The sequence below is a fragment of the Primulina eburnea genome, chromosome 5 (assembly GCF_022965805.1).
Source record: "Primulina eburnea isolate SZY01 chromosome 5, ASM2296580v1, whole genome shotgun sequence".
NCBI lineage: Eukaryota > Viridiplantae > Streptophyta > Magnoliopsida > Lamiales > Gesneriaceae > Primulina > Primulina eburnea.
The window spans coordinates 345,038-459,675 of NC_133105.1; the positions used below are offsets into that span (position 1 = coordinate 345,038).

Consider the following 114,638-nt stretch of genomic DNA (forward strand, 5'->3'; position numbering starts at 1 on the left):
CTTTGCGGCGTCGAAGCGGCAGCTGAATCTCAATTACAGGTATCTCTCGGTCTCACCTCAATCAATTCTTCATGTTGGTTTTCACCTCAATCGATTCTTCAATTACAGGTAATAATCATAAGTTTGTTGCCAAAAACTGAGGTTTGTTTTTGCTTCTCATGTTTTGAGATCTGTTATTGAAATCTTGTGTTTAGGTTGTTTCAACATCTGTTTTTCGGATACTTGTTTTGCGATGTGTGTATAGTATATATATTCAAGATGAATTATCTCGTGATATCAATGGTATCGAGGTTAAAACATACAAGAGACCTGATGGTTTCTTGCAGCATTTCCGATTGATTAGTTTTCAGTCCTCGTACTCACCTCATTCACTGGGTTTTGGCTCTCTTACTATTTTTGGGGATTATTATTTTTCAAAATAGAAAATTATTATTAATTGTTTGTGGTTATGATAAATACCCAATTATGCGAGTGACACTTGTGGTTGTTGCATTGCAACAAAATGCAGAGAAGGTCTAAGGGGTCGCTACCTCGTAGCAAACTAGGTAGTGGAAACCATTGACAATAGTGTGGGTTCAGATATAGTGCTGTCTTCAAGATGAGTTATCTTTGTTCGGTAGACTTGATTTGTGCGACGTCACTTCCTGTATTGCATATTACAAATCTCGTTTTAAATTATATGCTTTTTCTACTCTGGCGTACCTGATCCTATAAATTTGTTTCCATGTTGAATTTTAGCGGCATATATTGGAGAGAATGCACCATTTGTCCCTCTCTGTAAGTTTAGATCCCAAAGAAGTGCTGATAATGTACTACTAATTATATACTTTTACCGTTCTTTGGCCTATGGAACAAGCTGTTAAAAATATTATGTCTTATGGGTTGGATCGTGTAGAGAGTTTTGTTTAGGTCTTCCAGAACTTTGGATTTTTGGTCCCTCCCTCCCCTCTTAATTACCTAGATTGAGATAACAAAAAAACAATAATATGAAAAAACAAAAACTTGCCTCTATTAATGATGTATGATTTTTAGTTGAGATTTAACATCTGGGGTTCTCAATCCAACTCAACCTGAACTTTCCGAATCAATATGTATTATCAGAGAAAATTATTAAGGTATAATTAGATACGTACCTCTCCATAGAAATTTTTTCTCCCGGTTTGTTCCATACGACACTCTAATAGCTATCAATTTAACCAGCTGCTCTGTAAGATTAAAAAAATATAACTCCAACGTACTAAATTTCAAGTTTTTTGGTACATGTGAACCACTGGTATATATTTGATTCTTTTGTATTCGTGTTACCCTATTCAAGCAGGCATCACCTCCTCTAATATGCTTTTACAATTTTTTTATTTGAATAAGGATATAAACTATGACCAATTTTTTTTAAAAAAATTTCATACAGTCAACGACATTGTCATGGACACCTCAGAAAATGAAGTTTCCCTTTGTTATGCGCTGGATGAATTCATTACAGACTGCATGATATTTTTAACTATGCTTATGCTTGTGTATAATGATATTGTAAAACGAGGTAATCGAAGAATTCGTAGAAGGACAATCATGTATAACATGGGTGAGCAAATACAAGCACAAATTTCTCATTCACGCAGAATTGTTGAATTTGGAGACGTACAATGCATAGTTAACTTAAGAATGTCAAGAGATACGTTTGCTCGACTTTGTTACTTGTTAGAAAATGTAGGGTTGCTTGGGTGCACTTGATGGTACGTACATTGGTGTCCAAGTACCAAATTTGGATAAGCCAAAATATAGAAATAGAAAAGGAAAAACATCAGTGAATGTTTAAGGAGCATGTGACATCGACATGAAATTTATTTATTCCAAACACTATGTTATATATCCCACCAAACTATTAATCTATATCTCTCATTTTTTAATCACTTTAATTATTAATCATTTACTTATCCCATCACACATACCAAAGGGACCTATATGTATTATTAGTTTATCACAAAAAATTTGTCTCTCATGCCAACTGATAAGGTCTCTTGGTATTCATTAATGAACTTACAGATAACCGTTTTACCAAATGGATTTACATTAACCTAATAATCCAACCACGAGAAAGGTTACTCCATACGGTGACGTTCAACAGTGGCAGCCATGTGACATTAATAGGCAATGGAGTGCTAGAGAACATGTGAGTCTGGCTAACATAGTGGAATATCCAGTTGTTTAACATATAAATAATATAAATAGTAACTGAATGGATGAGATTTGCAATTTTTTTATACCATATTTTAGGAAATGTTTCGAGAAGTTATTACTCCAAATACTGTTTTCCCCCAATTTTACGTTTTCCAACTTAATCATTGCGTTTCATTTAAGTTCACTCCCCCAAAGCACTAAAATTATTTTCTTCTTTTAAAAAAACTTGGCAAATTATTAAATATGCTAAAATGACGTTATATCCATGAGAAAAATATCTCATCCAAAATAAATCCAACACCAATCACATATTCACATTGTGTAAAAAAAAATTTAAAAACTATTTTCTAGAAATTAAGCATCAATGCAAATCCAATAATGGCCTTATGGAACTATAAATTTCTATTTTACTTACTTTTATGTTTAAAACACGTCTAGTTGAGATACATAGAAAGTTTCTTGAACGTATATTTATTGCATGCCCGTCTCATTTAACCCTAGAGAGATGCGAGAGAAAAAAAGTAACATCAGATTATATATACCATATGATAATCGAATAGAAATAATTTTTTCAAAAAAACCTCCATATGTGAATCTTTTGGTGCTTGCATGAACTGACTTTGTGTCTGAACCGCAAAGCTTACATCTGGCCTTGTAACAGTAAGATACAATAGTCGACCTATTAATCTCCTGTATGGTCCTGGATCAACCAACATTTTAACAGTGTCATCAAATTCTGTTGTGGTTAACTTCAGATGCTGTTCCATTGGTGTATTAAAAGGCTTCGATCCCGATAAACCTGCTACCGAAATGAGTTACAGTACATATTTTCGTTGATTCAAGTAAATCTCGTCCTCATATCTAGCAATCTGAATGACAAAAAAAAACTTTAATGGTCCCAAATCCTTGATCTTTACAGCAGAATGCAAGTGATTCTAAAGATCTGCAATCGAAGCACCATCATTCCCCGTAATCACAATATCATCCACATAAACTAGTAGGATCGTAATACTCTTCTCTGTTTTCTTCACAACAATGAATGGTCATGTTTGGATTGTGTAAAACCCGCCTGCATCACAATACTTGCAAACTTTTGGTTCCGTTTTCTCGAAGCTTGCTTGAGACCATGTAAGGATTTGAGCAATCTACATACCTTCCCCCCATGAGTGCCAATGCTCGAGGAAGAACAATGTAAATTTCCTCATCCAACTCCCCCTGAATAAAAGCATTGGTTACTTCCATTTGATGTAAATTGTAAAGACCAACGAGAGGCTGCGGCGATGCTCAATAGACATCTAACTGTAACGATCTTAGCCATCAGAGAAAAATTATCATGATAATCGATACCAGCAAGTTGCGTATAACCCTTAGCAACCAACCGAGCCTTGAAAGGATCCACGCTACCATTAGCTCTATATTTAACTTTGTACACCCACTTGTTTCTAATTGGTTTCTTTCTCAGGGGTAAATCAACGGCATCCCAAGTGTGGTTACTGTCCATGGCAGCAAGCTCGTGATCCATGACTGCCTGCCACCGAGGATCTGTAATTGCCTCATCAAAGGTAGCACGAATGGAAGAAATAGAGGAAACAAAAGCTTGATATTGAGGAGAAAATTTAGAATAAGAAATGTACTGGTGAAAAGGATAAGATGTGGATGCTGGGGCAGATAAAGAAGAACAAATGTAATACTTGGTCCAAATAGGAGGCCTAGAACTCCTAGTAGAATTACGAAGGGGAATGCACACTTGAGAACAAGGGGAATTAACACTGGAACAACCAGGGGCAAGGTCATAAGATCAACTTCAGGTGAAGAAGGTGTGGTCAATGGGATATCACTATCATTAACCAAGGAAGGCGAAGGAGTGTGAATAAAAGCATGACTGCTAGGTGTAGGCTTGGAAAAAAGGAAAGATAGTTTCATGAAAGACAACATTACGGGGAAAAAATCTTAAGGGAAGTAAGATCCTGCACTTTATATCCCTTTTGATAAGTCAAATAACCAAGGAAAAGGCAGGAACTTGCTCGAGGGGAAAACGTATCTGGGTGAGGGAAAACAGAGGCATAACAAAGACAATCAAACACACAAAGATGTGAATACAAAAGTGGTTTATGGAAAAGCATTTCATAATGTGTCTTGTGTGCTAGATGTGGAGTAGGAATTCTGTTTTTGAGGTACCCACTATCCCCAATATTTTTGAGCAAATGTGCCTGAGGTTTTAAAGATAGAGCAATATTTCCATGTTCGCTGTATGAGTATCATCATTGCCAAGAAAACTCTCCTTAGCTAGTGCAACTTCAAAATAGCCTCAAACTACGATGGTGTAAACAGCACTCCTTTAGCTCCATCAGCCTTGATTTCTGTTTTATCAGTCCTGGATTCAGCATTATTCATCATATTAACATTCGCTGATGGTCTCAAGGTCTTATTCCAGTCATTTCGATGCTTAGAATTTGATCCTTTGTTCTGATTTTTGTGCATCCTATGGCCAGGAGGATATCCAATTAGCTTAAAACAATTCGCTTTTGTATGGCCAGGCCAATGGCAATAGTCACATTTCATTGACTATTTACGCTTATCCTCGGAGCAAACTTGAGCAAAATAAAATACCGACGACAAACCATACATGACTTGAGGTGAAGTTGTCATGATTGACCTGTGCGATTCTTTTTGTGAGATGATAGAGAAAGCTTAACAAACAGTAGGTAAAGGACTCGTCATCAGAATTTGACTCCTAATGTGAAGATAACTGTCCTCAAGGCCTCATAAGAAATTGCAGTAACTTTTGCTGTTGATCAAGCTCCAAATACTTCTTAGCGGAATCACACGCACACGCATGTAATGTGACAAGTGAGTCATACTCATCCAAAGCTGCCTCAGTTTTGAATAATAGCTCGAAATACTTCTATTACCTTGTGATAACCGCCCAATTTCTCCATGCAAAGCAAAATCTTACGTCCGTTGATCTTATCAAACCTTTCTTCAAATCATTCCAAACATAAACAATAGTTGTAGCATATACAATTCCTACAAAAATTTATTTTGATACGCAATTCATAATCTACAATTAACACCACTGCATTACATCTCTCCCAACTTTGAAGATTAGCGTCCCCAAAATCAGGCTTCTTACTGCTGCCATCGATGAGCCCCAGTTTGTTCTTAGCTCGCAGTGCAACAAGCATTTCACGACTCCAAATAGCGTAATTATCATTGCCTTAATCCACTGTTCCGTGATCAAATTGATGCCAGGCGTATCAGATGGATGGAGAAAAGAGGATAAGTCACATCGATTGTTAAGCAATGAGTCCTCATCCAGGAACGAAAAAAAAATGAGAAAATACATCCTCCGTATTTATTTTTGTACATGCGTTCTGCTATTTATACATTTCCAATGAAGAATAAAACGCCACTGCTCAACACGACTTTAAACTAAGTATTCCTATTTTTATTTCTTTCTATTTTTATATATGTTGGGTTTAATCAATGTATATTGTATCTTGAATAGTCCATTATAAACAAAATTCTTGAGTCCCCTGTGATGCCAATTTATAGGCAGTGAGAGAAGAGTTCCATGCAATTTCTCATTCGGTATTTCATAATAAATAATAGCAAAAACAACAAATATTTTGTTCCCGTAATTCAAATTCCCATTTACTTTTAGATGATCGTGGTAAGTAAGTCATGCGAACAATGACTTTAAATGTGTTTGCAGTTATTCAAGCAATTATTTGTGGGACTTTTGTCTTGAGTTGAGTTGTATGTAAATTGCTTAGATAACACTCTTCAACTAATTAACACATATATACTAGAGGACAGCATTGAACAAACTTGAATTGAAAACAAGAAAAATATAGTACTTTACAATGGAATTCAGATGGATGGTTGTGATATATTTCTTGCAAATTTCTTTATCGATAGTTAGTAGTGATATGGTAGTCAATGTCTCTCTATCAAAACAAGAATCATTTAGGAAAACAAATCTTCAGAAACTTCATGCAGTTACAAGCATTCAGGTATGCCTAATCCCTTCTCCCTCTCTGTTTTTTTTTTAAAACCTAAATAATTCATTCATTTTTATCTTCTTGTTTGGTCTATCGTCATGAAAAAAAAATCATAGTAGGTGTCGCGTTCCAAATCCCATGGGCTCGTTGGACTTGCTCGATTGTTTTAAAATCTGGTGTATGATACAATTCAACTATTTTGACATCTTGAAAATATAGAAATAGCTTTTTTCCCCGTCCCCCCCCCCCCCCTTTTTTTTAACATTCTTCGAAGGGCTACTTCAGATTTTAGTAAAAGTATTAGCCCTATGGTTTTCTTTCCTTCACTGCAGAAAATGTAAAGTTTTTAAAATATGAAGCAAAAAAATGTAAATTGTATTTGAAACCTTATCATCTCTGTCTTGTTAGAGTGAGGATGGAGATATCATTGATTGCATAAACATCTACAAACAGCCAGCTTTTGATCATCCTACTTTGATGGATCACAAAATCCAGGTACCCTCTCTCAAATCATCAATATTTTATATCACACTATCACATTATATCAGTTGTCCCCAGTTAAAACTTATATTCTCAAAAATATAATAGCTCCTGTAATACGGTAATAACATGATAATAAAAAACTCATAATCATTGCTTCTCAGTTGTACCCCAGCAACGCCATAAAGACGGATGCAGCATCCTCGACGAAAGGCAAGAAAATGTCTGTGGGAAGAAATGTAGACACTTCCAGGACTGTCACGACTCAACTCTGGCAGAGAAGTGGTAGTTGTCCAAAAGGAACGATTCCCATTCGAAGAACACAAGGAAACCACGTTCCAAACAAAGACAAAATCGATGGCTATGGTAGGAAAAAGCCTACTGTTCTGCATTATGATGAGAAGTCTAATGAAAGTAAAATGTTATATCTTCAACAGATAAATCACTCGGTATGTAAGACCATCCTTGAATCCATTCTCATAGGTCAAAGGGTAGAACAGGAAAGTTCACCACCCTTCATATATATTAACTTATATTCTTACATACAACTAGGAAGAGCAGTAACGTATTTCAGCCCCTTAAATAGTTGTCATTAGTTTTCACAATCTCTCCACTTTTTGCAGCTGGCAATCTTGCACACAGAAGGGTATGCTTATTTAGGAGCCAAAGGAGACATCAAGGTTTGGAACCCTTCGGTAGAATCAGATGATGAATACAGCACTTCTCAGGTGGCTTTAAAAAGCGGCCCCTACTATGATTATGAATCGATGGAATCAGGATGGGCTGTGAATCCCAGTGTCTACGGAGATAGGCAGACTCGACTATTTGTGTATTGGACCGTAAGTCGATGAAAAAAGAATGCATTAAGCGTTTTTGCTGATGTATGTTTGTATCTACATAATGCTATATGCTTTGTTGATATATATCAGGCTGATGCTTCAAAGGAAACAGGGTGCTTCGATCTTACTTGTCCTGGATTTGTTCAAATCAGCAATGAGATAGCGCTTGGTGCCGCAATCTATCCTATTTCAAATCCTACTGGCCTCCCATATCAAATAACCATTTACATCCACAAGGTTAAAAGAATTCTTTTGCTTCTCATATTATAATATAGGTTTTACCGTTTTAGTCCAAATGTGCTGCTTTTCACACTCCATAGCACATCTTTTATCCAACCTGGTTCATATTTTATTTTACAGATAAATAGACTCTAAGTATATTTTGGAAGTTTATATGAAAACAAACTGATTCGGACCAAACATCACGGCTTGAGCCGCATATTAAAGCTAGAAAAAAGAACTCCTATGTCTTCAAGTTTCTTTTGAACTAGAGTTCATTCATATTTGATCGAAGATATTTTGTATCACACATTAATAATAAGGCTTCAAAATCTACACAAAGCATGTATAATTTCCGAAACTATTGTAAAAATAATAAACTAAACTATGGTTGTGTTTTTTGGTTTGCATGTAATCTGACTAGTCACTCCATTTCCTTTTATTATTTGTTTCACGCTTGAGGATTCCGCCACAAATAACTGGTGGGTGCAATATGGAGAACGAATCAACATCGGATACTGGCCGCCCAAACTCTTCAGTGCTCTCAGCCACCACGCCGAGACCGTACAATGGGGCGGCGAAGTCTACAGCTCGAGAGTGGGAACACATCCCCACACCGGCACGGGCATGGGCAGCGGCCACTTCGCGGACTACGTATCCGGTGATTCCGGGTACGTAAAGAGAATGCGAGTACTCGAAAACAACCTGATTTTGAGGTTTCCGCAATGGGTATTCAGTTACACAGATGAATATGATTGCTACGATACGTATTATATCAGTGATTATGTGCAAGATCCTGAGTTCTACTATGGAGGACCTGGTAGAAATCCCAGATGTCCTTGAGACTTTACAATTTACTTTTATTTTATCTAAGATTTAGTTTCATAAATTAATAATAATTTGGACCACATATTTTTTTTAAGTTTACTGTATGCGTGTGACTGGATAATTTCATTAGGCTTTTTTAATTTTTTTTTAAATAATATCTAATTTTGTGTTCAGTTAAATCAATTGATTTTTAAATATATTTATTCAAATTCAAACAAATTTTAGCCCATAATAAGCATTTCAATCCGTCAAACCACCAATTTTTCTCCAAAAATTTAAACATCTATATATATTTTGATAAATCTTAAATCAAGCAAATAAGGTCTTATTATTCCGAGAAACTTTTATCTCGTGTCTTCATCAGTAATTCTTATAATATGAAACTTTTGTATATACAGGCATACTTTTTTTTTTTCAACTCTTCCCAATTACATTCATATATTCTTTATATTTAATTTAAAACAGTCATGTTTATGTTGTAGCTAATTATATATTTAGTCATCTCGTTAAAAATCAATATCATTTTTTTTAATTAAATAAAACCTGTACATGCATCAATAATTTTATAAGTCGAGACCGTTGAAAAATGAGATAGTGAATCGGGTAAAATCGATAAAAAAAAAAAAAATTGAAAACTAATAGTGTTTGGTTGAGTGGATTAAATAAGGATAGATTAATAGTCCAATATATATCGTTAAAATTTTAAGATGTTTTAATAATCATTTTGGCCCGGTTTAAGATCCAATTTTATTAATCAAATAGTTATCCATAAAATTGTATCTTAAACCGGGTCAAAATAATTATTAAAACAACTTAAAATTTTAACGATAAATATTGGACTATTAATCTATCTTTATTTAATCCACTCAACCAAACATATATAGGTCTGCACAAGACTATAAAATTGATAAATTATCCCAATAATTTTTTTTTAAAATTCCTTTCTTTCCCGAACACGTTTTCTGTTACCAACCAACTACCTTTGTTATTATATTAAATCTGCAAAATCTCCTCCAAAATTCGAGGCTGAATCTAATCATCGGTCTACACAACAAGTCAGTACTAATATTTACTTACGATTTGAATGATATGTTCAGATATAAATTAATTTATTTTTTGTCAGTAGAAGCTGTCAATTTTTACGAACTTTTAGTTCCCTCTTGTTGGTCAGATCTAAGGATCAAATTTGACGCAGTTTCGGAATTTGTTGCAGGTTTAATTAGGATTTCAATTCTGTTTTTTTTTTTTTTATTTTTATTTTCCGTTGCTAATCATAGGTTTGAAAAAGATAAGCAACGATGTTTTCGGGACTCTTCGCAAAGCCTAAGCAAGAGACGAACGCTCTTGCTACTTTAGACAAGTTAAACGAGGTGCAATTCTGATCCGATTTTGTTTAAATCTTTTGTGTAAATGAATATATGCTGCAATCTAAGTATTTATTGTTTATTTCTGCATCACAATCTTCTAGTATCATGTGAGGAAACATCATCACGTTTATAATTTATTAATATGGAAAATACTTTTGTCATGAAATTATATGGGAGAAGATAAGTTATTCTGTAAATGGTGAAAAAAATCAAGATCGTTTTCAAATCTAAAGATTCAGAATGCAATCCATTGGGTTCTATACCAGCAGCATAATTTACCTATTCTTCCTTTGGAGGTGTGCAGACTCTTGAAATGTTAGAGAAAAAAGAGAAAGTTCTCTTGAAGAAGGCTGCCGCAGAAGTCGAAAAGGCTAAGGACTTTACTAGAGCTAAAAATAAAAGGGGTATGATATACTTGTGAAGTTGGTGTTCTTAAGTTCAATAGTAGTTAATTAACTGTGCTCTAACATTTTATGAGGTTCATTCACCTCTCGGGGTCACACCTAGATTTCAATAATCCACTAAATAATGAGCAAGTGCAAAGGTATTATTGCAATTAAAAGATTCCCTCATTTATATTGGAACTCAACATATTGATTGTGAATAGTGTAGATTTATTCTTTAAAGACCAAACATCAGGAGTAAAAGTGAAATGTTTACATGAAACTCTTGTGTAATGGAAGTATGAACTTCTAATTTGTTTCCCTGCAAAAGCTTCGACATAAATCCTTAACTGAATCATTTTAACGAGCATACTGCAGGTATTTGAGTCAATCTTGAAAAAGATTCAGTGGTGTCTTACGATGATACAGACTTTCCCAATAGTTAGGAAAGTTGCTTCCAAATACATTCCACAACCTGCATGGAAATTTAATTAATATATTTTTACATTAAACATTCTGTGCAAGTAATCTGTTTTTTACTTGTAGAATTCGATCCTTCCTAGGACACAAATTTGCCTCAAACATATATCTCGATACGTCGTGTCCATATTAAGTAATGTCCATATTAGGTAAAATCCAAATTGCTTAGGATAATTTGTCAGCACAACAACTGTGTTAACTCACCATCGCAGCAATTAATTTACAACAGAGCCACCGAGGTCTACATTAGACATGGCATGGTGTCATTCGGCAACTTTTCTATTCAGTAATTATCATTGATGTGATCTCGCTGAAATGGGTGAGTCGAGTAAGGAGCTCCAACAGATCAAATCAACAATTTATAGTGTTTGAGAATCTTGAGTGAAAATAATAGATGTGATAGCACCTGCAAACAATGAAAAGAACTCGTGAATGAGCGTCGAAAGGGTGTCCGACGTGACCACTCCGATGCTAAAGTCAACATGTTTTCAGGTGAATACAAGCAATATTTGAGAGAAAATATGTGTAATGCTTGAGAGTTCAAAGATTTCAGAATCATTATATGAGAAGTATACCCGCTATTTATAGTAGAAAATGGGGTAGGTACCTCGATTCCAGTGTCATCTACTAAGTATGGCAAGTCGGTTGCCCATACTATAGCTTCTGATGGCTTCTAGGACACTCCAATGCCTAGTTGTTCTGACAGATTAGACTACCTGTATTAATCACACTCGAGTGTGGTGTAATTCTCGAGGTAGCTCGGGTAGTAAGGTACTCGGGTATTTGCTTGAGAACACGGGCTATGATGACGAGCCCGTGAAGAAACATGCCCGTATCTAAGGAGAGTACCCAACATATTGGCTTTGATCATGTTCATCTAAGTAATAAGTCGGGTTAATGACGACCCGGAACCTTACAGGGGTATCAATCATAGATAGAGAGAAAATTATTTGGCATTCGGTTTTAGTTTTATACTATTGAATGTGCCGCACAAATTTCAAGTCATCTCTGCGTTTTCGATTTCTTAAGATTTCAATTGCGGTATATTCAGTGAAATGAAATTCTTGTTGTATTTTAATTATTAGCGGCCATACAATGTTTAAAGAGGAAAAAGCTTTATGAACAGCAAATTGAACAGCTAGGAAATTTCCAATTGCGCATTCATGACCAGGTCAGTTTATATTGATGTAGTTTTCATGGTAACGTAGCTTTTCTCAAATGTCCCTGTTATATTGTATGTGCACCTCGGTTCCAGATGATAATGCTAGAGGGGGCAAAAGCCACAACAGAAACGGTTGACGCTTTGAGAACTGGAGCAGCTGCAATGAAAGCTATGCAGAAGGCCACGTAAGCTGCATTGCTCCCCACTGAGCCATTTGGTTGATTAATATATTGTAACAATGAAATCTAAAGCAGGGAGAAATTCTAGAGCAGATAAAAACCACCACTGACACACGTGAAAATGAAATTAAAGAAAATAAATAAGTACCTTACAATATGAATTAATAACCTGGAACCGTTTCACATTATTCTTATATGTATCGCGATCTATAGCAAACTAATGAACCAGAATACACATTTTTAGCAATTCTAGGCTAGTGGCCTAGAGTCTAGAGATATACCATGGGCAACCCTTTAACAAGTCGTGTTTGCATCGGCGTAAAACATGCAACTTTAACACTCAAGGTGAGTTTTAAGCACACCGCAAATGAAAAGATTTGTTGTCATTTTAATTTAATGTAATAATCATTCTTATTTACTTTACTCAGTCTAACAAATATTTTGCCCATCATGGTTGAAGGGCTTGAAATTACGTATTAGAAGCCCACATGAAACAATTTCTTTCTACGTTTAAATTTTAATTTTTTTTTCCCACAATAACCTCTCTTCTATCAGATGTCAGATGTGCCACTTGACTCGCGTCTTGAGCCTGGCCTCTAGTAGTGTGCTTTGCGCTTTCATTAACCATGATTTCATGATTAATATAAGGTTAAACAAATTAGCTTGGTGCGCCACCAACTTTATCTGATACACGTTGTATTTGTGTTTTCATGGCGTTGCAGTAATATAGATGACGTGGACAAAACAATGGATGAGATCAATGAGCAGACTGAAAATATGAAACAAATTCAGGAAGCATTATCAGCACCACTTGGTGCAGCAGCTGATTTTGATGAAGTGAGCTGTGGTTTCTGACAGCTTCATCTTCACTTTACTTGTTTGGAAGGATTCTCTTACGCTTTATTCCTCCACAGGATGAGTTGGAGGCAGAGCTTGAAGAACTTGAAGAAGCTGAGCTGGAGGAACAGCTCCTGTATCCTGCGACGACTGCTCCTATTCGAGTTCCTGCTGGGAGGCAACCAGCAAAGAAGGTCGAAGATGAGGATGATGAACTTGCTGAATTGCAGAGGGAAATGGCCCTTTAAGCAGGTATTTTCTGACCTGGATTGTAATCAGCCTCTTTTTAATTGAAATTAAAGGACTTCTTTGGATCATGCAAATTCACTATTGGTTTGATGAATATCCATATATAAAACATGTGGCAAAGATGCATTTTACTTCGTCATATTCGAAAGTAGTTAAAAAAACACTGTAAAAAAGGGCGTAAAATCCTGTGATTTTTAAATATATATAATCATGTACCTATATGCGCACTTTTGTGGTTATTTAATCGAAACTCTACACTTTATTCTAGTAATACTAAAGTTCTTTATTATTCTTCGTTAATTAGCGTATATGAGGAAAATGATTTAGAAGTTGGTCATTAAAGATTGATATTTGATATTCAGAAGTTTTATATGTAAATTCTACAAAGACTAAATCTTCAATTTTAATTGGCGAAATGTGTGTATTTGAGCGATCACAGCTTCAGCTATTGGCCCCATTTTCGGATTGATTTCCCATTTTCGGATTGATTTCATGGAGGTTACTGTATATGCATATGAGACTAGATATTTGTGATCATCTGCACGCATTTTTCTTTGCGGCGTTTGGGAGTCCATTTCAAGTATATTAGCTAGCTAATATAAGTGATTCAGTTCACTCATTGAATCGTTATTTGTGCTAATATTATGAAAAGGACGTCTAAGACTTCAAGTTCTATATGTCAAGTGTGCATTTTCGCCCACAATTCATTAAAAAGTTGAAAAGATAATAATAATAATGGGTTAACTTGAAAATCTGCTGCAAATGAAGCTCATCTGATAACTCATGTTTCTGTAATCATCAAAATGGTAATAAGGGCATGATAATGAAATTATAGTGGAGTGTAAAGTTACACGAAAAAAAAACTTTAAACAGAATATATGAACACACGTGCCTCCATCAGGGCTTCAATCGAGCCTAGTTACTCGATCGAGCTCCATTAAAACCTTTCTGCTCTTGAGCTCGAATTCGATCGAACTCAAATTTCGATGTTTGACTTGTACTCGAGTAAATCTCTGCTTACTCAGTTTAAACATACTCGTTTCTTTTGAGTAACATTAACTATCTTAAGACTCAATTGAGCTAAAGTAAATTTGATATGGGTACGAGCCAATCTTCGAGCTGGTACTATCTAATTCCGCTGGTCTAATATTTGATTCTCAGTCTCATTTTTAAGACTCGATAAACGACTGTGCTACCCTTGTGTCTCATTTATATGTTGGTAGGAGTCAATAATAAATGTAAAATATTGAGAAAGTTCAATAAATATTACATTTAACAAGGAAAGGGTCAAGCACATTAAATACATATTAAATATTATATTTAACAAGAAAAGGGTCAAGCAGCATTCACGTGTCAAAGACTCAAAGTGCTTGCTTTTAGGCAGAAATATCATTTTCAAATTCTGAATACAACAATTGAGAAGGTTTTTTTTTAAAAAAATATTGTAAATTAATTAATTCGTTATAATAATGTGGCAAAGTGGGGAGATTTACAAAAATATTGTAATCCGGGACTCACTGTCTCGGATTCTGACATTTTTTTTTAAAAAAATTTTTAAAAACTAAAAAAAAAAAGAAAAACAGTGGTCACAGATTCTAAGAATCCGTGACAGTCTGCCACGGATTCTGCGTGGCAAACTGTCACGGATTATTAGAAAATAATCCGTGGCTCGCAACCCTTTAAATTGAGCACCTTCGACGAGAATTTTTTCATTCAGCGGCTTCGCATCTCATATTTTTTTTCCTTCGATCTCGCTTTCGTTCAGCGAATTCCGATTTTGCGAGAATTTCGTTCGGTGACTTCAGTGCATTTAGCGTACGTAAGTGTTTGAATTTTTTTTGCTTATTATATTTATTATTGTCAGTTAATTATAGTAATTTTAAGTAATCACAATAGTTATATTATTAAATGTATTATTGTACTTATTGGATACCGAGAACTTTATGACCGCATCGTAATAGTTTTAAGTAATAATAATAATTATACTTAATTTTATTACAATAATTATAAATTATATTATTGGAATTACATGTTATAAATAAGTATTATTCCACATAGATCATAAATAATTAGAGCTAAGTTAATTAGATTATGTTATATATTTATACACAAAAATTTAAGCAGAGAAGGGATACATTGCTAAATTTCACAACATAGAAATTAGAAGCACAATATTTGGGGGAAAATCGGAATAACTAGCTGAATGAAAGCGAGACCGAAGGAAAAAAAAATTGATGCGAAGTCGCTGAATGAAAAAAATCTCGTGGAAGGTGCTCAATTTGAAGGGTTGAGAGCCACGGATTATTAGAATCCGTGACCACTGTTTTTCCTTTTTTTTTTAGTTTTTTAATTTTTTTTTTAAAAATGTCAGAATCCGGGACAATGAGTCCCGGATTACAATATTTTTTTGTAAATCTCTCAACTTTGCCATATTATTATAACGAATTAATTAATTTACAATATTTTTTAAAAAAAAGCCCAATTGAGAACCCCAAAAGAAGGGCAATTTAATACTTTTCTTTTTATGTTTTTGTTTTGTGCAGTTCATCTACCGTACTCTGCCAATAAATGAATAGAGTCAAACGTCCTTTTTCGTTTCCTTCCCTCACACCCTCGTTTTTTTGAAAAACGAACCAGATGAATAAACCAGCTGCTATTGGAGACGCTCTTATCGATTTAGTTGGATTGAGATGTAAGTGGGTTTAACGTCGACATCAACTTTCTAATATTGGTTATATATTTTTTACAGTCAGTACTACCCATCGACTTGGGATGGATATGGTGGGGTTGGGCAAATAACTTGATAATAAATATCGAAATATTTCACAGTTGTAAAATATATATATATATATATAGGGATGGGTTAATTTACACCCTTTTGAGATGAGATTTTTGTCTTGCGGAGTTGAATTTTCAACCAAATGCTTCGATTCGATTTGAAGTACTGCAAGATGCTGTGTCTTCACAGCACTACTCGTAGTGCAATCTCATATATGTCATAAATTTGCCACCTAAAATATGAAAGGGAATAAAGCGTAAATGTTGGACCAATAATGAGCTCGATTTTCCCACTGCTTTATATAGACATAGAGAACATGTTTTATTTATTTATTTATTTGTGGAGATATTATTGAAATTGAATTCGAAACTAGTCTCAAAACTTAGTACCGCGTTTGCTTTTGAACAATTTTCTTTGAATAAAATGTATGTTAGTTATTGATGGAATAAAAATTAACTCAAAGTCAACCTTAAAATCATGAATGACAAATAATATGAATTTGTTAGACGCAATCCTATCTCGATGAACATAATTGATTAAGATATCCGTCTCACAAAATACGACCTCTGAGACTGTCTCACACAAGTTTTTGTCAGAAATGTATGCCAAAAAGTAGAGTGCCACCTCCATAATACTCTACACTAGTTAAAAAATCTATATGTAAAATCCATTTTTAATTATTATTATGCAAAGTTCCTAAAATATAAAAGTAACAATTAAATACTCGGGAAATGATACAAAAATAAATAATTGGTGATAAATAGAAATAGAGTGAGTCTTATGTGAGACCGTCTCACAGATCTTAATCTATGAGACGGGGCAACCCTACTCATATTCATCATAAAAAGTAATATTTTTTCATGGATATCCCAAATAAGAGATACGTCTCACGAATACGACCCGCGATACCGTCTCATACAAATTTTTTCCATAGAAATATACCGGACAAAGATTGTTCTTTTTCCCATTTATAAAAAAGATAATAAATTTCCTTTTTTCAAGGTGACGATTGTCAACTCGATTGAAATTACGCGTGATACTTTGTATGAAACTTTGGGTCCATAAAACAATGGGCTAGCCTTGGATTCCCTTCATCGGCCTATTATCGTTCGATACATAATATAATGGGCTAGCTTTGGAGTTTGGATACCCTTCATGGGCCACTTATCATTTAAACAAGACTACACTGTTTTTTTATAATTATTATTACTGGGTATGATGTACACTAGTACATCAACACACGCGTTGTATGTTTATACAATATTTTTTATAATTAATTTAGTTTATATTTAAATAAGAATCAAAATATAATTTAAGAAATAATGAGAGACTATGTTATCATTTTTATATATGAATTAAAAAAAAGATAAAAAAAGAAATGAATAAAAAAAGACCCAATAAAGAATTGAACATACAATTTAATGTTTAAGAAACAAATATTCTGTCCACTGAACTGAACTACATGTGACTTACATTAAAGTTTCAACACTTTATTAATATATATGATTATTCAAACAAAATATGACATCAAAAATTAGTTAATATAATGTCTTCTATTTAAATATAATAAGAGTGGAATAAAACCAGGAATATCCAATATTTATTTAATTAATAGACAAAAGGGAGGGAGCCTTATATTAGTTTTCCCCAATGTTGACTGACTCCTAAATCGCTGTGAGATTTTCAACAACTGAAATCGCAAAACAGTCGTTCTGAAGGATTTGGATCCGCTGTGCTGCTTGCCAATCAGTTCCTAGGTAAAAGTTTCCTTTTTCTGTTGGACGGATTTTATCTTTTATGCTGAATCTATTTCTATGTCACGAGGATTATAATTTTTTTTCCGGTAATGAATATCTAAGAAATCTCAACACTCTCGCATACCAGCTTATTGTACATCTTTCTGAATCATCGGGCACTTGTAAGAGTCCAGCATCCCTTCAATCCAAGTTGGCTCTGGATCGGACATGTTAATATCTTATTCATGAGTTCAAGTTGAAAATGAGGCGACGTGTTTATATAAACGACGACAATCTAGCTGAGGATCTCTACGGTGATAATCGGATATCTAACAGAAAGTATACCATATGGAACTTTCTCCCAAAAAATTTATGGGAACAATTCAGGTAAACTAGTTGTTTCTGCAGACCCATCAGTAAACTCTAATGTGTACTAGCGAAATTGGTGTTAATCAGTTTATGCATACTGGTGTTGAATGAATAATTATATTTATATGTGACTGTGATGCTAGTTAGTTATTAACTTGCCTCCCTTTCACTAAGAGGATGAGCTACGTTTCCCTTTGATGCACTCGTAATGGAATTTATTTTCCAACTTTTTTTGGCCTCATCGTGGTTTCCTTTGGACAACTGTGCCCTTGCCTCATCTATTTGCCTACTATTTTTGTATTATGAACCTCATAGCATATCTGTTTTAGCACTTTTTCTTTTTTCTCTCATTTTATGCTTTATTTACCGTTTCAAATGTCTGCCAACTGGCTGCATGCAATTTTACACGAGCGAAATTTTTTATGTCCACATATTGTTTTTCATAATCTGCATAGAATGCTTTACTTATTTTTATAGTCTCTAACAATTCTCTTTCTTTCTAGCCGACTTATGAATCAGTACTTTTTGTTGATTGCGTGCCTTCAACTATGGCCTCTGATAACTCCAGTGAATCCTGCTAGTACATGGGGTCCTCTTATATTCATATTTGCAGTCTCTGCAACAAAAGAAGCATGGGATGATTACAATAGATATATCTCCGATAAGAAAGCAAATGAGAAAGAAGTGTGGATTGTGCGGCAAGGAATCAAAAAGCTGGTATTTGGTGCTTCATTTTTTATTTGTTTATGTATTATTATTGTTATTAGATTATTTTCTAATTTTCTCTCTCCGTTTTTTGTGGGGTCAAATGGGATCCATTTTTGCTTTGCAATTTTATGTTTGTACTTCTAGCAATTAATTCTAATTCCCAATTTGTCAAAAAGAGAGAGAGAGGAGCTCTTTTAGTTCTCTTTTTACTGTTGGTTTTCATGTTGAAATAATTTCTGCTATTTTAATATTTGTCCTCTATTTCCCATTGTTAATTGTCATGAGTTCAAGTGGTGCCACTTCAAGGTGGTTGGTCTTGGATGTACTTGAAATAGAATATCTTGGGTCTGTGGTTTGAATAGCTTGCTATGCTTCTCTGAATGAGTGCAGACAAAATGTAATCAGGCAAAGTAAGATTAATGTTGTCCGAAGTCTTAACTGGGAAATGTTACTTTGATTCCGATATAGATAATTTTCTTGTAAACAAACCTGATGATTGTTATGTTCTGAGATTTATAATTACCCTTTTGACAAGCATGGGTTATCAATATACTGCCATCGGTCAATGTAGCATATAGAATAGATGAAACTAGTGTTTTGGGATAAACATGATGCTTGCCGTGGAATGCTGGTTCTATCGTATCGAATCATTTATCTTTTGTCCTCATAATACTCTTCTAGATTCAAGCTCAAGACATTAAGGTCGGTAACATTGTTTGGCTGCGTGAAAATGATGAAGTACCTTGTGATCTTGTCCTACTTGGCACTGCTGATCCACTGGGTATATGCTATGTGGAGGTAAATATATTTTCCCACCTTTGCTTTATTATTTCTTGTTGGTTTCTTACACCGTGTTTAGCTTAATTTTCCCCTTTTAAATTTAAAATTTTATGTTTTTTTCGATGCTTAACCGAGATCACACAGTAAATGGACACTTGCAGATTTTTTTTAAATGCTCTTGTTCTTTGGATTTTTCCAACTCGATGTTTCTTGATACTAATACTTGATTTTTTTTCAAATTTTCAAGTGTGTTGGAGGTTTTAGCATTAGCTATTGGACAATAAAAGTTAAAGTGAAAGTGTCCAAATCAATCAAGTAGACTACGCCTCAGTACAAGATTTTATGCAATTAAAGGGGAATTCAAAGAGTTTTACCAGTGTCAGTTGAGATTAAAGGAAGCTTGTCTAGTAAGTCACAAAACGGGATTGGAACATGGTAATAGAGAGAGAATTTTTTGAAAATGCTCTCTCCTATCGTTTGGAGGCAGCTTCCTTTGTGACTCATCTTCATCAACCAATGTCATCATATTTCCGATCATCGCCGACCACATCTCTTGCTGGACGCCGCCAGCTGTCGGGGCCTTTTCTCTTCGGCTTTTTTCACTACCATCTTGTTGTTCTTCCGTTATTCATCTTAGCTGAAACCCTTTTCATATTCAAACCAGTTGAAGAGCGAACCTTAGCCCTAGGACCATATTCTCATCTTCGCTAAAATACACTTCACTTTCATACCAAATGACTCGCGAACCTTAGCCCAACGACCCAGCTTCAGTAGAGAGAACCTTAGTCTTGTGAACCCAAATTTCTGAGACTAAGTTCATGAACCATGAAGTGTCTAGCCTAGCAAATCCAACCTGTCGAACCAAACCATGTGAATCAAGCCCTGCTGCAAACCCAGACATGAACAGACGGGAATATTGGGACCGTTCCATCTTTCGGATAGTAGAATGACTTAAAGTCAAGCAAAAATTGTTTCTAATCAAGGTGGGTAGGAGGGTGGATTCAATATGTCTGACAGAAAGAACTAGAAATGCAAGCTACATGCTGGAAGCAGACTTTGAGTGCGCCTATGGTCGAAAATGTGGGACTACATTAACAATCCAAAATCATGTCCGAATTTCAACCGGTTCAGGGGTAAAGAAGCAATAATATCTATGCAAAAATATGTCTATGGCCAGTTTTCTTGAAGTGTCTAAATATGGACGGACGAGCCATAGGTAGTGTGTCACAGTACCAAGTGGACGTTATGAAGGGGGTGGAAATGCTTGGCAAACCACATATCCAAATTTGTGCGGATGAGGAATGTGAATGGAATATATCCACGAGCAGACAGATTCGAGTAGGGGTGAGCAAGATATCGGTTAAACCGAATTAACCGACCGAACCGAGCAAATTCGGAAATTCGGTCGGTTATTTCGGAAATTCGGTTTTCAAATTAAAAAAATTCGGTTATATCGGTTAATTCGGTTCGGTTACGGTTTTCAAAATTTTAAAATCGGTTAACCGAATTAACCGATATAATAAATATTATTATTTAATAAATTTTTTTATTTATCAATTTTTATAAATATTTTAATTTTTAATTTTAAAATCGATATAATATGTATTAATTGTGTCCAGATAAAACTTATATATTTGTGATGTGTGTGATTTTATGTTTTTATACATTTGTGTAAATTATAGTGTTAAAATAATTTACAAATATAATTAAAATTAAATCACAAATTTTTTTTAAACTAATCGGTTAATTCGGTCACCGACCGAATTAACCGATTTTAATTCGGTTCGGTTTTCATCGGTTATGAAAAATAATTCGGTCGGTTCGGTTATTTACCGACCGAATTAACCGATTTTAATTCGGTTCGGTTTTCATCGGTTATGAAAAATAATTCGGTCGGTTCGGTTATTGCTAAATATTTCGGTTCAGTTCGGTTATGGCTAATTCGGTTCGGTCGGTAACCGAATTAACCGAATACTCACCCCTAGATTCGAGCAACCATAGCAAACTGGAAAAGTCATATCGAGTACAAGAGATTCATGAAACATGGATTCATATGAACACTTTCGTCCGTGTTTGGTTAAGGATTGGAAGAAAACACTTATTATCACAAAAGAGTGTATTAATATTTCTTGGGAAATGGTGCATATCGTTCTTGGTAAGGCGGTTAAGAGTCGGATAGATATGTTTCCATTCCAAGCCATTGAAACAGTTTGGTAGCCGAACAACGAAGATGGCACTTCTTTTTATTTGAAATTGAAGATATGTTTCCATGAGAAGAAAGTTACTATGTCTTTTGAGTGTTGGAGACGAGATTATTAGGAAGATGAAGTGTTTGAGTGCTCTAACAGTTGAGTGAGAATTTTTGGGATACCTAGGGACTTGTGGACGACGGATCCGTTCAAGAGTATAAAAGAGCAATGTGGAGGATTGGTGGACAGTAGCCAAGACACTATTTTTATCAAAGACTTGTCGGCAACCAAAATTAAAGTGGTAGGACTTGAAGGTGGTTTCATTAATAGCTTCATGCAGATTCTACCACAACGTGGCCCAATGGGTGTCTCTATTGTTGTTGATTCAGTCAATATATCAGGGTACGACATTTATGAAAACCAATCTTATATAACTTTCACGCTTTTCTATTTTACAATGTTTTGGAAAGCTCTAATCCCAACAAAGATTCAAGTATTCTCGTGGACAGCGGTTCTGGGTAAGTTGTCGACCTCGGAGATGATGCAAAAATGATGACCTACGTGTATTCTGTGCCCAAATTGGTGTGTGTTGTGTCGGAATGACGGGAATACACATGATCATATATTGATTCATTGTACATTCACGAGTGAGTTGTGGGCGAGAGCTTTAGAAGAACTGAGATTGGTTTGGATGATGCCGAAATCCACGCAAGATTGACATTTTCTTGGTCAGAGAGGCATGAGTTTTTGGAAAGTGGTGGTTCATGACATATGTTGGTCTGTGTGGATGGAGAGAAATAGAAGAATGTTTGATAATGTTGAGGATATAAGGAAATAGTGCTGAGAAAAGATCAAGATCAAAATATCTATTTTGATTGGATCTCATGTAGACTTTCAGAATATCTCAATCTCATATTTATTGAGAGATTGGACTCGGGTATTATTGATAGTGCTAGGTTCTTGTCTAGTATTTTGTTGTGAGTGGATTACTTGTCCGCTTGTTTTAATTAAAAACTATTAAGTATTTAATAAAGTATCGTTTCTTATATAAAAAAAAAGAAGTTGTTCTGCAATATTCTGTGTTTGAAATTACAGGAAAATGATTTGTGATATTCTATACTCAGTTGAGATTAAAGGAAGATGATTTTCTCATATCATATCTTCCAGTTTAGAGTTCGACTTAAATTTTGCAGAAACACTTCATTTTAATGGTAATTTGTAGCCATGTTATAACTGTTGAGAAGATATGTCAAAGACTGATAATTTGTGATGTGTTTTAGCTTTGCTGAATTTTCCCCTTTGAATTCTTTGATTATTCACATTTTCAGAATTTTGAAGCTTAATTATTGGAAAATGATCTCGTGTTCTATAACATGGTATTGTACTTGTGAACATGAATAGTTTTGTATGTTTTGTGCTATGACAAAGTTCCTTGCTGATATACCTAATTTTACAATATGGGAATTAATAATGTGTATTTTTTTGTAGACAGCAGCACTAGATGGTGAGACTGACCTGAAAACACGAATGATACCTTCTGCTTGCATGGGAATGGATTTTGAGTTGCTGCACAAAATCAAGGCAAGGCGTTTTGTTTGCATATAAATAACCCGATGATGTGCAGGAAACACTATTAAATAATATCCTCTTTACCAGGGAGTAATTGAGTGTCCAAGTCCTGATAAAGATATTAGAAGATGTGATGCAAACATGCGGCTGTTTCCTCCATTTATTGATAATGATATATGCCCGCTGACCATAAAAAATACAGTTCTTCAATCATGCTACTTAAGGAATACAGAGTGGGCATGTGGAGTTGCTGTTTACACAGGCAAGTGTGTAACTATTGTGAGCTGAGATCAAGCTGTATATTAAACATTAAACTTATTTTGGTGTTTCAATTAGGGAAACCGATAAAAAAAACATTACTATATTTTTCTTTTGGTGTTGTAAACAATAAGTTACAAGAAGGAGCTGCAATTGATAAGCAAGATATCATGAGAAGTGGAAGAGGACTTTTACCTCCTATTTGGATGAATGGTTCTGAGCTGGAATACGTTGTTTATATGTTTTGCAGTTCTGCCGGGAGCTAATCTATTTTGACCTGTAAAAGGATGCGTCATTACTGATAATTTTTAAAATTTACTGTAAAGTTACCATTAATAGTTACGAACACCCCCTCCTCGTCCCTGTTCTCTGTACTTCTTTGGTTGCACATACTTGGTTTTCATTTGGGTGCCAGTACTTCTTACATCTCTTTTTGTAATTATTTGTTGATCCTGGACTGCACTAAATATTCCAAATTGCTATGCTTTGCCTCCTACTCCACCTATTTGTTAACGGAATTGGTGATCTTAATCACTGTTTTATGTGTAGGCAATGAAACCAAGCTAGGCATGAGTAGAGGAGTACCCGAACCAAAGCTTACAGCTGTAGATGCAATGATTGACAAATTGACTGGAGCAATATTTGTCTTCCAGATAGTTGTCGTTATCGTTCTAGGCATAGCTGGGAATGTTTGGAAGGATACAGAAGCGAGGAAGGTTTGTTTCATTAAGAAACTATACTTGTTGCTTTTGTCTTCAGTAATTAACTATTCCACATTTTGTTGATTTGCCTGGTAGCAATGGTATGTCCAATATCCAAATGAAGGGCCTTGGTATGAACTGCTCATCATACCTCTGCGATTTGAGCTTCTTTGCTCCATTATGATCCCCATATCTATAAAGGTAAACATTTGAGTCTTGTAGTTATAGAATCAATTTTCATGGGTAAGTTGGAGCCCAAAGACATTTAAATATTTTAAAGAAATTGTGATCTGGCCACATTTTTGTTAGATACCCTTTCTGTATCAATTTATGAGATTTGCTATTTGCTATTGGCAATCACAACATAAATTAACATGTGACGGTGATTGTGAATCATCATCTTGGTATACATTCATTCTTCTCTGATGAAGGTATCCTTAGATCTTGTGAAAAGCCTGTATGCAAAATTTATTGATTGGGATGACCAGATGGTTGATCTAGAGACTGGAACTCGGTCTCATGCGACCAAGTAAGAACCTTTAGATGCTCGTGGCATTTTCTGTGGCTATACATGCTTGATTTGATATATTTGAACTTGTTTCTTGTATTTGCCAGCACAGCTATTAGTGAGGATTTGGGGCAAGTTGAATATATATTGACAGATAAAACCGGAACACTTACTGAAAATAAAATGGTATTCAGAAGATGTTGCATAAACGGATCTTATTATGGGAATGAGACTGGGGATGCTTTATCAGGTAAAATTATGTGATGTATCTGGAGTTAGCAAATATCTTTCAGTCTTAGCCCATGAAAGTTTGATTATTGCTAAAAGTCATTTCATGTGCACCATCTATAATTATGCTGTGATGGACTGTTGTAGTTTCTTTTCTTTGAACATAATTTTTGTTAGTACTAATTCTATCTGCTCAGTTTTTTGTAATAATTAAACCAATATAATCTTATCTGTCTTGATACTATATCAAACAAAACACTGTATGTTGCATAGATTTGTATGTTCTATTATGGTGATATTTTTTGGACTTAGAGAAAGGAACGCCTCTCAGACTTCCCTATATGAAGCAGAAAACTCGTGCATACTATTTACATTTGATGTCCGATTTTGGTGATGCCTTAACGAAGCAACAAATGGTTGTAATACGAGATTATAATTTTGAATTTGGATATAAAGTTGGCTAGTGTCATAGTCATTTGATGTTTGCTAAAGTGAAAATCTCATCCTTGTGGTACTAGTTGCTAGTGTCATTGGTTTTTGTGCAACATTTGTTGATTTTGTTAGTGTACATGGTTTTAGTCATATTATTTAACAGAATCCTTTTTGCATTTCCTGGGTTCTGCGCATGCAAGGATCCTTTTAGGCAGACATATGAAGTGTAAGAGATTGACCGTCCTGTATTTTTCCATGTCCAGATGCAGAAATGCTTAATGCTGTCTCGAGTGGAACTCCTGATGTGATTCGATTTCTAAAAGTTATGGCCATTTGCAATACTGTTATTCCCGTGAAAAGGTATTTTGTTATCAAATGATTGCCACGATAAGAATTATACAGAAGAAGCCAGAATTCTTTTTGATGTTTAGTGTATTTAACGATGTCTGTGGTATCGTTCAATCTATTGGCCATGTCTGTTGCTGCATTATCTTTGTTTCCCTTTGCAGCAATAGCGGCACAATTTCATACAAGGCACAATCCCAAGATGAAGAAGCTCTTGTACGTGCTGCTGCACAGTTGCTTATGGTTTTTGCAAAGAAGAGTGGCAATATTGTTGGTAAGCATAATGGTTCTGGTGTATTCTAGGCATTGTCAATAAGCATGATGCTTTTCAGTGTATTTTGGTAGTTTATACGTGAGATATCATAAATTTCTTCGTTATGCAGACATCAACTTTAATTCCTCACTAACACAGTATGAAGTGCTAGACATTCTAGAATTCACTTCTGATCGGAAAAGGATGTCTATAGTGCTTAAAGACTGTCAAAGTGGGAAGATTTTACTTCTGTCTAAAGGAGCAGACGAATCTATTCTTCCTCACGCACGTGCAGGTAGTTTTTCATGATTTGTTGTCGACTTTTTACTCATTGCTGGAGAAAGTTGAAAAATTTGTTAACGGGTTGTATGATTTTAAACTCAGTGCTTGAGAAATCACACCCGAAAATTATACTACTACTTTACGACCTTCCATTAACTTGCTTACTTCATACCCAAGGTTGCACATGTTGTCTTTTTTGCTACACAATAAAAGTATAAAACTATAGTGCATGTGTGTTGAATTGATTTCTGATAGCCATATTAATCCTGGAGATGGACCTTATTCAAGGTATAAACTAGTTATAAATGTACTGTTTAAACCAAAACGAGGTACCTATTGGAAATATGATCGCAGTCCAAGAATATACTTTTGTAGCAGGAAAAATTTTGATTTTATACGATTTCCTTTAAGAACATCATTGTCAGGCTCTGTTCCATGTTCTTTAACTTTTGGAAGATTTGATCATTATTTATATACTACTGGTGATGTTAAAAGAAAAAATGACTACCAGATGCGTTTGTTGCCTTTTATTTTTGTGAAAGTAACAACTACATGTTGGACCATTGAGTCTACTCTATGCCTTTATTGTTCTTGGCCACAATCACTTTAAATCTTCAGCGAGTTTACGTTGACACACCCATAGACCTGGTTGGGTGGATCTTATCTGTCAGCTTGAAATGTCATGTGAAATTAATTCACATCATATTGAGCTAGCAATACATCAATTTAAAATTGAATACACTTTTTGTCAACATGATTCCTCTTAATTGAAATTCTTAGGTAACCATAAGTAGCTATCATGTCCCTATTTTGTTCCCAGGTATATATTTCGTAGCCCAAGAACTTAATTTACATTTAATCATTATCATTTTTCCCACAAATGTTGCCCTTTATTTGCATTTATACTTGTTGCTTTGCCATCCTGCTAGTTTCTTTGAAATATTTATCAGTCGGTTTGCTTGTTCTTTTTCAGCATTTGCCCAAGGGTTTTAACTTTTGGTTCCCACAAGATCGATTTTCGTTTTGCAGAATAGGATGGAATTTTTTCCTTGTATATTAAATGTGAAGTATTTGTCAGGGCAACAGATAAGGACCTTTGCTGAAGCTGTGGAACAATATGCTCAACTAGGCCTCAGGACCTTGTGCCTCGCTTGGCGTGAATTAGATGATGAAGAGTATCAAGAATGGGCGTCATTGTTCAATGAGGCTAATAGTACATTAGTTGATAGAGAGGTTGTGCTAGAAATTTTCCACATTTTGTTTCTCATTATTTTCCACCTGGCTAAGCATCTGTCTATGCATGTAGTTATATGTTTATTGCATGACAAGATAGTTACCTTTTATAGAACTTTTCAGTGGAGAGTGGCTGAAGTCTGCCAGAGATTAGAGCATGGTTTTGATATTCTTGGTGTTGCTGCCATAGAAGATCGCTTGCAGGTAATCCTGTTTAATTAGGGAAGTCCTTTTCTAGCAGATTCACTGCGCGTAACCTCTATGTTTCCATCTGCAGCTTCCTTAATATTTTACTGGTGCAGGTTTTCCCATTATGCTTATTCTCTTCTTATAATGACCTAGGATGGTGTTCCAGAAACAATCCAGACACTCAGGAAAGCAGGCATTAACTTTTGGATGCTGACTGGAGACAAGCAAAACACTGCTATTCAGATTGCTCTTTCCTGCAATTTCGTGTCCCCAGGTGATTTCGAGTTTGGCTTTGCTTTTGTATGGTACTAGCTTGTAACAATTTAAACTTCAGAAAATAAATGAGTACCAAATTCACAAAAAACAATACTAGGAATTCCGTTTCATATATGTATAATCTTACATGTCAAATCAGCTTCATTCATTGTTGACAGAGCCGAAAGGTCAGCTTCTGATACTTAATGGGAAAACTGAGGATGAAGTGTGTAGGAATCTAGAAAGAGTGTTGCTTACAATGAGAATCACGGATGCAGAACCTAAGGTATATTTTTCATGTTTCACCAATCATTTAAGCTGAACTACAATTTGTAGGTACTTAGAAAGTTGTGTGTTCTTTACGTTCTTCATGTGTTAATTGTTGAAGCAAAATGTTGTTCAATCTACTGTTTGTTCAAGAGGATTCTTAATGATTAATCATCTTGTACAAAGAAACAGATAATTTGACATAGTTATCAATTCATTTGTGCCCTGAATATATGTAGCCTGAGAAAAATTTAGTGGGTTTTAGAATGTACAGAAATTGGGCCTTTGTAGTTGTAGCAGTACGGAATATGCAAGTAAAATCCCCTCGCTCAAAAAGTGTATGGGAATGAAAGTGAAACTACCCGCACACAATCAATTAAGGTTCCATATTTATTATACTATGTTTCTGTGTATCCTTTTGGGGGTTCTTGCAATATTTGAGTTCTATCAATGAAACTTCACTGTATTTTATTCCTACGCAATTCATTGATTGGTTTAAAGATTCGGAAATTTCTTAAAACTGAGATTCTGTGTCGCAGGATATAGCTTTTGTTGTTGATGGGTGGGCTCTTGAGATTGCCCTTAAGCACTATAGTAAATCATTCACAGAACTTGCAATTTTGTCGAGGACAGCAATATGTTGCCGCGTTACTCCATCTCAAAAAGCACAGGTACCTTTCTCAATATCATTTTAGTATCCATCTGCTTTACTCACTTGAATAGTTGGTGTATGCGTATTCTGGTCTCAACAGCATCATGATTGTTCTGAATAATGGAAAAAGGAGAACCTAGAAAGACTTGAGCATATTATATGCTCCTTTGAAATGAGATTATAGGTTTATACTCACCTTCTTATCTGGGTAACACCAATGAAGTTTTTTTCCCCCATCACAGCTTGTAGAACTTTTGAAATCATGCGACTACAGGACACTGGCCATTGGGGACGGTGGAAATGATGTCAGGATGATTCAACAGGCTGATATAGGGGTTGGCATCAGTGGCAGAGAAGGACTGCAGGCAGCAAGGGCTGCTGATTATAGCATTGGAAGTAAGAACTTCATTTTTCTATTAAAAAATTAATAGGATCTTTATGTTGTTCGACTACCCAGAGTTTCTGGGACCTTTTATTTAATTTTCCATGAAGTTATAGCGAAACACTTGTAAACTATTGAAATTTTTATTACTTGCTATGATTTGAAAGCAGACAACTATCGTAAGCAGGTATAGGAAAGATATTAAATTGCTTCGTGGCCTGTGTGCATGCGTTACTGCAGAAGATAGTTCACTAGCTTAATAAACTAGTGTATTTGTAAGATATTTAGAACTCTACATGCATTTTTTTTTTTGTTGTGAGGAGTTTGTATGATTTTCCCTTTTCTTTCGGTTCTACCTTCCCATGTTCACCAAAAGTGCTGTGGATTGATTTTAAATGACCATCTCACATTTTTTTAGACTCGGTGTTTTTTCCCGTAAAATGCAATTTATTCCATCCGAAATAATGTTCGTATCCACCTATGAAATATTCTTCGACTCACACATTGATTCACTGTAAATAGGTTTTTTCAATCTTTCCGGGGAGAATAGTGTAAAATTGTTTTGGCAAAGCATTCATATGTGGGAATTGGGCTTGAGCTATATCTTACATTATACCAAGCAACCACTAATACACTAAACAATTCCTGCCTTGCAGAATTCAGATTTTTGAAAAGGTTGATACTTGTGCATGGACGCTACTCTTATAATCGCACGGCATTTCTTTCCCAATATTCCTTTTATAAATCCTTGCTGATCTGCTTTATCCAGATTTTGTAAGTTTCTTTATTTGATTTCCACTTATTTTCATTTTGTTCCTGATATCTAGCTGTAATGTGATATTTATCTGCAAAACTAGTTATTAACAATAGAATGCTTCCAGTTTCTCTTTCATTTCAGGCATCTCAGGGACCAGTCTTTTCAACTCTGTCAGCTTGATGGCTTATAATGTTTTTTACACTAGTGTTCCTGTGTTGGTCAATGTCCTTGACAAAGATCTCAGTGAAAAAACTGTAATGCGACATCCTCAAATTCTATTTTACTGCCAAGCTGGAAGGTTAGAATCTGTGTTCTTGCTACATATTGTTCATTATTGTTTCTGTATGTTAAACTCAAGCGTAAACAGCGGGTCCCAATTTTTTTTTCTTTTAAATACTACTATTTGGTATATTGACTAATCAAGTCAAACTTGAAACAGACTTCTTAATCCTAGTACATTTGCGGGATGGTTTGGGCGATCTCTCTTTCATGTGAGTATCTTTAGCTTTTGATTTCTGCCTTGTTTTCTTACACAAATGCAGTGAAATGGTTCTGAGTGAGGAAGAAATGTATTAAAGTCAGAAATGCAAAACAATCTACCAGTTTCTATTATTTTCCTTGGACACCCTTATGGCAATCTTGAAGCAATCAACCTTTTGGTCACGAATACAGTGTAAATTAATTATATGCATAGCAAGAAGAATTGGATTATAAAGATCTCCACAAAACATTTTACATCATTGGACGAAGGTTGGCTGCACCGAGAATTAATCGAGTAAATGAATGAAGCACTATAAACCTTTTTCCATGAATGGGTGGTGGCTCCTATTCTATAGGAAGTTGGAGCCCAAAAGCAGGTGGATCATAGTTGTCTGGAGCTCAGAACTTAAATTAACTGAGCCCATTATCAATCCACCATCAACTCATCCTGTGAAGTTTATTTTGTTTATTGTTCCTATTTACTTTGGTGAAATTGTTATCTTTCCATGGCAAAGTACTTAGTGGTGTTAATTCTCTATGCTCTTCAGGCAATTGTTGTTTTTGGCATGACCATACACTCTTACGCTCTTGAGAAAAGTGAGATGGAGGAGATATCTATGGTGGCACTATCTGGATGTATTTGGTTGCAGGCATTTGTTGTTGCAATAGAAACCAAGTGAATTACTTCTCTCTCTTACATTTTATCTTACAACACGGTCATCTGATAATCATCATGTGATGAGTAGGCATTTTTATATTTTGTTTGAAGCCTTTTAATGCAAAAAATTAAGTTTTGTTACTCTTACAAATGATGATAATTGGTCTGTTCTTTTACGACAATGAAGTCAAAATTCTAATACAACTTGCGGCTTTAAACCGAGTATGAAAATAATTCTTTTTCCTTGAAATTATATGCAAAATGGGAAATAGTTTCTGGTTGGTTTCAGGTAGTTTATTTTTCTTTTCTTATTCAAAGTAGTTACCTTTTGTGATTTTTTGGATTGTTTTTGCAGTTCTTTTACAGCGTTGCAACATTTGGCAATATGGGGGAACCTGGTGGCCTTCTATGCCATCAACTGGATTGTTAGCGCTCTCCCGTCATCCGGGATGTACACAATAATGTTTCGTCTATGTAGGCAGCAATCATACTGGTGCACAATGATTGTAAGTTAACTTTTTCGACTCTCTTTTCCCCGTAACACCCCCCCCCCCCCCCCCCCACCAACCCCACACACACACACACACACACACACACACACACATCGACCCTCTCGTTAATTTTTAGGACTGTGCGTTTTTGGTATTTCAGGTAATTGTGGCGGCAGGAATGGGTCCTGTCCTTGCTTTGAAGTACTTTCGATACACATACAGGTCAAGCAAAATCAACATACTCCAACAAGCCGAACGTTTGGGAGGGCCAATCCTGTCACTGGGGAACATTGAGCCCCAGTTGAGATCTTTGGAGAAAGATCTTTCCCCTTTATCTATATCACAATCCAGGAACCGCAATTCTGTATCCGAACCTCTGCTGTCTGATTCTCCCAATGCCACAAGACGTTCTATCGGAACAGGAGCACCATTTGATTTCTTCCAGTCACAGTCTAGATTATCTTCAATTTATTCAAGAAATAGCAAGGATAACTGAAGATTTCAAAGGTGAATAATTTTTAGGATAGCATATTACCTGGTTTTTTATTCAGTTAATTACAATATATAGGGCAAGCTTACTCTTGAACTTACTTCACAAATTTTGATAGGAAATAACGAATACTTGTACTTTCTTTTGGAAAGAGCGAGTAAAGGTGAACACTACTTTGAAAAGTCCCAAACCCTCCTGTTGAAATTGCTTCACCCAGTGTGTGTGCATTGCGTTCATCTTCCACTTTTGGGAAGAATACTCAACACAGTATAACATAACCGCAGTGAGAATTGCAATAAAAGATATCGATCAACTGGTCAAAAATTAAGAAAATAATGGTGGGTTTTGATCTGAAAGTTTCTGCTTTGATTTTACTATTTGAATCTTCAAAAAATTTATCAACAGAAGAACAATCAAATCTTAATTAGGAAACAAGAACCGATCAAGTATCAAATTTCAATACAAAAACCAAGAAAATTCGAGTTCATGCAAATATTGAAAATGATATATAAACCTCAAGGAAAGGAAGTGAATTGAATGAAATATTTTGGAAAGTAATCTAACCTTCAAAGCCACAAATTTAATCGCTGAAATATTGTAGTAACAGGGACATCGGATAATCGTTGTTTGTGATGATTAACAAACGTATGCATTTCGGCGGCCAGAATACTACACTTGTTTTATATTGCGACTTTATGTTAAACCTTATTTAATTTTTTGGATTTGGTTCCACTCAATGAATAATTTATCTTACTAATCCACAAGGAACATATTGAGTTGTGTGCATATACAGGTATACAATTCCTCCCAAGAACACTGTAAAATACGCCGAAATCGGATATAAACTCTTGAAAGGATCAGGCGAATTAAACTTCCTTCAATTTCGCAACCTCATTTTGAAAATCCAAACTGCTTATTTCAACTCAGAGTCGTTGCACTGAAGTGAATGTGTTGCTGATGGTATCGGTTCTTTCTCATCGGATGGCCCACAATTCTCACCATTCGGTGATTCCCCACAAAGTGATGAAGATGCAGGGGGTGGTTCGTTGCAAGAACTGCCAGCTTCTGGCTGAGAATCAGCTGTAACGCATTTGCCTTCATTTTCAGTAAAAAAATCTTTGTCCAAGTTATTAATCTTTGCATTCTTGGGCAAAGTCGACGTACCCTTTTGTGTAAATTCGGACTCTAACAAAGTGGAGCATTCCAGTTTATTGATGTTCTGAGTTTCAGGTAATAGAGCAATAGGACTAAAAGGGGGTAGGGGACGGACTTCTGGTTCACTGCTTTTACCAACCCCGTCTTTCATGCCACCTGCATTGCAGATTTTCGGATCAAATTTAAGGAAAGGAATGTGCATGATTATGGCAATGCTATCTATTTGCAAAACCACAAGAAAGTTTTGGGAAGGACCTGATTGAGTGGCGTTACACACGTGGGCACTCGGAGGAGTGGATGAACCCCCAGTTCCTTTCTTGATCCTCGACTTAAATGCACAAACAGAATATAAAATCCATTACCCAGTGCAAACCAAAATTACGGAGTTAATATTTGTGCTATTGCAACAAGAAACTGATTTCTAAGAGGCAAAATTAAGTTGGAAATGACTTGGTGGCAACCTTCACCAAACATAAAATCCGAAACACTCGCATTTTCCATTTGATGGATTACATCAAATGGCATGAATCTGACTCAAACCTATGTTCTAAGTCTAAAATTTAGCAGAAAGCTTCTCACTGTATGCTTATATTTTTCGTTTCGTGGCCGAGTATTTATTTCCTTTTGCACCAATTACATGATTGGTTTATCCGTGTATATTAACAAGTCGTACCTTTGTGGTCTCTTCACAGTACTTGATAACATGTGAGATGTTTGGGCAATGGCCATGCAAAAGCGAGTAAGCCCATAACAGAAGTTTCCTTGAAGTATTCATGTCAAGTATGTCAACCCCATCAATGCCTGGTTGGATATATGTTTCTGTCGCCAGCTGAGCAGGTACCATATAAAGGTTTATACCAGATGGAAGCAATGCGCAAGAGGTATCCTTATAAAAGTTGTAAGAAGATCTGAGAAGTGCGGTTGCCGTTTCAAAATCTTCATCTGAAACTCTCTTGATTATAACATTTTTGATCTTCGACAATGAAGGGTTCCATTTGGTTTCAAGATTCTTGAGATGATTTGAATCCTCAAAAGCTGTACTCCACAATTCTTCTGATTGCAGATCAACACAAAGCAGTGGGTCGCTCTCCAGTCCACCACCCAATAAATTCATATCACAAATCTCAGTTGAGAGCCTTGAAAGCAAGGGTGTAATAACAGCCATGCTAATGACAAGGGATCTACACCAGGCAGCAGAAACATGCCTATATACTTTAGCACAAATACTGTTGGACAACTTAGGATTCTTCAGTCGCTTTCGGATCTTCTCATTTATGCCTTCAAGTGTTTCTACCTTTACGTTTCTCTCCAATAGCTGTATGAAGTCATAGAGATATCTGCAAGAAAGAAAATGTAATGGTAAGACAAATGCCATGCAAGATCAAGCAACCCAACTTAACTATACATTTCAACTTGAAAATAGACATTTTTTTGTTCATTAAAATTTTCAACTGGAAACATAGAAACCCTTAATGAGTGATTGCAAACAATAACAAGAAGATTAAAAAAACAAAGGCTGATGCATTTATCACTTTTATTGGAATACTAATTCTCTCTGGTACACTTACCCGTACAGGCTGCTTTCTGTCAACTCCGAGCCCTTTAGCTCAGGCAAGCATAAAATATCATGCCATAAATTGACCCGCTCCAAGAACAAATTGAATAATCTCTCCAACAAATGCTCGATGGATTCGATAGTAGCATCAAAGCAAGGACCAACTTGAGATATACACATGGTCAAGGACTTGATGTACCTCAAAAGAGCCACAGGAACCAGATCTTCTAGGCACAAGGAGAACTGCATTAACCACTGAGTAAGACATAACAGTTTCCAGTATAAATATTTATCGTAAAATCATTCTCACCTATTTATGGTCAGATTTATAAACTCTTAATTTAAAAAACATTTTTGTACTGCAAAGTGGACATCAATCTGGATTTCCCTATAGATACCCTAATTAGTGGAAACATCTCAAAGTGTTTCCATGCCAAAGTACTTTCATGGCATTCTACAGAAAAGAGGAAACAAAGTAGAATAGTCATGAACACGTAGCACATTCACCGGAGGAGAACCTATAGAGAGAGGCAATGCAACGAAAATGAATTTCCAAGTTTTATCTCATTTCTTTTCATCCAAAATTCACCCGTTCTTCTGCCTCTACGAAAATATTCCACACTGGAACTCATTCTGTAACATTATCGCTCACGGCAACATTTGTCGAAACACATAAGTTACTTTTCCATGCTGCCACCAGATGTTTTGAACTTGCTTGCCCAAAGACATCACATGGCCACAGATGATGTGCACTCATGTATCTAAAACTGAGGAATGAAATTGGAAAATAGAAGGCTCCACAGATCATTTGAAACAGATTTTTTTAACGAGTATATAAAAAGTTATTTTGGCAATTATGCACATAAATTCTTCTAAAACAGTCATTAGTTACTCTGTTTCAGTATGGTGGACCACTTTGCTTTAGTTAGAATCATTGCAAGAATATTATCATAAGCCAGAGGCATTAAGACACAATACCCTTTTATCAGCCCGAAGAAAGATATAAGCTCGATCAAGGGTAGAGATATCTCCAGTTTCCTCCAGCAACTTCAAATAAAACAGTGTGTACTTCCTTATGCAAGTTATGAATTTTCGAGAACTCTCTGCTAAGTGAACTTCAAGAATTCTCCTGTTCCCACAAGGACCTTGAGTCTTGCGCCTGTATTACAAAGAGATGATATTAAAAGTACAAAAGACATTGTTATGGTCCCAGGTTTGGATCATGTTATGGGATGATCAATATATTTTGGATAGAGTTTCGAGGCTCGTTTTGAGAGAACCACGCGATCTCCTAACAGAGTAGGATGATTCAAATAAAGAATCTAACTATGTAATGATCTTATTTATTTAAAACTTAAATAAAGGATAAGATAACAACAAATCCTACAAAATATTAGCAGAATAATCCTTTGGGCTTGAACTTTCCGTATTGATGCAATGAAGGCTCATCACATCACATATGCCAAGTAGTACAATTGGAGCGAATTTGCAAAGATTAAAAATAACGAATTAACAACCTCCTAATTGACGAAAAACATATGATAAGATTGAAAAAGATGACGCAAAATGCCAACTAAATTTCAATTTTATCAGTATGTCCCAACCCTTGAAACTTTCTAAGCCCTTCTGTTAAATTCTCAGTTTTCTAATACTCCTTTGGGACCTTGGAAGCTTAAGACCTATTCAGAGATGCAACAGAATAAGCTTCGATATTGATATTATAGCTGATGTGCATATGATTTATGTACCTTCCTTTCTTTACCATACTGTCAATCTCCCACATGTTTATTGTAAATGAAGAGCGAGATGACTTGAAGCAGAAAGAAAGCTCCTCCTTTGCTTTCTCTAGATCCCCAGGTCCACCTCTCTGGTACAACCCTTGAGAAATCATATATCTGGCTTTGTGGAAATGTTTGAGGTCTCCTTCCACGCAAGTTTCTAGGGCAGAAAGGCAATCGCTATAAAGCAGATTCCATATCTTCTCAAATTGATGGAGTCCAACAAGCTTGGAATTGGTGCAAGAAATTCCATCCTCCACATACATTGATGACTTGGAATTTTCACAACCAAGTCCACTGAAAATACTCATCACAGATTCCTTGGTTGACTGAACAAAGGAATGCGCCGCAACTACCTGCAACACATAGAATACTGATCAAAACCACAATGTTTTAGCAGTAATCAAGTAGATGTCATGTAGACATTGATCAATCAAAGATCACAAAAATTCAACAAAGAGCTCACAAGAAAATCATTTCTATGGATTCTTTATGCAAATGTAACCTCACTTTCACCCATACAAAAGAATTTGTGCACTGATTTCCATAGCAATAAAAAAACAAATAAATAGGAGAAGTAAAGGCATATACAGTCCTCAGAAAAAGAATCACATCAAGTGTACTAGATTAGAACCTTTAAGGCCTCTTCATCTTGCTTCCCACATTTGCAGAGCAACTTCAGCCGTGATGCGTGCATCCTATAGAATGGATCTACAGCTGATGGATTTAAGGCAATAGCCTTGGTGTAATAAGAGAACACGATATCATGAGAGTACCCAAGTTTCTCACAGAGTTTCCCCACATAAAATGGATGAGACCAATCTTCCCTGAAATTTTTTTAATAGATAAGTAGCATAACCAGATTATGGAAAGAAAGCATTTGAGATATCAGGATTCAAGAGGAGAAAGTTACTTGTGTTTCAAGGCTTTCTTGAATTGACCCAGAGCATTCTCGCAAAATATCTTCCATTCCGCACCTTTTAGCGGTATAATCGATCTTTGATCATAGAATGGTACAACATTCTGAAGTCCATCATAGTATACTAGTGCCAATAACTCGTGTATCTCCCCCTGATACCAACAAAACAGTAGCAAACAATGAATAAGAGTTGCACAACATTGAAATTATAGGCATCAGCTCAAAAATCAACACAATCCATAATCCAACACCACAACATCGATGCAGAGAATATTCTAGCAGAAAAATAGCCAGCCAGCACGAGGTGCATGGAGTTCTTATCATCACAATATAAAAATAACCAGTGTTAAAAAGGGAATGAAACCTGTTGACTTGTTGTCTTTGCCAAAGCCAAAGTCATCAATAAACACCTTCTGCTCCTTCTTCGACTTGCCTCAACTCTCTGAGGTAAATTAGAATTTCTCCTCCAACCCAGAACATTTATTTGCTTACTGCCATCATTAAGCAGCAAGTCCACCTCCTGCATGATAAAGTACCATAAACATTAGGCAGTATCAAGATTGGATCACTTAAACTCCCTCCTTTTGCATTTTATGTTGTCTGAGGAAAAAAGAATGTCATAAACTTTACCTCATCATATAAATTGGCAAGCTTCTGCCAACTTTCAAAACGCATGGGATTATACAGTAAATCATATTTGAATAGATTTGCATTCTGCTCTACAAATTCTTCTCCTTCATTAGTTAGAACAAAACCAGCCCATTTATCAGTCGCGCTCATTTCCTCGGACTGTGCGAGAAGATAATACAAGTTGCAATAAACTTCCACGTAAGGGTCAGAACTGAAAAGAAAACGTTTATCATATAGTGAAGTTAGCTCCAAGTGATAGTCATGTATAAAAAATTTAACCGAATCAACAACCTCAGTATATATTAATACCTTTCTACTGATGATGTGTTCTGTAGTTTACCAAATGAATTCTCTGAAAACATAACTTTCATAGAGGAATCTAGAAAGCCGTTTGATTCAGCCTCCTCTAACAGCTTATCTTCACATAATTCAGGATCGTCTAAGAACTTATCAATTGCATTTGCAGCTAAAACATCATCGGGTGGTTGGGAAAAATGTTTGCGTATGGCTCTAAGAACCCTTCGAAGTTTAACCAGCCCAGTCCTCTGAAAGTCAAACACATCTTAGTACACCAAAGTAAATTCAGTGGCTCAGTTCTAGAAGCATTATCCCATATATTTTAATCATAGCACAACAAAAAGGATACTAAGCCATATTGATGGAGGGAGGTCTTGAAAGCAGAAAAACAGAAAGCAAGAAACAGACGAGTCGAAAAACTCACAGATGAAGCTTTTGCATATGGAAGTATATATTGGAAAACATCAGCACATTGTTCCTTGGTCTGATAATCTCCCTGGCTTGTGTTTTTATGGGTTACCAAATCCTCTTCACAAGATGAATCTGATCTCAGATTCAAACCATACAAACAGTAAAAGCATTGATCCAAAGCATTATCAATGCCAAGCTCAAGTTCCTCTCTTTCATCCTCAGCTAGTTCATCACTGCACTCAATAATATGGTTGTTCTCTATTTCTCGCTCACTGTGTGTGCCATCAGACCCATAACCAACATTAGTGTTGCTTTTACCTGGATTCTCTTTATCTAAGGAAGATGGAATGCTTTCTGAACTTAACCTCTCAACAGATACGTTTTCTAAAGTGTTAGCTGCATCCCTGTCCTTTTTGTCCAGTTCATTATCAAGAACATGGGATTGTTGTGATACATTTGGAGATCCTGGGATAGGACTATCATGGGATAGCTTCTCTGACTCTGTAAACTGATCTTTGCTGGAAGTGTGCAGATCGAACTTTGTTTCTTGCCCTTTATTAGGAGAGTGAATATTAGATTTAAGCTTCATATCTAAGGTTAATAGATGCTTAATTGCAAGTTTCAAGAACGTTCCTTCTTCAGCTTCATCAGTCCCTCGAGCACAGCAGATACCAAACTCCGCAAGTATATCATGAATCGCCACGACCAACTCAGTCTGATACCAAAAAATGAAAGAAGATTAGAATGTAAACTGGAGAGGGAAAACAGATGAGCAATGATGGACCAATTAAACAAAGCAATCACAGGTAGAAGCTAGGCACATGCTCACTTGAGACTTGATTGAAGCATTAAAGTTCAAGTGCTGAAGTTTACAAAAGGCAATAGCAGCATCCACAAAGTAGCATCGTTCAGTGAGCTCAATTGAATCTGGGACACCTATCCCAGAGGACTTCTTAGAGAAGTATAAATTAGCAATATTGCACATGAGAGTTAGCAATAAACACTGGATATCACCAATAATTTCCATGGGAACTTTATTCTGCAAGACATTGACAAACAAGTCAGGAAATATAGATATAGCATGTCAATCCAGTAAAATTTCTCTAAGTTGGGTATAAAAAGTGATCTATGATTGCCTCTTTCTATCCAGAACTGAACAATCTCAAGCATTTTCTCAAGCATTTTCAAATTATTGCTCTAAACAATGGGACATGTTATGTAATATAAATACTTATCGAAAATTCATAGACAAAGAACATGACGAAATTAGCTCATGTGATCAGTAAATAAATAAGAATGATCTAAGCCCAAACAAAAACTTCTAAAGTGATATAAACATAAAACATGTGAATAAGGCAATAATATAGATGTCATGCATATAAAACCTACAAATGTTCAAGCAAATGCCTCTAAAAAGAGGGGCTAAGAAAAAAAAATGATCTGTTATTGATAAGCATGTCATTCCCCCATATTTCTAAACAACCCACAGTAAACTGGAAGAATCCAAGGGATTACAAGATGATAAGGGCTGCTTGGAACAAAATAACTAAAGCACCCTGAAAGATCATAAGGAACCTCTAATGTTCAACCATAGACAAGATAATAAAAAATCAGAAATACAAACAAGATTGAACCAAAAAGGGAGATCAAACAAGTTGATTGTCATATTAGCTAAGAATCAATAAGTTCGTGCTTTCAGATAGAAAAGTACCATCCTAACTCACGAATCATGATTATCTTGTTGCTGTTTGTTGTTAAATCCATTGCCAAACCCTATTCAAGGGTTTCCGTAGTACTCAACAAAAACCTAAATACAATAACAAATTTGAGGAACAATGACTTACAATAAAGTCAATGGGATTGACGGTGTTCTTGATTTTTGATGCAGATTGAGATATAGCCTTCACCTCTTCAGCAACTGAATGGTTCCACTGCTGCCATAAGCTTTCATTTGATTGACTTTCAGAAAAAGAAAATGCATGGTTATCAGTAGAACTGCCTTCCAGACCAGCTCTAGCTAAAAGTATTTGGAGTTTCCTTCTATGACAACCCAAAAAAACATCAACGTACATCTGTTCTACTAATTCACACGATTTGATTAAAACATCTAATGCAGATAGCTCGATTGAAATAAACCCACTACCTTCATGACCCGAGGCGCATAACACATCAAAATGAACATCATTAACTGATAATAGAAGAGGGGCAAGAAGATCAACACATTCTGCATGCATGTTTTTCTCAAGCATATCACTTACAGACTTCTTTAGCAAGTAATTAACCTCAATCAAATTGATTTCATGAAGAACCCTATCAATAGACAGCTTTTTATTGGCTTTGCAGTGCGGCAAGCAAATAGAAACAGGAGGGCAGTTCATTTTATCCTTGTCCATGAAAAGGGACGATACAACAGATAATTCCCTTTGAGCTTTTACCTCGTCACCTTCCAACTGAGACAAGTGTGCACTTAACCAGAAAAAACGTATCCAGAAGCAATGGTTATAATTTGACAAAGAATTGTTGTCCATCACAGTATTATGGTTTTTTTCAGAAACATCTGTCATGTTGCAATTTTCTTTCTCATACATTCCAGTAATATGGAAAGGAAATTCCATGGCTACAGATTCTATAATTTTGCAAAGATGGTAGGATGCCTCGGACATCAAACTGCTCCTTTTTGATGTTTCAGAAGACAGTAGCCCAATGTCATAATAAAGCTCAGAAAGGAAAAGACTACACTCGGGAGTTCTTTCCTGTCCCCAGAGTCTTGTCAACTTCTCCAAGTCCAATATTTTTACAATAGTATCCTGATACAAAATGCCTCTATTTGCAATTTTCTCTAAAAGCAAGTGACTCACGTGGTAAGCACCACAGTTATTGTACGTACTCTGAACAAATGCAATGACATCAGCAGATTCTGAATCTAACAAATTGGAAGCTTCTTCAGAACAATCCAAAGAAACCTTAGAATTCTGCTCGCAGTTTATAGTACTAACTCTGCTGACTAAATAAGGTACTAGATATTGCTTCACAACTTTAGCAAGATCCTTATGTGTGGAAAATTCTAATTCTTCTTTCCCTGGTTTACGAGTTCTAAGTCTTTCAAGGCGACTGCTTCTTCTCTCTTGAGGTTGTTCTTCGAGTACAGTTCCTTCCTTATCATTAATAGAGCTATGATCAACAACAGGCATGCCTGTACCACCTGGCTTGCACGCGAATCCTTTCATCTCAATAAAACTTGCCACTTTTGCCGATGAGGAAGACAACTGTATGCTCACTCTAACATCCCCAGATTTCTGCCTCTCAATTGTTGGTTCAGAGCTGGGTATCGACAACGGTAGTAGGATCTCCAGTAGCTCACAAGCAAGTGCTATCCAGGAGGCTTCTGAGAGTTGAACTTCAATTTTTTGCTTCAGCTTTTTAGACGCCGTGGTATTGTCCAATTCCCCATCTGATGCTTTTCTCTTCTCTGGAAATTTCAGTCGTGCATGTTTCGGTTGTAATTTATCGACACCTCTCGGGGTAAATGGTATTGGTTCAGACTCCTCGATGGTTTTTTTAACATGCAAAGCACGAGAATGAGATGGCCAATGTTCTAATATTAGTTTTGAAACAGAAAGACAGGCCACTTCATCACCAATGGAAATAAGAACTTCCAAGAGTTTCTCCATGCAATTCCCTGCAGTTAGTCAATAAACCGTACATTAACTGGTAGAGACATGGCTTATGTCAACAATATATCCTGGGGAGAAATGTGGCTGTTAGATAAATTAAAAATTACGAAAATATCTAGTACAAGATAAAAGGGAATATGGTTGGCATAAAGTAGCGTTTAAATGAAAATGTGAAAAGTGAAAGGTGGAGTAAGACAAAAATAAGCTTACAGTTATTAGGGCTGCAAACAAGTCCTTGTTCAAAAGCCCACCGAGAGATGCTTAAAGACCCCATCGAGCATGACAGAGTACCTAACTGGTTCCAAAGAACAGAATCCTTGCCATCAATATCGACAGCTTGCAGATAGCACCGCAAAGCACTCTCATAATAGGTAGGGCCCTGTTGAACAAAGACCATGCCAAGGTTTTTAAGTGCCAAAAATCTGCAGACAACCAAGAAGTTGAGTCATAAAAATGTTTACAAATCGCTTCAAACGGATCATAACTATTCTATTGCAAATTTTCGGAAGCCAAGTTCTGGTAACTTGCAATCAAACAAAAATAAATCGTCATTGATATACTAAAAAAACCCTCAACCGATACCAAATTGTGATATGCTCAATTATAGCTTAATTGATCACTAGATGTTTAAATAACAGAGAGATCATAAAGTATAGTAAGAAAGCAGTAACATTCAACTACCAAGACCATTTCAACATGGTTATAGTTAATTTGCATGTAGATAAAAGCATTATAAAATAAATTGAAGGATTCTTTGTTGAATATGCTATGACTGCGTAAAGCCAAGGTAGCCAAAGGGATAGAGCCATCACCATTTCAACTATGGACAAACTTGGTATAAAAATGATAGTGGGATCAAGCAATTTGTCCATCTTACAGGATAGACGAAAACAAAACATAGGCATTCCTGCCTAGCAAACAAACCAAGAAATGAACGCCTCCATATAGATGTACCGAACATAACCATACATATATATATATACATATATATATATATTTATTTGTGAATGTTTATTACCTGAGCTGTGACAGATGACCACCACTAGCACTATTTTCCACCTGAAATAAACAAAAAATATATATACAGAATAACGTAAAGCGAAAAAAATCAAAAGAAGAAATAGACATGAAAGAAGAAAAGATATCAAAAGAAAAAAAAAGCTGAAGATTAGAGCTTGCACAACCTGAGCATTTGATGTCAATGGATCTTGTAGGACCGACTCCAAAAGTTCCCGGGCCTTTTCATAATCTTTAGCTTGTAATCTCAACAGTCCATCGTGATATAATTGTGATAAACGAAACTCCTGGAAAACAAAGTTCAATTATAGAAAAGAGGGAAGTTTACCACCAAAACCTACTGGATAAGACAAAATAGCTAGAATACTTCGGAGCAGATACTGCAGAAAAATGATCCCAGTCACTCAAGATTCAACCTCTTGATGGATTGCTAAAATCCTTGTTTGAGCTCAGGTATCTCATTTTACAAAAACATTGAAAATCATTTGTTCTCGGTTGATAAGTGCTGGATAAGCTAGCAACATAAAAATAACAGAGAAAATATTATCAAGCTGCTTGAGATCGACTCTGGCTTGGCTCAGGAAAGAACTGTTAAGATAAATTCCTCAAATGAACAAACCAAGCTTCGTGATTACTTTATGCTACAATGAAATTAAATCCAAGGTAGAACGCTTCTTTTCAATATCCTTAGCAACAATGCGAGAGGTGGTATCAGCCAAGCAAAGGATAACTTAAAACCAGTTCCATCCATAGTTGAAATTTAGTATGTCTCAGACGGTAATATAACAGAAAATTACAATAGGGGTGACGAAATGCATACATAATGGGGAACTGGGTACTTGTCAAACAGTTAAGTTAACCCAAAACATCGACGCCACAAAATTTTTGGCCCGAATAGCTGCCACGACAAACTACTTGATAATGAAATCCCATCAGCTTTCCAAACATGAAAACACTAAACCAAGTCAAACAAAACTACATAATTGCAAGCATGAACGAAAATTGGGATCACGAGCACAAAATTCTTGCCTGCGCTTCTTTTGTCGGAGCTAATGGTTGCCACAGGTTTCTGGAGTCTGTATCATTGATAGCTGCGATTGAAAACTGCAACCAACAAAAATTAAGAACGGCGGCAAACTATTCTCAATAAATCGGTTGAAATTAAGGCTTCTCCTACACTAAAGTTAACGCTTACCATCATTCGGGGTATTGAGATTTTAGGCGGGGCCTTGAGAAGTTAAAGTGGTGTGCTTGAATTCCAGTTTTCTCTATTCATCCCTCTCTCTCACTTTCAGCAAGACTGCGTTACCCCTACCCCCTCTCCCCTTATCGATGCCCGCATTGTACTTTAATAATCAATAAATTTTAATTGATAATCTTTTTATTAAACAAAAGAAAAATAAATATAATTAATACCACCTTTAATTCGTTAGACTTAAAAATAATCAAGATAATGAAAATAAATAATTTTACTCGTCATTATTTTAATAAAAAAAATTTAAGTTAATGAAAAGTGAAATTAAATAAGAGATTGATTATGACAACATTATTAAAAAAAAACTCATAGAATATCGTAATATGTATATCAATTTGAGACCATACCATATCATACCATACACGTCGTATTATGAAATTGATTATATCATGCCCAGCTTTAGTATTTATGCATCTTGTTTTTCTCATTTTCTGAGGAAGAAAATTGCTCGATCAATCAATCAAAATTGAATGATTGTTTGACTTCGAAAAAGATTTATCTTTTAAAAAAGATATATAAAAAAAGAATTTTTAGATAAAATATTAATTGTTGGTTATGAAACCTTTTGAAGTTCTTTAAAAAAATTAATTTGATTTTATTATGAATAGATAGATATCTTGTATATGTTACGGTTATAGTTTAAATGAAATAAAATGATGGTGTGAATAATATCATCGTAAAACCAAAGAATTTTTAAAAAAAAATAGAAAAATTTACGTTTGTTTAGAAATAAAGTCGACTGCTGTATCTCTCAAAAGAAATAGGCAATAGCTTGTGTATATAATATATATTTGTTTTTAATTTAATATAAAGAAAATATTTAATTTTTTAATGAATATGGCGTAATAAATAAGATATTCGTTAAGAAGCTACGGACAAAGATGGAAAAATTTGAAAAGCAAAACCAACCACGTGGGGAATATGACCGTTGCATAAATTTTAAAAAAAAAAAAAAAAAAAAAAAAACTTCTTTCAATCCCTTAAATTTCAAATCAAAATCAGCACTGCAACACCGTTCGCCTTCCCCGAATTCTCTCCGGCTCTCTCTCTCTCACATTCTGAGCGTGTGAGTTCGCGTGGTTTCGGAAATGGCGATTGCCGAGTCTCAACAAGAACACAAGGTAATAGAGCCAATGACATTCCTTTTCAGGAATTTGCCTTTTCTTTTCCCTTCTCTTCAAATTTTGTGATAAATTTGGGATTCTTTCTACTTTTTGCCCTTTTATGTTTGAGAAAATTTTGGCTAGGGATGTAGGACGTCTCCGTCTTTTTCATTGACATTTTTGTGGAATAAGGATTAATTTGACAGGAAATAATAGAGGGTGAGGATTAGCCGTTTTTAGTTGGTTATGAGCTCTTCTTTCTGGCTCCAGTTCATCTTTTTTTAAGATTGTGAATTCGCAATTCCATGATGCCACGTGATTTTTATGAGAAAAAGAGATTTGGCTGGGGATCTGACATGAAGATTTATCATAAAGTATTTGTGTACCATATGTGAAAACTGATTATCTATGCTGGGTAGATCTATGTGAGATAAATCACGGCGTTTGAGGATTATAGCTTAAATTTCATTAGGAAATTCTTTGTTGTAAGTTTGAATTCTGTATAACTTTTGTTTGACGTTAAGTGCAATTGTGGTGATTAATTTCTTTCATATTAGATTTTCTGTACTGGAACTAAGGAGAGTTCCTCTAGGCTGAGGAGTCTCTAGAGTCTACGTTATAAATTTGTTTCCTATTATGATCATATACCTGTCACCTATATGAGAATTTGGTTGTACGAGTGGCATTCCTATATCTGCACGCTCTTTGAGGTATGCTTGAGTATATGTTTATGCTCTCCATTTTGCTGTAGGCTTCGTCAGAGAGCACAACAGCAGAGGAAAAAAGGTGGACTATCAATGATTTCGACATAGGAAAGCCTCTTGGTAGAGGAAAGTTTGGGCATGTATATCTCGCTAGGGAAAAGAGGGTGAGTCTACTCAAATCAGGGAGCTTCTCTTCCATTGAACACCCATGGATGACTTCCATTAGTTATCTTGAACATTTAATGTTAAAATATGTTACCTTTTCTTCATTTGGAGCTGTACTAGACATTAAATATGGTCGCGCATAAACATTTGATTTGTTTCATTTTGATGGGAATGGTATTTGTCAAGTAAAAAAAGGGGGAATGTTGGTGAATAAGTTTGGAGTATTTCTTGTGCAAATGAACTAAACAACCCCTTTCCTCTTGAAAGCAGAGCAATCACATAGTTGCACTGAAGGTGCTATTTAAGAGCCAGCTGAAACAGTCTCAGGTTGAGCACCAGCTTCGCCGTGAAGTTGAAATACAGAGCCATCTTCGACATCCAAACATATTACGACTCTATGGTTACTTTTATGACCAGGCATGACAGCTTTTCTTTATTTTTGCACATGAAATAAAATCTGTTCAAGACTTGACGGTCATCAATCATCCACAGAAACGAGTTTATTTGATTTTGGAATATGCTGCCAAGGGAGAACTCTACAAAGAGCTGCAGAAGTGCAAATATTTCAGTGAAAGACGTGCTGCTACGGCGAGTCCTCTCTCTATCAGTGCTGCAGTCTTTTTCTATTTCTTTCCCATGCCATATAGTATATACCTTAGTTGAGTGAGGGGGGTAGTTTCCTCAGAATATGTTCAGTTATTGCTTGGAAATTATAATTTCTTTTGCCTTCTCATTTCAAACAACTTGAATTTTGAGTACCTATCTTGATTTTCAAACATGCCCATGGTAGGAATGATTTTAGTTTCCTTGGTGCAAATTTTAGCTAATGATCTGACGAGATGTAATGGTTTTCATATGTTTATTGGACGCATTGAGCAGTATGTTGCTTCATTAGCTCGTGCACTAATATACTGTCATGGGAAACATGTGATTCATCGAGACATTAAACCAGAGAATCTTTTGGTTGGAGCACAGGTAATTTTTGGTTTTTGTTTATTTTCTTCTCTAATTTTTCAGAAAGAGTGCTGCTGCATTCTCTCTCTCTCTCTCTCTTTGGTGTTCTTTGTCAGGGTGAGCTCAAAATTGCAGATTTTGGTTGGTCCGTGCACACATTCAATCGCAGGCAAACTATGTGTGGAACTTTGGATTATCTTCCACCGGAGATGGGTATACGCTTTTTCTAGTAGGAATGTGTTGTCAGCGCATGATTATTGAGGATTGGTGGGAAAATTTTCAAACTGCTTTGTTGCACATTTAAGTTATTGAGTTGATGGACACACCCAATGTTAAGCGAACGTGTCAACAAATTGTTTTCTTCGACAATATATGAATTTCCAGTTTGTTAATATTTAACATTATTTTTTCTACAGTGGAGACCGTGGAGCATGATGCAAGTGTGGACATTTGGAGTCTTGGTGTCCTTTGCTACGAATTTTTATATGGGATGCCCCCTTTCGAAGAGAAAAAACATTCAGACACGTATAAAAGGTAAATGATTTCCGATTCTCACATTGCTGAAGAGCACATTATAGTTTGCTTTACTTAATGTTACATTTGGGCTATGTTAATGTGCAGGATTATCCAGGTGGAATTTAAATTCCCCCCAAAGCCTATTGTCTCGTCACTTGCCAAAGATCTCATAAGTCAGGTACATTAGATTATTCTTGTATTCTGTCACATACTCCATTTAAAGTTTGGATCTTTGGCCTAAGTTCATAGTTGTTTGATTGTGTTCACAACAGATGCTCGTCAAGGATTCTTCACAGCGTCTGCCTCTGCACAAGCTGCTTGAGCATCCATGGATTGTGCAAAATGCTGACCCATCAGGTGTCTACAGAAGTTGAACCAACTTTTCGCCAAAAACCTCACATTGATGTGTTGCTATCTTTGTAAAATTAATCTGTAACTCCGGTGCATCCTTAAATTGATTGAACTGATGATTCACCATCGTAATCCCAAATTGTTCTTTTGTGGTGTTAAGTGTTAATCGTCGATTAAATTGTAAGCATAATTTGGTGCTCTCCATCTGCCCCATCTGCCACTAAAAATTCAGTCGCACCAACAAAACTCAACCTAAGAAACAAACAGAAATATAAATTATAAAAGGACTCGTCATTTAAGCTAGAAAATCAAGATTATGGTTAAAGTTATTGGTCTTCTACGCTCCAAGAAGTGGCACAAATATAGAGACTTGGTGCCAAATCGTGCAAACATGAAGTATTCATGTGCGAAGCACTTTTATGTCAATCGTGGTGTCTGTTCCCTGAGCACGTCTTCACTATTCCTCCCGCTATCCAGTAATTTGGTCCGAGGGTGTTTTTCTTTTGAATTGATTTATGTCTTTAGGATTCAGGAATCTCGGTTGATAAGTCAAAGACACAGCCTTGTCCAACATCCTGTCAGTTATGGCAACCTTGTTTATGCTTTTCTGTTAAATGTGCTTGAACATTTTGCACAAACTGGTATGAAACTTAAACTGGTTAAAGAGTCGACCTGTCACTTTGGTCCATAAATTTAATCAAGTGCATAATACAAAAAAAGGTTAGGCCAATAACAAATGACTGTTTATTTTTGTATAGTTAATAACAAGCAAGATGTGAATTTTCGGATACATATCACGTTTTATGGTCAAATATAATAAAAATTTCCAACGGTCCCATGATACCCAAAAAATGATACGATTATGGTAATTAATTGGCTGCAAAAAAGCACAAGTCTCTAACATCAAATGCTCATCACTACATGAAAGATGTTAAACACAGCCAGCAATGGCTGATTTTGGATTCAAACTTTCCGGTGCACTTCAACTAATGCCAACCCATTTTCTAAATGCCTGAACATACTCAACCCTCCGGAGTTGAGCCTCATTTTTCGCATCAGACATTGTTAATCTCCGATAAAGATCCCTGTGAAACATCAAGAACTCTGTTTTATAATTCCACTTATCTAGGTACATGCTATTCTTTGACATAAATCCAATGAGCTCCATGACCCTTTCGAAATAGCCACCCCGAAGAAAATTTAACAACAATAACTCGTACAGATCTTTGTTATATATTGTATTCTGATTCGACATGTACTTCTTGATATCACCCCATAAGATTGTGATTTCACGATACATTCCCAACGAAGAATATCCGCAAATCATATAGAAAAAAGTTGATGTGGTGGGCTGGATGTTCATATCTTGCAGTTTTCGGTACATCATTATGGCATCTCCCATCATTTTGGCCTTTGTAAAGAAGTAGATAGAGGAATTATACTCATGCACCATTGGGAAAACTGATCGATCCTCAAGTCTTATACTATGGGCAATGGATTCTGCTAAATCTGATTCACAGAATGAAGTGAGCTCTTTCAAATATGAAGTCCTGGTTTCTTCAGACTTAATAGAAATATCTGAGGAGAAAACCATTGTATCAGAAACATTTATATCAGGGCGGATCCTCCTGATATGCCTTACTAGTCCTTCTGCTTCTTTTAACATATTTTTATCAAAATAAGCTGCCAAAAGGGTAGTATACGAATCTTTGCATATAGGATAATTTTCAGATTTCAAGTCCTCTAAAATATCATGAGCTGTCTCAAGCCATCCCAAATGGATACAAGAACGGATCAGATATGAACAAAAAGTGTTCTTTTCAGATGAAACTAACATATCCTGAATCTGAATTAGGAACTTCGAGAGCTCATTAATTCTCCCACCAATCTTATATCCTATGATGAGCATAGCCAACCCTTTATTGCTGAGAACAAATTTTCCGTTCTTATGCATGATAAACTCTTCTCTGCCATCTACTTTACAAACAGAATCCATGTTTACTTGAACGGGTACAAACTGAAGTCTCAACCCCTTTTTGATATTGTCCGATCCAATTGAGACCGTACATACCTTATGCCGTGCTCTCTCACCGCTTTGAATCGGATTTGACTTGCAACATCCACAAATGTCCAGCAAGAGAGCAGAAGCAGCATCAATGTCATTGAATTTAAAATTCAAGCTCAGCAGACAGTCATAAAACTGCCTATAGTGGCGGATCAAAGTGATTGGAACTGCATCAACATGTTTCTTGAATTTCTTTAACTCGTCTCTCATGCCATTCATTTCATGGATCCGGGCAATAATAACAACAGTTTGAGAATCTGCAACAACTCCTATTTTTGGCATCAGCTCAATAATCTGCTGACCCTTTAAAGGTGATCCAAACCTCATACAAGCATCAAGAATGAGGTTAAAAATGGTCACACTGGGCTTTGTCAAAACTGTTTGAGCTGATTTGTTTGAATCTAATTTCTGAAAACAATCGCAAATTTCATCTAAAATATTTGCCGCTAAAAGAGTTCCAATCTCCGTCTTCACTAAATGTAGAAAGACCGTTTGCAATACATCAAGTGATGGTAGATTTTTTTTCTCTAACATCAGTCTAAAAATGCTAGAGGCTTGAGCAGGAATTTGAGCCCTTGCCAAAGAAAGCATGAGCTTCGTCATCAAGTCAGGCTGCAGGGAAATTGTTTTCACTGTCGAAATAGAAAGAACTAAATCAAAAGCTCTACTGAGGCATTTAGAGTCAGCTGAATAAGACAATTCAGTTATCAGATTGGACACAAGAATCTGGCCGGGGAAACCATACAGACGTGTGAAATCCTGGTATGTCTTCCATGCCTCATCTAGTTGATGCTCTTTCAAAGCCCCTTCAATCTTTTGCATCAAAATTGAGTCAGATGATACTTTCAACCGTAGGTTTTCTGGCTTTGCACCAACAATAGATAAATACCGGGAAAATGGATTTCCATAAAGTTTATCGTATCCATCCAACAACTGAAAACTCCTAAAACAATGGCTGGGTGCAAATTTCCAACCAAATATCAAACTCAGGACCCCCCTATGCCTAACTCTGATTAATGTTCGCATCATATATTAAGGCAAAAAATGCCACCCAACACATTCATTACGATAATATAATCCAAATCTCATCATTAAGGAGCTTCCGTAGCTCAATTAATCCTCAGGATATAAACTTTCTCTATATTCCCCAAACAGAAACAACTACTGGGCATTTGAATTTTTTTTTTAGAAAAAAAAAAAAAAAAAAAAAACCTGCAGGAAGTGGAACCAAAAGGTGCCGTTTTAGCAGGCTTCTTCCATCTCCATTAATAAAGCTTTAATTCCCATCACCAGATTCCCTGAACCCCAACTTCACTCTGCGCCGACGATTACACTCTGTACTGTTTTCAATCTCCAACTCCAATTTTTCAATCTGAAGTTTGTTCTCATAGCACAAAAAGAAAATCAAGGGATTAAAAAAAAGAGGAACTCGTTGAAAATAGTTTGGCCAAAAAAAAAAAAAAAGCTAGGGTTTATTCAGTTTACGAAAATATCAAATGGCTACCACCTTCAATTATTATTTAATTCAAATTTTAATAAATTTTATTGATATATTAAATAGTTAATAAAAATTTTAAAATCAAATGTGGTGATGTTAAACTCTATTCTTTCTACCCAAAAAAGAAAGGAATGAAATCAGGAATGTTAATGGTGAAGTAAATTGATCAAGTCAGAGACGAAGACAAGATTATAACGGCCCAAAATAATATCATATTTATTTATATATGCGCAATGAAATTGGTTCTGTTTTCGTCAAAAACTCTACTAACGAGACGATTTCTGGATGTGAATGAATGTTGTTTTGCACAGATTTGCAGCTGGCCGGATTCAAATTAAAGCAGCTTCATTGCGTTACATGTGTAGCCACTTCTATACCTACACTAATTAAGTGTCTCGATTTTCAAATAACTTACATTTCATTTCATTTCATCTGATCCGATCCATGCACAATGCAGTTGGCTGCAGTTCGAACAATTTTACACTGGTCAAGCTAGCTCTCATAATCTCTGGAGGTACAAGTACTACACTTCATTTAGGAATATTCTGCCATCATATATAGTACAAACATAAGGAAAAATATGCATTCATTGTTTTTAAAGTTCTTCTGGATGATTTACAGCATCCATTGCTGCCTGCCTTCTTCACCATCCTCGATGGAGCAAAGAAGTATGCTCGATACGATATAAAGCCATCTAGAACACATGTGGATGTTGATGTGATCACGCTGAAATGAGTGAGCCGGGTAAGGAGCTCCAACGGATCAAATCAACAATTTATAGTGTTTGAGAATTTTGAGTGAGGATATTGGATCATATTTAGGGTTTTGATCGATGATCGATTTTGACGATCAATTTGCTTGGAATTTTTTAGTTATACTCTCTCGGAATTCTGCCAAGAGAGTAGTCATATGTTATGAGATTACTAAAATTCATAATTATTGATATTAATTCTCCTAAATAATTTATTAAACTTTTTACTATCACTTTTTAGTTAAAAAACTTATAAAATATGTCAGTACTAAACTTTATATTATTATATTATTTTATATTTATCGTGTTATTCTATTAATGCATATATAGTTAATTTTTTTTTCCATATATCTTCTTGTGATATTATAATTTATTACAACATAAAAATTACACTAAAATTATAAAATCATATAGAGAGAAAATTAAAAGAATAAAATATTTAAATGTAATATAAAGATGAATTATTTAATAAAATTAATATAAGAGTCACATTTTATTTTTGAAGTGATATAAATTACTACAATAAATGTACATTTTTGTGATTGTTCATTAATTATATAGTAGGTAGACAATTACAATTTACATATATATTCTTGTTGAGTTTTTGGAATATTTATATAGATAACAATGTCATGTTTATGTTTTCACAATTGAAAGACAAAGTTTATGATCACTTTTATAGATATAGATAATTAGGTGCTGTAATTGCATGTTTTCCTTGTGATTTAACTCGGGAAAATAATACTTACAGGATTTTTTGAATTTCACATACGTTAATTATATTGTTATAAAAACTCTAAATATACATCTAAATCCTTTAAAATCCACGGGGATTTTTTTGTATTTGATATCTGATTTGTCCAAGTGTTACGCAAGGCTCACCAAACTACTGTCACTTAAATCCATCAGCTTCTTCGAATTACACCTATAGCTTCTTAGATACTTGTCATCTTGAAGAAGGGGTGCCGCATCATACTCTTTTCCCGTTTTTATGCCGTCGTAAACCTCCAGAGATCTACAACGATGGAGAATCTGAACGACCTCTTTCATAGAAGGCCTGTTTCTAGGCAATGTGCTGGTGCAAATGAGCCCCAGTTTATAAACAGTTGTCATATCTTCCAAGTAGTGTTCTACTTGAATCTCCGTATCTAAAGCATCGGTAATTGGCTTTCCTTCTCCATAGAGCCTCCACGCCCATTCGGCAAGACTTGTGTGCTCCTCCCCACGGTTAACTTCACGCCCAGTCACCAGTTCCAACAGCACGACGCCAAAGCTATATACATCAACCTTCTCGTTTACTTTGCTTGTATAGGCATACTCTGCAAAAAGTAGCAGCACACGGTTAGATGGTACAAAGAGGTGTGTCTACACGGTTATAAAGGGGTTAGCATTATATTTTGTTTATGATTCTATGCTTGTCACTGTCCGTATAAAAACTAACGCTGATAAGAACAACAAAAATCGAATATCGTAGCCAAAGATACATGTTTCTGTTGTTGTGCCACAGTCATCTACTTGAGACCCCAAAAATGCCACCACAATGCAAGTCATCGGAATCAAATGTGTGATATTGACTGTGACATTAATTGTAACGCTGAGGCACTGTATAAAAACTTTAGCTAATAGTTACTGTGCAACTCTTATCTTGTTGATTATATTGCAACCAAATCGCATGCTCGATCACATAGGCAGCTACTCAAGAGTGTAGCTAGAGAGGGGGCAAAGTTGGTTTCACACTGGGTATAGCATTATTTATTACCTGGGGCAATGTAACCAAATGAGCCAGCAACAGCAGACATGGTGTAAGGCTGATCTCTCTTAATCAAACTCTTGGCAAGCCCGAAATCAGCAATTTTCGCTTTGAAATCAGAATCCAACAAAATGTTGCTCGATTTCACATCACGGTGAATGATTGGTGGAGTGCAGTCGTGATGCATGTACGCGAGGCCCTGTGCAGCTCCAGTGGCAATTCTTAACCTTGCTGGCCAATCCAAGGCAATGTTGTGAACAGAAATATTGAGAGATAAGTCTTTCTGTTTCTTCCCATGTAGCCATCTGTCGAGACTCTGATTCTCCAAGTACTCATACACAAGAAGTTTCGAATCATCACTCGAGATGCAACACAAGAGCTTCACGATATTCGAATGCCGTACTGAGCTAAGAATTTGAATCTCAGCCAAAAATTCTTTCTCCAGCAGATGATTCAACTTCCTGTCACTCCAAATCCTCTTTACAGCAACACATTCACCTCCTCGATCAACCGAAACTTTGTACACTTTCCCTGATCCACCACTTCCAATCACATTGCTTTCCGTCAAGTTTGAAAGAATATTGTTTTCAGTGAAATACAACTTCTGGAATGAGGTTAGTTTCCACGTAGCGAGGTCACGTTTGAGCTTCTTTCTTCTGTAGTCTCTAAACAGGAACAGGGTCATCAAAATGGTGATCAAGAAAAGTGTAACAGCCAGAACTAGAACCACAGCAAGAAATCTCGTTGACAGTTTCTTGGTTTCTTGGATTTTGGTGTAACATTTGGGAAGATTGGAGGTGGGATTGGAGGCACAAAGATTAGGGTTGTCCAAGAAACTGTTTCCATAAGCCATGTTATCAAATTCACGTGGGATGGCACCGGTTAGTTTGTTCGAAGTCAAGTTAAGAGATGTGAGCTTCAAATTGCCTAATTGAGACGGAATATCTCCCGAAAAATCATTCTCGGACAAGTCTAGATCGAGAAGGTCGGGTAAAGAGCCCAAGCTGGAGGGAATTGGACCAGAAAGTTGGTTTCTCGAAAGATCCAATGTAGTTAAAGATTTCCAAGAGATGATCTCAGGTGGGAGCCAACCAGAAAGTGAATTTCCATCAAATTTCAGAGTTGTAAGTTGACTGAGACTGGTTAACTCCACCGGAATCGACCCCGAAAACATATTGTTACCGGCATCAAACACAACTAAACTTTCCCAAGTCAAAATTCCGGCAGGAATTCCGCCGGAAAACTGGTTGTTACGGATCTCCAACCGAGTCAAATTTCCCGCTACCCGAGTCGGGAGCCTGCCGGAAAACGAGTTATCACTCAGCATGATTTCAGTCATGTTTTGCAAAGTAAAAAGCTCTAATGGTATCTCACCTGTAAAATTATTCCCATACAGCTGCACCGAGCGGAGAGTCCGACAATTTCCAAGTGATTTCGGAATCTCTCCGGTTAAATTGCTGTGAAAGGCAACCACACCAAATAAAGAACCACCGGAACACAAGTTTTCCGGCAACCCTCCAGTGAAAAAGTTATCACTAACCTCAAAAGCTTCAAGATTTGAATACACACCCATTTCAGGTGGTAATAGCCCGCTTAAATTATTCTTGTAAACCCGAAAAATCTTCAAGCTTGGCAACATGCCGATGCTTGATGGCACATCTCCATAGAATTTATTGGCGAATAAATTCAAAAGCTCCAATTTTTCCAGCTTCCCAAAATCTTCTGGGATGCTTCCATTCAATTTATTCCCAGAAAGATCAAGCTCAACCATCCTCAAGGATTCGATCACTTGAGGAATGGAACCTGAAAATCTGTTATTATACAAATAAAGATTGGTCAGATTTTTCAGCAAGAACAACCCACCAGGAATTTCGCCTTCCAATTGATTCATAGACAAATCCAAATGATTCAGACTCGACAAATTCCGGAAACTGTCCGGAATTTCGCCGTAGACGTTCGTGTCTTTCATCCAGATATACTTGATATTCGTCAACTTTCCGAACTCAGGTGGTATCACCGCTGGCAAGAAGTCATTATAAGCCCATCTCAGAAATTCAAGGTTCACCAAATTCGAGATTTCCTTCGGGAAACTCCCATTAAAAAGATTCATATGCAAATTCAATACTTTCAGCTCAAGTAAATTCCCTATAGACGGAGGAATATCTCCGGTGAAGTTGTTGGAGCTGAGATCAAGGTGTTGAAGCAAGCGGAGCCTGTCGATAGCCTCTGGAATATTTCCAACAAAATTGTTCTGAGAGAGGTCTAGATATCGAAGGTTCGAGAAGTTTAAAACAGCTGTGGGAAAATTTCCCGGGAGAAGATTGTAAGCGAGATTGAGAAAAGTGAGGTTTTGGAGCGTAGAGATGGAATCTGGGATGTATCCGACGAGGTCGTAATTCTCAAGGGCTATTCCAGTGACGGAGCCCTCAGGGGAGCACCGAATTTCCTGCCAGTCGCAGGGGGAGGACGTGGAGTTCCATGTCTGAAGGAGTTGGGGGTTGCCGAATTCTTGTTTCAGGTCTAGGAGGGCGTCTCTTTCTGCCGGTGAAAACTGTGATATTACGAAAAAGGGTAAAGAAGAGAGGACGAGGAGGGCAAAGGAGAGTTGGGATTTAGTACCGGTGAAGGGCAGATTCGCCATTTGATGGCTGCGGCACCGCGGGAGGCGAAGGAAGGAGCTACGTTGCCTGCCTGGTGTAATCAAGTTTGAAAGTATTGATGATTGAGATTTATAAATTCTGTCTGGATAAAATTAGATACGTTATTCATATTATTATTATTATTATTATTATTATTAATAAATACATTTTAAAAAATAAGTACCACATCTATAAATTAACTAACTGATGATAACGAAATTATATGGTCAAAATGCAAATGAATAAAAAAAATTGATTCGTAAGACCGTCTGAATAGATCAGTTTTTATCTTAGTATTTAAATCTGATAGGAGGACCATTTTGCAAGCTGAAATTTTGAGTGGAAATTTTAGGTTAGGTTATCTTATTTTAAAAGAATTTTATGTGTTATATATCTTATTTTGACGAACTTTTTATTTGTTTCGTCTGTTGTTGCGTGATAGATAAGCTCGTCTCACCAAAAAAAAAAATTTAAATTAAAATTGATGGATTGAGTTACAGTTTTAGTGACTTGTGTCAACCTAAACAAACAAGAGATTGTGACAGGACGGGTCATACCCCATGCCATTTTACAACGAGTGGGTCGGGTCGGACAGCTCTAAAAATTAATATGTTGTTATTTAACCTTAAAATTCACTCATTGGTCGGCTAATGATATCTATCTTATAGAGATGACAAATGTAACCAGCCAGATCTTAAAAAAATTTAGATTTTCTGGTAGATTTCATAATATATTTCTTACAAATAAATTTAATTTTTTTAAAAATAGTTTGCAGGCAAAAAAGTACAAACAGGATGAAAACATTGTATTTATTCCATCTAGACCAAATGTTCGTTTTTGGCAACTTCACTTTTTTTTGTAAGAAACACAATTTCTTCAAGATTTGGCAACAATACAATCTCACTGGGCCCATTTTCTAGAAGCCTAGTTTTATTTTTATTTTTATTTTTATTTTTTATCCCAGATAAATTTATCAAGAAAAATAATAGCCAATAATTATTAAAAAAAAGTTGTAAATGGTTGACTACATTTAACATATCTGTGGATTACACGAACCTATCTATGTTCGTGTTCAGTTGATACAAAGTACATTCGATAAATTTAAGGCCATACAAATTAAAGTTTCTTCTTGGACGATAATAATATTCATTCAAAATTGAGGGCTGCCAACCAATTAACTATGTGGGCCAACTAGTCAGCTTGTATTCAACTTTCTTCTTTTTTTCCCAAATGAAAATGTAAGGTTTTTTTTTTTTTTTTTTTTTTTTTTGTTGAACTTCACACGAACCATTGTGATTTAAATTCAAACCTATCTTAGAGTTAATGTCCCAAGGGTAAATCTCAAGGCGTCCTCACAGGCCGATGGATGGTTTTGACCCGGACCCCAATCTGAACAGGCTCGTGATCAACGGGTTTGATCTAGAACAATAATCGGACCGTCCTATGATTTATGGATAAAAAACGTATGATCTATCGAGTTATACGGACGTGACTCGCCAGATCGAACAATAATTTTTTTGTTTGCATATATATATATATATATATATATATATATATATATATATATATATATATATATATATATATATATATATTATTTTATATGTGAATTTTTATTTAACTCTTTATTAATTATTTTTTTTAAATGTTTCATTTATCCTCTTATTTATGTTTTAAAAATATGTGATTATTATTATTTGTTCTTTTTTATGCATACACACGTCACAATATGTTTTTTTTAAAAAAATTTAATAACTTATATTTTTTTTTATCTATCTATCTTTTTATTGATTATTTTTAAAATAAGACTAGAACTTATGTGTTTAAATAAAAGTTATTTGTAACAAATATTTTTTTATGGTTTAATTTTATAAATTACTTGAATAAAAAAATATGGAAAAATATCATTGTTATATACATTTTTTTAGAGCTACCAATTTTCTGATTTGTAATCCATTTGTTTGTGACATTGATTAGAATTTATGTGTTTTTTATAAAAAAATAAAAATAAAAATGCAACCAACATTTTAGGATATACATTTATAAATTACTTAAATAAAATCTGGTAAAAGATCATTTTAGTATGTATTTTTCCAAAGTTCATAATTTTCAAATCTCTTTATTTTACTAGTGTCTATTTGCAGAAGTTATATGTTTAAATAAAAGTTACTTGGCTTTTAAATTTATAAATCGCTTGAATAAAACATGGTAAAAATCATTGTAATATGTCTTTTTTTAGAGTTTATAATTTTATATTGTCTTTATTTTATTTGTCGCCATTAACAAAAATTATATGGTTAAATAAATTATTAATTTCTTAAAGTAATGTTTTTAAATATTGATTAAATTAATTTGATTAAGATTTATAAAATAACATTTTTGTTATTATAAAAAATTTATTAACATTTTCTCAATTTTTTATTAAAAAAATAGTCGGATCGGTACACCTAACCGGTGATCTAACGCGAGTTATGAAGTGGCCGGTTGATTCAATTCTACATATAGAGGCACTACCTCTGATAGAATGAAGGGCCCAAATTTAGCCACATATACATGAGGTCCACTAATTTTTTTAAAATCGCATATGTTTGTGAATCTTGTCCATTCAAATCATGTGGGATACTGCCGCATGTAGCATCGAATCAACCGAAGTGGCCCGTCCCACCTAATTGCAAGTTGCAAACTGACCCGTCCCATGTCGCCGGTCCGGATTGACATCGTAAGTAGGGCTGACCATAGTTGCATTTATCATCATAAAGCGATTCGGTTCTCATAAACTACTTTCAATAAACGAAAAGTTTGCGTAAATAAAAAATTATTATTAAATACTTTTCAAAATCTTTTTAATTTTAGAAAAGTAGAAAAAGAAAATCAGATAATATAATCTGTAATTTTCAGACGTCTCCATGTGTTTCTCTTCGAAAAAATGAGGGAAAAGAACTTGCTTCGATAGTCGAATGTTAGAATAGTCGTCGTTTGTCTTTTTCTTTTAAAAAGACATAATCAAATAAATTTTTACATCCAAACTGATCCTTCGTATTTATTCAAGCCGAAGGAGAAATGAGAAGAAATGTAGCTGTCCTACAAAATAAATGCTTCACTCTCTTCAATCAACTTATAGCAAATATATCACTACATAGATAAATATGGATACATAATAACAACAAAAACACAAAAAATATAAGCATACAGTGAGTGAAATGAAATAAAAGAACAAATGAATAAGGATCTTCCATAGGGCAACCAACTGCGAAGCAATAGGGATAAATACATTATATATATTAAAATAAAATAGAAGAATGAGACAACAATAATCCAATCCCCACTGAAACTTGACCCGAGAAGAAGTCTCAGAAGAATTACTGTACAAAGCTATGCAGCGTCTCAAGGCAATCAAAACTGCAGAAATTATGGCCAAGTTATGCACTTGATAGTCCACAATCCTGCACCAAAAGATAGCATCTATCACAGTTTCTTCGGCAAGTTGTATGTTTTCTTGAGAAACTTTGACGCGGTTTCATCGTTCCTGTGGCACAAAACTCGAAGCAACGTATTTGGTTCAATTGAGTTCCACTGCCCAGATGTTGGAGGTAATGGGAGTCGAGATTTGACAGAGGAACCATATGTTTCTAAAGTAAGGCGCCTAAACCGCTCAATGAGGCTCTCTGTATCCGTTCGAAAAAGGGGAAGTATATCTCTTGCTGTGGTTGCAAACTTATCAATTATGTCAGAAGGCAATCCATCCCCATTGGCCCAGAATATATCCTTAAGGGACTTGAAATCGTCCTCTATTATCTGTGAGTCCTGGCGAGAAAAGGCTCGTGTAGGGCCCCCAGCAAGCAATACCAATAAAAAACCTTCAAATGAAGCTCGCATTATGTCAGCAACAATACGGGTGCGCACTCTTTCTTGAACAGTGTCTGCTACAATAGTGAGAGTGTTCTCAAGTTCATGGAGAAAGGGCTCAACTCTAGACGATGCAGGGTCACCAACATACAGTGAGTCCCATAAAGTATGGCCGAGATCATGGAAAACAATTTTGTAAGCAGCTCCTTCAGACAATTGCTGAACGGCTTCGATGCAAGCAGCTGGTGTGAGTTCAAACTTCTTACTCAATCCGTTTGAAAAATCTTCTAAATTAGAAGATTCTGAGTTCCTCAACAGGGTTACTATTCTTTTCTCAACAACTTCCAACTCCATTCGTATTTTATGCAAGGTATTTATACGTACACAAAGTTGCGGAACCCCCAAAGAACTACCCCCGTTAACTGTAGCGACCTGAGGAGTCTTCTTCTGAGAGTATATTGATTTATCCTTTTTCTTCCATTGAAATTTCGCTTCAGTGGTACATCTGGTTAATGCCGGCATCATGGGAATATAAGTGTTTCTTGATCCTGCGTACCAAAGATTTAATAAGTAGACTTCTGGGACATTGACAATTTCATCAAAATTTTAGTTAAGCTAAGCAGTATTACCACAACAGCCCGATTTTGCTTTTGTTACATAATATTGAAGACATTTATCTAGTCCAGTCATTAAGTCAGGGAGCAGTGCTGGATGCATTGGTATCGGCAACTGAAAGAAAGCATCCAAGGTCTCATCAACTATTCGCAAAACCTCTACAGCTGAAGGAGCACATCCTTCTTGATTGGCTCGTGGATTCCAAATCTAAAATTGGAGAAATACAATGGCATGAAAAAATCTATTACAAAGAAACCATTTCTACCACTGTCAAGACCGAAACAGCAGTAAGTGAATTCTTTCTCGACAACAGCCTTTGATAACAGTAGTAAAAAAATTTATTTAAATAAAATAAAAAATTGATCGTTTCAATTTATGAACTTGTATAAAATCTGAATTTTGCTGTTATAGTAGAGAATCAATATAAGGTACCTCTTGTTGGAGATTTCTGTCAACCCATTCCTTCAACCTCTCTACTCTAGTCTTTATCCAAACTTTTACCATTTCAGACATCGCACCTTCAGCTTCATAAGGAGGCATCTCACGAATAATAGCCTTCCCACCATCATCACAGTCCACTGAATCTTCTACCGCAATTCGGACAAGATCTTTCTCCAACTTATCTGCAGCTCTCAGTATTTGTACAGCATCTGGGGTCAACTCTGTGATACCTGATATGAATTGCTTCAACTCGTTCCCATAGCAAGCATGTAAAGTGGCAACAGCAACACCTGCGGCAAAAGAGTGCCATCTCTTTAAAATAGGGCTAAACATGTCCTTTTCTTTTGCTGCAAGCTCGCCAACATCCTTTGCAAGGATTGCAAGAACAGGAAGGGGATTTGATTGGCTGCTTCTAGATGCCCTCCTGCTGGAATCGGCCTTCTCCATCCTCTGTAAAGTCAAGACTGTAAATATATTTCTTATCTGAATATTTCATGAGTTGATCGGAAAAGGAATAACATGAGAGAAAACCAGATCCATTATATACCCCAGGAGTGTTTCATATTCAGGAAAGTACCAAGATCATTTGCACATAATCCATTGCTGTTACTATGTATATGTCTTTCTACTCTTTTTCTAGCCGGAAATAGCTAATTACGTGATTGGACCCTAACTCAAGACAGGTGGAATTTGAAGAAAATGAATTGTTTGCTAGTCGGTAGACCGATAATGGGTGAGGAGTATAGATGCATGCGTTTGTCATAAAAAAATCAAAAATGTGATCACTCAGAATGTTTACGCATTAAATAAGTAATGAGACTACAAAGGATCACAGAATTACATATGCATCACCTGTACAGGCAGAGGAAGAAATTAATTAAGCTCACATACCGGGGCAGTCACTGACCACCTGACTCACAATTTAATGAAGATTACCAGGTTTCCTTTCAAAATTGAAGCTCTTAAAGAACAACAGAGGAACTTGCCTGAGCAAATGCCGTGCGCAGAGATGACCTTATATAAGTGTCTATCCTGCTGCGAGTCACATCAACTTCATTTTTTCTTCTGCGGCGATACTCATTTGATATATCTTCAACCAAAATCTTAGCAGCTGAGACCCCAACCGACACAAGGCTCTGCATGGACTCTATATTTCCACTATCAAATGTTTCATGATATGCCAGGAGTCTTTTCTCTGTCCATCCCAACATAGCAGTCAAAATAGCATTTAAAATCTTCGAATAAACTATATCTTTTGTTATCTTTGCATCTTTTGTGACTTCAACGAGCTGGCTATCAGCGGCAAATATTAGATCATTTTCAACTTGCCCGGTGGCCACATAGCGATTGAACAGGACCCAGGTGAAGCATAAATTATGTAGCATTTGGTTTAGTCCAAGGATTCCCCAAGTTTTCTTTATGAGCTCCATCAGCTCGTCAATTTCCTCTACAATAGATGTTTCATCATTTATGTCAAAGCAGGCTTCGAGAAGCATTTCATAGAGCCGGATATTCAATGGGTAACCATCTGCCCAGTGGCAAGACTCCAGAGATCCGTCAGATGTTCTTCCAGCAAGCGCCATTGTTGTAGTGCGAAGGACTTGCATTGATTCATTGTTTCTCCCAGTTTCTAGTGGCTTGTCAGAGGCTCCTTGAATAATTTGTCGTAGCCGTTGAGCAGCAGTATTAGTTTTATCCAATGGCGTGTGAGGATGCAAAAGTAGTCCAGCTTCGAGCATTTTAAGGTTTCTCTTCTGCCATGCTTCATATTCTTCTTGAACCGTAAAATCCGAGGCTTTAAATTGTTGTAAAAGCTCTAGCGGAAGAACCATTGACTCGGTTCTCCTTCCAACCTATAACGACCCAAAAAAATTTCTTTTACCTTATAGTTCAGTACATGAAGCATAGACAATCCATTAAATATTTAAACTAGCGAAAAAACAAAATACCATACATCTACAGTTCAAAATAACATAGTAGAATAAATTTCCATATATGTGATGGTATATAAAACTTTGAAAGTCAATTGACAGATAAAGCCAGCAGGAAAAAATTAGAGAAATAAACACATTAGTCACATTTTGGAAAACTCAAAACACTAGCAAACAACAGATCATCAAACAAAATCACAAGTGACATCATATAACTCCTAAATTGCTTCTTACTCCTGAAAATTCGAAACATAAATTTAGTCTAGTCGTCAAGAGTCGACCTTACATTAGGATAAAAACCAAGGTTGTAAATGACGGGAGGCGGTGCCGGTCGCCCAGGCGGTTGAATTTTTTTAAGTAGTTTTTTATAGATAATCATATATAATAATGCAATATAATCACAAATAGTAATCATTTTTTATGTAAGATATTTAAACACAAAGAAGCTTCATACAATTCTCGCAATATGATGTTTCATCTATAAGCTCCTCCTTTAATAACCTTCTTACGCAAGTTGCATGTGATCCAATCCCTTTTCTCTTTATTATACAACACATGATCCCAAACAATATCATTAGACTTTGGCTAATTCCAACTCCAGTTGTTTATTCTTTTCCGTCATTAATCTTCAACAATAAATAAATAATAATAGGCAAAAAAATTGATTTATTAAATAACAAAATCTGAAATATTATAAAAAAGTATGTTAAATAATAAATATCCAATGCCTAACCTAAATATTCTGGCGGTGGGCGGTAGACAGTGTGTGGTAGGCTTGGTGGTTGAGAGTTGAGAGTGAAAACCAAAAGTAAATAAAAAAAAAGTGAGGGTTCGCTAGGGTTTTGAGATTTAAAATTACTTGACTTTGACTGGTTTTTTTAAAATTGTTGACTACGACTTAAAAATCTTGACTGCCCACTCAGCTCCCTGCTCACTGACTCGACTAGCCTCCCTAATGTCGTATAGCTTGGGTCGCCTAAAACACCCGCCTCAAGCGTAGGCGGCATGGTCGAGGGCCGCCTACTGCCTATGCGGCCGCCATTTAGAACACTCATAAAAACTGAAGTCTTTCAAGAACTAAAGAACAAATATAAACAGCTAAATCATGAAGAAAACGGGAAAAACATAAATAGTGGAATTTTTTGGTACCAGACAATCAAACATATCATTAACTAATCCAAAAAATTTATCAACAAAAAACAAACGAGAGATGAAAGAAACAGTAACAAAGCTACTCTTTTAATTACATCCATACGGCATCCTTCAGATCAAGCAGTTCCCACTTTCTAATGCCTCTCATAAACCTCATTTATCAAATTCAAACTGAAAAAATAAAAATACAAACAACACTTTACAGTACCAATCCGACAGATCACTCCTTTCCTTAACAAATTAAAACAACGGTGACATATTACAATCAAAGACAGAATATTTCTTCGACGGAGATGAAATTGGGGGAAAAAAAGAGAGTAATGTGATAGCTGACCTGGCTGGCAGAAATCCTCAGCAGACCCCTCCGAATTCTAGTATCCATGGCCTCCGTAACCCTCATCTGTACCCTCATCAACTCCCCCAGAGTCATTGGCTTCTTAACTTTCCCACCCGAACCCGAATTACCCGGACTCCCACAATCGGAGCTCCGCTTTGAACTACCGGATCTCATCCCTAGCGCCTTCTTCATCTTAGAAGCCGCCGCCGAAGTCAATGACCTCTGCAAAGTACTAGTCGAATTGCCGTTTGAACTACTCGAATTGTTGGGCGAATTACCGTGATTGCTGCTGGAAATGTAGGTGAGAGGCTTAGTGGAGGCAGAGCGAGTGGCGGAAAGGAAGATCTCGTAAGCCGAGGCGCGAAGGTCTGCAGAGGAGAGAGTGGGAGTTAGGTCGCCGAATGGAGAGGGAAGCGGCGACAAAGACGAGGCACTTGAGGTGGCAGCGAGACGTGATGTGGCCGATGACGGAGATGCGGCGGCGGCGGAGTTAGAGGAGGAGAAGGAATCTCTTCTGCTGTAGCTGAGGTCTCGGAAGAGAGACGCCATTGTTACGCCGCGTGATTGGTAGAGAGAGAAATACACTGAAGGGGAAGTGTCGTTAATCCCAATTTTGCTTTGTAACACATCAATTGTGATAAATTGCACAAACCCCCTCCCCCTCTATTCTCTCAAACTATAACAATTATTTCGATTATTCAAAAAAATAATTAAATCGGGAATAAAAGATACACAATTTTTATTATATTACAAAATATTTCGATTTGACAAAAGTTAAATTCAAATAACACGTCAATGATGATTGTTGCATGTATTTATATATATAAAATATGAATTAGCATATTTGAAAAATAATTTAAACAGTACGGAATTGCAGTTAGCGGTGGCGCTGTTGGTGAGACGAGACATTCAGCATAATAAAATAATTATTGATTCTGGCCACCTATCATTTTCCATGTTGCATTACATTACAGCTTATCTTATCTTAATCATCATAATATATAATATAATATCATTTAATTAATGAAGATTATTAACCTCACACACTGTTCCAATTATTTACCTATTCATTGATACTGATCAACATTTTATTTAAGCACTCACTAACAGATTTGATTTTCATTAAAATAAGTTTTCACCAAAAATGATTGAAATAGCAAATTTCATACTTTTAAAAAAAAAAATCGTTTTATCCTTAGTTAATTAACGCTTTAATAGAATATAAATAATTTATCAGAATAGCTAATGTATTGAATAAATACTGGCAAATTGATAAAAAATAAAGTGATAAAATAACACTAATATAAGCATCAGACTATATATTTTGGAATGAACGAACAAAATTAGACTTTTAAAAAAATTTATACTTGACAAATTGTTTAACTCCTACACAATTAGACAATTAGTATGTATGGACCAATATTAAGTGTGACACCGAGGTCGAAGAGGGCAGAGGTGATCCTCGGTGCATGAAGTTATACGGACAATGATCGGCTCCTTGCAGACTTCTAGGCGAAGGGCACGTGATTGAACCGATCACACACCAGAATGATAGGGATTCCAAAAATGTTCAAGAATGAGATTATGTAGTTGAAGATGACATAAAAGATTTGATAGATACTATTTATGTAATCAATGTGTACATTCTTTTTCGAGAGCTTATCACTTAAGGACTCCAAAGTTAATTTTGGGATATGTGACCTCTAAGAGGTTTCTCGGGTGCGTCATGCGTGTGAGTGGGAGGACATAAGTACACTAAAAAAACACGTGTTGATACAGTGGGGAGAGCGAAGCAATTTTAGATTAATATAGGTCGGAGATTTATTTCAAATGTGAAATCTGATTAAGCCTTGGTGGATCTGTTATTAATTAAAGAGAAGTGCTTTAGAGCACATTTTGTGGTGTATTTGTTCTACTTCTTTCTATTCGGGTCAATGTTTCCTGGGGTTTAAATTTAACACTGATCAGAAATTTTATGCACATTTTAACATGATCAGATATTCAATGATTGGAAACTAATATTGTGAATTATTGAACTATTGAAAATGTAATTTTTGCTCTCTCTTGAACCGTCCGTCTGTCCGCTATGTAATTTCCACTACTTCCAGCATTGATGTTTTGTGCAAGAATTTGGAGGATCAGTAACGAAATTATCTTAATGCAGTCAATTCGTAGTCCGGATTATGCCAATATGACTGAACTTTACAGAGGGAAATTATAAATTATTTAAAATAGACAAAACAAAGAATATTCTATATGTCCGCTGAGACAAAAGGTGAATAGGTATGACTATATGTTTGATGGTGTTTTGTGCAGTTGGATACAGTTACAGTTTTGTATGTAACATTCTATACTCCAAGACTCGATCATTTTCTCGATCGATTTCAACAACTCCTCAATGTTTCAGAGTTCAGCCTTTTAATTATAATAATTGTAATTATTATTTTTGGTATTTTAAAAGTTAATATTTAAATGTTTAATTCTCCATATCGATCAAAATTCTGAAATGTCCAGGTTCTAGAAAGGTGGTTGATCAAGTCCGGTACCTAATACGACTTTACCTGCTTTATACGAGAAAGCTAAGGGGCTTGATATACCAAGGGATATTCTAGATCGGAACATCAAGAGAGCTTCAGAGAAATACCAGGAAGCTTACATAGAAAAATTCTATGACGTCATTCCTTCATATTTAAAGCAAGCTAGCAAATCCCATATCCACCTTTTTTGGCCAATTTCCCTACGTGAATACCTTCGTATGCATATTCAGGTCTATGGTTATGGTATAGTGGGTATGGTAGTTCAGTGTTAACACCTATTGATCGAGGTACTTCATGGAGAGATTACCCTTTTTCAATGTTTGAAGCTATAGTTTATATTGCATCACCTTGCCTTTAGATCGAGACGCAAAAAGACTCATGAGCATAACTTAGTGGAACTCAGACAACCTAGTATGGTCTGTCCATCATACATTCTTATCCATGTAGGGGCATACGTTAGGGTAGCTGTCTTGCTGAGAGTGGGTGATTGCTCCCACCCACTCTAAACGAAAAAAAAAATAAAGAAATTTTATGTAAATTTCTTCTACAAATTCAAGTTTCGATCGAGTCTCAAATTTTCCAGTTTGTCCCGCCATTTTTCTCGTTGCGAATCCTGGGCTCATTCTTGTTTCCATGCATGTTTTCCATATCAAAATATTTATCGGTGTATGAAATATAAGTTGCAGGTCTATGATGAAGTGAAGCCATGGACTTGAACAAAGAATTTATGTCCAGATTACTTGAACTTGACGATGTTGATGCCGTGCATACAGATCAGAAATGATTTCCCAGACCGGACAGCAACGGCTTGGCTCTCAGCTTTGTTAATCCGCTGCTCAGAAAATCAAACCAAAATCAGAATTCATCAAAAAATGCCAAATTCTTATACTCAGGAAAAATGCAATGCTCATTCATCTGGGATGAAAGACATTTCATTTAAACTTTTAAACGTTTCTTGATAGTTATCTGTGTACCTATATATATTAATTAGTTCGTTCGTTGTGCTTATTTTGACTGTTGATAAGATTTTCTTTGATCTTTAGCCCAAAAATTGTCTCGGCCCATATATTGAGAGATATAATAATGTCCACCAGTGGAATTCTCAGCCCCGCTCAAATGCCTTAGAAGCCACTTTCAAATTTGGAACACCCATCCGTGGATCGATCTGACTAATGCTTTGATACTATCGCTTTCGTATATGTAATAACACTTTCCTTCACTAAAAGCAGAATTCACTGGCGATGATGTTGATGGTCCATTCATTTTGAAAAGTCAAAAAACTGTATAAATTTGTGGTCCTAAAATTTGAATAGAATTATGTCATGGGATTTAGGTAGAATGTATGTATAGCAAAGTAGGCTAGTTACTTGTAGCTGGCATATGATTTAATGTCAAAAATTTTACTCCACCATTCATGCAGTAATCAGTAGAAAGAAATCAATCGTCATATATAATAATATATATCAATCTTTTTTCGTGAATTTCAAATTATCTATGTTTTGTCCATTCCCAAGTGGAAATATCATTAGTTAGATGATCTTTTGCAGAACACATATTGGAAGACGCAAAATCTATTTATTTTTTCTTAATATTAATTAATAATAGTCAAAAAGCTTAAATATATATATATATATATATATGCTAAAATTACATCTTAAAGATAGCCGCAAAGCGAAGTGTCTCTCTCCTCTCATGTTAGTTGAAAAGACTTGTCCGTACAGGAGACATGGCAGGGCAGACCATACGCCCCAATAATATCATCATTTAACTCAAAAGCTGACCACCAAAATATACATGTCACCCTCTCATCGCCCATTTACTCATTTAAAATTACAATACTAAAACGTTAAATTCCCCATTTTTTTAATATTTTACTCCATGCCGACACCAAAATACACACACACACCGTTCATATTATATTATATCTACAGCCGCCAGCTTTCACATAATAATAATAATTATCATTATTATTATTATTATTATATTGTTGCTCCAAAAAGTGAAATTGCTCACCTTAGGCGTTCTCACCTCCGGCCCGACAAGATTGTGAGAGGAGGTAAATCATGATGACTCAACCAACCAGCAGCAGCTAGACCTTATGTTACGCCGCGCACAAAGAGCTCTCCCTCATTGGAGGGAATTTAACTCCCATATTACCGTTTGCGAAACTCGATCCTTGATCATTGCTTCAAGATTCACTTTTGGCCAGCTAACATAATTTCCACTTTCCAATACTGTGACATGTCTCTTCTCCTACTATTTTCCACTTTCCAACATATATGATATCAATTAATGTTTTGTTTCTTTATATAATTAAATAAATATAATAAATAAAATGTTGTTTCGCAAAAAGAGAGAGAGAATGATATTTATACACAATATATATATATATATATATATATATATATATATATATATATATATATATATATACAGATACGGAATCGTTTGTATAATGACATGTAGAGTTTATACACAATCATGTATGATAAACAAAATACTACAGGATAAATAGACCTCTTTTTAAAGTCATACTGATTTTAATCATCAATTTCTTTCAAAAGATCTATTACTATTTATGATACTATACGGCTCTACAATAATCACCATCGTTTTATACATTGAACTTATAAAAGTTTTAATTCTTATGTATTTTCTCAAATAATTATATTTTTGGCCCAATATCTTTTAATTTCCTTGTGTTTAGATACACTATCAAATATATTTTAATTTCCTTGAATAAAATGTTTTTCCTACAAAACAATTTATGCTCTATATTGAGAAATCCATTGTTGTCTAACACTTGAAAATTTTACCCGACAACAACAGCATGCAATACTAGTATAGGTTAAGTGTAATTTAAAATAATTAGGACCACCTTATTGCTGGAAATTCGAATGAAAAGTCAGAGAGTTATCCTCCTAGTTTTTTCTTGAGTGGATGAAATGCTCATTTTTGTCATGAGATTGCTATAGAGGAAGAGAATAAACAATCTATGAATGACTCTTACGTCGCTCATTCTTCTACTTGGAAAGAATTTCACTAAAAAACTTTGGTAATAACAAAAATTGCAATTATCCACTTTAATAGGACTTACCACTACTTAACTTAAACTCTTAGAGTACTGTCAAACATAAGCATAATAACTAATAAAACTAATAGTGTCAATTACATATATTTCCTTGCCAAAAAATGATCCTTAATGATCATATTCAATAACATATATATGTGCTGAAAAAATTCGCTTGATCAGTTAGGCTCTCAAGAACTTGGTATTCAGAAAAGTTTGTGGTAGATTCTTGAAAGTACATTCAGCCGATCTATTTATAGGTTTTGATTCCAACGGTTGGTTTTTGAATCTGATAGTCGTTCTCAAATAGGGGGGATCAGTGCATCATGTCACCGTTCTTGCTGACATATCGTAAATTTTGGATAGCGTGTATGGACTCTGATATTATAAAATACTGATATACATGTTATGAAGATCTTATATGATGTATCATTAAGGTTATGATCTTTAGAAAATGTTCAATAAAAATTATGAATGATTCAGTTAGGCAGGGTCATCATTTGTCCTAAATTAGTGGGCCTTGAATCGGTTATCTTCCATAAGCTACGCTTTGATATCAATTAGGATTTCAAAATACCGGTTCTGCTTGGCGCGGGAAATTTTAACACATGAATAATCAGTTTCTTTTATGAATTCAATTCAGCTCGGCTTTTAATAATCCTTAGTTAATTAGTAGTCTTTTGTTAAATCGCTAAAACTTAAATTATCAGGCAATTTCTCTCTTTTAAGTGATTGACAAAATATGCATGAAAGCTTAAAGAGTGAATTCATAAAAATAGCAGAAAAAAGTAATATATGCATATGAATTTTGAACTGGTAAACCGACAAACTGAAATTGTTTTAAGCACCATCTTCTATAATATTCTTTGTAACAGTTTGAGTGCTTACTAGAATAAGTTTTGCTTGGAAAGTTTTTTTCTTGTGAGCATATTTTTTAGAATGACTAGATCTAAGTTTCTTTTGGCTCACTTCCCCCTTTTTGTCAATAATATCAGGGGTTTTCAAAATCTGAAGCATTTCACCCAACTGAGCACTAACTCCATATATAACCTTTAATTTATGTTGAACTGAGAGTTTACCTGGTCAATCTTGGAGGATGGCTGAAAATTGTTATTTTGGATATGCCCTCCAAGAGTAGATCGATGCAGATGCAACATACATTTTCTTATTTGATAGATCCAAGTGCACGAAGACATCTTTTTATAGAAATCGAAAGCTAGGAGACTTCTCTGAGCATTTTTTTTCTTTCAAATTTTCCATTACAATTAATTACAAGTCCAACTGTCAACAATGTAAATTATTCGAAATGATGAAATGGATTTCAGTCTGGCATCAATCTCCTCAAGAGGATCAGGTAGGATTTCCAGTTCAGGACACTAGAGGATTTTTGGCAATCCTTAATTTTGATCTATAAGGTGGTGAGATAATAGCCAAATTAAGGTCTTCAACCTTACTGGAGAAAGAGGGACCCAACTGTTCAATGAACAAATTTTCTCGGACACAAATCTCTGTCTGTTCTATTAGTAAGTAAAACTGGTTTAGCCTTACTGATTAGCTTGTATCTTCGAACTTCAAAATCTTCATCATTGCTCTACTCAATTGCTACTGTCTCTGGTAGTGCTGATTGTTCAGTCATTACAACCATTAGACTATCAAACTGATATGACAGAAAGTCAAATGCATATAATTTTTTCTGAAGATTAACACTTACATCAAACTTTTTTTCCATCAAGAAAATATATCATTAAAGGATTTTAATAATTACAAAAATTACAACTATCCACTTCAATATGCTTTACCAGTTACCACTGGCCCGACTTAAACTTTTGGCTTGTGTTTGGATTGTCAATTTCAAATATATGATTTTAAAATAGAATCAAATGTATTTTTGTAGTTTTATATTAGAAAGATCATAAACTTCGAATATACCACTTTCATGTTTATATAATATTTCATGTCAGTTATGAATGTTTTCAAATTCATAAAATAATAAAGTTATTTGAAATTCAACATATTTTGTGTAACAATGTCTAAATAAGTAAGGTATATGTACTCTCGTATATATTTTAAATTAAATAATACATACTGAGGTCGGCCATATTTATATACATTGTGAAGTAATATATCTTTATCAACAGGGTCCTACTTGTTGAAAAATCAGCACATTATATATATATTATATATATATATGTGTGTGTGTGTGAATGTGTGTGTGTAAAATGTCAAAATCGCGACTTCCCTTATAATCTCTTTACCTTTTGATAGCTTTGAGCTTTACTGGATTTGATCGACATGATCAAATTTCAAAATGAAAAGAAAAAGCGAATATTTATTTCGCGATTTAAATTTTGCACTTGCAAATCGTAGAAATTATATTAAAATTTAAACTAAATGATATAAGAAAACGATAGAGCGCAAAATTCGTTACTTTTGATGCATTTTTTTTTTTTTGAATGATTTTTTGGCCATAAATATTGAAAAAAAAATGATGCAATATCTATATCTATACTATCTATAGAAAGGACACCAACTTTTTTTTTCCAATTTTACCCTTATATGATATTAATATTACACTTTTGTTTTATGTTTATTTTTTTAAATTTCAACACACACTTTTATTTTTATTTTTTTTTATTTCAACCATTCAAATATCAATTTAGTCCATATATAATTTGTCAAATTTCACTTTAGTCCATCAATAATGATAAAAAATATTGTACACACACGCATTGCGTGTGCTGAGTAACTAGTTATTAATTAAATTAGTGTATAGTAACTGATTTGGCCCGTAATTTGACTCAAAACTAAATTTAAATATATAACTATTTTATTTCAATTAAATTAATGCAAACATTAACAAAATAGTTGAAAAAACTAACTGTATAGAATGGGGAAAAAAAATTTCTCCAAAGGACTAGCTGGAAAATCGATTTATAAGTTTCAAAACTGCTTTTCTAAAAATAAAAAATAAAAATTACATACTCAAAACTGCTTTTCTAAAAAATAAAAAAATTACATACTACATGTATTGCGTGTGCCGATCACTAATAAGTAATAATATGATTAATTATCAAATAGTCGGCAGTGTACCGATGCTTCCCACTTGAATTTATGATACAAAATTTGTCTTCCAAAATATACAAAAAAATCGTCATTCTTACTCTAGATTAAGGATTTGAAGATTCCATGAATTAGTTTAATATAATTATAATATTCAACTAAAGGTAATTAATTATTTAGTCTATTAAATTCATCTAAATTCAAGCTTGTAAAATGCATATTTAATTAGTTCATTATGTAGATGAAAGGTTCTTATATAAATATTACTTATATCTAATTGCCTTATCAAAAATCTTTTAAAAAATTACATTTTGATAGCCACATAGAACAAATAAACCATGAAAAACTAGGAAATTATCTTGTGGGGTCGGGCTGAGAAAATCAAACCTCATACGTTTTAGCCTATTTTATCTAGATTAGATCTCTATATAGACATTTCTGATTAACTATTTGGAAGTCATTGTTCATGAGCTAACAATAAGTAATTAATTACACGGTTATTCAATTTTAAGTATCTGTTGGGTGCAATTGTCTTTGTTTGATAGAGCGATCGATTCGTGGTGCTTGAGATGTTGTGTGGTTTAAAAGATTTGAGTTGCACCATTACCACTAGTTATAATTTTTGGTAAAGTGATAAGCACTCGGTCCTACAGTATTATTCAACACAAAAATTCTTGTGAAACGGTCTCATGAGTTAATTTTGTGTTACGAATCTTCTATTCGAGTAACTAATAAAAATTATTTTTATGTCAAAAATATTATTTTTTATTGTAAATACGAATAATATAAATAGTCTCACGAATAATGATAAGTGAGATTGTCTTACAAGATACCTGTTCATCGTTTAATTGTAATCACACTTATAATACAATGACATAAACATCTCTCACTAAGGAGAGATACCTTAGTTCGATTCAGGTGATAGCACAAAACTCTCTCACCTCCATAGACCAAAGTAGCTTCTAGTTTCATCATTCATGCCCTAACAAGGTACTATCTTCAAAAAAAAAAGGTACAATATAGTAGCTGTGTAATATGAATAATATATAAGATGATTCATGTAATCTTAGGAATGACAATTAGTCATTTATTATATCCATCGTCGTAATCTCCATCATCGTATGATATTGAAGTTTCATCTATATGCACATATTCATCGGAGAATTGTACATCTATAAATAGTCCAAATATCTTATTACCACCTATAAATATAATTAAAAGAAGTAATGCATGTATACCAAATTTTTAAAGAATAATAAGAAAAATATTAAATATAAAAATTAGCAAATTAAATGCCTTAGAAGAAATAACAGAATATTAAAAATATTATATCCAATAACATTTATTCTACAAAAATAACATCAACTCAATATTAATAATTTTATTCATATCATTCAACTATCATAATTCAACAAAAGCATATTAAAAATAACAAAAATAAATTTAACTTTATAGCGATATATATTATAATTTAATCGAGTATCTGGTTCGGGTATAACTGTATGAGCGAGATGCTACTAGACTTGGCTCCATCCTTGAACTCAAAAATCTTCATGTCAGATTACCCAATTATTTAATCGAATCTAAAAAATTCATTCAAATCGTCCTCCATCCGGTAACAATTTTGGAGGAAATTGTAATCCCTGTCATGTATTAGTGTTAATAATTATGTGATGTTATATCCTACCAAACATACCATTAAACAACTAGCTAGCTAGGTTAATATCCTTTTGAAGTTACCACATATTAGAAATTTTTCGAAGACTATCGCCCTTTCTTTCTACCCTAATCTAAAAATAAATCATAAACAAATCACCACAAAACCCTAAGTTTTGAATAACCATCTTAATCATACCCTACTTACATAATTTAATTAATCGGAATCAATAATTCCATTATTAGTAGTGCCATTAAAAGCGAATCTTAACTGAATCATAAGGGGACGCACTAATAATTTCTTAATTAGGCACCATACGTAGGATTTTTTGTTCTTATTAATTAATCCATTAATTAAATCGGATCATTAATCGTTTTTACTCAGCTACAAGATTCCCATATTTTTATATGGAAAAAGATTACTTTTCTTTAACACGTGTAATTTTGAAGGCCTTTCATTACTGTTACGTAGACATCTCATGTCTCCTCAAACATTTTTTTAATATTAAATAATTTTCTTGTAAATATTTGTAATGCGTACAGTTTATTTCCTACATTCACCCCATTCAGCAGCATATTGTACATCACGTTCTCAAAATTAACATATTTTATTTGTTTCTTGCGATGCCCCCCCACCTTATTCTAATTAATGAAGCGATTTACGAATCCAAAGTCCATTTTTTTTTCTTTAAAAAATAATTATTAAAAGCATAATCCCATTTTAATTTAGTCATTATCAGTTGAAATCAATATTCCACTGATTTATTTACATTAAACAAGATTGTCGGGGAATAATTAGTTGCTAGATTTGACTTTGAAAAAGGGATTTGGATAATAGTAAATAAAAAAATTTATTTGACTACAGTTGGTACGGTTTTTTTTCCTTTAAAATTTACTAATAATTAATAATTATTAGTAATCATAAAAAGCATGCGATTAACATCATACTTAAAAATATACTAATTGTATGTTAATAGTAATTATTTGGCAAGTTTAGAAATGTCCAAAATTAGAATGTCATTCGATCGATTTATTATTAAATTCCCCCAAAAAAACATATCCATTAATCCAATTATAGTAAAAGAACTTATTACTAGCTAAGCTTTTAACGGCTGATATATATATATATATATATATATATATAGGATTATTATATATCAGCCCGGTATGGAGTTTTAGTTTAAATTAACCTTTATTATATCAATATTCTATCAGCCCGGAGTGGGATTATTTTTTTTTTTCAGAAAAAAGGGGAATCAAGCTTCATGGAGACGCATATTTGGTAAGCCTCCCTCCTGCAGGTTCCAATCATATCGAAATCATTTTCTTATTTTGGCATGTCCCTATTTGTTTTTGCAACTTAAATTAAATATTTATGATCAGAATATTTTAAATTTTCTAATAAAATACCAACTTTACTTTTTCCCCCAAAATGGTCAAGCACGGTGGCCGGTTGAGAATATTTGTATTCAAACTACCACACAAGCACAATATTTATTTATTTATAAAATATGAATTTTTATTTGAGTTAGTACAGATTAAGTAGAATTTTATTTCATATAACCCTTTTGCACTCATTTTGAATTATTTAAAAATTATACTTTTGTGAACATATATTTTATGCTCGTTTATCTAAATATATTTTTATTATAATATTTAATCCGCCAAATGCTTGTGACTATATATATTTCAAATATAAAAATATAACGCTACTATGTATAATATAAGAGTTTTTAACTAAATATATTATTGTAATGATCATTTCAGACTCAGAAAATAGCTATTAATTAGCGACAATTTCCTCAAATAACAAACTTTATTTTGTAATTTTTTATTCTACATTTTAAAATATTTATATTGTAATTTAGTTTGACCAACCAGTTATTACATTATTCTTCGATAAGCAATCGGTTGTTTTTCTCTTATTTATTTTGTGTTTTGATTATTAGAATGTTTTTTTTTGGAATTTCCTTTATAGAATTGACTGATTAAATTGTCGAGAAAGAATAAAATATATAAATAATTGTGACAGTTTGATTTCTTAAAAGTATGAAATAAATCCAAAACGGATCGTTTCAAAAGTTATATGTTGGGGAAAAGGTTGATTTTATTTCAAAGATTTTGGTGTCTGGTATGTGTTGGATTACATTTATGTGCATTCAGTTTGACCTTAAAGTTCTTTAAATTTTTATCAAATAATTATTTGTGGGGTCGATTTATAAAAAGTTAAAAGCTTAATTTTTCGTGACAAAATAAAAAGTTGCGGAGTCGAAAAATCCCAAATAATTATGAAAAGAAAATACATGTTGAAATCGTATATCTATAATCTATATCTATACAGCTTAAAGGAATTCAAAACTCAGGGACATTGGACATATGATGTAAATATACAAGATAAATGTATGCAAAAATTTGTTTTTACTACACAAAATTAAGTGTTCTACCAAAAGTTAGATGTAAAATTTAAGAAAAGTGCCTTCCCAAAATGTTAAGCACGCTCTATTTTAAGTTTGTCTTTCTTTCCCCAGATAATATATATATACTCTTTTTGAGTTAATATAATATAAAAAATTTGAGTCAATTAAAAAGAGAATCATAAGCAAAGATATATAAAAAATTTCTGAGTTAATATATTATACACATTGAATTCCGGCAATAAAACTGGCAATAAAGTTTGACAAATTAATTTATGAAAAATTTCTTGAGATTAAAGGCATAAAAAATCAAAGTAAAAAACGAATTGGATGATTCAGAGATTATTTGACTTCCTTAAAAACGTGAAATATTCTATCAGAACGTGTGGTACGCTTAACACATTGCTCATTATTTATTTTTCTGTCATCTGATCGTATTTATTATATATGTTCTAATCCAATAATTCTTTTTTTAAAAAAATAATTTGAATTAAATTTTGGATAATAGTACCAGCATTTTTTTTTTATTATTGTGATTAAACTTAAAATATGTACAATGTAGTCCCTATCTACTATTTCAAGCAAAAAACATTAAACATCCAAATCCTTGTATATTTCAATTAGGGATGTAAATGAGCCGAGTTGTTCGCGAGTTTTTCGGATCTCGACTCGTTAAAAAGTTCGTCCGGGCTCGTTCGTTAAGCTTATCGAGCCGAGCCCGAGCCTTATTTTGGGCTCGACAATTTTGTTGAGCCGAGCTTGAGATTAATGATGTTCGGCTCGTTAGCTCGTGAACATGTTCGATAATAGGTTCGTGAGCTCAAAATTGAGCTCGGATCGTTTAGTTGGCTCGTGAGCTCGAGTTCGAGCTCGGCTCGTTTAGCTGGCTCGTGAGCTCGAGCTCGAGCTCGGCTCGTTTAAGTGGTTGATGGGCGAAAAAAACGGAAATATCAGCGACGGTTTTTAATAAATCGTCGCTATATAGCGACAGTCTGCATTAAAACCGTCGCATATTAAATTTAGCGACGGTTTATTAAAACCCGTCGCTATTATAGCGACGGTTTATTAAAACCCGTCGCTATTATAGCGACGGTTTACATCAAACCGTCGCTATAATAGCGACTGTTATGAATAAACCGTCGCCGATTAATATAAGCGCCGGTTTTAGCAAACCGTCGCTGATGGCAACGGTTTTAGCAAACTGTCTATAAATTGTCTATAAATTGTCGCGTTTAGAGTCGTTTGTAACATTTGCACTTAGTCATCCCGAGTGTTTATTAAATAGATATATCCGTTGTCCTTACAATCGAAAAAAATGTCAGAACAAACCATATTTAGACGAAATTACAAACCATTTGTATTTCCTAATAAAAAGTACAAAATTGTTGATGTCAATCGAAAAAAGAGCCTTGGATACTACGAACCATTTGTGTTTCCTACGCAAGCCTCGCAAGTTGTGTATTTGACTTATCCAACAACGAAGAGAGCAGAATCAGATTGGATGCATGTGAGTACTCTACGTAGGCGAGCTTATGTCACTGATGTTGAGCAAAATACTGAGCATAATCAAATTGATGCGAACGATACTTTTCAAAACAACGAAAGTGGACCTCATGACATCTCAACTCAATTTCTTTTATCGTCTCAAAATCTAGTCGATGTTAATGTTATGTACGACAACGAAATTGATCTGAACTGAAAGTGAAATAGAAAAAGTTCAATATTCGAGCGACGATGTTCGTGACATTTATTGAATTGTACTTTGGAAAAAATATATATTTCATTAATTATAAATGTTAATGTTTTACAATTATTGAATTTATTTTAGCGAGCACGACATGGCAGGGATCCAACGTCATGGGAGCTATACGTTCACACACATCGACATGCAGATGGATCTTTCGTTGACACGCGATCCCGCCTGCTCCACTTAAGTTTATTAAATTTCGTTATTCTCATCAACGTTACATTAAGAAAAATCAATTTGATTCATTTTAAATCAACATCACAGGAGGAGATGTAGCGCTACATGGCTGATTCATTTTGTATGAAACACTTGTACTATTATTTGTAGATTAATAATATGATTATATTTCTCAAATTTTGTTAATTTTTTTTCGATTATACAGCACAATATATTTTTATTTCAGATTTAAATAATTATAACATTTTAAAAAAAAAAACATTTAGCGGCGGTTTTTGTTCAAACCGTCGCGACATTAGCGACAGGTTTGACATACTGTCGCTATAATAGCGACGGTCTAAAACAACCGTCGCTTTTTCGCGACGATGTCTGTAACTAGCGCTATTTGCGACAGTTGTAGAAAAACGTCGCCGATCCAGATCGGCGACGTTTTTGTAAATACCCGTCGCTATTAGCGACGTTTGTGTCAATACCCGTCGCTATTAGCGACGCTTTTAATCAAAACCCGTTGCTATTGGCGAACCCGAGCCAGGCTCATTAAACGAGATAAACGAGCCATTAACGAGCCGAACCCGAGCTTCATAAATTCCGAACGAGCCGAGCCCGAGCTTCAAACCCGAGGCTCGTAACGAGCTCGAACCGAGCCCGAGCCGAGAAAATAATGAAACGAGCCGAGCCCGAGCCAGCTACTGCTCGGCTCGGCTCGGCTCATTTACATCCCTAATTTCAATATTATATTTACAGAATTTCGACCATGCAAAGTGATATTTAAAACAATGACTGTAACGACCTCTTTTACAAGTGTATGGATTATATATATATATATATATATATATATATATATATATATATATATATATATATATATATATATTAATCCACAAATTAAATGTTGAAGACTTATAAGTAATACTTTTCAGTTGAATATATAGCTGATGATATTATTATTTAAAATAATAAAATAATTAATGTGTTATACAATATAAACACATATAAAAAATAATGTACTTTTTGGAACCCATAATTTAATTTTATTAGCATATGATAAATAAAATTTGGTAAATAATCGGGGAAGAAGAAAATGACACTATTCCCTGAATGGAAATCTCATCATTTTCATTAATTTCACGCATCAACCCCACCTCCCGATTAACTCATTTTCCCCCACCATTCAACTCAACAAAACACCCAGAAACTCAAGTTCGGTATCAGAATTTCAGGCAAGATAAAAAAAAAAATAAAAAAAAATCAATGCTTTTCAACCCATATTCATGAAAATACTTACACAGAATAATACTTACAATGTTTTGAATAATGTTCAGATAATTAATTATCACCCGAATATTGAAATTTCTCAGAAGTATAAGAACAAATATATATATAATTTCAAAAATAAGGCTTTGTTTTAGTTTATGATTGTACTCGGTTTTTTTAAAAAAAATTAATTTCAAAAATAAGGTTGATTGTGAGATTTTGCAAAATTAAGGCAAAACACTGCTATCAATGACGAACACTGCAATATCATTTTGCTTTAATTTTGCAAAACCCGCCATACATCTTATTTTTTAAAATTAAATTAAATTTTAAAAAAACCAGCGATAGAACTCACGTAAATGTTAGATTGAAAGACGTTTATGAGACTATATTATCGTTCATTAAGATCGCTGGGCATTTCCACAAGTATTCTATGTTACAATAAAATTTAGTTGATTTCGAGTCCAGTACTTGTTACACATTTTGTCTGGGAGAGAATCTAGGTAGCCTACTTTGGCTTGCGTTAAATTTGTGTGCTTATATCCAGAAAATCTCTGCATCTTGGGTTGTCTTCCAAAATCCAAATCATTATTAAAATATTTATTTAAATGAAGTGCGCATGTGTGTGTGTGTGTGTGTGTGTGTGTGTGGAGATACATACATATATTGAACCTGGAAGAACATTTATGAGCCTAACACTGTACAGTTTGAAGAGGGTTTTAACAGACATACAGTTCTAACGAAATTGAAATTTCTTTAGCCTTTTTAATGAAAAATGCAAGGACTGATACCTAAACTCCTAGTCAAACCACACAATTTCACAAAAAGATTAATTAAACACGTACAGAATAAAAAAAAGCACACAGCGTACATCAATAATTCCACAACAAAGATTCAAAACAGCCCGAAATCCCATCATCAGCATCGACCCCACCGTCAACGCCGCCGATCCAAGGCGGAGGAGAGTCCAACCACTCCTCCATCGCCGTGTTGTCGACGTACACAAAGTCATCCCTCAGGCCCAGGTTGTCGAAACACGACCCCAAACTCGGCAACTCGACAATCTGGCTCAGTTCTTCCGATGTTGTCGAAAGATCAATTGCAGAAGCCAGAGATGAAAGCGAAGAAGAAGATGACGAAGTTGTGCAAAAGGAGGAATAAGTACTCGAAGGAGAGGAGAGGACATCGAATTTGTCCATGGCCGCTGCCTTCGCCGCTGCTGCCTGCACGTCACGTGGGCTGAGGGAAACCGGACGCGGCAGAGCAGCTGCCAGTTCCGGGAAATTCAGAATGGCCGAGGCCCCTTTGATGCTCAACGCAGCCACGTCATGCGCACGCGCCGCCATTTCAGGCGTCGCGAAAGTACCCAACCATATTCGTGATTTCTTCCGTGGCTCCCGGATTTCGGACACCCATTTCCCCCAGTTCCGCATTCGAACTCCCCGGTAAACCGAGTGCTTGCTGCTGGAAGTACTGTTGCAGTCCCGGATTCTCTTGTCTTTCTTGGCGGTTTCCGGAGACTGATCCGCCTTGGCGGCGGAGTTATCTGAGGAGAATGAGAACAAAGAGGTGTTTTGATCATCAGTACTACACAAGATTCTTGAAATCGAATCCATTTTCAAGCAATCTGCCAAATCTTGATCGTATATACACTAATCTTTACAACAGAACCAGTGCTGCATGAAAGCCAGTTATATTTCCTTCGTTGGAAAGTACATGGAAAGATCAGAAGATTTGAGGAGAAAGGTATATATATATATATAGACACAAAGTGTGCAGTGATATGCAAAGTAGTGATAATTAAATAGCAATTTGGTGAATAAATATAAGAGAGACGTCTGTTTTTTTGGTATAATTTCTTCACGACTGGTACATCATTTAAAACAAGAGTAGACCCCATTGTTGTGGTAAATCAGGTCCCTTTCCAAAATCCAATTTAGATATACCATACGTAACCCCTCATCATTCAATTTCAACCCGTCCACACACACACACACACACACACAGAGACATATCGTAAATCTTCAGTACTGGTCATTTATCCCCGGACATTGATGCATAAATTATCGCGTAAAAGGTCATGAGAACATGAAATGTGTCAAATCATTAGCTAGGTTCTATTGAGATACTTGTTTCCAAATCACACTCATTCTCTCTCATATTCCAAATGTATTGTAATAATTGTTAAATCATATGACTTGTCAAGTATATGAATCCAACCATAATCTTATGTAAATTGAGTTGGATACTACTTATGTCTATATGTTTTAATTTTTTGAGATAAGACTTGTTTCCAAATCACACTCATACTACTTATATATAATATTGAGATACTTGACAAATATACATGACCAAATATTGCAGTTTTGCCCAATAAAATTTTCAACTATTCTATTAACAAGTTTAATATCATAGGTGGTACTTGTATTCCTTAACCACAACTAATTACTAGTTAAAATTATCTTTAGGTTTCGGTATTATTTTTTATGCTAAGAGTATTATTTTTTATTGTGAATATGGGTAGGATTAACCCATCTCACATATTAGGATTCGTGAGACGGACTCACATAAAACTCACTCTAAAAGTTAAGTATATATGAGTTCTGGTAACTTTTAAACATCACTTCTGAGTTGAATACTTTTTTTAAAACATGCATGGGAAACAACTGGCTATCTGGGTAGGATCTAATGGGGCCTCGTTTAATCAAATGTCGACGCATTAATAAAGAAAAATAACAAATAAATATATAAATGATTTGTCTCATAATACCAAAATCGTCAATTCATTGGTTTGTTTGTTTGTGTAGGGGTTGAGAAATATGTTGTCCCTGGGGTTGCTTCAGATCTTGATGAAAGAAATTCGAAGATCTTCCTCAAGTTTTATTGGTCGGTTTACAGTTTACACTAGCACTTATGTTCAAATATTGTAGATACTATCACCGATTTCTCTCTGTTTTTTTTAAAGAAAAAATGTGAATTGTATGGAATATAATAATCGTCCTTTATAATATAACAATTAAACATATTATTTGAGTTATTGTACGATTTATAAGAGTATTTGCATAGTGATCACAACTAAAGCAACAAACATTTAGTCCTATATATTTTTTTTAAAAAAATAATATTTATATTTTTATAAAATCTCTCACCTGGTTAATTTGTATTAAATAAGTTACCCACATAATCAGAGTTCTTTATTATTAATATGTATTTGGAAATAATGATGCACACAGCAAGCTAGAGAATCCAAATAATTAATTAATTTATTATTAATATGTATTTGGAAACAAATGAATTGCGTGCCTTGGGACTTTAATTTACGAGGTGAAAGTGTTTGATATGTGGCTTATGTCAGAGTTGGCCCCAAGAAGAAGACGAACCGCACAACTGATAGATTTCATCCAAGGGTCCGCTAATAACATAAAATAATTTAATATTTGGGTCCGAATAAATAAATATTTTTAACATATCACCTCGTTTGTATTAACCATCCAGAATTGTAATTGCAATACAAATATTATGAAAATCATATTAATACCAAATAGCTTTATATTTATATATTATTTCTATCTCTTTAGTAAATGAATATATATTTTATAATAATAATAATAATGTTGGTTCAAGATATAATATATTTCTGAGTTAGATGATTTGCATGAAGATTAAATTTTATTCAAACTATACAAGATTTATAACATTAATGAGAAAATTTTATTGTCTTTTGTGTATCGTTACCGTGCATAAATTCTTCGACGACAAAATTTAATATGGACGGATAATTTAAAACACTGTGAGGGCAAATGTTCCATCCTATAAATTCATTTCCATTTTTTTTCTTATAATAACCACTTTTGATTTTTCTATTATTTATCCTAGGAAAAATTACATTTTTTGTCTCTTATCTGTAAATTATACGATTTTGATATTTTATGTCGTCAAATTTTGATCTTGGTATGTTATTTTTGCTTCTTTTTTTTTTCCTCTTAATAATTTTAGCTTTTTTTCTATGTAATGCATACATAACAGCGTGTAACAGTGATTTGGACGTTGATGTTTATATTGATGACACATCAATACTCCGATATAAAATAATTAAAATTATCAAAATTGAAAGGTACAAAATTAATATTGAATTTCGATAATATAGATAACCAAATTTGTAAAAAGATAAATATATATAACTAAAAATGCAGTTTTCCGTTTATTCGATCTAATGTTACCAATTAATAATACTTATAAATCAGTCAGTATTATTTCCAAAAATATTTATTAAAGAACATTTATTTATTCATTCTAGATATCTATCAATATCGATGTCGAAAAGCTAAATGTGTGGAAGATAGAATTAGTAACTCATGTCAAAAAACAAAAATGCTCTTAATATTTTTAAAATCGACACTGGATTAAAAATAAATAGAATAGTGGTCAAATTAAATTAATTGTATCTGACATGGGTAAATATTAATTAGTAATTTTTTTAATTTATTTTTTTACGGTCGTTCATTTAAAAATATGTAATTGTAGAAGGAAAGAAGAAAACGTTTGGATCGATGCTAACCAACTTCCCATAAAATTGCATTTATGTGACGAGATGTTCTGTCGTATCAACAACAATAATAATAAAAAATTTAATATATAAAAACTTTAAAAAACTTAAATATGATTCTAATAATTCTCCTCCCAAATTAACAAATTACATATGTATATATGCATGCGATTATTAAAATTAATGTTTTTATTTCAGAAATGATATCTTAACTTTCTCGCCATAGAAGATTGATCGCTTTAACAATCAAATAATAAATCAAGTCGACATCAAACCAATTGACTAAATGTCTCATGTATCAAATTCACAATTTATGTACCTTTTTCGATTATTTAAAACCAATTAGGGTTTGTCAGTTGCGTATTATACATGCATATTAATTTTTTGTTTGTTTGTTTAGTACTCGATTAATCACTTAATCAATTACTTAATAAATTACGCTTTTAGACGATGCAATATTAATTAAAAAATTAATCGTTTTTTTTTTTCACTTAAAAATGAATTATGCAACGTGCGTACAGAATACAATACCATATTTTTGCGAAAATATACAAGTTAGATTTGCATGAATCCAACACCCAATCAAATAATAATTGAAAATATAGCTTAACCTTCACGTCTTAATGAATTCATGGTTTATTTCACCCTACCTTGTGAGGCACTGCCCCCATAAAGTGATCAAAGGTCCAGATTTAAACACACATACACCCCATGAAGTGATCAAAGGCCCAGATTTAATCACCATGTAAAATCAATGGCTGAGATCCTGTGAGGGCACTGCCCTCACAGATAGCATCTACTCTACCTGAATTCATTAACAAAAATCAGTTATATATGTCCGAATGAAAAGGAAGCTCCAAGAATTAACAAGACATTTATTGATGATAAGTCCTTTGGTTGGTAATAGTAGCATCACTGCTGTACAACTTTTAGCCACCTATGCTCACATCCTGTCAAATCCTCTCTATTCATTACATTCGCCCAACACTTGTCCATGCATATATCTTACACGTCGCCGCCTTCCACCTTTCATTAAATTTTAGGAAATTTTTGAGTCTGAGATTATGATTTAACATGTATGCCTTTCAAAAAAAAAAAAGGAGTATAATAAAAATGTGACAAGGGGAAAATATTAAAAAAGCAACACATTTTGAGTGGAATTTAAATTAAAGTTGCCATCGCGACATGCTAAATTCGTTTTCAAACGTCAAAATCGGAGGGTCCCTTTGTGTGAATGATGTTTGAAATGCGTATCATTGCAAAATCTTCCTAAATCAAGTCATTATCGCTGTTTTATTGAGAATGATATTATTTCAACAATTGTGTTTTTTAGTTACCCCAAAATAATAATAATGATAATAATAATTTTTTCTCCTTAATCGAATGAATATAGATAATCTAAATCTATCGTTCTGTGTCGATATTATAAAAATCTCAAATAATAGAGAATTTTCAAATAGATTTTCTTGGTGATATTATATTTCTAATCAGTCAATCAAAACAAATAGTTAATTATGGCGCTGCATCAGTGATTTGCAAACACTTGAGATATTTTGCATCTGGGATTTCTTTTGAAAAAGAACTCTTGTTGGTTCAAAGACAGCTAAAATTAATATCAGGTTCATACAGAAAAAAAGTAGGACCACTTTGTTTTCTGCACCATTCTCTAATATATATACACATACTGTTTATAAACAATATTAAATGAAACCCACCGATATTTTTCTGTACAATTCACATGATATCAGGCGGCATCCATGTTAGATACAACCACAAAGTTAATGATTTCTTTTCCTGAACTGATCGATTATCAATTTATATGAAACATGAACTTCATTCAATCTCTTCTACAAGTTCCTTTCCACTCAAATCTTTGTATGTTGCTGCAGAAATTTTCATACACAGGGTCACGTCACAGTCCAATTAATGCACATTTTATCCATGACATCGAGTAGCTGTGACTCCGCTAAGGAATGTAACACATGTAATCAAGTCTCATACTGTTCTCCGACTATAACCTCTTTTTTTTTTTTTGGAATTATAACTCAGCAACGAGATATGGAGGATTATATGAGATTTTAAGAGGCACGAATCATCGAGAATTTAACAGAGATGGCACATGAATTCACAAGTACGTTGTTATCACTTGCTAGCAACCAGAATTTGGATGATCAAAATTTTGGAATTTATGAATGTTCTTATTGATGAAGAATGTCGCCTAATCATACGTTCAAACGAATTTGAGGTACTTGTTTTCAATTGTACTGAATTTATTCAGAACATGTAATGATACAAAGTCGCAACACAAACTATACTTCTTACCCTTTTCTCCTTTTGTGGCTCAGCACAAAGTTGTCGTCGTCGTCGTCACTTTCATTTATTAAACGTTTTTTCGGTTTTACTTCACCGGACTTGGGGACCTGTTGTGGCCTTTTGGAACTCTCCGGTTTACTTGATACGGGTGGTGGTGGAGATTTTATTGGAGTACCTGATCGAAGTTGCTTTTGCTTCCTTCCCTTTTTCTCAAAGGCCTTCTTCGCTCGTTCGGGTGACAGCAAACCATGCTCCATCATCCTGTCAATATGCGAAAATTATCCATCTATTCTTTGGGCCAACTTGTTTACCAGAATTTTCAGAATAAGGTGAATAGTGATTAAAAAGGCGGAAGAAAATGATGTAATTAAGAAGTGGAATAAATGTAGAGTGGTTTTGGGCATGAGAATAAGCAACTCAAAAACAAAATATGTTCCCAGGAACATACAAGCCGTGGCCGGTGAAGCACAACATTGCATCAGTAATAAAGTGCATTTTTCAAACAATCAACGAACATATCACAAACACGGATGGATGTGGCAAGTAGTGTCACTGCAAATCACAAATTTCTGGAGCTAAAGTTCCAGCAAGACAGAACTCAGTTTCTTTATACCGTGAATTATCTAGTTCGAAACACTTTACAGAGATTTTAGTAAAGATATTATTTTATCATGTTCCTACACTTACCATTGTTTACTTGAGTATTTGAAGTATTTCCATGAAAGTGCTCATGCCAATGGCTAAAAACTGTCAAGTGGCTTTGTTCTTGTTCATGTCATTATGCTGCTATAACCCAAGAGTCAACCCTATGAATCAGTATAGTAAAGATTGATTAATTACCTATTGTGTAACTGGGAATATGCATGTCAAGAATGAGATTTTTGTCACGTGTGCTGTTTTCATTTTTATACCGATGTTGGCTCCTCCATCCCCATTGAGTCAACCAACTTGGTCTCTATCCAAAAAATGCATTTTTATCCTTGTACAAGAGAAAAAGATCTTCTTCTCGAAAGAAAAGTCACATCTTTGCCTCTCGGATACATATCAAATACATATATTTATAAAAAAAAACATGAGAAAGTCAGTAACTTGTACAATACCACATGCCTAAATTTTAACCATATGTTTGAGCAGAACTCTGCTGCTCATAGCTCCAATAGCAATTATTTTGCATCTCCACACTCGCCTTTCCAAATAGTTAATCATAGTTGATAAAGTTTTATGTCTAGTCTTCTTCTAAGGCCATTCACACCTCTTGCTAAGTCCATATAGGACGGGGTATTGCATTGTTACTGCAAACAATTCAGTCAACAGTTTGAAAAAACTCCTTGAAAATTGGCATTGAACCCTAACTTCAAGAACATTGCAATCTCCACAATTACCGTATAACGACATACATGTGATATTTCTACTCCAAAACTTTCTCAACAGAAGAGCCCAGTGCATGAATAGAAACTAACCAAAATTCGGCCATTTCACTTGAAGGTATTTGCTTCGATAAGGATTCATAGAATATCCTCAATGGTTCTCTCTGTCAACAAAAGCAGCAAAATCAAGAAAAGTAGGGACTATTCGTGGCTTAATTTGTGATATAAATGAATAATCATATAGCTCAAAATCAAATAGCTGATACAGAACCTCTTCAGGAACATCAAATTTCTGCCCGGGCAAGGAATAAACTTTCTTCACTCTGGTTTTGGTCACTGTTTTCGTGACAGTTTTTGATTGACGTGACGTTTTGCTTATCTTCACTTGATCAAGACACATTGAAATTCAACAAGAGAAAAAAATAAGAATTCGCAAAATAAACAGTTGGCAATAATCAACACCCGATGCATCCCCACCAGGGGAATACATATTAGCAGACAGTAGTTTAAACCATTATAATCCAGAGCAGCTAATTCTAATATTAAACAATTCCATTCCTACAAATTTATTCAATCAAAATCAAAACTTGACAAAAACTAGAACGCATGTTGGCTAAATTTGGAAAACAACATAATAGATAACGATAATAAAAAGATTACATCTCGGAGGCTTTAAAGCCAATCAAGGTTCAGTAAGGACGTTCTGATTATGAATTATCCACAAGCACAAATAAAAAAATCTTTTTTTTTTTTAAAAAAAAACATAAGCTTCGTCAAATCAAAATGCATCCGCAGCAACAAAACGATATAATTAACAAATATTCCAAATTTAATGGTAAAAAATCGGCAATTACTGAAAATGGGCAAAGGGAGGAACACAAAGTAAAAATCAATCCAGGAAAGCACCAATCTTTAAGATACAAATTATAATAAACCCAAATTGAAAGAAATAAAATTAATCCTTACAAATGGGCACCTCAGTTTTGGCTTCTCTTGATTAAAAAATGATAGCAAAAAAGAAATCAAATCGAAAAAACAAATGATTTATTATAGGGAGAAGGAAAAACTTTGGAAATCGATACATACAACTTTGGATACATTATTAGTGGATCGGTGCTTGGCATCAACAGATTGCTTGATTGAGATCTCTGAAACTTTCTTCTTTGATTCAATGATCTTGGATTTTGATGAAGATGTTGATGGCCCATCTCCAATTCCGGGCTTAACTTTGATCAGATTGCTTGATTTTGTATCAGTGGCCATGGATTTTGTTCTGGGTTTAATTCTCAAATCCCTGTCTCCCCTTTTCCGTTTCAGGTAAAAATGTATGCAATAAGGAAAAAGATCGGACAGGTGGAAAAAAGACAAGTAGGTGGAAGAGTTTTCTTTCACTGATTGAGGATATTTTACTGTTACATTTCACGAGGTTTGTTTTTGTTTTTTTAAGGATGCAACGCCACAATATCTTAAAAAATGCAGGTGAGAATTTTCATTTAACCAATAATTTACCAGTTATGCTATTATCTTACTCTTCCACTTGTATGCAATTTGGCTAACTACTCATTTTCTAAGCGGTTTAAATAAAATAATAAAATCAAGCAATCTTAATTATATGGCCGAAAATTACCTATAAATATGTAGCTCAAAACAGTTAATTTAAGTTTAAAATCAAGAACATAATTACAACGAATGTATTCGAATATAATGGTTTATTATTTTGTCATTGCAATTCATGATTAGTTCTGACAGTGGTGTAACTAAAATTAATTGCAAAAAATGGTAGGAAATTTGTTGGAATCAATCCAAAACATTTTAATTACAAAGGAAAAGAACCTAAAATTTGAGTCAGATGTAGTTTTTCCATCTTTCATAATTTAGTAAAAGTTATATTATTAAAATATTGTAGTAATATAAAGGACAAGGGGACAAAATATTTTTCCACTTTATTGAAGTGTTTATTAGTTAACGCTGCTAAACATTTCTTCCCCTCATTCTTAAAATATATATATCCATCCGTAAAAGCCGCTTCATTATTTCTATCATCTTATTATACATGAGAACTTGGGCTTCCTGGAGCATTCTCACTTTTGATAACCAAAGAGCAATGAAGAAGCTGAAGACCGTCTCTGTCACGATCATCTTATAAAAGTTAGTGATGTTAGTGATAATATCAGAGGCCACCTCCTTGCTCCTCATTTCTTCATACACCATATTTGCCTGACCAATTTCTCGTCTTAAAAAAAGAAGCCCGTCTGCCAATAAAACGTTTGTCCAGCAAGTGATCTCAATATTCTGGGTTGGCCCAACTTAACCGTTTCAAATGGCCCAAATTTTGTGGGTTCTGAATGAAGATATAAATAGTGAGACTGAAAGCCCATTCAAGACCATAGTTACTTATAATACTACAAATCCCTCCCTCTGTACATGCAAAATGACAAAACAATCGTATATTATCATCACCTCCTCACAGCTCACAACACTACGCTAAAGAGCTCTCTCACTCTCTCTCTCTCTCTCAAACCCATCTTTGTGTTCTTGATCAAGCTTCTGTGTGATATGAAGGCCAACAATAATTCCCCCAAATTGAAAACAACCCCACGTACTCAATTGTTTTCCTGTGCTTTCTTTCGCCAATGCACGCAGACTGTACTCAGTCCCACCACCTCCACTCCACCTCCACTTCCCCAGGCGCCGGCACCTCCGCCAGTGCATTCACAGCCTGAATCTTCCTCGTCTTCTTCTTCCAACACGTCACAGAGCTTCACACAGTGGAAATTCCCTCTCTCAAACTCACCCATAGGACATAACTCATATTCACACCCCAAACCCAATCCGGAGCCCACCCCCAGAACGGATATCTCTGTTCCGCCACCAGTTTTGCATGCCAATTTGGAGGAGCTGTTCCACACGGCGGAGCTTCACTTCAGTTCTGGGTCAGACTACGACCGGGTCGGGGTGATTCAGTTGCTGGAGAGATCCCTCGTCCCAGACCCACGCGCTGCGGTGGAAGGAGGTGCTTGTCCGGTGTCGGTGGTGAGAGGGGTCGTGGAGTGTCTACGCGATGGTGTGGCGCGTAAGCCGTCCAGTAAGGTCTTACTGGCGCTTTGCCTGGTAGAGGAAAACAGGAGCGTTGCAGTAGAGGCCGGGGCAGTTACTGCAGTGGTGGAGGCACTGGCGGATGCGGAGATTTCGTTGGCGGAGAGGTCATTGGCGGTGTTGGAACTTCTGTGCACGACGGCCGAGGGCGCGGATGAGGTGCGCGCCCATGTTTTGGCTGTTCCGATGATGGTGGAGGTTATGGGGAGAATGGAGGGGAGGGGAAAAGAACATGCAATAAGCGTTTTGGCGGTAATCTACGGTGGCTTATATGAAGATGCGACGGTGGCGCCTCCGGAGGAGGTGGCGCGTGCTGTGATGCTAGCTTTGCAGGGGCATTGCAGTGCCAGAGCGAGGAGGAAAGGGGCCCAGCTTCTGAGAATTCTGCAAGAAAATGGACGGTCAGACATGACCCAAGATGTTGATGAGCGGTCTGGATTTTTTGATCAACGTTGACGCTTTCTGCTGAATTAATTTATAATTATTCGATGGTTTTTTTTAATGTACATTATATTTTAGAATATTATATTCTTTTTTTTTTTTTTTTTTGTTTTTTCTCGTGAAGTACTTAGTAGTAAATAACTGCAACCTTCCTGTATTGATTCTAGTTTCTAATTATTATTATTTAAATTTAAATATAATAAAAACATGGTCCGTATAGTTGTATGTAACCCTGGCCTTGTGTGTAAAACTAAAAAGTTAATATTTTATATTTTATTGTTAAAATGAGTCACGTGCGGTGGGGTATAGAGTAAGGCCATGCATATGCTGCATGTCAGATTCGTCCTCGAAGTTGGCAATCATCTACTATTTATACCTAAATTTTATTATAATTAATTCCCCTATTTTTTGTTTATTAAATCAAACATTTTATTTCGTTTTCAATGTCACCTTTCATTGTGTCCTATTTTATCAATTCATCCTTCGAAAATAGATTTCGATTAATTGATTGCTAATACTTTTAACATCTTCCAGTAATCGAAAAACATCTCATCCACTTTTAGGTCAAATTCATCATTAATTTTTTGCAAGTTATTGATGATTATAAATATTAAAAAAATCTAAAATATAATATTTTCCCCAAAAACATATATCTTCAACTAAATGTTTTTAATATGTCAAAATAAAATTGTTATTTGGTTTCAAAAACCTTTTTACATATTGAAATAAAATTACTTTTTGAAAATAATGAAGACATAAAGTTTTTAGAGAGTATTCATTGTAGAAAGATTTATTACGGAAATATAATTTCCCATTAAAAGAATTTAATGGCCATCGGATTATTCTTCCATCCATCTGAGTCATAAAAGAGGATGCCAATTAATCATTTTCTTCTTTGAGTAGGTGTCATGTGAGACCGTCTCACGGATACTAATATATGAGACGGATCAATCTTAATCATATTCACAATAAAAAGTAATAATTTTAGCATAAAAAATTAGACAAAAACTTATGTGAGACGGTCTCACGGGTCGTATTTGTGAGACGGATATCTTATTTGGGTTATCCATGAAAAAATATTATTTTTTATGTTAAGAGTATTACTTTTTATTGTGAATATGAGTAGGATTGACCCGTCTCGTGAGACGGTCTCACATGAGACTCACTCAAAAAATTATATTTTTTTATGGATGACCCAAATAAGAAATCTGTCTCATAAATTCGACCCGTGAGACCGTCTCACACAAGTTTTTGCGTTCTTCTGAATATTTTTTTTGCATTTTCAGCTACGTTTTTTTTTCCTGTACCCAATTAGCCTTAAATTAATTAAATGTCATCTATACTTTTTTCGTTTTATTAATTTCAAACTAAAAATTCAGTTTTATTCCTCTGTGTTGTCATTTTCTATATTATTTTTGAACCCCTCGAGATCTCAAATAATAAATAAAATATCTTTAATTGGGGTAGCCCGCACTCTATTGGAATCTCGAAGGGGGGCGAGTTTGGAAATCGTTCTAGATAATTGTTGATGATAAAAAGTCTAACACAATTTAATAACCTAATTAGCGTACTGAGAACATATAGGGAAGCAGTAGAAACGTTCTCTTAAAGATGAGCGATTAAGGGCTCCCAAAGTTGTGTTCGAGTCAACCATATTTTTTGACGAGTACCGTGATTTGTAAGTTACTGCATTAATATGATGATTTGTTCAGTATACACTCGCTAAAAAAATAAGAATAAGTAACTGAGATCTACATGTATAAAAAACAAGTGAAACAAGCATGTATTAGTGAATAAAAACGATCCTAATACATCCAAAATGATCATACAAAATTATATGATTATAAATCGAACCATGAATTACGAACTTATATACTACCAACCTCAAATAATTATCTTAACCTCATGATTATCTAATTGATATTTTAGATTGGTTTATCTTGAAAACAAAACATAATTTGTTTGAGATTGTCTCGCTGACTCAATCTTGACCATGGTTCGCTGTCGCGGTCGCGGAGATCGGAACAGATGCTACCGTTCCAGTTACAATGAAATTTCGCGGAACGGTCACGGAACGGGTGTTTAAAAAAAATATTATAAATATATAAAAATTAAAAATTTTGGAAAATATTTAGAAATATAAAAACTAAAATAAATATAATTTAAATAGATTATTTGATGTAAATAAGAAATTTAAATATTTTTAAAATTTTATTAACAATTTATTGAACACAATTTATATCGTCATTATATTTAAAATATTTCCAACCATATCAAAAATTAAATATACTATTAAAAATTATTTGTATTTAATTAATTAAAACTTTAAAATATTTTCGATTGGATATATATAAGTTCGCACAAATTTGAATCAATTTAGAGTGATGGACTAATAATAAGCATCAAATCTTATATAAAGTGATGTTACAAATTATTTAACATCAATCAAAATAGAAATATTTTATAATTAACTTAGTTTTTTTTTTCACACTTTGTAATGAAAATTTCTCAATAGAATAGTTGACTTGTCGTATCTTCTTTATTAGTCTTTCATTGATGGATGCAGCGGGAAGAAGGCTCAAGATTCCACCTTTATATCCCCGTTTTCGGTATATGAAACGCCGATACAAGCCATCAATCTACACACCCCAGAACATCGTCAAAGTTGCTGACGTTCCGGTTCCGAAACGCCCGTTCCGGCTGTTCCGTTCCCGTTTCGGCGAACCATGATCTTGACAGATATCAAAAAGCTTAATATAATCAGAAATGATTGAACTGGAACATAAATTTAAACAAAACATAACGGAACGAGAAAGTATCCAATATCTATGTTTAATATTAGTGTTTTTTTAAAATAATTTTACAATAGTGTTGTATCATGAAAATTTATCTTTTGAGAGGGTGTTTGGTGGATACCTCATCGTTCAAATATTATGTTTATTTTTATGAATCTGATATTTTATTAATCACAAGAAGAAGTATGTATACAATTGTCTCGAGTTCCTATCAAGGCTAGATAAGCAAAAATAAACTCCTAATTTAAACAATTATATACAAGGATAGTGCTAGGCTATACAAGGAGAGAATCAAGTCGAAACTGCAGCAATATCTATACATATCATGTCTAACAAGGTTAGCTGGCAGCAAGTAAATAATATAGGTTAGATAAAGCTGAATTAACCCCGCCATCATTAATGAATTAACAACTTACATATGAGATTAAAATATGGTTTGACATACAAAATATTGCTTAAAATTATCCACAACCAAGAATGTCTTGTTTAGGAGATCATGATCATCAGGAGGTCTTCTTGTATGGTCTATGTCTATATATATATGTAGGTGTTGGAAAGATCATGATCAGTAATGCACACATCAGTACTTAGTCTCAACCCCTTTTTTTTTTTTAAAAAAAAAAAAAACTTTGCATTTGAAGAGCTAGCTTGGTTTAAGGAGCCGTGCTATTTAAACAAGATGCATCAATTTGACTGGTTTCTTGATTTGGCTCAATAAATTATTATTTATTTAAATGTCATCTGCTAATATTTTGAGTAGTCATTGATGGGGATGTGGTATTGTACCGGTTATGTAAGTTCCACGTACATATAGAACAATATGCAACGCATTTTTGCCATTGCATTTTCAACCTCAAATTGTAGCTGGATCGTTGACCTAAAAAATTGTCGAACTTGAGGTTGAAAGAAACTTGAGCTCGACTGCATTCTAGCATATCACTAGACAGTACTAATAAAACACTCTGATTGATATAATTTCCAGATGTGTAACTTGGAGTTTCAAGGTTTTTCCGAATTACAATTTTGCCATAATTTAAAGTTGTGTACATTTTATTAAACACCTGAAAAGGTGTATCAGCTGATTTAATACAATGTAAGTCGTCCGACAAAAGAAAACACCAGATCATATTTCGGTTCATCAGGGAGCAAAGCATAAATACCAGATATTGGCAATGCATATATTCTCTATTTCTTGGAGTTCTCTTTGGCAAAACCATTCTTTCTCACCCTTGGTCTCTTCTTATTTTCCAGATTCAATGTACGTGACCTTTCTTTCGAAGCATTCAGATTTCTACGTTTCAGATCTTTTGCACTTATGGTATACTGGTTTCTCGAATCAGGAATACTAAAGTCAGCTGGGTTCCGGTTAAGAATGCAAATACTCAATGCTGGATTATTGTTCGATGGTTGAGTTACAAGTTCACTAGGCCTCCCCAAGAAAATGGTATTTGACTTCTTCAGCCCAGAAGGTACTTGACCGACTAAAAAACATCGCTTTCAGAATATGACGATAAAAATAGGTAATGCGTATTAGAAAACTTTGAGGAATTCAAGATAGTACCTTGCATATAGGATGCAGCCTTCTTTGAGCTTTCACCAGGACAATAAACACCATGCTGTAAAGTTTTCTGGTTATTTTGTGCAAAGAACGATCCACCGAGGAATTTCAGGTTCTCATTCCCATTCAGCCGCGGGTGGTGGTTGCAAGGTGAGAAAGGTTTATCAGGAAAATGTTTTTGGCTCACTTTTATCGAAGAACTCGACTCGATTCCCTGATCCATCAAAGACAGCAGTTGCATGGCTGGAATTGCATCATTCGAGTAGGGATCTAAAGACCCAACTGATTTTGGGCTCGACCATATTCTTCCCTCCCCACCCTTTATATCACTGATGGTCTTTCCCTTGTGGCACTGCTCAGAGAATGAATAAATTCCCATGTTATTCGGGAGAACGTGATGAAATGGTAAATTTTCTCGTCTGGGAGGCCACAACAGATCTGGTACTTCACGAGGTCTTGAACCGGCTATGATGGAACTTGAAGTCAAATATTGTGGTTTCCTCTGCTGACTCGGTGTAAATGGAGTTACGAGTTTGAATTGGCTTTCATCCAGTTTGCTCATGTCCATTTGATACTGGTTCAAACGAGGGAAGGTTACAGGAATACTTTGGCCAACACATATGTTGCCACTTGCAACAGGGACACCAGTTCTTGCATCACTCGGAGGAAAATTAATCATCCTATGACATCCATCTGCATAAAGTGCAGGCGACCCTCTGACAGAACTGTTGATGCCCACAGATGTGATATGTTTCCTCAAATTTCCAAGTTCCCTATCACGTTTGTTCTTGGCCAATAGCTCGATTATTTCCATTTCGTCTGAAGCCCCTCGAAGTTCTAAGTTCTTCTCTACGCTTTGAACAGTTGGCGACTCATAAACTCTCAATGCACTTTTGCCTTCTGTGGCTATTTCTTTATTTAGCGAAGTAGAGATGTCCTGGAAAATAACAGAAATAAGTTGAACCTAATTGAAGAAAAAAATGAGACATGTACTAATAGCAACATGAAATATAAGATTAGGAAACCACACAACTAGAATGAATCCTAGCTTTCTTTTGTTCATTTCTATGCTCCCTCTATTTGGGAAATTTACCGACACCGTCTTTTAAGTTGACCTTATTTTTTCATTTTCGCCATCTGATTTTTTAAAGTTAGGTCCTACTTTTCTAACTACGTTTTTTATTGGTTTTTAGTCTTATTTAGTCAGAGTGTTGACGTGACACCGGAAAAATGCTAACGCGTCGAGCGTAAACATCAATGCTCCGGTGAAATATGACAAAAAGCGAAGATACAAGATTAAACCTAACTTTGCCAAATTAGATGCTGAAAACAAATAACATGACAATTTAGACAGCTAAATTGACTATTTTTCCATCTTTATTAAGAAATTATTCAAGCCATACGAAAAGTTTGAAATCAAAAAAGTAAAAACCAAGAACAATAGTGAAAAACACAATCTCTATGTGACTGGCTCATATTAGCATACAAAGATCTCATGCAAAAAACTAAGAATAAACCATCTCAGTGAGAAAAACATTTTCCAAGAGGATACTGACAGGCTTAAGCAGGAGACGAGCATTTGACTCCAATCAGCAGTCAACTAGTAGATTGACTGTTAAACATATAGGAAAATCTGCATCCCTACTGGACTAAAACAGCCAAAAATTAGTTAAACAAGTGAAACTTTGAGAAAAAAAATGTCTAAGGAGGCTATTTCAAGTCAAATGTCAGGCAAACGCACTGTCCCAATCAGCCCAAAACAAAAAACTTAGTCAAAGACAAATTCTTAAGAATTACAAGGTTGTGGAAAATTTCATAAGCTTACGATAAGCATTAAACTAGCAAGCAAACGGCAGATTATGAAAACTCAAAGAAAATTTACATACCAAAGTATTATGATAGGGCAAATTCCTCTCCTCGAAAAGATTCTGCAATTGCTTCCCTTGCATCATATCTGTTTTCTGGCCAAATGACTCATTGAGATCGGGAATTCCCCTATGCTGCCTGAAAGAATATTGATTGTTGGAGTTCCTTTCAGGATCTACAAAGCTGTCGAGTGAAAGGTCCAATCCCACTTTTGCTTTGATATTGTGTTCTCCAAGAACGTTTTTCCCAGAAGGGGTAAAAGGGTTATGATCAGCTTCAACTTCAGGGATTTTACTATTTGAAGGGTCAGAGTTTGTCTCCAATAGTTGTGCAGGAAGAAAACCCCGGACATATGGTCCTACTTCCACAAATGTAGAAGGGACATGTCCCGTCTTATATATACTAGTCTTAGCAGCAATATCTTTCAATGAATTAGCAGAATTTGCAGCATATGTCTTCGGAACCTCATGTAATTTTACCGATCCATTGTCAATAACAACCGGCCTTGCCTTTTTGTTCATATCTAGGGCCTTACTTTTCTTGACCTTGATCCGTTGAGCCTTTGAAGCAAGTTGAAAACTCAATCGTGTCGATGCATCCCCTCCTGATTCTGAATCAGAAGTTTCAACTCTATTACGAACTCTCCCACCCTCTAGCATTAGGCCCCTAAACCGTTTAGTTGTGCCATTCGGGTATTTCATCTCTAAAGGTTCTCTGTCGTCCTCAAGGGTTATCTTTCGTTTTCTTGAAGGACTTCGAGCGCCTTTTGAAACGACAGAAGGGATGTCTAGCTGTGGCATAGGAGCTAAAATTGCTTCCATCCCAGTAAATGTAACTTGTATTCCATTGGATGACGCGGATCTTGTTCTCTGCTGCCCAATTAGATTTCTTTCCTCCTCCATTATATCAGCCAAGGAACGCAACTTTGGTTTTCTCCGGTATGGCACGGTACTAAATGCTCCATCGCTTCCCGATGCTGCATTATATGGCTCATCATAAGCATCTGTCACGAAAGTTAAAAATGCATTTGTCAAGAATTTTTTTTTGAGAGCAACCATAATGAGTAATTTCAAAGAAATTCACAAATCTTTTTAGACTACCTGCAGATTTTGCATCTATTTCTTGAAACTGAAACGGATCAGCTTCTGTCATATTAGCACACAAATTTCCATCTTCATTGGTCCGGACATCAGTTTTGTCTTTGCTGCTGCCTGCATGGTTAATCTGGATGTCACAGAAAACCATGGGGAGAATGGAATACAGTGAAATATACTTGCTTAATTAATAGCCAACCATAGAAGGCTTCCATGATAACAAAACTTACATGTCTTATGCCCTTCATCCCGAGGTGGATTCGAAATCATGATATTATCACTTAGATCATTGTCTTCATGATTATTTCCATAGTCTCTTGGTCCATTTTTATTTCCTTGAAAGGTAGTGATCCAGATTAACACAAAGCAAACATCAAAATCTTGCCCGACCAGTGTTACTTATACATGTTTATGGACTGAAGATATGCACGATAGTATGTTAAAGGCAATACTATCGTGCATATCTCAGTCCATAAACATGTATTTAAAGGCAATACTATCTCAAATTTACTTGTTTACCAGTTTTCTTTCTGTTGAATGAGAACACGCCATCTCTTTCATCAACATTATTACAAGAACTCGTACCAGCAAGACTTCCGTCTGCCAATACTATATCTAGTGTCGTCCTCTCACTGGAAACCTCTTGGATGCAATTTGAGCAGTGCCACCACCGAAATTTGGGAACATATAATGTAGGCAGACAATCAAATAGATGACATTCTGAAGCAAACAAGGAGCAAGTCTTCAAATCCTTTTTCCTCATTTCGGAAACAAAGCCACTGCATTGAGAATAGAAAATGAATTATCTCCATTTGTTGTACTCCTCTAAAAATATACAACCCCAGAACAGTAGCTCTTCATAATGAGATAATGGTGATTTATCAGACTAAAATATAATTCAACGGCCAACTGTGACACCAGAAATCGATAATAATTGAACAAAAATCAACCCGAGATTTTCCAGGATTGAATCTGAGGACAAGCCACACATATGCAGACTTTTTATCTCAAACCTAAGAATCTTTCATGCTGCAGGTTACACAAAAAAACATTATTGTTGACAGACTTTAAAGAATAGTATAACATTAGCAATGCAAAATGTGTTAACATCACCAATCAAAGATTGTAAAAAATGGAGAGCTCAACACTTTTAACACAAAGGACTATCTCAATGACAGACAAACATGTTTCCACCCACCCATTTATCATCTGCCTTCTTCCATTACATAATTTCAAACAACGCTCTACATCCAAAGTAATCATTAATACCAAAGACTGGATATGTTAGAAAAAATTTATCATGTGGATGTGCCATAAAACAGCAGATACAAAACATAAAAACATCATTTGACTACAAAAATATTTAAAATGAACCAACCTCCACAGTGCCAATTGAGATAGAATTTAGCAAGCATGTGTGTATAAATATAGCCTAAAAGACTTACCGTATTGAAAAATGCTCGTGTGCTGGTGGCTCGATCTCTTCAACAGCGCTACTAAGTTCTATAGCTATCGAGTTGATTTGAACAAGTGACCCTATGGACTTTGCCACAGAAGCTGCAGAATCACTTTTCCGATGACTTTCTTCCATAGGCACAATACTCTTGTCCATCCAAGAATATAAACCTAAATTCATTGAATGAAAAGACTACTACAGATTCAGAAATTAGTACTTGGAATCAATATATGGTACACTTTCAAGGCCTATATATATATATTAAAAAAAGACTGAGGGTTTGTTTATAGAAATTTCATTAAAGATGCAATACATATACAAAATAGTCCAGGATCGTGATAAACGGTTAAATACCCCATCACAAAAGAAAACGACATCCAACAATTAAAACCGGATTAAAACAAGTGACACCAAACATGTGGCATCACAATGTGTGCCCTTAGTGGAACAAATAGTTGAAACCCTAGTTAAAAAAACTAACATTTACAGATTTGTACCGGATCAATTTTTTTTAGCAAATTCCATGATAGACAAATGAAAGATAGCTAAATACACCAATGGGAAAGGTAAACAGTCAAGAAGAAGAAGAACAACAAAGGTAAAGCAATTTAAGGGTTTTCTTTAGGGAAAATGTTAATCTCGCTTTTACCAAGAGAAGTGAAAGATAAAGTATCAGCGGCCCGAAAAAAATTGGACACAAAACCCATATACCACATTCAATTATAGCTATTAAAAAATAAAGATCCGTAGTTTAATGAATCTGTGCATTACCACCTCTAACCCAAATTAGGGTTCACTGAATTAAAGAAAGGTCTCGATAATTTCATGGACCAACTTCACTGGAGATGAATCATAAACAGTGATAAACAAGAGAAGTATCACAGATGATAACATTTATTAAAGAAATCCAAATAAAATAGGACATAAAATAAATACGCCAATAAAATAAATATAAATCGGTGGTGTACAAAAAAAAAATCTATGCGCGGCAAAAAAGAATCAGCTGAAAGTCAGCTAAAACATAGTACAAATTTATCAAACTAGGAAAACAAACACATGATACAAGAAAAAGTTAACCATCAAGCAGCAAAAATCCAAGAGAAAACAAACCTTTTGAGCTGAATCGCAAAATCAGATCAAAATCTCACTGATCGACCCAGCAAATTTTATCCGCGGCTCACTTCGAAAAAATCCTCATTCGATAGCAAAAGGAGAGGAGACTTCAGTTATCTGGTTGTCTCGAGGCAATTCGAAAGTGGGTAAGAGGAATTCGAGTGCGTAATGAAAGAGAACCCTAGAGCTTTTAGGTTTGAAATTGGTTAGAGAGAGAAGGACAAATGTTTTAGTGAGAGAAAATGAAGTGCTAGACAGGAGAGTGGGTGCTGTGTGATGCGTGTATACATACATACCTTTCTTTATTTTCTTCTGTATATAATATATATATATTATATATATATCACATACATGAATTATACTCTCTCATTATATTTTATATATATATTTATCATAATTTAATTTTCGAAATATTTATAAATTTTGCATCTCTATTACATATGAAAATTGTAATATTTTTATTGCATTACATACAACATATTTAAGATCAGACAATCACATCAAATCATATTTTAACAATCATGTCGTCATAATATGTATATATATATATATATTTATATAAATAGCAGGGAAAAAATCATAAATCATGAAATATATTTTATCTCCTGCGGCATAAATTAATTGCACATGCGAGAAAGAGTGAGCCAATCAGTTCGCGCCAGCAATGCAAGGCTTATCACCATCCACTATGTTTGTCCTGAGAAACCCTAGTCAAACGAGAGTCAAACGCGTGGAGACACGCGCGGACGCTTGAAGGGTAGTTAAAAAGTCGTTGTCTTGTCAAATAGATGTCCACGCACCAACGAGAGACTTGATCGGCGCGTAAGGATGCTGTTCGCGGAAGCGTGTGGCGAAGCTTTTCGGATGACAACCCTAAAATTTTTGTGTGGTAATAAAGGAGTGGGAGGTGGGGATAACCCTAGAACCTGACAGCTCCGGAGTGATAAATTACTTACGGAATTTAAAGAAAACCACTGCATAAAAATTAATTGTTAGCAGTTAAATAGATATATATATATATTCATTTAGGGTTTTAGGATATGATCTTTATGAGTTTATTCAAATATCCAATATCCAACAAAAAATTTAGTCAAACTTTGACAATTTCGTATTCAAAAGTGCCTCATCATGTATCATCTGAGGATCGAAGAAATCCATGTAATTCTACTTCATATGAACGTATTTTAGTTTCTTTTATTGTTTTAACTCCTACTCTGAAAACTAACGGTTGTGGAGAGAATGAAATTTATAATAACAGTACTCTACTATATTATTTATGTTTAAATTTAACCATACACGAATTGTGATTGAATCGATTGTTTTTTCAGGAAGTCCAAGGCAACGATTCGGGGTTGTGGAAATCCGTCTTGATAGAAAGTATGACATTACAAGAAATTAAAGCAACCTTAGAATGATCGAAAACCACAAGGCATTTTGTGACAACATCTCGTTGAATAATTTTGAAAGTAAGGAGATTATTGTGTCCGTCGTTAATTTGATTAGCGATGGTTTTAGCAACGGAAAAAACCGTCGCTAATACAAAAAAATTTTTGTAGTTCACCCAATGTTCAGGCATGCATGTGCGTTACGGTTCCACAATATTGTTTTCGTTGATCAACATATATATTATAATGGCGTTTGTTTTCTAGCATGGGAGATAATAGAGCAATATAATCATATATATTCTACAAAAATTTAATTTAATTGTCTTCTATTCTCTCCCGAAATATATATGTCTATAGGATAGAGATATTCACATAAACATTCAAATAAATATTGTCAATTAATTTTTATTTGCTTCATATAAGATGTATTTAGTTTCAAATTTTTATGATATAATATTTAAAATCGATCATTAGTAGAGACGGTGAAACTTGTCTATCACTTAAAACCTAGCTACTTAATAATTAAGCCTAGCTATATGTGCGGCAAAATCAACTATTTTAGATATAGCCACGAATAAAACCAAACCAATAGACATGATGTTTGATCATAATCTATACGTACATATATATATACATACATATACATATATATATACATATACATATATATATATATATATATACATATATATATATATATATATATATATATATATATATAAATTCGCATAGTACTCCATAAAGTCATAAAGTAGCGTTGATCTAGCGAAGATTATTGAAGGCATGCATGATGATAGTGCAAACGAATTGAAATAAATAATTACAAAGGGCATTTTTGTCAAATCTTAGTCATTGTGACATGAACATATACCTGCCAAAATTTAATTTGTGAGGAGAGAAAATAAATTCCCATTCCGTAAAATGGATACAGTTTAGTGGGTCGAATGGATCTAACTCGTTGTTGGCACATTTCAGTGCTCACTCCAAATTAATTAATTAATTTATATGGCATAAATATATTCACTCAAAATAAAATAGTAGATAACTAGCTAGCTAGAGGATGCAGATTTTTGATTAAGAAATTTTAGTTTATTTTAATTTCTTTATGTCACTAGCTACATATAATATGGTCATTATGTGAAAATTCTTTTGTGTGAATTTAACAGATAGTTTAGAAATATAGTTCATCAACTTTATTCCAAATATGTCACAAAATGAAAAATTATTATAGCGTTTCGTACGTACTCTAACCTATAAATTAACCATGGGTACAGTAACGTGACAGCTATAAAAATTACGATTTTTTTTATTTAATTTGGAGAATAGATTCCACATATTTACATATATAGTATATATTATTTCACGTTTATTTTTATAATATATAAAAAAAAATTATGGTTAAGTATTTGTTTCAACTATTATTTAAAATAGAAGAAGTAATAATTTAGTATATATGTTAATCTTGTTTAGTTATTCAATATTCCTTTTATTTTCATTTACTTGGTTGCTTAGCCAAACCGGAATTAATTATATGCATACGTCGCTATCTCAGTTTACAAGAATTAGGCACTATTCCTTTCTTGCCTAGAATCTTAAAGTAGGGTACGTAAATGTATATATACATCAAATTCTGTTTATAGTTCGTATTTATTTTATTTTTTTTGTATCGAATCGTCTATAGTAATTAATTAGTGGATTCGAGTCACAATAATCATGTTGTAAATTAGTAAAAACAAATTTAATTATTACTTTTTTTAGATACTGTAAACACCCTTGATGCATATGCGCTTGTGTGTTTTTTGTGTGCAAAGCCTCTGCGAAATTTAAATTGCAAGTGTTGTGAACATATTCTTTGGGGAAGAATATATATTATTAACATATTCTTTGGGGAAGAATATATATATATATATATATATATATATATATATATATATATATATATATATATATATATATATATATATATATATATATATATATAATCCATTTCTGACAGGCGTAAGTGGCGCTTTGATCTTATTGGGTTTGGGATTCGAGCTAAGCCATGGTCTGTTGGAAATCAAAACGACAAAATGTACGTTTTCTATAATTCATCATTCATTAATTTAGTTTATTAGTTTGTCCCACCCTCACTTTAGTATATATTACCACAGTTGAAAATAAAAGTTAAAAATATTAAAAATTAATGTGTGATAATATATATAATGATGTATTTAATTTTAAATTATTTTTAAAAAAAGTCTATAAATAAATCTTCTCAATTTACGAATAAAAATACAATTGAGTTGAAAAAATTTTATAAAATGTATAGTGTAATATATTTTGTGAGTTTAAGATTTTTCTTTTTTACCGTAAATTTTTACTTTTAATATATTATCAGTACGATACTCGAATGTTCTCTATATTTTTCCAAACTACAAAGCAAAAAAAAAAGGTAACAATATTCAAAAGTAAAAATATTTATTTTACTGTTTATTTATTTTTATTTTATATATATTTAATATATATATAATATCATGTTATTATATAAAAAGAGTTTATGACACATCATTATAATAAAATTATATGATTATATTATTACACTGCTTATATATTTTTATTGTGTTACTATTTGTTTATTGTATATATATTTGAATAATATCATACTATTATATAAAAAGAGTCTGTGACACCTCATTATAATAACGTGATGTGATTATTTGATTGTTTATATATTTTTATTGTGTTATATAACAATTATATATATATATATATATATATATATATATATATATTTGTATAATGTCACAATATTATATAATATGAGTTTCCGGCACCTCATTATAATAATGTGATGTGATATACTTAATTATTTAAACATGATTAACATTATATACATCATAGTATTAACATAAACTTTAAATTTACTTATATTTATTTTTATAAAGATTTTTTAATGGACATAAACGGCTAGTTTTTATCCCATAGATATGATTTTACAAATACATTCAATCAAACCAAACTTACACTTCTTCCCTAAAAGAATTTTTCATCAAAATTTTCGAATAAGAAGAAGATGGTTCTTTTAAGGTATTTTGTATAATTATTTTGGTTGTTATACTCACTATCTTGTATTTATCGGAGAATATATGACTCGTGTTTTTTCTTTATTTTTAAGAATTTTGTACTTATAATTTATACGTTACTTTGTATTATCATATTAATAGATTTATAACGTAACTAATAAAATGTATTGTTATTTTTATAGTGTCATCATATAAAATTTGGCAAATCTCAAATTTGTTGCACTCGACATTAATTACGAGAAAAAATTATATGTCATGGAATCTCGATGTAGAATTGAATCTTGAGTCATTGGGTCTAAATGAGACCATTAAAGAAATTGGTATATCATCATCACAAGAAAAAGCAAAAACTCATTTTTTTGCGACATCTTCATGAAGGTAAAATGGTATCTCATCATCACAAGAAAAATCAAAAAGCTATGATATTTTTTTGCATCGGCATCTTCATGAATGTTTAAAATGCGAATATCTTATTGAAAAAGATTTCATGACTTGATTAAAGAAAATATTTAAACATATAAGGAAGTTAAACATCCTATCGCCCGTGATGAATAGAATACGTTAACATTCCAATATTTTAAGATAGTCGGTGTTACAACTCGGCAATATATCGAATAATCTCGCAACTAAAATTTTATGGACATGAGGTTACGGAATCAGAAATGCTTGAAAAATTATTTTCCACTTTTCACGTATCAAATATAACTCTACAAAAACAATATAGAGTATGTGTATTTGCAAGATATTCTGAACGTATCGCATGTCTTCTTGTGGTGGAAAAGAACAACGAGGTGCTAATGAGAAATCATTAGTCCCGACCCACTGGATCAACAGCATTTCCAGAAGTAAATGTTGTAAGTAAAAATGAATTTAAACCTGAAAAACAAAATCAAAGTCAAAGACAAGGTTTTGGTCGAGTTCGAAATCGAGGTCGTGGTCGTGGACGTGTACATTGACGTTGAAGTGGAAGTGGTCGCGGTCGCGGCCGAGATTTTGAAAATAATCGAGATAGTTACTTCTATAACACATCTCAAAAAAGCGTCACGAACCACTCACTAGAAAGACATCAAGAGAATATGAGTGCTAATGAATATCACTCAAAACGATTTGAAAGTTCTTGTTTTATATGCGGCACTCCAGGACATTGGTATCATATTTGTCGAGCTCCCGAGCACCTTTGTAAACTCTATAAAGAATCAATAAAAAGAAAATAAAAAGAGAATAATTTCATTGAATATAGTGACCGTTTGAGTGATTCGACTTATTTTGATGTTCAAGATTTTCTGAATGATTTCTCTGAAAATGATCAATATATATATTTGTGGAATAGAAATGTAAAATATTTTATTTTTCATGTGATCATATGCTAATGTTTTGTTGTGTAATTATGATATACATTATCTTTTTCAATAAATTACATATGTATTGTCAGTAATTTTTTTATTGCATATTTTTTTTGAAGTTCAAATATGGAAAATGTTATGAACAAAGCTACACAAAGTACTATTCTCATGGAAGTTTGCATATCTGATAGTGGTACAACGCACATTATTATCCGAGATAAAATATATTTCTTGGAACTAAAACCAACAAAAACAAAGTTGAATACAATATCAGATTCTATAGACTTGATTAAAGGTTGTGGTAAAACACAATTTTTGTTACCTAATGGTAACAAATTTCTGATAAATGATGATTTGTATTCACCACAATCGAATAGAAATTTGTTGAGTTTAATGACATATATTCCTATGGATATTATTCTCAGACAATAAATGAAGAAAATTAGAAATTTATGTGTCTTATCACATATAAATCAGCAAAGAAATATGTAGTTTGCCTTTGGTAAAGACCAAGTGCATATCATAAATACTCCCAATTGCAGCTTGCCTTTGGTAAAAAATCAGACATTTCTCATATGTGAATTTTTGGATGTATGATATATGAGCATATTGCACTGCTTCAATGAACAAAAATGAGACCTCAAAGAAAGATCAGAATTTATATTGGTTATGATAGCCCATCAATCATTCGATATTTAGAGCCTCAGCTCAGACAGGCGACGTGTTTACAACACGTTTTGCTGGTTGTCATTTTAATGAGGAAATCTTCCCAATGTTAGGGGTCGAAAAGAAACATATCGAAATGAGAATTTCCTGATATACATCATCATTGTTAAATCTTGATCCAATAACTAAACAATATGAAAAGATGTACAACATCCGAATGCGTAATTATTGTTGTATATGTTGATAATTTAAATATCATTTGAACGAATAAGAAAATTCAAAAAATTGTGTTATACTTGAAGGAAGAATTTGAAATAAAAGATCTTGGAAAAACAAAGTATTGTCTTGTTTTGTAAATTGAACAAAAATATTGTTCACCAGTCAAATTATACAGAAATTGTCCTTAAATGTTTTAATATGGATAAATCAAGTACTCTAATAGTAATATAAAAAAAATTACTCTAATAGTTGTTAGATCATTAAACATATAAATGATCCATTCCATCCATGTGAAGATGATGAAGTTATTCTTGGTCCAAAAATACCATATATAAGTGATATTGGTGCACTTATGTATTTTGTAAATTGTACAAGACCTGATATATCTTTTGCCGTAAATTTATTGACAAGATTTAACTCATATCTAGCAAAGAGACACTGAAATGAAATTAAACACATATTACGTTATCTACGGTAACGACATACTTGAGACTTTTGTATTCAAAAGATATCAATCAAAGTATAATTGGTTATGCTGATGCTGGTTATTTATCTGATCCACACAAAGCACTTTCCCGAACCAAATATGTATTTACTCCTGGAGGCATTTCAATTTTTTGCGTTCACAAAAACAAACACTCGTAACAACTTCATCAAATTACACTGAGATTATTGCACTACATGAAACAAGACATGAATGTGTGTTGATAAAATCAATGACCCAACATATCAAAATCTCATGCGGATTATCATTCGACAAGAAGCATGTGACACTATATGAAGATAATGATGCATGTATTGATCAAATGAAAGAATTATACATAAAAAACGAAAGAACTGAACATATTCTCTCTAAGTTTTTCGTATTCACCCAAAAGCTTGAGATGAATAAAGATATTGATATTCGTTACATACAATCAAGTGAAAACTAATCAGATATCTTCACAAAGGCAGATTTTACAATCGACTGAAAACTTCCTACGAAAATATTCAGAAATCATACATATAATATTGGGATGCGCAATCTACGAAATTTGTGAACAATCGTTTGTGTTAACATGAGGCAGAGTTTATGTGACTGTACTCTTTTTTCCTTACTATGGTTTTTATCCCAAAAGATTTTTCTTAGTAAGGTTTTTAATGAGACAATATAAAAATACGTAATAAAAACAATCATTGTATCATGATCATCATCACATTGGGGTATTGAAAATAAGAGTTGAAATCATTGAATGTTGAAATAATAGTTGTAAATATTGAAAATTATTATGTAATAATATATGTAATGATATGTTTATATTTGGATTATTTACAAATAAATTCTATATATAAGTCTATCAATTTGTGAAGAAAAACACAATTGAGTGGAGAAAATTTTATAAAGTGTGTAATTTAATATATTTTGTGAGTTTGAGATTTTTATTTTTTATCGTAAATTTTTACTTTTAAAAACCACATGCATTTTGAATATTTAATGTTAATTTATTTTTTTTAAACAAAAAATCATATTTTACAACATTTAGTCTGCCAAAATATATCTTTGTGGATATAAACCTTAAACTGACGATGAAAAATCAACTCAACTGCCTAAATGTGTATATAGTTCGACACTTAAAATTAATTAGCTATGGATATATGCACATACACATATAGTAGTACATCATTACAACACTTCGATTAATATACATTTGTCAAATTTGATATATTATATATATATATATATATATATATATATATATATATATATAATATAATTATAATTCAAACAAAAATTATATATATATATACTGTATGTCCACCTAAATTTTAATACTGATAATAAACGCACCTGATCACTCCTAAACCATTTGAATCATTAAAATAGCTAGTTAGGTATTGTTTAACATGTTTATACTTTTTCCCCTACCACGAGAATTTATTTACTTCCTTAAAATTATATTTGGTTGGGGTGATAGAATTGGATTGTTCAGTAATTCAATCCAAAACAATATTTTATTGCAATTTTTTTTATTGGTTTATTTATGTTACATGAATCAAATCATTAATTAATTATTTATCACATATCAATCAAATAATTAAATATAAAATAACAATTTTATCGTTTGTATCTTTAATTATTTATATTCAATAACCATTAAGAATAATAAAATTTAAATTTATCATATTATCTCAAATTTGATTGGTCAAACCAAACATATATATTATTTTATTTGCTAATATTTTGCGTACATCATAATATAATATTTTAATAATCACAATATTATTTATTCATATAATATAATAAACAATATTGATCCATCTAAACAGAGCCTAACACCATCATATATAATTCATATATAGAGATGTTCTACAGTATCTAATGATTGTTAACTGCAATAGCAAACGGAGCGTATTTTTTTGTAAAAAAAAACTTTATATATCGAGGATATTGATCTTCTGAACTTCCCATTATACTTTAGTACTAGCTAGATAATAATCAAGGGCCATGTTTTTATTGAAAATGAGAGAGGTTAACACCAAACTGAGATAGCTAAATGGGAAAAATAATTACTTTACATATATAAAATATTTATTTTGTATCATGATATATATTACAAGATTAACGATCACCAATTCGTACACAAAAAATAATACTCTTAGCATAAAAAGTAATATTTTTTCATGAATGCGTCAAATAAAAGATCAGTCTCACAAAATACGACCCGTGAGACGGTCTCACACACGTTTTTGATTTTTTTTACGTGTTTATATCATATCTAGGCTATATTTAAGAAATTTTTATTTGTAAAATATGTCAATTTTATCGATATTCACAATAAAAAGTAATACTCTTAGCATAAAAAGTAATACTTTTTTATGGATGACCCAAATAAGAAATATGTCTTATAAAATACGATTCGTAAAATCATCTCATATAAGTTTTTGTTGTTGTTATTGTTGTTGTTTACTCTCTAGTTTAAAATTCTTTACAAATTCAAAAATTTCAATTTTATTATTGTTTTTTTTAACAAAAAGGCAAACAAAATGGGTCCTCTTGTCCAGCTTTTTGACCTCTCAGGTACACACTATGGTCCATATACAACACATATCCTGCCAAACAATCTTGGCCGTTGATTTGGGTCTCTTCTTTTGCTGGAACTCTTTTCTCACCTTTTCAATTCTTTTTTCCCTGTAAATTTTTTCTTCTCTCCAGTGCATTTTGTCCAATCTTATACAATTTCATTTGCACTTCCACGTTGCCTTTATATAGGTTGTATTATCACAATGAGTAAATTATAAAGGTTGGTTTGTTTTTGTTTTTGTTTTTGTTTTCCAGTGAAGATCGATGCAAATGTGAAAATATAAATAGAACTGAAGTGTTTTTCAAAAAAAGATTTCAGTTAATGGTGAATACCCAGATCAGGTGGTAACCGGGTTGAACTCTAATTGCAGGAAAGATCGATGCAAGATGGAAAATAAATAAATTTCGATTTTTACCTTAATTCTTATAGGTAATTTGGCATATTTTAACCTTCTATTTTTTTTATCGTATTAATATCATACTTTAAACTGTCCATTCTTGTCAAAATTTTGAACTTTGATTTTCATTTACTTTCATCTCGCGTGCAAGCTTTTCTTTTCTTTATTTTTTTTAAAAAAAGAAGAGATTTTTTGCATGGAACTAAATATTAAAATTCGTGTTTTATCTAATTAAAACAGTAAATATTTCTTTTATATTATGATAGTTGATATAATTTCCACAGAAATTTGACCAAGCTTATACCTTTTCAAGATTACCCAACATGTCCTTTTTTGAAATACATTATCTATCCAATTTAAATAATGTGTATTCTCTAAATTTTACGTACAATGGATTATTAATATTGGATATATACTGGAAAATTTATTCATATTGTGATTGTGCTAACTGATAATCCATATACAAAGGGACTCATCATATGGCCGGTATCATCTAATTATTTTCAAATATTTTAAATTGTTATCGAAAACATTAAATTAAATTTCACTATTAGTTGTACAAATCCACAAGAATGTGAACCTAGCCACCAAGCTTTTGAATTTGACATGTTAATAATTGCTATTGTCTGTACATTAAATTAGAAAAGAAAAATGGATTGAAGTGGATAAGTATGTTTTATTTATTTTAAAAAAATCGAAAAATTCAAAGAGCTTGTTAGATGTTTTTTTTTTTTCATGATGAGGTCAAATATATATAGAGGATAAGATCGAAGAAATTCAAAAGAAGAAAATAATTTAAAAAGAAAGGAATTTGTTGAGTGCAATGTCGATGTTTAAATTGAAATTGATCCAAATAGTTTACATAAATAATCTGTTATATTTTGTTTTGTTTATTCTTCATATTAATTGTAAAATTCACCATAAATTTTATTTAATAAAAACAATTTTTTTTAAAAAAAAAACAGACAACAATATGTGGTATTTTGAAATGAAGGGATGCATTGTTTTTTTTTTAAACAAAAAATTTAAAATTACTCGACCTTATGACAATGTCCTAAAAAAATATTAAAATTAAACCCAATATTTGATATTTTGAATCGAAAGTTAGATTTTTCAAAATAATTAATTAATATTAACCTTAATATGTTATCGGACATTTGATTTAATTTATCCATGCTATCCACCATTTTTACAATGTTGAAATTGAAATGGAAAGGGAATAGATAATTCTTTCTTAAT

At 34.1% G+C, this 114,638-nt stretch overlaps 13 protein-coding genes across 22 annotated transcripts; 5 read left to right on the top strand and 8 right to left on the bottom strand.

The window, feature by feature from the left end:
* Positions 1 to 3,110: 3,110 nt before the first annotated feature.
* Positions 3,111 to 4,737, bottom strand: LOC140831841 (uncharacterized). The gene is made up of 6 exons (XM_073195567.1): positions 4,505 to 4,737; positions 4,149 to 4,422; positions 3,907 to 4,071; positions 3,476 to 3,808; positions 3,259 to 3,390; positions 3,111 to 3,200 (listed from the first exon to the last, which is right to left on the bottom strand). The coding sequence occupies exons 1-6, from the start codon at positions 4,735 to 4,737 to the stop codon at positions 3,111 to 3,113; spliced, it is 1,227 nt and encodes a 408-aa protein (XP_073051668.1).
* Positions 4,738 to 6,009: 1,272 nt separating this feature from the next.
* LOC140831532 (protein neprosin-like) lies at positions 6,010 to 8,606 on the top strand. Its single transcript, XM_073195280.1, has 6 exons — positions 6,010 to 6,191; positions 6,588 to 6,674; positions 6,824 to 7,108; positions 7,283 to 7,498; positions 7,589 to 7,735; positions 8,180 to 8,606. The coding sequence occupies exons 1-6, from the start codon at positions 6,042 to 6,044 to the stop codon at positions 8,558 to 8,560; spliced, it is 1,266 nt and encodes a 421-aa protein (XP_073051381.1). The 5' UTR covers positions 6,010 to 6,041; the 3' UTR covers positions 8,561 to 8,606.
* An 872-nt stretch (positions 8,607 to 9,478) lies between these two features.
* On the top strand, positions 9,479 to 13,954 carry LOC140831958 (vacuolar protein sorting-associated protein 32 homolog 1-like). Of its 4 annotated transcripts, none has more exons than XM_073195688.1 (7): positions 9,479 to 9,600; positions 9,823 to 9,915; positions 10,217 to 10,316; positions 11,861 to 11,946; positions 12,031 to 12,122; positions 12,839 to 12,953; positions 13,031 to 13,341. In XM_073195688.1, exons 2-7 carry the CDS (start codon positions 9,844 to 9,846, stop codon positions 13,199 to 13,201), a joined length of 636 nt encoding a protein of 211 aa, XP_073051789.1. In that variant the 5' UTR covers positions 9,479 to 9,600; positions 9,823 to 9,843; the 3' UTR covers positions 13,202 to 13,341. The 4 variants fall into 4 exon arrangements, with proteins under 4 accessions (XP_073051789.1, XP_073051791.1, XP_073051792.1 ...); XM_073195690.1 differs by having other exon boundaries at positions 9,486 to 9,587; XM_073195691.1 differs by having other exon boundaries at positions 9,586 to 9,604.
* A 3,650-nt stretch (positions 13,955 to 17,604) lies between these two features.
* LOC140831960 (phospholipid-transporting ATPase 2) lies at positions 17,605 to 32,394 on the top strand. 2 transcript variants are annotated; one of them, XM_073195693.1, is made up of 26 exons: positions 17,605 to 17,738; positions 17,866 to 18,104; positions 18,590 to 18,803; positions 19,476 to 19,592; positions 23,252 to 23,344; positions 23,420 to 23,594; positions 24,140 to 24,306; positions 24,388 to 24,492; positions 24,723 to 24,820; positions 24,907 to 25,049; positions 25,723 to 25,819; positions 25,969 to 26,078; positions 26,188 to 26,352; positions 27,418 to 27,572; positions 27,696 to 27,776; positions 27,915 to 28,035; positions 28,196 to 28,302; positions 28,823 to 28,954; positions 29,178 to 29,331; positions 29,974 to 30,091; positions 30,199 to 30,372; positions 30,514 to 30,565; positions 31,103 to 31,230; positions 31,568 to 31,718; positions 31,864 to 32,210; positions 32,312 to 32,394. In XM_073195693.1, exons 2-25 carry the CDS (start codon positions 17,980 to 17,982, stop codon positions 32,197 to 32,199), a joined length of 3,318 nt encoding a protein of 1,105 aa, XP_073051794.1. In that variant the 5' UTR covers positions 17,605 to 17,738; positions 17,866 to 17,979; the 3' UTR covers positions 32,200 to 32,210; positions 32,312 to 32,394. The 2 variants fall into 2 exon arrangements, with proteins under 2 accessions (XP_073051794.1, XP_073051793.1); XM_073195692.1 differs by lacking the exon at positions 32,312 to 32,394 and having other exon boundaries at positions 31,864 to 32,292.
* A 562-nt stretch (positions 32,395 to 32,956) lies between these two features.
* LOC140831961 (calcineurin-binding protein 1) lies at positions 32,957 to 44,963 on the bottom strand. 3 transcript variants are annotated; one of them, XM_073195697.1, is made up of 20 exons: positions 44,825 to 44,963; positions 44,659 to 44,733; positions 43,797 to 43,916; positions 43,631 to 43,671; positions 42,823 to 43,034; positions 40,783 to 42,617; positions 39,768 to 39,977; positions 38,952 to 39,653; positions 38,540 to 38,775; positions 38,231 to 38,441; positions 37,965 to 38,120; positions 37,595 to 37,752; positions 37,316 to 37,508; positions 36,652 to 37,037; positions 35,882 to 36,062; positions 34,917 to 35,158; positions 34,022 to 34,685; positions 33,604 to 33,676; positions 33,358 to 33,504; positions 32,957 to 33,273 (listed from the first exon to the last, which is right to left on the bottom strand). In XM_073195697.1, the coding sequence occupies exons 1-20, from the start codon at positions 44,828 to 44,830 to the stop codon at positions 33,107 to 33,109; spliced, it is 6,015 nt and encodes a 2,004-aa protein (XP_073051798.1). In that variant the 5' UTR covers positions 44,831 to 44,963; the 3' UTR covers positions 32,957 to 33,106. The 3 variants fall into 3 exon arrangements, with proteins under 3 accessions (XP_073051798.1, XP_073051797.1, XP_073051795.1); XM_073195696.1 differs by having other exon boundaries at positions 32,957 to 33,504; positions 34,917 to 35,146; XM_073195694.1 differs by having other exon boundaries at positions 32,957 to 33,504.
* Positions 44,964 to 45,869: 906 nt separating this feature from the next.
* LOC140831963 (serine/threonine-protein kinase Aurora-2) lies at positions 45,870 to 49,279 on the top strand. 2 transcript variants are annotated; one of them, XR_012117979.1, is made up of 10 exons: positions 45,870 to 46,005; positions 46,739 to 46,855; positions 47,127 to 47,273; positions 47,349 to 47,444; positions 47,736 to 47,831; positions 47,927 to 48,023; positions 48,227 to 48,344; positions 48,432 to 48,504; positions 48,599 to 48,831; positions 49,044 to 49,279. XR_012117979.1 is itself a non-coding variant. In XM_073195699.1 (9 exons), exons 1-9 carry the CDS (start codon positions 45,973 to 45,975, stop codon positions 48,698 to 48,700), a joined length of 879 nt encoding a protein of 292 aa, XP_073051800.1. In that variant the 5' UTR covers positions 45,870 to 45,972; the 3' UTR covers positions 48,701 to 48,836. The 2 variants fall into 2 exon arrangements, 1 of the variants encoding a protein (XP_073051800.1); XM_073195699.1 differs by lacking the exon at positions 49,044 to 49,279 and having other exon boundaries at positions 48,599 to 48,836.
* Positions 49,280 to 49,537: 258 nt separating this feature from the next.
* Positions 49,538 to 51,957, bottom strand: LOC140831962 (pentatricopeptide repeat-containing protein At4g17616). Its single transcript, XM_073195698.1, has one exon. The coding sequence runs from the start codon at positions 51,769 to 51,771 to the stop codon at positions 49,660 to 49,662; it is 2,112 nt and encodes a 703-aa protein (XP_073051799.1). The 5' UTR covers positions 51,772 to 51,957; the 3' UTR covers positions 49,538 to 49,659.
* Positions 51,958 to 53,704: 1,747 nt separating this feature from the next.
* On the bottom strand, positions 53,705 to 57,463 carry LOC140831964 (uncharacterized). The gene is made up of 2 exons (XM_073195700.1): positions 54,751 to 57,463; positions 53,705 to 54,310 (listed from the first exon to the last, which is right to left on the bottom strand). Exons 1-2 carry the CDS (start codon positions 57,380 to 57,382, stop codon positions 53,859 to 53,861), a joined length of 3,084 nt encoding a protein of 1,027 aa, XP_073051801.1. The 5' UTR covers positions 57,383 to 57,463; the 3' UTR covers positions 53,705 to 53,858.
* Positions 57,464 to 60,632: 3,169 nt separating this feature from the next.
* Positions 60,633 to 66,320, bottom strand: LOC140831965 (protein unc-13 homolog). The gene is made up of 5 exons (XM_073195701.1): positions 65,700 to 66,320; positions 63,269 to 64,135; positions 62,274 to 62,732; positions 61,856 to 62,048; positions 60,633 to 61,774 (listed from the first exon to the last, which is right to left on the bottom strand). The coding sequence occupies exons 1-5, from the start codon at positions 66,249 to 66,251 to the stop codon at positions 60,846 to 60,848; spliced, it is 3,000 nt and encodes a 999-aa protein (XP_073051802.1). The 5' UTR covers positions 66,252 to 66,320; the 3' UTR covers positions 60,633 to 60,845.
* A 15,985-nt stretch (positions 66,321 to 82,305) lies between these two features.
* Positions 82,306 to 83,407, bottom strand: LOC140831533 (ethylene-responsive transcription factor TINY-like). Its single transcript, XM_073195281.1, has one exon. The coding sequence runs from the start codon at positions 83,231 to 83,233 to the stop codon at positions 82,490 to 82,492; it is 744 nt and encodes a 247-aa protein (XP_073051382.1). The 5' UTR covers positions 83,234 to 83,407; the 3' UTR covers positions 82,306 to 82,489.
* Positions 83,408 to 88,322: 4,915 nt separating this feature from the next.
* LOC140831966 (uncharacterized) lies at positions 88,323 to 91,275 on the bottom strand. Of its 2 annotated transcripts, none has more exons than XM_073195704.1 (4): positions 90,933 to 91,275; positions 90,115 to 90,222; positions 89,937 to 90,007; positions 88,323 to 88,737 (listed from the first exon to the last, which is right to left on the bottom strand). In XM_073195704.1, exons 1-4 carry the CDS (start codon positions 91,104 to 91,106, stop codon positions 88,482 to 88,484), a joined length of 609 nt encoding a protein of 202 aa, XP_073051805.1. In that variant the 5' UTR covers positions 91,107 to 91,275; the 3' UTR covers positions 88,323 to 88,481. The 2 variants fall into 2 exon arrangements, with proteins under 2 accessions (XP_073051805.1, XP_073051803.1); XM_073195702.1 differs by having other exon boundaries at positions 88,329 to 88,737; positions 90,930 to 91,271.
* A 992-nt stretch (positions 91,276 to 92,267) lies between these two features.
* On the top strand, positions 92,268 to 93,547 carry LOC140831534 (uncharacterized). Its single transcript, XM_073195282.1, has one exon. The coding sequence runs from the start codon at positions 92,268 to 92,270 to the stop codon at positions 93,393 to 93,395; it is 1,128 nt and encodes a 375-aa protein (XP_073051383.1). The 3' UTR covers positions 93,396 to 93,547.
* A 3,578-nt stretch (positions 93,548 to 97,125) lies between these two features.
* On the bottom strand, positions 97,126 to 103,537 carry LOC140831967 (uncharacterized). 2 transcript variants are annotated; one of them, XM_073195706.1, is made up of 8 exons: positions 103,260 to 103,537; positions 102,139 to 102,319; positions 101,213 to 101,472; positions 100,924 to 101,028; positions 100,700 to 100,810; positions 99,620 to 100,602; positions 97,737 to 98,670; positions 97,126 to 97,656 (listed from the first exon to the last, which is right to left on the bottom strand). In XM_073195706.1, exons 2-8 carry the CDS (start codon positions 102,303 to 102,305, stop codon positions 97,361 to 97,363), a joined length of 2,856 nt encoding a protein of 951 aa, XP_073051807.1. In that variant the 5' UTR covers positions 102,306 to 102,319; positions 103,260 to 103,537; the 3' UTR covers positions 97,126 to 97,360. The 2 variants fall into 2 exon arrangements, with proteins under 2 accessions (XP_073051807.1, XP_073051806.1); XM_073195705.1 differs by having other exon boundaries at positions 102,139 to 102,344.
* Positions 103,538 to 114,638: the final 11,101 nt, after the last annotated feature.

Bases quoted from the DNA above. Each gene is read 5' to 3' on its own strand.
- LOC140831841 (XM_073195567.1), bottom strand. From the start codon at position 4,737: ATGAAATGTGACTATTGCCATTGGCCTGGCCATACAAAAGCGAATTGT. The intron at 3,809-3,906 runs GTAATTCTACTA...CCTTTTCACCAG, and splicing joins TCAAGTGTGCATTCCCCTTC to TACATTTCTTATTCTAAATT. The intron at 3,201-3,258 runs GTATTGTGATGC...ATTGTTGTGAAG, and splicing joins ACGGAACCAAAAGTTTGCAA to AAAACAGAGAAGAGTATTAC.
- LOC140831532 (XM_073195280.1), top strand. From the start codon at position 6,042: ATGGAATTCAGATGGATGGTTGTGATATATTTCTTGCAAATTTCTTTA. The intron at 7,499-7,588 runs GTAAGTCGATGA...GATATATATCAG, and splicing joins GACTATTTGTGTATTGGACC to GCTGATGCTTCAAAGGAAAC. The intron at 7,736-8,179 runs GTTAAAAGAATT...TTCACGCTTGAG, and splicing joins TAACCATTTACATCCACAAG to GATTCCGCCACAAATAACTG.
- LOC140831958 (XM_073195688.1), top strand. From the start codon at position 9,844: ATGTTTTCGGGACTCTTCGCAAAGCCTAAGCAAGAGACGAACGCTCTT. The intron at 11,947-12,030 runs GTCAGTTTATAT...CCTCGGTTCCAG, and splicing joins AATTGCGCATTCATGACCAG to ATGATAATGCTAGAGGGGGC. The intron at 12,954-13,030 runs GTGAGCTGTGGT...ATTCCTCCACAG, and splicing joins CAGCAGCTGATTTTGATGAA to GATGAGTTGGAGGCAGAGCT.
- LOC140831960 (XM_073195693.1), top strand. From the start codon at position 17,980: ATGAGGCGACGTGTTTATATAAACGACGACAATCTAGCTGAGGATCTC. The intron at 23,595-24,139 runs GCAAGTGTGTAA...TTTTATGTGTAG, and splicing joins TGGAGTTGCTGTTTACACAG to GCAATGAAACCAAGCTAGGC. The intron at 26,353-27,417 runs GTAGTTTTTCAT...AGTATTTGTCAG, and splicing joins TCTTCCTCACGCACGTGCAG to GGCAACAGATAAGGACCTTT.
- LOC140831961 (XM_073195694.1), bottom strand. The intron at 38,442-38,539 runs GTATTAATATAT...TTTTCTTTTCAG, and splicing joins AACACATCATCAGTAGAAAG to TTCTGACCCTTACGTGGAAG. The intron at 37,038-37,315 runs GTTCTAATCTAG...TATGTGTTGCAG, and splicing joins AAGATGAAGAGGCCTTAAAG to GTAGTTGCGGCGCATTCCTT.
- LOC140831963 (XM_073195699.1), top strand. From the start codon at position 45,973: ATGGCGATTGCCGAGTCTCAACAAGAACACAAG. The intron at 46,856-47,126 runs GTGAGTCTACTC...TCTTGAAAGCAG, and splicing joins ATCTCGCTAGGGAAAAGAGG to AGCAATCACATAGTTGCACT. The intron at 47,832-47,926 runs GTAATTTTTGGT...GTTCTTTGTCAG, and splicing joins ATCTTTTGGTTGGAGCACAG to GGTGAGCTCAAAATTGCAGA.
- LOC140831962 (XM_073195698.1), bottom strand. From the start codon at position 51,771: ATGATGCGAACATTAATCAGAGTTAGGCATAGGGGGGTCCTGAGTTTG.
- LOC140831964 (XM_073195700.1), bottom strand. From the start codon at position 57,382: ATGGCGAATCTGCCCTTCACCGGTACTAAATCCCAACTCTCCTTTGCC. The intron at 54,311-54,750 runs GTAATAAATAAT...TACTTTTTGCAG, and splicing joins ATTTGGTTACATTGCCCCAG to AGTATGCCTATACAAGCAAA.
- LOC140831965 (XM_073195701.1), bottom strand. From the start codon at position 66,251: ATGGCGTCTCTCTTCCGAGACCTCAGCTACAGCAGAAGAGATTCCTTC. The intron at 62,733-63,268 runs GCAAGTTCCTCT...TTGACTTTACAG, and splicing joins TGCGCACGGCATTTGCTCAG to AGGATGGAGAAGGCCGATTC. The intron at 62,049-62,273 runs GTACCTTATATT...CTCCAATTTTAG, and splicing joins ACAGAAATCTCCAACAAGAG to ATTTGGAATCCACGAGCCAA.
- LOC140831533 (XM_073195281.1), bottom strand. From the start codon at position 83,233: ATGGATTCGATTTCAAGAATCTTGTGTAGTACTGATGATCAAAACACC.
- LOC140831966 (XM_073195702.1), bottom strand. From the start codon at position 91,106: ATGGCCACTGATACAAAATCAAGCAATCTGATCAAAGTTAAGCCCGGA. The intron at 90,223-90,929 runs GTATGTATCGAT...GATCAAGTGAAG, and splicing joins CTAATAATGTATCCAAAGTT to ATAAGCAAAACGTCACGTCA. The intron at 88,738-89,936 runs GTTAGTTTCTAT...GCATATTGACAG, and splicing joins AGTGAAATGGCCGAATTTTG to GATGATGGAGCATGGTTTGC.
- LOC140831534 (XM_073195282.1), top strand. From the start codon at position 92,268: ATGCAAAATGACAAAACAATCGTATATTATCATCACCTCCTCACAGCT.
- LOC140831967 (XM_073195705.1), bottom strand. From the start codon at position 102,329: ATGAATTTAGGTTTATATTCTTGGATGGACAAGAGTATTGTGCCTATG. The intron at 100,603-100,699 runs GTAGTCTAAAAA...CTTTCGTGACAG, and splicing joins AATAGATGCAAAATCTGCAG to ATGCTTATGATGAGCCATAT. The intron at 98,671-99,619 runs GTATGTAAATTT...GTTATTTTCCAG, and splicing joins TGCCCTATCATAATACTTTG to GACATCTCTACTTCGCTAAA.